At 39.6% G+C, this 144179-nt stretch overlaps 1 protein-coding gene and 2 long non-coding RNA genes across 3 annotated transcripts in view; 1 reads left to right on the forward strand and 2 right to left on the reverse strand.

The window, feature by feature from the left end:
* Positions 1 to 13476: 13476 nt before the first annotated feature.
* On the reverse strand, positions 13477 to 64404 carry LOC138900479 (uncharacterized). The gene is made up of 2 exons (XR_011411521.1): positions 63893 to 64404; positions 13477 to 13777 (listed from the first exon to the last, which is right to left on the reverse strand). It is a non-coding gene; the product is annotated as an uncharacterized lncRNA (long non-coding RNA).
* A 76774-nt stretch (positions 64405 to 141178) lies between these two features.
* Positions 141179 to 142434, forward strand: LOC138900533 (uncharacterized). Its single transcript, XR_011411604.1, has 2 exons — positions 141179 to 141310; positions 142169 to 142434. It is a non-coding gene; the product is annotated as an uncharacterized lncRNA (long non-coding RNA).
* Positions 142228 to 144179, reverse strand: part of LOC104118167 (aspartic proteinase 36-like) — a 13590-nt gene continuing 11638 nt past the window's right edge. The window contains exon 12 of the mRNA XM_009629391.4: positions 142228 to 142870. Coding sequence (XP_009627686.1) covers positions 142696 to 142870 — 175 coding nt within the window. The 3' untranslated portion in view covers positions 142228 to 142695. The remainder of the gene's footprint in view (positions 142871 to 144179) is intronic.

Consider the following 144179-nt stretch of genomic DNA (forward strand, 5'->3'; position numbering starts at 1 on the left):
GGCCGGTAAAACCTGCAACAATCATTCTGCAAATATTCCTATCTGTATTTTTCACACTTTTACAGATAGTTGCATACATAAGCATTCTATGTACTAGAATAGTTAACTACCTATCAGTCAAACCATCAAGATTCCATTCGTAAATTTCGGAACTACTGTAAGACGTATTAGTCTGATTCCAATCACGTTCCTCTATTAAAACATCTTGAGGAGTAGGACGATTGTAATAATAAGTCTGCATTCTAGGTTTATCAGCATATCTGCTATCAGTAAACTTACTATTCTTTTTGGGATAACTTTTGAGTTTATTAAACTCTAACAAAATATCATTTTTATAATTAAAAGTAGCATCCATTTTATCAGCAAAATCTTTTGATAAATCAATAGGTTTGATATTCAAACCGGATAACTTTTTATTAAGAAGTTCTTCTAAATCATCAAAAGATTTAAATTTAAAATCCTGAATATCAGGGGGTCTTTGAATATGAGTAAGAACAATTTGAGCTCCTGATTTGCTTCCTGAAGTAGAGGCAATATCAGTTATTTTCTTGCTAGTACTCATCTCTTTTATCAAAACTGTTAAATCATCAAGTTTTTTATCAAGAAAACTAATCTGTTCTCCCAAAACCTTAACATATAAGCTCAAATAATTATTTTGAGAAATTAATTTATTAATCTCTGCGATGCTAACTGCAGCAACATTTTCATCAATAAATTTTTTGAAATGCATTAAAAGTAATACCTGTATTATTAGGTAAAACAAAAGGTGCTTGAGGAGGGTAAATGGCTTTAGTAATATTGCCACTCCCGTCTTTATAAGATTTTTCTAAAACTTTTATAAAAAGTGGTAAATATGTGGTTATAAACCAAGGAACAAAATACATAATTTGATTATGTAAAGCACAAGTTTCATAAAATTCTTGAGAAATATTGTTTAAATCCTCTTTACTATAAGTATCAAAAAACCAAGTTTTAAACTGGTTCCATTTATCACTGAAAAATTCTTTTTGAATATAACCTCTAGCTTGTGACCCGGGACTAAAATCAATTTGGTGTGGAATCATTTAAACACCATTTGGGTCAAAATCCATCTCGGACTCAGAAGAAATATCCTTATCAGAAATATTATCACTATCCTGGACAATATTTGTCTGGGGGTTAATCTTAACCTTTTCAACAGGTTTAACCCTTTCAACTGGTTTATCACCTACTTTTGTAGAAATTGTGTGCAAAGATGCAGCACAATTTCTAGCTGGTCCATAGACTGGTTCAACAGGAGAAATGTGTTGAATATCAAGCAACAGTCTATGATTGGTAAAGGAATGTCTATTATAATTAGAACTAATAGTAGGCAACAGTCTATTATTGGAAAATGACTGTCTACTATTAGTGGAACTATTATCGTCAAACTGAATGCAAATCCTACCATCCGGATTTTGAGTAATATGAGAATACTCAGTATTACTGACAACATCAGTTATCTGACTAGGGGATATAACCGAATCCAAAGTCCATGTAGTTGGAAAATTAATTTCCTCCCACTTAATAGGTCTCCTCGTGGTGACCTTAGACTTTGCAAAATTCCTTTCTACTAAAATAGTCTGATCAGATGTATCATATAATTTACATCTGGGGTTTAACGTAGATAGCAATTTGAAATAAATCCTATACGATAAACATATAAGTTCAGAACCAGGCGCATAATTATAACCATGCGTTTTCACATTTAATGTTAATGCATCAAGTATATTAACATCAGATAAAGATAATTGCAGATTGGGTTGAGTATTTAAATATACTGGGCCGTAGGCAACAGTAGATTCAATAGAACCCATTAGAGACTGTCTGAAATTCAGATTTCTAGCATCTCTAAGAGCGGCTAAAAACATCTCTGGTAACCCTTTAAGGGTTAATGGCTTAAAAGCAATTTGTACATACCAATATGCAAATAATTATACTGGTGTTTATAAACCTCTTATATCATGCTTGTTTAACAAACGAATAGTCTGTTCAGACGAATTCAAAGCTAAAGATTGCTCAGTTGTTTTAACAAGTTATTTAGAAGAGAGTTTATCAAACCATCCATAATCATAGATTGTTCTAATAGGGACTTTAGGAATAGTCCATTTATTTAACAAATCAAGGTTTTGAGGTATATCTACCTCTTCCAACCTAGTATTTTTCATACTAGTTTCTCCTAAATCCATATTTCAGAAACATATCTATGTCGAATATTTCATATCTATCTTATATATACCATGAAAGTACCTAGACTCTGATACCATTTTAACAGGATCAAGTGGCGGGCGGTAATCCGCCATGCCGGGCCTGACCACCACCTGATCGACCACCCCCTCTAGGGCGACCTCGTGCTGGCTGTGCCTCAACCCTAGATGGCTGTGCGGATGGTGTAGCTGCTGGTGCTAAAATCATAGGTAGAGAGCGCTGCTGTGGAACGTTACTCAATAGTCTGGGGCAATCTCTCTTGAGATGCCTCAAGTCCCCGCACTCAAAACAACCTCCCCTCTAACCCTAGAAATCTGAATAGCTTCCCATGGAACCCTATGCAGATAAGGCATGATAAGAAGTCTATGCCGCCAACACATTGAAATGATGACTGAGCTGGGCGTGCACTGTAGGAACCGTGGCTAACTGAAGAACCACGAGGAATATGGCGAGCTCCCTGAACGGGTCTAGAAGGAACACCTCTGCTGTAATAGGACTGACCTCTAGATGAGGCACTACTGAAACTACCTAAACTACGAGGCTTCTTAGCCCCCGCTCCTCATGCTTCTACCTGCGAACCATCTCTAAGTGTCTAGCAATCTCGGCAACCTAATCAAACCTAGCAGTCGTCTCAGCCTATCGAGCCATACTAAAATGCAAACTATAGTTGAGGCCCATCAGTGAACCTCCTGATCTTCTCCCTCTCAGTAGGAACCAATAATATAGCATGACATGCCAAATTTGAAAACCTCATCTCATACCAGGTCATAGTCATATATCCCTATCATAGCCGCTCAAACTCCCTACGCAACTCCTCTCTACTAGTCTATGGAACAAACTTCTCTAATAAGAGAACTGAGAATTCATTCCACGAAAGTGGTGCTACGTCAGGTGGCCTGCCTCGCTCAATAGTCTGCCACCGTCTATAGGCTGCCCCTATCAGCTGAAAAGTAGTAAAGGCAACCCCACTAGTGTCCAAAATACCCGCTGTGCGAAGAATCCACTGACACCAGTCTATGAAATCCTGAGCATCCTCTGACTTTGCTCCACTGAACTCTGGAGGCTTAAGCCTCCCAAACCGCTCCAACCTCGGCCCAAATAGCGACAACCAACTGAACTGGTCAAAAATAAGTACAGACATCTCCGTACCGATCCGCAAGACTCTACTAAACTTGCCATGACTCGAAGTACCTATGAACCTAGGGCTCTGATACCAACTTGTAATGACCCAAAATCCCAACCCGTCATAATGGCGCCCAACACACTTTCTAGGAAAGTCGGACATGAAAATAAGAACCAAAATAACGGAATTTATAGAAATAACATAAGTATGTAATCTCAATATAACATAGTACTGATAATACATGATAAATTCCCCAAAACTAGTAAATACAGAGTCATGAGCTTTAATACAGAAATGCAAGTCTGAAATGACCAAGTACAATATTGTCTGAAATAAAGACAACAGTACATAAGAAAAGAGACGCCAAGACTTCATCCAAGAATGTAGTTCTACCTCGTCTCTCAGCAATCAACTCTGCTGCTAGCCTCAGCTACTGATGACTGGATCCGATATCTGGTTCTGCACAATTAAATGCAGAGTGTAGCATGAGTACAACCGACCCAATGTACTCAACGAGTATCATAACTAACTTTGGCAAGGTAAAAGAAGCAAGAATTATAAATAATACTTGCTATAACCTGTATAGTTTCATAAATTCAACAAGTATAGAACAATAATGTGATCAAGTATAAAGCACAGAAGGAACTATTTGTGTGTGTGCAATTACTCAGGTACTCTGCTCAGTTGATGATCTAGCATATAAATATGATATGCAAGTAAATCATATATAACCACAGAAATTGCAAGTAAAGATGAAATGCAAAATCCCAACAAAACAATGGCCAGACTTACCTCAATATTTCCATATCCGTACCAAACCACTGATCGGTTTCTTCAAATCCGGGCGTACACCATCAAGAAGGCACATGAGAGGGTAACCCTAGGGGGATAGATCCATATCGACATGCTGAACGGATAACTCTCGTGCTGTACAGACAACTCACTTGCTGCACGGACAACTCACGTGCTGCACGGATAACTCATGTGCTGCATGGACAACTCACGTGCTAATAATATCAATATCTGGATCCGAACAACTCACGTACTATACGGACAACTCACTTGCCAATAATATCAACTGCATGGATAACTCACGTGCCAATAATCATAATCCGCTTGAAGTATTCACAGGCTACCATTGCAACACATAAACACAAAAAACAAAAGAATCAATGTTCATGATCAATGACTATCAAGTTTCATACTCCTGGATTGGTATAAATAACATGATATACTGTTTGCATGTGCAATGTGTGCTACCACAGCTAGAACAGACAATTTCATCACGAAATAACACTCTATCAGGTTCAATCAGGAGAATAACCTCAACGAAATCTTAATTGTGGTTCAAATAGCTCAAAGAGGGGTACAAATAGGAGAAGCATCACCGCTTGAAGCTTAGCAATCAATTCAAGACATGACATAGCCTAAGCACTACCTCGAGCATGAAAATAGTACCCCGGTGCACGCAAATGGGCCTAACCCCACACATATGCGCCACTCATAGCGCGTAGCTATCACAAATAATTCAGGCAACTAGTGCCTCAACCATGTTTAGGTAAGATACTTACCTCAAGCAAGCCAAACAGACCTCTAACAATCCCTTCCCGTGCACATCAATCTACGGACGACTCGAATCTAGCCAAAATAACGTAATACCATAAATAAAAGCCATAGGAAGTGATTCCAAAAGACAAAGCTAAGATCTTGAACTCAAATCAAAAAGTCAACCCCGGAACCGCACCCCGGAACCCAACAAAATTGAAATATTTCGAACACCCATTCAATTACGAGTCCAACTATACCAAAATAATCCAATTCCAACCACAAATCGACCCTCAAATAGTCAAATCTCACTCTCCAATAACAAAGTCCAAAAATCCCCAAATTCCATCTTAGATTCATGAAAATTAGGTGTAATAATAATGGATAATTAATATCTAATTCCAAAATAGAACAAACTTCCCTTACCTCTTCAATTGGGATGAGAAAGTCAACAAAGATCGCCTTACACCGAGCTCCACAACTTCAAAAATGAGAAAAACAATGAAACCCTTGATTATAACCTCTGCCTAGTGATCCTGCATATATGGACCCCAAACTTGCACCTGCGATACCGCTTTTGCGGTTCAATCCATGCTTCTGTGAAACCAACTTAAATCCCGATCTACTGCTTCTGCGAAACCAACTTAAATCCCGACTTGCTGCTTCTGCGGCTTAAATCCCGGTTCTGCGGCTTAAATCCCGCTTCTGCGGAGCCGCACATGTGGAAATACTTTCACATATGTGACTCAAGCCCATCCACTTACTTTTCGCTTCTGTGGAGATTCCCTCACAGAAGCACAACCGCTTCCGCGGAACTCCATGCGCATCTATGAGCTTCCCTGGCCAAGCCATCTTCGCACCTGCATGTAGCCGACCGCACTTTCGGCTCTGCTTTTGCGTTCCATGGCCCGCACCTGCGGACATATCCAGTAGAACCCTACTTCACTTCTGTGCCTCACCAGCCGCACCTGCGGCTCCGCATCTGCAGCCATTTCCACCGTAGATGCGATCGCACCAGAAACCATAAAGCTTCAACAATTGCTTCAAGTCCAAAAGGAGTCCAAATTCCACTCAAATCACACCCGAGGCCTCCGGGACCCCGTCCAAACATACCAAAAAGTCCTAAAACACAATACGAGCTCGCTCGAAGCCTCAAATCATATCAAACAACACCAAAATCATGAAGCACACATCGAATCAAGCCTAATGAACTAATAATTTTCTAACTTCTAAAACTAATACCGAATCATATCAAACCAACTCCGATTAATCTAAAATTTTGCACAAAAGACATAAATGACATAACGGACCTATTCCAACTCCCGAAATTGAAATTCAAACCCGATATCAACAAAGTCAACTCTCGGTCAAACCTCTCAACTTTCCAAACCTTTAACTTTCCAACATTCGTCAAAATTCACCAAATCAACCTACGGACCTTCAAATCAATATTCGGACACAAGCCTAAGTCCTAAATCACCATACGAAGCTATTGGAGCCATCAAAACTCCATTCCGGAGTCGTCTATATAAAAGTCAAACTCTGATCAACTCTTCCAACTTAAGCTTCCAACATTGGGATTAAGTGTCCCAATTCACTCCGAAGTATCCCCGAAACTAAACCAACTACCCTGGAAATCACATAACCACAAATAAACATAGAAGAAGTAGTAAATAGGGGAATGAGGCTACAATATACAAAATGACCGGCCGAGTCGTCACACTACCACTTGTCCTTGGTAGTTTTAGATTTGAATTTTGTTTATTTATACTTCAAAAAGATGTTGTATTTATTTTCATACCAGCTTTATAAATCTAAGTCTTAGTGGCTCATGACTTTTACTACCAATCCTTGGAATTTTGTATAGAAGTTTAGTTATTTTACTCATTGACTCTTATTATTCTCATTTGAGTTGTGTTGATTGTTATTTGGCTTACCTAGCGGGTTGGGTTAGGTGTCATCACGACTGGGCAAATTTTGGATCGTGACAATTTGGTATAAGAGCTTTAAGTTCATGGGTTCAATGGGTCATGGGCAGGTGTCTAGTAGAATCTTGCAGATCGGTATGATGATGTCCATACCTATCTTCGAGAGGCTACATGGCATGTAGTAAAATTTCCCATCTTGTTTTTCCTTATCGGCAATATTGATTCAGCTTGAGGAGTATATCTTCGAATTCCTCCCACTCACTCGTATGTTATATTGAGAACTCGATGTTAGTTGTGCGTTGTTGGCTTTTGATGTCATGGATGAGGTGCGAGATGTGTTTTCTGTATTTTGGTGATGGACCAGTCTTGAGGACTTGAGGCTAGGGGTTCAGAACATAGTTTGGGCTCGTTGGTTTCAGTTGTATGAGTATGTGCTTATGGATACATGTGTCGGTAGTGTCCCTAGGAGTGGGATTGATGGATCAATGAGTGGTTGGATAGCAATATGATGAGTATTAGGTGACTGAGGACTATGGTTAGATTATTTGGGTGTGACGAGAAGTATTTTGCTTGGGATGCAAAAGGAATATTGATGCTTGATTTCTGTCTTCATGTGTTGTACGGTCTTGAGTTATGAGGGTGTTGAGGAATTTTTCATGTTGTCCATTTATGGAATGAAGTAGATTCTTATATCTTGTTGTCGAGTTCAGACACGGGATGATTTAGCGATTGCATAGTGGTCACGACCGTGATGGGTCATAGAGGGATGCCAGTTGGGGCTCAGCAGGTGGGTTATCTCCTACGAGATGTTCTGAGGTTATGTGATCCCTATGATGTTTCTGTAAATAATTTCCGTTCTACCAGAGGGGTGTGTATGTGCTGCAATTTTAGTTCGGATCGCTTGAAGGAGTTTGCACGACTGTCACGAGGATGGATATGCACTTAGCGGGTGGTTTGAGGTATTTTATGATTTTTGCTAAGAGTTAGTAGGGGATTCAGTTGAATTACAGTACGCGATCATGACAGTTATGAAGTAAGGGTATTGTGGGTTATCAGATATTATGTTCTATAGCTTCGAACCAAGTGAGAGAGTCTGCTATCGATGATCAGATTGCATGGTTATGTGTTGTATTAGTTTCGGTCTGAGGCATATTTGCGGATCAATTATGACTTGCAGAGGTTGGTTTTGAAAATGACTTGAGCAAGAAAATTTCTAGATGCATGATGTATATACTTTATGGATATATGGGCATCTTGGGATAATTTGGGTTTGTGGTTCGTGATGAATGTAATGTGCTAAGAAAAGGGAGTCACTCGGTTGTGTTAAGGTGGGGTTACTTCTTTGGGGGTTGGTGTCCTTATGGATCACAGGTCGTTCGGCTTGTTTGGGTGGTGCATTTGAGATTAGAATAGGGTGGATGAATCTCGAGAAGGTTCTTATGGGTTCAAGATTCATATGTGGTATTTGAGGAGTTTCCGAATTTGTAAAAGGCTGAGATATGAGATTTGCATTGGATGGTGTCGGGACTTGCCAGAGTGGGTATCTCAGATGTGGTATTTTTGGGTGCTTACGAGGGAATACAGTGACTTATGGGATTTAGGCAACGTGGTTTCATGCTAGGATCTTTTGTGGTGAGCTTTGGTTAAGGATTGTGGTATACTAGCAAGGGGAAGTGTTAACTTGAACGAAATTTGGAAAGAACTCGAAAAAATAGGACAGCTTGGTAGTTCGTTGGATCAACATGGCAATAGAAATGATCGGAACTTTTGGTCCATTTGGTGTGGCAAGGCTTTGTAAGTGTGATGTGGCAATGCTTCTGGGTTTGGCGATCTGTGTAACTTGGTTGAGTTAGACGGATTCAGTTCTAGTGGCTTAGTTATGTGTAAATGGGTTCCAAAGAGTTCTCGATGGAGTCGTCCACGACTTGAGATGGATATTTTCTATAGGCATGGAGAGTTTGTTGCGCGTTGTGATTTTCTCCTAGATGAGATCAAGTAGAAGGTTTCTGGCTGATTGAGTTTGTATCATGCTTGTGACTCAGAGTTAATAATGGGATTCTCGTACTTTCATATGATGGTATGTTTGAGACGGCGCGTCGTGTGGGATTGAGATTTGCATGTATGGAAAATGAGCCTATGGCAATGCCAGAAAAATCATTGCAACAGCTAGGTAAATCGTTGCCTTAGAGCTATTGCAATGGTTTAGCGCCCGTTCCATCAGCCCGCGTGCCAATAGAGCTAAAGGAACGATTCTTGTAACGGTTCACATAACCGTTGTTATAGTGTCATCTATCGCAATGGTTTTTCCTCTCCCTGTTGGAACGACTATTCTTTCCAACTGCAACGCTTGAAATCCGTTACCATAATATTTAAGGTAACGGTCGATAACCGTTACCATATCATCTAATGCAACGATTATGTAAGCTATTGTTACGGTTATTTATTGATATGGCAACGATTTCTTTAAGCTATTGCAACGGTTTTATTTATATTGCTACAGAGATTTATAGACTACAATAATCAAGAAATAGCTATTGTATCGGTTTGAAATACTTATTGAAACGGTTTGTAGAATATTTTGGAATGGTTTGCAGGTCATGTTGCAACGGTTTACATTTTCTATTGGAACGCCATATAATATCTATTGCAACGGTTCTGGTTGGATATGGTAACAATTTAATCGAAACAAAAATATAGTCCTTGTTGTAAATAATTTATATATATATATATATATATATATATATATATATATATATATATAAATTGAAAAACAGTAAATATATAAATAACAAAATGATTCATAATCTAAATTGTCCAACAAGCTAATAATATCCAGAAAAGTAAAATGTTCTACTCAGTGCATAAGTTATTCATTTCAAGAGTTAGTAAGTTTCAAAAGGTAATAACAAAGATTCCTAGACTTTGCATCTACAAAAATTCTAAGTTTTTCTTAATTAAGGTCTAGATCTTCACTGCCTTCGCCTTCTACTCCACCTACAAGAGGATAAATAAAGTTATTATCCTTCAAGAGAATCCAGTCTAAGAATGCTCATAGTCCAAAAAACCAAGGGAAAAGAAAAAGAACATGACATTCAACTTGAGTTGCAAGATCTAATAGTTTCAGTTAAATAATGAGCAAATGCAAGAAAAATCAAATAATGCTTCTCTCAAACAAGCATATCTATATGAATAGAGCAAAAATCAAAGAAAAAAACGTAAGAGCATCTGAGAACAAAAAGGAGACAGTCGCAGCAACAAAAAGAGGAAAATCGAGCAGCTCCTTCATCTTCTTAACAATCACAACTACTTTTTCCCAAAGAAAAAATATCATTTCTTTCCTATAAATCAGCCACAACTTTATCCATGTAAACCTCCCTTAAACCACCCAAAAATCCATAAAACATAGCAGAAAGCTTCATTAAAATGCAGGAAACCAACTGCAAAAACGACGTCTATTAGCACCAATCTTTAGCCTTTTCTTCCCTATAAACTGCCACAACTTTAGCCATGTAAACCCCCCAAAACAGCTTAGAATTCCATAAAAAGAACAGCATTAACCTCTATTAAAATACAGTTGTAAAGCTGCTAAAAACGTAGCAAAACAGACGAAAAAACCACCTCTATTAACACCAATCTTCAGCTCCAAAGCTGTCCTTCCCAAACCAGCCCAAGAACATGGAAAAACCCAGCTGAGAACTCAGCTGAAAAGCATCGCGAACCCCAGCTTGAATCGACCCCAAAATAGCTCCAAAACACAGCCAAAACTCCCTTAAATCGACTCCATAAACAACCCCTCTTTCTCCACCATAAATCTCCTTTAAAACCAGTCAATAAACATGTGAAACCAACTCCAAAATATGCTTGAAACTTCCTTTTTCAGTCATGTAAAACTTCTAAAACATTTTGTAGAATACATTTGTACTCTTTATTGCCATTAGGAAAATTCTCAATAAAAGTTGGGTAGATAAAACTTCTTTTGTAGTTTGAGGAAATAGGGAAAAAATGTATATGTACAATTCTCTTTTCCTTCCATTTCATTTAATTCAATCAACACTAGTAAATGCTATCATTTTGTTCATTTTCCCTCGAAGCAAACCAAGTTCCCCCAACACAATTTATTTGACACAACAAGAAATATAACATCTTTCTTTATTACACAGCCATTAATTTTTATATTTTGTCTTGCATAATTTATTGTAAGATCTAGTTTGTACAAAAAATAAAATTTTTTGTACTCCAATACAAGACAGGGGATGATAAGTTACCGTAGAAGGCGGAAAGCACATTGAGCACATGTCATGAAACTTTGACAGTTATACTTTACGAGTTGGTTAGTGTTAAAAAAGAGATGAAGATTGAGATCATACCATATACAAAATCACATTTGGAATGGGAAAAAAGCTCCAGTGAATTCCTTTTTGACTTCAAAATTACAAAAGAAGAAAAAGTTAAAAAAAATAAAATTTGACAGGAAGTTAAATTGCAACTCAATCTCTTCCTAATTGCAACTGAATAGAAACATCAACAAAGGAATCTTCGAGATTTTGTCATTCTTCTACCATAGAATGAACAAAAAAACTTAGCAAAAGTAAAACATAGTTTAAATTCAACCAAATTGCTTGGGAGAAGAAATAGAGTCCTACGATATGAAAAACCATACAACACAAAAAACGCATTTCCATATGGGATGATAAGCGTGTGTGTATATTGCAGGGGTAAGCTACTTCATGTGCAACGCATTTCCAATTTATCACTACTTTTAGTTGCATTTCCAAGTTATGAAGTAAGTGCAAGAATCTGCAACGCATTTCCCATTTCCAATTTATCACTACTAAGAAACTACGATACACTATTAGTGAAATATGTTAGTAACAGGATATTTCACCGGTAGTCATCTCAAGAAGACTCATTCCAAAGGCATATGTATCAACCAAAAAACTAAAATAATGAAAACTAAATGAAATAACATAGTTAAACTAAATGAAATAATCATCCAACTTTTATCACCATTATCCATGAACTTCCTATATAACATAGTCAAATCACCAAATTTAATATTCAAACTTAGCTAAGTTACACCTCGATATTATATTATTATTACTAAGAAAACATATAGCAGATTTGTTTTGGAAGAATAAAGTTTTGAACTTATTAGTAAACATCTAAAAGTTCACAAAAAATGATACAAATCAACCATATTTTCCTTTACTTCACGACGAGAACAACACATTAAGATCCACACTGACATACATATTCCATGTGTGTTATAACCAAATAGTCAACTAGTTCTTCAAGAAATGATATTTTCTTAGCGATCTTGACCATTTATCTATTAATTAAATCAAAAGAAGTACTGAACCTTAAGTGAAAATTAAAAATTACCAATTCCACAAAAGAAACGGACAATGAGAGATACAGAATTGGAAAACCCAAGGAGATAACAGTATAGTACTTTTGAGATAGTCTTGAATCCAAAACGGTGCAAATGGCCAGTAGGTAACCTCTGCAAAATACCCTTAGTTGCAGATTCTTGCACTATTGGTTGTGCCCGTTTGCGATCCAAAAGCCTTAGCACAAATTCTATAGCTTCTGTTTCCACTGTTGCTTATGAGGCTGTACACAAAAATATAAAAAAAATTGCAAGTTGGAACCAAGACTTTCAATTTACCATACTTTCGTGGAATTTAGATTACTAATCTTCAGAAAAGAGTTACCAAGTCACAAAGCAATACTAAATTTGTTTAGAAAGTTAAAAGTCTGAATAATTGGATAGTATCCACAACCAAGTTTATTTGGAACTAATCCAATCTAACTCTTAGCAGTACCTCTAGAACTAAACAAGCGGAGTATTAGTTTTATGTCTGATGTAAAAGAAATAATCCAATTAACAGATAACAAGGACTATTTCAAGCCTCTATATTTAAATCTAAGAAAAATAAAGTTAGAACCATTACACTTTACCCCACTAGACAAAAATGCCTCATCTTTTCTCTTTGTCATATACTCATAATAAGTGTAAAATTTTCAATCTTGCAAAGTTTAAAAAAGCATCAAAGCAAACTTCAATTTTGACAAATCTTTAAACCATCAGTAGTATATGCAATATGCAATTCTAATTTCTATTTCTAGACGACTAATGGCGTATTCCATTTCCAACAAAGAAACTACTCTTTTTATTTTTTTTTCCAATGAAAATATGATATAGGCACAAATTAGATAATTCAAAGATTAAAAATAGTATAACTCTCCAATGAACTATAATTGATGATGTCTTATTTTGTCAACCATGAATGAAACAAATCACTCAGAATTTAAGGTCACTGAAGCTTAACGTTCATCAATATCTCTTCTTCCTAATAGATTAACCTATAAAGAGAACAGAGCATCTAGATTGCATTAAGGCTTACATATGAATATTTGCAAATCGAGATTCATTCAAGAAAAAACTAGAATTTGAGTAACTACTGCTAATAGGTCGGCATTTCGTCAAACAGTAGATGTGCATGGCATATAGAGTAAGCATAATTTTAGCATACAACCAAGCTGTCACGATCCAAAATCCGCTAAGGGTCGTGGTGGCGCCTAACACCGCCGTCAGGCAAGCCAACAATAATTTATCAATTTAACTACTCATTTTAGTATTTGAAATCATAATTTTCCTTAATTGAACAGTATAAAATAGAATTTATAGAGTGAATAAAAATGTTTACACGAACCACCATAATGAGTACCCTTAAGGAAATTCCCAAAACCCGGTGTCACAAGTGCACAAGCATCAACTAGGAAATATAATAAAATACGACATATGTCTCGAATACAAATTAGACAGAAAAAATATAAATAACTCTAATAGGGACTCTGTAGGCTGTGTAGTGTGACATGTAATGCAGCGAACGGTAAAGTCCCCGCAATAGCCACGCCGTTGCACCCAAAAGACCATCAGACATATAAGTACCTGCACAAAAAGTGCAGCAAGTGTAGTATGAGTTCGTAAATCAACGCGTACCCAGTAAGTATCTAGCCTAACCCCAGAGAAGTAGTGATGATGGGTCGATATCGACACTTACTAGTGGTCCAATAAGACAGATACAGTAGAAGTAAACAGACGTAAATCAGTAAAAGTAACCGAAGTAACAAGTATAACACATGGTATAATCCTCCTTTCAGCAATAACTCAAACTCTCAGCTAATAGCTACCTCTTCAATCAGAGTATATATAATGGACCTTACCAGATAGGTCGTCACAGTTAATCAGGAAAAACTCACAGATATACTGGCTTCTTGCCAATTATTACGCACAGTTTCATAAGAGTATTTTATAAAAATGCATATATATATATATATATATATATATATATATATATATATATATAAAGGGAAAACCTTTCGGTGAAATGCGATACGCGGAAAAAATTCGTAAAAGAAGTACAATCATTTCGCGGCTAATCATGAAGCCTGTTGAATCTCTACCATATCAAGTCTATCACTCTACGCAAGTCTAGTCTCAAGTCGCAACGGAAAATAAAGGAATTTAATAGGCCAGAGACAACTCAAATAGTATAATTATAGCATGGCAGGAACCTAAGTCTACTCGAACATAACATAAATCTAGTTACGTACGGACTCTCATCACCTCGTGCGTACGTAGCCCCCGCAACAAGTAGCACATAATAAATACATCACCTAGGGGTAGTTTCCCCCTCACAGAGTTAGACAAGAGACTTACCTCGCTCCGAAGTTCCATAACCGGCTCCAAAGCTTCTCTAACACCACAAACCGATGCCCGTCGATCCAAAACTATTCAAAAAATTTGCAAACCAATCAAAAGATACTCTAATACCCATAATTAACCAATTTAAACAAATTTTCAACTCTGCTCGAAAAGTCTATAAAATCAACCTCGGGCCCACGTGCCCGGATTCTAAAATTTTTTAAAGGTAGACTTTACCCATAATACCACGAACTATAATATATAACTTATTCCAAATTCCATGTCCAATTTCGTGGTTAAAATCCAAAAATACCAATTCTAGGGTTTTCTTCAAAATTTTAAATTTCTACTAATTTCCATGTTTAAGTCTATACATAATCATGTATTTAACTCACAATGTGCGGGAATCACTTACCTTGACATAGATGATGAAAACCTCCCCTTGAAGCTCTCCGAAATCGCCCAAACCAAGAGAGAAATGAGCAAAAATCCTGATTTAAAACAATCTGCACAGACGACCTTCCGCTTCTGCGGCCTTTTAGCCGGTTTTGCGGCTCTGCACCTGCGGACATTCCCATCGCAGGTGCGGCTTTCCATAAGCCTAGCCAAGTCCAGTTCTGCGGATAGAAAACCGCTCATGCGGTCACGCTTCTGCGGCGCCCTAACCGCTCCAGCAGTTTCGCTTCTGCGGAGCCTTGACCGCTCCTACGGTCCATTGCCAAAGGCCTAGCCCCGCTTCTGCGATGCCTTGCCACTTCTACGGATGCGCATCTGCAGAAGCCAACTCCGCATCTACGTCCCTTCACCCAGCTGGCCCAAGACTTCTTTTGCGACCCCTTGGCCGCTTCTACGGCCAAAACCTCGCAGGTGTGGTTACACTAGATGTGCTGCCACCAACAATTCCATAAGGACAAATTCAATCCGTTAACCACCCGGAATCTACCCGAGGCCCCCGGGACCTTGACCAAAAATACCAACCAGTCCTAAAACATCATACGAACTTAGTCGAGCCTTTAAATCACATCGAACAATGCTAAAATCTTGAATCGCACCCCAATTCAAGCTTGATAAACTTTCGAACTTCAAACTTCTACATTCGACGCCGAAACCTATCAAATCAAGTTCGATTGACCCCAAATTTTGCACACAAGTCATAAATGACATAAAGAAACTATTTTAAGGCTCAGAATCCCAAACAGACATTGGTAACATAAAAATCCACTTCAAGTCAAACTTACGAATTTCTTAAACTTTTAAAATACCAAACTTCCATAATAAGCACCGAAATTCCCCCGGGTGATCCGATACTCAACCCAACATACGCCCAAGTCCGAAATCATCATACAAACCTATTGGAACCTTCAAATCCCAATTCTGAGGTCGTTTACTCAAAAGTCCAATCTTAGTCAATTCTTTTAACTTAAAGCTTTCGAAACTAGAATTTTCCTTCCAAATTAACTCCAAACTTCCCAAAATTCAATTCCGGCTACACGTACAAGTCAATATACCTGTAGTGAAGCTACTCAAGGTCTTAAACCGTTGAACGATATGCTAGAACTCAAAACAACCGATCGGATCGTTACACAAGCAAACAATTCACTCATCGAAAAATTAGGTATTCAAAATTATTTTACCCACATGAAAAATTTGATACACAATAGGAAGAGATAACCCAGTAAGTCTACTCACTAGTTAGAAAACCCCCAAAACTCCCAAAAGAAAACTGCAGTAAATATAGAAATCACTAACCCGAAAGGAACTAATGGTGAAATGGGTTTGGCTTTGCTCGATAATAGACCTAGTTATGGAAGGAACAATAAGTTCCTTGGGAGCTCAGATCGGCGACTTTCACCGAAAAAATAGGACGTAACTGTAGAAGAAAAAGGCATATTCTTTAGAAGTCCAGATCTGTCACTTCCATAAGCAAAATAGACCTCCACACGGTTGCTTCAAAATGATGGATTCTTCTTTAGAAGTGTTATATCAATATGCTATGTTTTGGATTCAACTATCGATTTGGACTAATTAGAAATAGAAGGTCTCAGAGAACTACTTTATCTCTCTTGGGGCTTAAAAATATTAGCGATTAAAAAGAAAAAATAACTTACACAAAATGTTAGGGTTAAACAAAAAATAAAAAGGGGAAAATAAGGATGGATTTTGAACCGTCCCAATAGATTTTATTTTTTATAATCGTCCCTACAGATAGACATATTGTGACAGTTTTGAAAACCATAGCAATAAAAAGACTATTGGAACGGTTCTAACACTAATGCAATGGTTTAGTTACAAAAATGTCCCAATAGGATCCATATCCTATTGCAACGGTTATAACCGTTGCAATAGACCATTTATAGCAACGATTATATTAGCCGTTGCCAAAAACTATTCCCATAGGCCCAATTTCTTGTAGTGACAAGTTTGTGATTCGGTTTTGAAGGGAAGGTCATGAGTTCTAGATAGAATGGACGAGTTCAGATGTTTAGAAGAATGTTAGTACTATTTGATATTACCTTAGAAGAGTGTACATTCTCGAAAGGCACATTGTGTTTGACTTGCGGATGCTTGACTGGTATTATGGTAATCATGTAATTGATCGAGTAATGATGTTCAAATTTTTCAATGTGGCATGGAAAATTATGGAAGTATTTCTCGTAAGATGATTGTGTATGAGGGACGTGCCAGTCACAGTGGAGTTGTGATTGGACATGGAGACTCTTGTGTTCTAGGGATTTGAAGACTAGAAGGGTTCTCATAGGCAGATTGTTCCTTGGCTGCGAATGGTGAAGGAATGTTAAGAGGTTGATGGCTGATTGTAAGTGTTATGGATAGGTTATTGTGGACTTTTAAGAGGTTATCTACCTATTTTGGGCGGATTGGGATGGATTTGGAGGTCATTGGTAGGCCTAATAAGATGTATATTCTACATCAGGACAGATGTTTTTTACTCAGCATAGCTATTATTGAGGGGTGTCTCATTGGTTAGAGTTGATCTTATTCGTATTCTGATATGTTCCATGTGTTACTCTTCTATACTACGACGAGTTGTAAGACAGTTGACTATTTACACACATGATGCGAATCTGTTTGGGCCTTGTGGCAGAATTCGAGCGAGATGGATCTTGCGGTGTTGAATGGTTAATTGCGCTTTGGTTATGGTCTTCTTGTTTGTGGTATATCGTGCTATCCACTTCTCTATGGTTATGATAATGCACTTTACATATTTATTATTGATATGCATATGGTTGTTGATTATGGGCATCATGGCTCGAGGTATTCCATGTAGATTGGTGTTTGGATTGGGTCACGCATCACAATGAAGTTATGGTTGGAACTGGTCCTTTGTGCTTATTTCATGTGTTTATTTCTCCTTTGTGTGATGGGTTCATAGCATTGCGATTCGTGATGGTATCTGTTGAGCTTGCAGATTCTCTCATTTGATTATCTTTCCATCATTGGGACATTCGAGTCATTTCCTGTTGTTGCATAAATTGCACGGTATGTTGCTCGAGGTGGTGCTGGTGTAACGTATCGAGCGAACAGCTTGTACTTGATGAGATGAGGATATTGGACCTGGAAAGAGTGCTATCAGATTTGATTAAGATATGTTTTGAAGATTGATATCTCTAGTCAGTTTAGAATTTGGCGATGGTTCTTATCGGACAAGGGAGCTCCACGACTTGTTGATCTGATGGGTGGTTACGAGTTTTCATGTGTTTCTTTTTCCGTTGGTAGTATATGAAGGTTTAGATTAGGGTTTTATTTGATTTGATGTTTGTTACCGGTACCAGATTTGTTATCGATCAGCTACTGTGACCAGAAGCTATTGCTATGAGTATCTGAGTTATGTGTTATATTATGTGATTATATCATAGGTTATGGTTATGGCTCGATACAACTTGTTCAGAATTATATTATGTACAAATGTGAGAATCAGATCTTATAATGGATTCCGGATGTTGGAGATTCGATTATAAGGTTTGTTGACTAAGGTCGTAGTAAGGATCTTCAGTTAGTTTGTGTTGTCAGGCTTATATGAATCATAATGATGTGGAATCACCTATGGGTATGCACATTGTGAGTTTATACAGTGATTTGATGGCTTTGGAACGACCCTCGGCACATTCGAAGACGAACGTATGTTCAAGTGGGGGAGAATTTAACAACCCGACTGGTCATTTTGAGCATTTGCATTCAGTTCAGTGGTTTGAGTTCATGAATAGCTTCATATGGTGTATTATGACTTGCGTGTATCGTAGGTTTGGGTCTTAAAGTTGATCGGAATTGATTTGGAAGAATGATTCTTAAATAGGAAGCTTTAAGTTGGAAGAGTTGACCAAGTTTGACTTTTGTGTATTTGACCTCGGATTGAAGTTTTTATGGTTCCATTAAGTCCATATGGTGACCTCGTATTTGATGTTTCAACGTCGTTTCTTCAAGCATTAGTGGTACCAAATTAAGCAAATGAGATCTAAATTTTTTTTTTGATTGATGTATTAGACCTTATTATAATTACGGAGCCATAGCAAAAAAAATCATCAAATTTAGACATCGTATGAGGGAGTTATGCCCATTTTAGTGTAGAAGAAGAAAGTTGGTGCTGGTGCTTCACAGATGCGTAGTGGGGTCCGCATCTGCGACCTCGCAGGTGCGAAAAATGATCCGCAAAAGCGGAAATGACAGCTGAAAAACTGCAATTGCGCTTTTTTGGGCGCAAAAGCGGAATCTCTGTGTATTAAAAAAATCAGACTGCCTTCATTTGGTATTTTGAGCATATCTTGAGTTCTAGAGCTCAAATTAAGGTGATTTTTTTCGGCGTACTTTTCGTATTTTCATGGGGGTCAGTATCTAAACTCAATATTTGTATTTTAACATGATTACACTAGTTCCTTTGTGAATTAATCTATGTTTTGATTGGAGAATTGAGGGGTTTTTGTCAAATTTTTCTAAAATGAATAATTGGGTTTTGAACATCAATTCAGAGTTGGATTTGATAGAAACTAGTATGGTTGGACTCGTATTCGAATGAGTTTTCATAATATTTGAGTTTTGTCGGGTTCCGAGGTGCAAGCTCGGGTTGACTGTTTGGTTGACTTTGAGTATTTGATTAAAGATTCGACCTTTTTCGTTTGAGTTTATTTTCTATGGCATTATTTGATGTTTTTGAGTTGCTTTTGGCTTGTTTCGAGCCGTTTGGATGTCGATTCGCGCAGATGGCAATTCTAGAGTATTATATGGCTTGCTCGATATTTGATTTAACTTGTTCGAGATAAGTAACATATCTAAACTGGAATGTTCATTGGTTTAATAGGCTTGAATTGGGAGTGCAATTCATAGATTTGATGTTGTTTGATGCGATTTAAGGCCTCTAGTAGGTTCGTGTTGTGATTTGGGACTTGATGGTATGTTCGGATGGGGTTCCGGGTGCCCCGGGTGTGATTTGGATTTCATTTGGGACTTAGAAAGGCTCTGAAGAAATTTGAGTTTCTAGTGTCATCGCATCTGCGGTGGGCTTGGCTGTAGATGCGGAGTCAGAGGTGCGGCTGGGGATCGCTGAAGCGAAGGAAGGCTAGTTAGGTGAAAGTCACAGGTGCGGATGCGCAAAAGCGCAAACACTTCCGCATAAGCGGAATTTTGGAGAGTGTTGAGGGACCGTAGGTGTGGTTGATGGCCGCAGAGGCGGATGCATAGATGCGTCTTTGGTCCGCAGAAGCGGAAGGTGAAATTTGATGAGTCTTTAGTGAAGCCGCATCTGTGATGATATTTCTGCAGATGCGACTATTGGACCGTAGATGCGGAAATCACTAGGCAGAAATAGCTTCATCGAGGGTTTTATTTCATTCACCGCACGTTGAGCTAGAGAGCTCGATTTTGGGCGCTTTTAGAGTAGATTTTCAAGGATTGGATCGAGATAAGTGTTTTTGACTCGGATTTTTTCATTATTCATGAATCCATATTTGTTTTTATCATTTAATTAGTGATTTAAGTTGGAGAAATTGAGGATTTTTGTAAAAACTTTCCTAAATCATAAATTGAGGATTTGAAGGCCAATTTAAGGTCGGAATTTGATAATTTTAGTATCGTTGGACTCGTATCGGAATGGGTGTTCGGAATGTTTAAGTTTGGTCGGGTTTCAAGGTGCGGGCCCGGGTTGACTTTTTTGATTTTCTTTAAAGATTGAAACTTTATTTTTCGGAATTGCTTTCTATGGCTTGTATTTATGGTATTGAGTTATTTTGGCTAGATTCGAGCCGTCCAGAGTTGGATTTACGTGGGAAAGGCTTATTAGGGGATTGATTTGACTTTTTTGAGGTAAGTATCTTGTCTAACTTTGTGTGAGGGAAACTACCCCTTAGGTTTTGGATTGATTACGTTATTTGAGTTTTGTGAAAGAAGTGTACACGAGGTGACAAGTGTGTACACATGCTTATATGTGATATTTTGACCGGTTAAGACTCTTAGGCTCTTTCATGCATTTAATTAGAAATTGTAATATCATGTTATATCTTTCATTGTTAAATTGCTCTGACGTGCTTTACTTGATGTTGTTATATCGTGCTTAATATTTAACTGTCAAATATGCTCTTATATGCCTTAATTGATGTTGTCATCTCTCTTATTGTCACGTGCCTCTTTATTTGTTGAGTCATTCTTATTTGAAGTTGTTATTTCCTGATGTCTCTTCGTGTTGAATTATCCTCATGCATTTTGACGTAGTTTTCTATTTCATACCATCTTTTTCGTTGTTAAGCTTATGTTATACAATTGAATTGGAAGTTGCCTTTTCATGGGAATACCTTCATTTTGAGTTATTGAAGTTGAAGTTATGAAAGCTATTATCACATTGAGGTTGAAGTTGTTGATTATTGAGATATCTTTTCCTTGTTGAGTAATTCTCATTCTTTTTGTTATTATTGAGATTCTTGTACACATTGTGATTGAGCCGTGGGCTATATGTTGTGGTAATATTTGTAATGCTGATTTTGCCAAGTGTTGTGACATATGGGCATGTGTGGTGCGAGTTGATATTGTGTTGTAATATTGATATACATGAAGTGGTATAAGGATAGGGGTTGATACGCATGCGGTGAGATAAGGTGGGATTTATATCCGTATTGCTAGTAAGGGAATTACTTGAAGCCACACGATGAGATAAGGGGGCTAAAACGCGTGTAGCTTTCGGAAAAAAATATTTTCAAAATAAATGCAAAGCTCATGGGAAGATATAAGGAAGATTGTGATTGAGATTTGTGAAATGAGGTTATGAGGTGTGGTACCTCGGTTGTGATTCTTGTTCTGCGTTCTAGGTTAAAAAGGTTTGTTGGTTGAATAATTCTTGTTGTTTCCTTCTTTGTCTTACTTGTATTTGTCCGTATTTGATTACTTGTTGTTCTCATTATGTGTTCATTTCTTGTTGTCTTTATTGCCTTAAATCCTGTTGTTAGCTTACATTATTGTACTGCCTTATTGTCATTTATTTCCTCGCTTTCCATTATTAGACTGTACCATACTCTATTCAGTTTTTCTTATCCTATTAGGTGTCTTGACATGGTCTCGTCACTACTCTACCGACGTTATGCTTGATATTTATTGGGTACCGTTGTGGTGTACTCATACTACGCTTTTGCATATTTTTGTGTAGATTCAGGTACATATGCTCGTGCCGGAAGCCAATCGTACAATTATTTTCAGAGACTTCAAGGTATACCTGCTCGATGCTCACGGGCCTCGGAGTCACCTTCTATTATTTCCTTTACTACTGTTTATCCTTTTATTAGACAATATTGTATTAGAGATTTTAGTACATTTTGTAGAGCTTATGACTCAATTCCACTAGTTTTGGGGATCTTGTTACCGATGTTCCACTTTGGAGTTATTATGAGTTTTCATCGGTTTATTTTGTTATCTTAGTTTTGTTAATTTCTGTTAAGCTATCAATGAATGCTAGGTTTACCTAGTCTTAGAGACTGGACGCCATCACGACTACCTCAGGTGGGATTTTGGGGTTGTGACATGCAATTTATTGATAATTACCCATATTTTATAAAATATAGGACTTTTTATTATTTTATTATAATTATTTAAATACTACTATGTTGTGCATTTTTTTAAATCTCAAATAATTTATTGATAACTGTCCTATTTTTTAAATATTAAAAGATTCTATCAATTTGTTATCTTTCAAAAATAAAAATAATAATTACTACAACACTATTGTAGTAGTTGGCATTTTTAATAAATAATACAAGACATATTTCTTATATAAATAATCACCTTCTAGTTTATAGCACAATCTATTAATTACATAGAAGCCAGTAAAATTTATTTTAAAATACGGATCAAATTCAGTCAAACCCCATGTACCGTCAACGTCCGATGTGACAAGACATCATGATGTGACAAGACATCATGATGTGACAAGACATCTTGATGTGACTTGACCTCCTTTTATCCAATGTGTAAAGACCATTGTTTTGTCTTTTTCTACAGCTTAATAGGTAAGCTAACTATACTACATTGATATACATACATAAACAGATTAAAAAAGAGAGTACACGATATTATGACACATGGTTTCAAAGATGGTTTCACTTTTGACCACATATTTTATTTTTATATTATCTTTTATTTTTACTTAAATAAGGGCCACATATTTGTTACACACACCCATTATAAAAATACAAGCACACGCCCTCACATAAAAAAATACACTATATTAGATTTTTCTAAAAGGGTTTAAAAACCCTATAACTCTCTTCCTCTCTCTTTGTTTTGGCACTCCTCTAGCCGCCGATCCCACTCCCTCTCCTATTTGGCTCTTGACTACCATCGCCATCAGCAGAGCGGACCATCGGCCGGCGGACGTCCCTTCCCCTCACCACCTCTCCTTTTCTCACCCTCTTCCCTCAACGCTGCTGCTATTGCTTTTACTAGTCATCGCCGAATTTCATCACCGGCCGGCGACTACTACTTCACCATCGATGACCTCTCTGCCTCCCATCTCTGCCTCATCTTCCTCTCCTTTTCTTCAATCTTTTATTTGTCATGCATGCAAAAAATACTATTGAGAATTGCCAGAGCTGGCCAGATTAAATCTAGTCGGTGAACGATGGCCACACCACTTTCCCTCTCCCCTTTTGTCCATTACAGATCTGCCACTGTCGGATTTCATCACCGTCTTGCCGGCGATTGTCGTTTGACTTTGTGATCAATCTGGCGACCATTGTTTATCCATCCAGACGTTAATTGTGCTTTTCACTTCTTCGAATCAGGCCAGATTTTACTTTTTTTAGTGATTCCCTTTCATGCTTTGCTTTTGGCCAGTTCTCAGATAGGCGCCATCATGGCATGTTGAGATTTGGGTCGTGACATTTGCCTAGCCGGGAATTCTGGTTTTGGAGTTATCGCATTTGCGATGGATAGGTTGCAAATGAGACTATAGTATTTGCGAGGGGAATCTCTCTTTGCGAATCTGGGAGTGTGAGGCAATTCTACATTTGCGAGTGTTTGTCTGCAATTGCGAGCACGAGGTTGTTACCTCTTGCGATGATTGGTGTCGCTTTTGCGACTGCATCCTCCGGTGGTTGGGTTTGCATATGCAATTTTGGTGGTCCCAATTGCGAGTTGCCGCTTCTGGGTAGACTTTGCTTCTGCGAAGTATTTTGTCGCAAATGCAACTTTGCTTGGGCTAGTTGGGTTCGCAAATGCGGGACTTTAGTCGCAATTGCGGTGACCGCTATTGCGAACCTTTGGCGGCGAATGAGAGATCCGTAGATGATGCTTAGAGGCCATATCGGGGTTTGAGTTCATTTTGTCACATATGCAGATTGGGAGCTCGGTTTGAGGCAATTTTTGAGGGAAATTTTCACATTTAACTATTGGGTAAGTGAATATCATGTAATTTTGATATTATATCTTTATTTCTTACGATATTTTACACCAACATCATAGAAAATTAAAGAAATATTTGGGGATGTTTTCTATATTTGGAGAAATAAAAATTTAGAATTTGAGAGTCGAATTGAACTCGATTTTGAAAACTAATCACATATCTGGGCTTGTGGGGTTATGGGTAGTCGGGATCTATCCCTTGACTTGGGTTTTAACCTTGTGGGTCCGTGGTTGACTTTTGCTGACTTTTTGGGAATTGGGTAAAAATTGGAACTTTATTAATTGAAATTGTTTTCTATTGAGCTATTTGATGTGATTGAGTTATTTGGCTAGATATGGGCTGGACGGAGGTGATTTTAGGAGAAAGGATATTTTAGAGGTTTGATTTGGGCTCATTGAGGTAAGTGTGTTGCGTAGCTTTGGTTAAGGAATTCTTTTCCTACTAATTGTTGTTGTTTGCTACATGTAGGGGTGATATAGATATGAGGTGACAAGCGTATACATGTTCCATTTGTATTAATACTCGAGGTAGATTCTAGCTTACTCTATACTTTATTTGGTTGTGTGTTTTATTTGATTCCATGTATTATTTAATTAATCGATGATGTGAGTACAATAAACCATGCTAGAGGAATGTTGAGGCTATTGGTACCTTATGTAGAACATGATGAGCAAATCTTGATATTTATGCTATATTTGCCTCGGAGATAGATACACGTAGGTTCTGAACACACATTCAGACTTGTTCTTGTAATGTACCTTCATTGAGATGTGTGCACTTTGTGATACATATGTAATTCTTTATATAACTACTTGAACATGGTTGCTATAATTGATTTTGTTATAGTCATTCTTTATCCACATTTTTATTGTTATCATGTTCTTGTGCGCTTTATAGATGAGTTATGAGGATATGCCTCTTGATGATTGTTGCACCCTATTTTGCACAGGTTAAAATAAAAATAACTTGTGGTTCCTCTGAAGGTTATGAAAGAAGAGTCGCTACCTAATATTTAGAGGTATACTAGGGTACTTATAAGTCTTTAAAGATTATTATCTTAATGGTCTACTAACCAGTGTGATCCGGGTAAGGGTTCTTGTTACACTAAAGGGAAGGTGTTAGGCATCCCTTAAAATCTATCTAAGATAGCTCCTTAAACATAGGCTAGATGCGGGGAAGGAAATTCCCGTATCTTAATTGATTAATTGATTAAAATTGCTAAATGGTTTTTTATTAAAAACCTTGTATAAGTAAAAATCATATTGATTCTAGTTTGAAAGATCATCTTTTATTTTGAGAAAAAGAAATTATTTTCCCATTAGAAATGGTAAGATTTGTTTAAAAATCTTTGTAAAATGAGGGGTTATTTCAAGAAAATGTGTCTACGTATTTATTAAAACTGGTATTCCTGATTTATTTATTTGAAGGCTGTTTTACTAAGACCAGTATATTTTCCAAAAGGACTGCTTAGTCCTAGTTCTTTTAAAAACCAGTGATGTATGATTGCCCTTTTTTGTGTTAGAATAGTTCAGTTGCCTATGATCCATTTTGAAAATATTTCAAAGGAGTTATTTCTATTTAAACTCATTCAAGTTTTGTCGATGCATAAAACCAAACAAAACTCATTGGAAAAGATATGCAAGCGAAAGAAAGATTAGTTGCCAAAATAGTTAGTTTCAAAATATTTAGATTTCAAAAGTGTTAAGGTTGTTAAAGTAATTAATTCTTGAAGCTACAATTACTTTTTACCTATTAGATGTTGATTTGCCTAAAATCTACCTAAACGATCAAGACATTAATGAATTTCCAATATACACAGAAAGAAAGACAGTAACAATCAACAATTATTTTTATATAAAGAAAAGGTAGGCTGGACTCTCGTTATTGGGCTGAAAGTTGGTCAGACCCAACTAAAACACTAAGTGGCAGTAAAGTTTTGGCAGATAGCAAAGAGACAACCCAATTCTCGTACTTGGGCCGGAGTTCTCAATGAACTCATCAGACCAGTGATCCATGCGAAGAAAATAAAAGGAAATGATTATAGCATATAAAAATAGAAGGTAAAGTAAGATATACGCATGATGAATAGGAACATGATCTATAAGAATATAGCAAAGCCAAATTTTATTTATGTTAATCCCATGAAGATTAGTCAAGGTCAATGACTATGGGCTTAGGGTGAACCTTATGTATTTATAAGGCCCCCCTATGGACCCCAGGTAATTTAGAGTTCACGAGGGTCTCATGGACCCCGAGTAGTGGTTGTGCCAGGGAGGGGTCCCTTAATCACAAAGTCAAGCTCACATTAAAATACCCTTAAGCAATGAACATCACTCTTCTTTAGAGGTTTTAGCACAAACAAAATATCGACATGGCATTTCAACCAAACAGGTGCCTAGGCAGCCTCACACAACCAATACAAAACACACTAGCAAAAGTTCATAAGGTCTCATAACACACTCAGGGAATTCAATTACACAGAAGCACCAATTGATTCAAAGCAGAAAATCATTCTAGGGAGTGAAGTTATTACTGAGGTGCAAAGTCATGAATAATCAAGGATTAACACATACTTGAGTTCTAAACCCATGATCATTATCAGGCATAGGTTACACAAGTTTCCAAAATTTTAATTGCTTAGAAGGCTTAAAGGTTGATTCTGAATCATTCCATGTGGCACATCATTTACAAAATACTCATAAGAGTCACATATACAATCAGGAAAGGGTTGCAAAGCACAAACGATTGACCATATACTCCTATAAGCAAGTTATTTATAATTTCAGCTTCAAGAAAGTCACACTAAGTAGCTTAAGGCATTGAAAATTGGTAAATACAAACATATGCACTCATTTACTAACTTTACTAAAGGTCCAATACTTCATAGGGAACCTATTAGATAGAGTTCCCTTTAGGTAGGTTTAAGTTATTAAAGCAAGTAACATAATACTACAGCAGTCTCAGAACAGAACAAGCACATAGTTGAGATTTTCATATCACACTAAGAATCTATGCTAACAACTTACTCGAAATCAGTCTTAAAGGAGTTACTACTAACAGTGAAAATACATGAGAGCATTAAGAATGAGTAGAATGGTCAAAATTCAGTCTCACTCATTGAGAATCATGTTACTGATATGTTGCTTTATCTTAGAATATGGGAATGTACAAGAAATTTTGTGGCCTTTGTTCTATTGGAAATTTGTCAGTGGTGATCGTTTCACCACCATGTGCTGTTATGACCATCTTTCCTTGTGAAATATCGATCCTGTGTATGGGAAGAGCAGTACTTTGATGCTGGTTTTTGGTTTTATTTATCGACAGAACATTGTTAATTTCGAACAAATATCATACCTCGGCCGATGAAAATAATTCGAGTTATTGAGGCCATGACCCTCCAATTGACCCTCCAAACCAGGCCTGAAAATAAACTAGGCGATGGCGATAAATTCATCGAAAAAGAAAACACGAGAAATGTTTGAACCATCAATTTAGATGGCGGCACAATTGGCCACCGTAGTCGCAACCAAGGAGTTTTTCATTCTCATGTCTGACAGAATCAAAAAATACATTCGAGCCTCTAAAAACATTTTCCAAAACTATTTTCTAAAAATATTTCCAAACAAAAATCATTTCAAAATATGTCATATTTAATTTATTTTTACTTTATATTATTTCACTAATAATTTTGTTTCTCTTATCTTGTGAGGTATTGTTATATGGAGCCTCTTTCAAAATACGAAGCTCGGAGGAAAAATACAAAGACAAACCCCTGTCAAACCCCCGCTTCGTACTTCCCGTTCTCGAATGTACTCAAAACGCATGTATAGTGAAACGATAAATAAATGTTATTTTTGCTACTTTACATATTTACCTATTTGTCAAACACTTAGGGTAAATCACATCTAGTTAATAATCTGGTTAACTCGTAATGTTGTACATTATATAGTTAGTGAAGTTTGTATGTATACATTTATGATGTTGAGTAATTGTACGACTTGGCTGATTGATAATGATCGATATTGTAGCGATCTGACCTGTTGTTTTGAGTTTTAGCGTTCCATTCGGTGATTTGAGGTCTTTAGTAGCATCATATGATGTAACACGACTTGTGTGTATGGTTGGTTTTGATGTTCAAGAGGTGCGGGATAGATTTGGAAGCAAAAATTTCATATATGGAAGCTTTAAGTTGAAGAGTTGACCAAGGTTTGACTTTTATATAAATGGTCTCGAATTCCTATTTTGAGGGTTCCAATACGTTCGTAAGGTAATTTTGGACTTACGAGTATGTCCGTATTTGGATTTGGAGGTTCCTAGATTGATTTGACTTTTTTGGGCTAAAGTTAACTATTTGGGGGTTTAGAAATTTCATAAGTTTGACCAAATATTGACTTTGTAGCTATCGGGTTTGGATTGTTGTTCCGGGACTTGTAGTAGGTATGTTGTCACGACCCAAAATCTCTCCTTAGGAGTCGTGATGGCACCACAACATTTCTGTAACAACAATTCCAATACCACAATCACATATAGCCCACGACTCAATAACACCGAGTATAATAAGAATAACAATAACACAAGGTACAACAAGTAAATAAATACAAGAATGACAACAATGCAATGAAACGGAAGAATAAGCTCAACGATGAAAGACATACAAGTAATAATGACTTCAAGTAACAGTAGTTCAACAATAAAAGAAATAACATGTAACACCAACTTCAAATAAGGATAATCAATTACGGAAGAGATAACATGTGACAATAACTTCAATTAAGGATAATCAACTACGGAAGAGATAACATGTAACAATAACTTCAATTAAGGAAACGACTATCGAAGAGATAACCAGTAACAGTAAAGTGGTAACAATTACAATTAAATCATGTAAGAGTATATTTGGCAGCAAAAGATAGGACATGAACCAACAACTTCAAATAAGGCATATAAGAGTGAATTCAACAATGGAGGACATAACATGATAGAGCAATTTCAATTTAGTGTGCTTAAGAACCCTAAGAGTCTAAACCGATTAAATCTCCATATACAAAGCCGTGTACACGCTCATCACCTCGAGTACACGTCTTTCACATAGTTCAAATAGCCCAAATAAATCAATTCCTACGGGGTAGTTCTCCCCCACAAAGTTAGGCAAGTTACTTACCTCAAAAGCCCTCAATAAATATTCTAAACTAGCTTTTCCTTTACACACCTCCGCTCGGCTTAAATCTAACCAAAATCAACTTAATAACATCAAATAATGCAAGAGAAATCAATTCCAATAAATAAAACTATGATCCTTGCAAAATTCCTCAAAAGTCAACAAAAGTCAACCCCGGGCCCGTCCGGTCAAATTCCGGATCCAAAGGTAAATTCCGACTACTCATAACCTCATGAGTCCATATATGTATTTTATTTCAAAATTTATAAGGCCCCGTAAAATTTCACCTAAAACTCGGGGTTTCATGGCGCCGAGGTAAAATAATGTGATTAAGGGTTGTAGAAATTCAAGCTCGCCGCGGTACAGACTTTATGGGTTGTACAGTACACCGGGGAGCTGAAAGAATCATTTTGCAGACCATTACATTTCTGCGGTCCACTATGCGATCGCAGAACCACTTTGTCGGCCGCAGATCAGCTGCGGAGTGAAGCAGAACGTGAGCTAATTTTGAAGACCATTATGCGGTCCATTATGCGGCCTCATAACTATTTTGCGGGCCGCATAATCCATCGTAGAACCAGTACGAGAAGACTTCGGATGGAGGTTCTGCGGTCCATTATGCGACCGCAGATCTATCGTAGACCTGTCCATCCCTACCCAGTTTTTGGGACCTTTTCTGCGGTCCCCTTTGCGGTTCACATACCTATTTTGCAGTCTGGTCTGCGACCGCAGACCCGGCTTCGTAGAGTTTAAGTTTTGAAAAATTTCACCCGATCCCATTTTTATAAAAACAACTTGGGGTTTATTTTGGCTGGTCCTAACTGATATTTTAGAGAGAGGAAAGTGGTTTAGAGTGAGAGGGGGATTCCTAAGCTAATTGTTCATCAATCTTTGCTCAAGACTTGGAGAATCCACAAGGAAAACTCACAAGATCTTCATGCAAGAGGTAAGGTTCCATACCCTATTCTTCAAAGTTGTAGGAAGGTTGTTGAGCTCAAAAGGGTAGATATTGGGTTCTGGGATAAAGGAATCCACCATAGGAGGACCTTGAAATCATAATGATAAAATGCTCAAATGAGCTGAAACCCCGAGTATCTTCCTAATTATGGTCCAATTTTGTTATGTTTCTAAATAGATTGAGGTTGCTAGGAATTCTGGATCATTGTAGTACTTAAGGGAGCTCAAAGCGAGGTATGTTGGTTAAAATCCTCTTGCATAATCGAATCCATGATGTCCTCGTAAGTTGTAAATATGATTGGCTCAAGCTCTTATGTCTCATGTTCCGAGTTATTCCTTATAAATTTGACTTTTCCGAATAAACTCTGTGTCGAAAGATATATGTTCAAAATGTATTCCGAATACTCTTATCATATTGTGTTATCCTTCGAGATTGTATTCAAATGTGACCATGTGTCGAAATATTATGAATTCAATTATGTCTCAATTGCTAGTTATTATGCCAAATTGTGGAAGAAAGCTCAATGTGCCTAAGACTCTTATTTGCTCATATGTGGACTAAAAGTCATGATTAGAGATGCTTTGTTGTTGATAATCTATGATGATATTTGAAAGTGAAATGGGTGATCATGACATATGAAATACGGCCGACATGCCAAGAATGATATTACATGTGTGGCCACTAGTGCTAATGAAATGAAAAGATGAGTAAAAGACTATGAAATAAGCTAAAAGTCCTTTATATAATAAACATTTGGGAGTATCGTTAGTCACCGAGGAAGGGTAGGTTGAAATAACCTAACCCCAAAACTACACGTGCCGGTGTAGGAGTGGATTGTGATTATTCCCCTTATTTGGGATGAGATTGATGTGATGAGATTATTCCCCTTAAATGGGATGAGATGATTGCTACCAAGGGGTGATGTCGATCCACATGGCATTGTGGTGAGACGGCCTATCCGATCGGATCGAGATCGGACGCCATGCCGCACACATGGTGGTGATTGTGCTTGAGATTGTGATTGAGATAGTGATTGAGATTGTGATTGTGATTGTGATTGTGATTGTGATTGGATGTCTTTGGGTGAGACGGCCTAGCCGATCGGGCCGTGATCGGACTCCGTGCTAAAGACATGGTGGTATATCGGTACTAAAGATCTCCCAACCTAAAATAATGTAATTTACTTGAAATATTATCTTTCTCCTAACTTGATGTCTTCGTATTGTTTGAGGCTCTCATTGATTCTATGATTGTTCTTCCTTGTTTTATTACTCGTTTAATTGAGAGGGTGTTTAGTCATTCATACTAGAACTATTCCATATGTACTAACGTCCCTTTTGTCGGGGGCGCTGCATCTTTAATGGCTGCAGGTGGTTCCACAGCAGGCAGCTTTGATCAGTGATAGCGGTACACCCTCTTCCCAGCTGACTTTTCGGGGTCGTGTATCTTTTGTTCCTTGTGCATTATGTTTTGAGGTATAGCCCGGGCCTTGTTGCCGGCACTACCGTAGTACTCTTTTGTATCTATTAGAAGCACGTAGATATAGTGTGGGTTGTATGTTGGTGTTGGGAAAGTCAAACTAGTAATGTTGTATTTGTACCACCTGTTCCACTCAAACTATGAAAGTGTATGTATTTTGAGAACTTATAAATGATATAACTAATGGTAATGGATTGGTGTAGCTCACATGATCTTCTCCTGGTCTAATTAATGAAATAGATCTTCTCTTTATTCATGGGTTAGTTCGGGTAGGAGGTATTGTGCAGGCTTTCTTGGCCGGGTTATCTCGGTTGAGCGCCAGTTGCGCTCCCCGAGGTCGGGGCGTGACAAAATCCGAGTCCAAATCGACTCTCAAAACTCAAATTCTCATTTTTCAAAATATAGACAAAGTTTCTCAAAATTTCACTTTGTTTCTCATAATTTTGATGTTAAAGCTGACATATAATCATGTAAAATAGTTGGAAATTGATCAAAATCACTTACTCAATGATTGTAGATGAAAATCCCTCTTCAAAATTGCCTCATACCGAGTCTAGGGGTTCCAAAATATGAAAATAAGATCAAAATCCGGTCCTTGAGCTTATATGTCTAGTCGCAGGTTTATTCAATGCGACTTGGGGTCGCAAATGCAAACCCCGCAATTGCAAAGAAAGTTTGCAAATGCAACAATCATCACACCCCTGCTACAGTCGCAAAGGCGACATTAAATTCGCAAATGCGAACCAAAGACACTTCGCAAAAAGCGACCTATCTGATCGCAAATGCGAACAAGCTTACCCAGGTCCCCTCATCGCAAATGTGAACTCTAGGTTTGCAAATGCGAACCTAGCATACGTAAGCCTAATATCCCAAATGCGACCCCTATATCGCAAATATGAGACCTGAAGCACCTGTTCAACACTAGCAAAACTAAAACTCTTTCAAACACTCCGAAACGCGTCTGAAACTCAACCGAGCCCTCGGGGCTCCAAACCAAACATCAGTACCAGTATGAAAACATAACATGAACTCGCTCGCATGATCAAATCATAAAAATAACATCCACAACCACGAATTAGACCTCCAAAATATATAAAATCAACATGAAACTCAAGAACTTCTGAAAACACAATCGCGCGTACGATTCCTATCAAATCAATTCGGAATGATGTCAAACTTTGTAGACAAGTTTCAAATAGCAACATGGACCCATTTCAAGTCCCGAAATAAAAATCCAACCACAATAGCTATGAAGTCAACCTACAGATAAACTTATCAAAATTCTAAGATTTTAAATTGCCAACGTTTGGCAAAACAACACAAATCAACTTACGGACCTCCGAATTCAATTTTGGGCATACACCCAAGTCCAAAATCATGATACTAACCTACCAGAATAATGAAAACACTGTTCCGGGCTCATTTTCACAAAAGTCAAACCTCGGCCAATATTTCCAACTTAAGCTTCTAAAGTGAGAACCACTCATCCAAATTCTTCCCGAGACATCTGAAATTCAAATCCGACCATGCACACAAGTCATAATATACAATATGAAGCCACTCAAGACCTCGAACTAGTAAATGGAACCTTAAGACACAAAATGACCGATCGAGTCGTTATATCCGTTTTATTATTTACAACTTGTGTGCAAATGTTTGGTGTCATCCCAAGTTGGTTTGGTAAGAATCAAACGCTTGATTGTGAATATTGACGTTCTTGAGTTTCATAACTTGCATGATGCATTTTGGTCTTCAATTTATGGCTTTATATGTTATTTTAATGATCCGAGCACGCAAGCGAGTTCGTATGAGGTTTATGTACTTGTTGGTATGATTGATCAGGGTCCCACGGGGCTCGGATGAGTTACATGATGAATTCATATGGTTTATACTGTAACGACACGGCCGGTCATTTTGAGTATTGCAACCTTATTTCCCCATTTATTGCTTATTTTATGTTTGTTTGTTGTTATGTGACTTATCGGGGTAGTTGGTTTAGTTCCGGGGATGTTTTAGAATGAATTGGGACACTTAGTCTCAAGGTTGGAAGCCTAAGTTGAAAGAGTTAACCTTATATTGACTTATATGTAAATGACTCCGGAATGGAGTTTTGATGATTTTGATAGCTTTGTATGGTAATTTTGGACTTAGGAATGTGTCCAGATATTGATTTGGAGGTCCGTAGGTGATTTTGGCTTGAATTGGCGAAAGTTGGAAAAGTTGAAGTTTGGAGAGTTGAAATGTTTGACCGAGAGTTGACTTTGTGGTTATCGGCCTTCGATTTTTGTTTCGAAAGTTGGAATAGGTCTGTTGTATCATTTGTGACTTGTATACAAAATTTGGGGTTTATCGGAGTTGATTTGGTGTATTGCGACATTGGTTTTAGAAGTTGGAAGTTCAATAGTTCACTAGGCTTGAATTGGGGCGCGATTTGTGTTTTCGATGTTGTTTGATGTTATTTGAGGGTTAAACTAAGTTTATATAATATTTTAGGATGTGTTGGCATGTTTGGGTGGGGTCCCGGGGCCTCAGGTAAGTTTCAGGTTGATTGCAGATTGAGTTTGGCCTTGTACAGCTGCAAATTTTCTGGTATCTAGTTTCCTTATACATGTTCGCAAGAGAGGTATCGCATTCTCAAAGAGTATCTAGGTGGCAGGTGAAGTTTTTTCTTTGCGTTCGCGAAGAAGGCCATGCGTTCGCGAAGGTACAATGTGTTTGTGCATAGAAGGATGAGCTATGTGGGGCACCAGGCATGTAAGCCTTCGTGTTCGCAGGAGTTGGTTTGCGTTCACGTAGGCTTGTGTTCATTGGTCATCGCGATTGCGAGGGAGGTATCGCGTTCGCGTAGGAGGGTTTTGGGCAGCTGAAGATTTTGTACTTCGCGAACGCGAGGCACTTTCCGCATTTGCGAAGGACATCTGGGCAGCTGATATTTAATTTCAAAATCAAGGGTTTGGACCCATTTTTCATATTTTGATCTAGAGACCTCGGTTTTGGGTGATTCTTGAAGGGATTTTAAAGGAGTTGATTGGGGTAAGTGATTCTAACTCGGATTTGGTTAATATACATGAATCTATAATTGTTTTTACCATTTAATTAGTGTTTGGGGTTGGAAAAATTGTGGAAAATTGTAGAAACTTCATAAACTATATTTTGAGGATTTGAAAGGCGATTTTGAGGTCGGAATTGGATGATTTTGGTATGGTTGGACTCGTTATTAAGTGAGTATTTGGATTTTATAAATTTTATCGGATTCCGAGACGTGGGCCTGGGGTTGGATTTTCGGGTTGACTTTTTGACTTTGGTTAAAGAACTTAGCTTCATCATATGGAATCGATTCCTATTGCTTGTATTGATTGTACTAAGTTATTTGTGGGTAGATTCAAGTCGTTCAGAGGTCGATTCGCGAGGCAAAGGCTTGTTGGAGCAGGGATTTATGCGGTTTGAGGTAAGTAACACTTCTAAACTTGGTACTGGGGTTATGAATCCCTGAACTACGTGTTATGTAGTTGGTGTTGAGGTGACGCACATACTAGGTGACAGGCGTGTGGGCGTGCACCATGGTAATTGTGACTCAGTTGATTTCGTGGTACTATGTAGTTATCCAATTTTGTTGATATTCATGTGATCTCCATGTGTTAGGGAAATTGAGATATGATCCATGCTAGAAATCATGTTTAGGCTATATGCTGACACTGTTGGGATCCACCCAGGTCATTTCTACTGTTGAGTTATTTGCTTAAATTGCAATTATGTACTCCGTCACATTCATTATTTGCATATCATATCTCAGTCTCTGTTATTATTTATTGTTACATCATGTATCATTGTTTGCGCTGATTGGCATGAGATTTGTGAGCCCGAAAGATTGGAGAGATTGATGACTGAGTGAGGCCGAGGGCCTGATTGTGAGTGATATTTATGGAATCGGGCTGCACGCCGCAACATACCATGTTGGATTATATTAGCTGTAATGACCCGACCGGTCATTTTGAGCTCTAGCGCATCGTTCAGCGGTTTGAGGCCTTGAGTAGCTTCACTTCATGTTTTATGACTTGTGCGTGTGGTCGGAATTGAATCTCGGGAAGTTCGGAGTTGATTTGGAAAGAAAATTCTAAATTCGGAAGCTTTAAGCTTGAAGGATTGACTAAGGTTTGACTTTTGAGTAAACAACATCAGAATCAGGATTTTAAGGTTCCAATAGGTTCGTATGTTAATTTCGGATGTGGGCGTATGTTCGGGTTGAGTATCGGGTGGCCCAGAAGCATTTCAGCGCTTATTGTAGAAAGTTGGCATTTTTGAAAGTTTTGGAATTTCATAAGTTTGGTTTGAAGTGGATTTTGATGTTATCGATGTCCACTTGAGGTTCCGAGCATGGGAATAGGTTCGTATTGTGATTTGTGACTTGTGCGTAAAATTTGAAGTCATTCCGGATTGATTTGGTACGTTTCGGCACAAGATATAGAATTTGGAAATTTGAAAATTTATAAGTTGATTTGAGGTGCGATTCATAATTTCAACATTGTTTGGCGTGATTTGAGGCCTCGACTAAGTTCGTATTGAATTTTGGGATGTGTTGGTATATCTGGTTAAGGTCCCAAGGGCCTCGGGTGAATTTCGGATAGTTAACGAATCGATTTTAGACTAAGGAAATGCTGGAATTTTTCTGGTTGCTGGTGCGATCGCTTCTGCGGAAGTTGGGTCTTAGAAGTGACATTGCAGAAGTGAGGATCACGTCACAGAAGCGAGGATCGTGTCGCAGAAGCGAAGAAGGCTGGCTGGGAAAGGCTTCGCAGAAGCGAAAAATGGAACGCTTCTGCGGCTTCACAGAAGCGACAGAGTGGTCGCATAAGCGAGCTGGAGCGCAGATGCGGCTATGGCTTCGCACCTGTGGTTGCACAGAAGTGGAAAGGAGTCCGTTGGTGCGATGGGACTGCTGACCCATGGACTCCACAGATACGCATTTGTCATCGTAGAAGCGACTTCGTAGATGCGAAGATTTTGTCCGCACAAGCGGAAACTGGGCAGAACATAAGGGATCGAACTTGGTCATTTCGTCATTTTCATTTGGGATTTTTGGAGCGCGGTTCCTGGGTGATTTTGAGGAGTTTTCATCATGCAACACTAGGTAAGTAATTTCCCACTTGTTGTGAGCTAAATGTAAGGTTTATATGTGGATTTAAGGAGGAAAATTTAGGAAAATTGTTTGATTTTATCAGAAAAACCTAGAATTGGTAATTTTGGATTTTGATCACGATTTTGGAAATAGAATTAGGAATAAATTATATATTTGAGTTTGTTATGTTATGGGTAAAGTTTATCTTCGAGAAATTTCGGAATCCGGTCACGTGGGCCTGAGAGTTGATTTTTATTGACTTTTCGAACGAAGTGGGAAATTGTTATAAATTGATTAATTATGGGTAATAGAGTATATATTTATGGATTTGCACATTGTTTGACTAGTTTGGGATCGACGAGCATCGGTTTGAGGTGCTAAAGAGCCTTTTGAGCCGGTTATGGAACTTCAGAGCGAGGTAAGTCTCCTGTCTAACCTTGTGAGGGGGAAACTATCACCTAGGTGATATTTATTGTTATGTGCAACTCATTGTGGGTGCTACGTACGCACGAAATGACGAGATTCCATATGTAGCTAAAGTATATTTATGTCCGGGTAGACTTAGGGCTTTATCATATAATAATAAAATTATTTGAACTCGTTCTGCTGGCTTAATTAATTAAAGTTATAACTGAATTTGACTTAGAAATAAATAAATGAATATATATATATATATATATATATATATATATATATATATATATATATATAATAGGCCGAGCCTTAACACTTGAGTTGTGGGCGAGTTATTTGAGAAACGGTAAAGATTATATTTGTTCTATGCTCATGTACTGTATTGTAAACACGTGTCTCGTAATTCGGTAAGTTCCTTCCTTTCTTATTGAGCGGGCCGAATGCCTCAGCAATATAATAGATGCATCTATGGTTCGTGCCGTTCAACCCTCGGCAGTGAACACATTATTCTGGATCGGGCCAAACGACCTCGGCAGAATCATGCATTATATCGCTTGTAGTCCGAATATTCACGAGATAAACCTTCCACTGATGCTCGTTATTTTTATGGTATTACTTATTTATTTGGTATTGACACTTGGCATTTTCCGAGATATTACGTTAGAATACAAGATCGAAAAATTTATACTTTAAAAGAAATATTTGAAAGATTATAAAATTTACAGATTTACCCCACTATTGATGTGCACTTCATATATGATATGAGTTTTTATATTGTTTTATTGGACCTCCAGTAAGTATCGATGTCGACCCCTCGTCACTACTTCTCCGGGGTTAGGCTAGATACTTACTGGGTATGCGTTGATTTACGTACTCATACTGCACTTCTACACTAAATGTGCAGGATCTGACAGGTTCCTTTGGTGATCATCTTGGCGTGTAGGCGCATCCGTTGAGGAGAATTTATGTGAGCTGCAATTCAGGCTACGCATCGCTGTCCACCGAGTCTCCATTGTACTATTTATTTTATCTTGTCTTATTTACATTCTGGACAGATGTTGTATTATTATTGTACTCCTTAGAAAATGCTCATGCACTTGTGATACCGGGTTTTGGGGGTTCCTACAGGTTGTTCATTATTGTAGTACCCTAAAAATTCTATTTCATACTATTTAATTAATGAAAATTATGATTTTAAAATACTAAAATGAGTAATTAGGTTTATCAATTACCGTTGGCTTGCCTGATGGCGGTGTTAGGCGTCATCACAACCTTTAGTGGATTTTGGGTCGTGACAGCTTGGTATCAGAGCGTTAGGTTCACTTAGGTCTCACGAGTCATGAGCAAGTCTAGTAGATTCTTGCGGATTGGTACGGGGACGTCTGTACTTATCTTCGAGAGGCTACATGGATGTTAGGAGCACTTCCCTTCTTGATTCCTCATCATGCGATTTGATTCCATTGAAGCTTGTGCCTTTATTTCCTTCCTACTCAATCTTACATGACGTGGGGCGCTTGTTATTAGTTGGGCGTCGAGGAGTTATAGTGGTACTGCAGACGTGGTGCAAGATGTTTTTCCCTACGTGTTTGGGAAGGCTATTATCGTCGCCTTGCAGAAGGATGTTCTGTTGTTTCGTCTCAGTATCTGTATTCCATATGGTTTTGAGACTGTGCACAGATTGCTATGATGTCTATGCGTTGTTATCGCACAATGTTGGTGTAATGGTAGGGCGCTTGTTTATGTGTCGAGGCAGTGAATGACTTGAAAGGAGGATTTCTCAATGCATGATTTAGAGGTTCAACATTTAATCCCAGTGAAGGAAAGGCAATCGAACTATAGATGTCCAAGTTTGGTTGATGAAGTAACGAGACTTGATATTTTGAGCGTGGTGGAATTCTCATTCGTGATGTGGTGCCGCCTTCCTTGTTTGAACGCATTAAGGTTCGTTGGTGTTATAATTTTCTTCAATTTTTGCCTTCGGGGCAGGGTGTTGTGAAGTGGTGCCTAAGAAGTGGTTGTCAGAGATAGCAGAGTGTAGCGGTTTCAGAATCAAATTGGTATTTCTAAAGTTGATGGCTCAAGAAAGATGATCTTCTAGGAGTTTTAGAGTTGGTAGCAGTTCATTAGTTCAGGTGCTACATGTATGGTCTTGATTTGGGGCAATATTTGGACAGCGAAGGATGAGGAAGGACATGGCGGGGGGTGTCTCGTGATGGTCAAATTACTAGCAGGTCAAGTATGAAGAGAAGAGGTCGAGAAGTTGCTTAAAGGAGGTGGTTTAACCGATGTGGGAGTGCTAGAGTAGCATATGGATTCTGCGGTAGGAAAGCCACTTGCCTTGAGGAAAGCTTAGAGCGATTTGGGAATCATGGTGGATAATGGCTAAGCCTATGCATTTCATTTGGGATGGTGGCTGCTGTACGGAGAAAGATTGAGTATGGCAGAAAGGCATTTGCTTGAAATGAAGAAAGGTGTGAAGATTTGATTATCATTTCGGATGTAACATGACTTTGAGTTTGGAAGGTATTGTTGGACTTTCAATTGATGTCAATGGGGAAGGAACATGCTTGTACAGCTGGTGGACGAGCATGGGCTCAGGAGGGTTTACTGAACTCGTGGTAGTTGTACCCGGTGAAGTGTCATTGGAAGATGTCAACATGGAATACCATATGTGGGTTATCTCCTGTGAACAGGTTATCGGTTGCGTGATTTTGATGAGGTTTCTACGAAGAGTTCTACTAAGTACCCAATAGAAGGTCGAGTATGCGATCGTGGCCGATAATTCAGAATGTTTCATGAAAAGCTTAACAAAAGACTTCGAGAAATTTGGCGAGTTAACTGTGCGAGATCATGGTAATTGAGAAGGAGGAATCGTTGTGGGCTCTACATTATGTGATGGGAGGTTAAAGCTAAGTGGGGGAGCCCACCGTCTGCGATTGGATCGTGTGGTTGTCTACTTGTGCAGTTTCTGGTTATCGATGCGTTGGTGGATTATTTATGACTAAGAAAAGAAAATATCAGGAGTAATTCGATCAAGGAACTTGATGAATGTGTGCTATACTTTTCCTTATCAATTAACGTACAGGTTTTGGGAAGACTCAGAGTTTATGCTTCTTGTGGATGTAATGTACAAGGAAAAGAATTCAGTCGGCTGCTTCTTTGAGAGGGTATTCCTGTGCTAGCAGAGCATTGAAGTTTGGTTATATTTGGGATCAGGTAAGAGTGGGTGACTCTCAACAATGGTCCTAGTGGGTTCAAGAATTAAAATGCAGTGCCTAAGGATTTCAGGTCCGTTGTGCGGTTAAGGATCAAGTTTTCATAATGGATTATGAACGGGACTTGGAATGTTCTATGTTATCATCGGGTATGCAGTGCAGTATTGGAGTAAAGGAAGAAATAACTTTGGATTCGCGGAAGGTCTTGCAGAATGGGTGTACTAGTTGGAGATGCTATTGTGCGCATAAGGAGAGTATGAGATGGTTCATGAGTATTGAGATGATGTGGTCTCATGATGCGGGTCACTATGGACGAGTACGGCTTTGGTTTGTTACATTTGTGAATGGATCTATTATTATTTTAAGGCAAGTCGAGAGTAAATTGGAAGAAGTTGGGTTGGTTAGTAATGATTGAATTAGCATGATTGTGGCAAAGATCAGTTCCTTCAGCGTGTGAAGTTATACATGTGGTTTGTGGTTGTACGCGCGGGCTTGACAGCCACCACAACTTGATTGATTTGGGAAGTATTTGATTCAAATGGTCTTGTGGTGTAAATGGATTACGGAGGAGTCATGGCGGTTTAGATCATGACTTGAGGTTTGTATTTTATGCGGTTTGGGAATTTAGTTGCGTGTTGCATTGGCTCTTCTGAAATGAGCTAAGTGAAAGGTTTCTTGCTAATGAAGTGTTTATTCTACTGGTAGTTCAGGGGTTATGATGAATTCGTGTATTCTCGCGTAGCGGCATGATAGGTGCAGTGAGCGGCATGGAAACTTGAAAGCTGAGGATCAAGGTTGCAGTTCGGTGCTGACAATAATGTCACGAGCTCGGATAAGCAGGGGAGAATTCAGATGTTTAGAGTAAACTGACATTTCCTTTAGTGTCACCTGAGAACGGTGTCCTGTGTAAGAGGCTTTGTGTATTGATTTGCGAACTCTTGGTTGGCCTTACAGAATTAGCACTGTTGGTGGTATGGAGGTGCAGACCTTGCTACCTGGTACGAAAGGTCGTGGGAGCGTATCCCATGGGGAAATTGTATAACTGTGACATATTAGTCACTTGATTGTTAAAGATTGAAACCAAGTATGGAGATTCTGGTACTGTCGCTAATGTGAGAGTTTATGCCTGGAAGGCGCCCTAGTCCTTTGGTTGTGAACTGTGGGAGTTTGTTCCGGATTGAGATGACTTGGTTATTCGCACATGTGTTGTGGTCCCGTGTAGCTTGTGGTATTATATGAACAGGATGGCTCTCGAGATGCAGATCATATATCGCACCTTAGTTGTGCTTGGGTTTTGTAGCGTATGGTGCTATCCGTCTCCCCAGGATTTGTATTATGCACTTAGCGTGCTTGTGGCCGATGTTCGGGCATTTTGTAAGTATAAGCGTTACGGCTTGATGTGTGTGTTTTCTTCTTGATTGTTATGTGCGGATCGGGTGGCACGCCGCCACGGGTATATTGTTTGGATCGGGTGGCACGTCGCCACAGGCATGTTGTGTGGATCGGGTTACATGCCGCAAAAGTGTCATATTGGATCGGGTTGCACGCTGCAACAGTGAGATGCTGAGCATAGTTCCTTACACTTATTTTGTGCGCCTTGTTTTCATAGCATCTATTCGGCCATTTTATTTGTTACGCAGGCTGGGTAATTCCCTGTCAGAGTTAGTTTTTCCTTATGAGTTATATTCAAGTGGTGGCTTGTTGGCGCTTTGATGGTGCTATATAAGATCTTGGTCAGTGTTTGAGGTGACTCATTGCCTGAGCAGTTTGTACTGGGTGAAACAAGATTATTGGACCTGAAATTAGTGCAATCAGATTCATATAAGGTACATTAAAGAGAAATTATCGTTATTTAGTTCAGAATGAGGTAATGGTTCTTATCAGGAGGAGAGACTCCATGATTTATTTATTTGTCAGGAGGTTATGAGTTTCTACACGTCTCTTTCATCGTGGAAGTATTGCGAGAATTCGAACAGAGCTGACATGTGTTATGAGGCGTGTTGCGGGCATCAGATTCATAAGATTTCAGCTGTTGTGGTCGGAGGATGTATTATGGGCATGTGAATTATGCGGTGCATGGTGTGAATTCAGCAAAGGTGTACGATCATGTTTTGGTACAGTGTGTAGTGATTGATACGGTGTTCGTATGTTAGAATCCGATTTTGTAGAGAAATTCGGAGGTTGGAATTTTGTTTTAAGGCTTTTCGACTAAATAGAAGGGAGAATCTTCAGTCTGGCTCTAGCTAATGTGTTCAACTGGGTTGTGGTGGCACGGGAAGGTGAACGAGGTGTTAAACAGTGATTTTGGACAACTCCAGAGTAGTTCCTAGCACGTTCGAGGACGAACGTATAGCACCCCGAAACATTTCGAAGTACTTAAGCGCTATTAAGGAAGTTGATGGGTGCTAATTATATTATTTTGTGTGCAGAAGAGGGATATTAATATGATGGATATCAATTGGATATGATAATAAGTGTACAAGGCATATTATAAGTGATGTGGGGTCTAAGGATAGGCCTAAGTCTAAGCCAAGTTGGAAAATTACATGATAGACTAAAGTTCCAAATGAGTACGGACAAGATCAAACTTTGGACGCGCATATCTACATATATATAAAGATTTGTGTGATGAACAACCTATCAAATTAAAGATCTTCGAGTCTAGTTTTCAACGCTTCAAATCGTTCGTCATTTGGACACTCCTACAAGAAGTTATGACCAAATTACCAAAGATTGGCAGAAGGTGACACTACCGCGCCGCCCCATGCGGCGCCCCATGTGGCGCGCCTGTGGGGATTTCCAGAACACTTCAAAATTTCATTTCTAGGCACATTTTTCACTACCAGGCTGCGCCCCGTGGCACCCCATGCGGCGCGCTATGCAAATTTCAGGGTTTTTACGACCCGACCCCATTTTAATAAATAGCCTTTGGGGCTTATTTTTGGGCGATTATCTGATGATTTTAGAGAGAAGTGAGAGTGTTTTAGAGAGAGGAAGAAGCTCAAGTGCTATGTTCATCAAGATCTTGTCCAAGCTTTGAAATCCAACAAGAAAATCTCACAAGTTCTTCATCTAAGAGGTAAGGTTTCATACCCTAGTTTTCAATTTCGAATTTGGGTAGAAGATGTTTGATTGAGAGTATGTTTCTTGGGTGTAAGAGTATTATTTTTACATGCATGTACCAATAAGATTTCTGGGAAGATTGTTGAGCTCAAATAAGTAAAGATTGGGTTGTGGAATGAAGGAAATCTTGTAGAAGAACCTTGTAGTCAAATTTGCACACCAAGTGTTTGATGAAATGCCCAAATGAGCTGAAACCATGAATATCTTCCTAATTTGTGTTCAATATTGTTGTGTCTCAAAATAGATTGGGATTGCTAGGATTTCCGAAATATTGTAGTAATTTAAGGAAAGCTCAAAGCGAGGTATGTTGTCTAAACTACTCTTTTAGAAATGAATTCCATGATCTTCCCGTAAGTTTCAAGTATTGTTGGCTCAATTTCCTAATTCCCATGTTTCGAGTTGTTCCTAATAAATTCGATTATCCCGAGTAAGCAAAGTGTTGAAAGATGTATGAATTCAAAATGTGTTCTGAATGTTCCTATCACATTATGTTATCCTTCGGTAATGTGCTCAAGAATGATATGTATACTAAAATGTTATGGCTTTGAGTCGTGTTTCAAACTAAAGCTAGTATGCCAACTTGTGTGAGAAAAACTTGATATGCTTAATACTCTTAATTACTCATATGTGTACCTAAATTCTTGATTGAAAATGTCTTATTATTGATAATCTATAAAGATGGTTGGAAGTGAAATCAGTGAATTGGGGATATAAAGTGTGGCCAACGCGCCAAGAGTGAAAGTTATACTTGTGGACAATGGTGCTAATGAAATGAGATGATGTGAGAAAGATTATGAAATGAGCTTTGATTCAACTGTTCCAAAATTGACTTCGAAAATAGAATTGCCTAAAAGCTTATGAACTCAAGTGATGCCCGTATGTGGCTGTTATAACTAATGTTATGCTTTGTAAGTAGTTTCGATGTGTTTTGCGTTCTTACATATTCGTGAGTTGAAATTGTGTATTTTCCTTTTTGGGGAAAAGTATTTCAAGAATAAATAATGTGTTACTTGGTTATGATTTTAATTTGTGCTTCGATTGCCAATCATTTTACTCCATTTCTTGGAAAGAAATCTATTGTGTTTAAAGACTTCATTACTAATGAACCTAAAGTTGTGATTTCCAGAATATTCTATTTATTGATATTTATGATGATGATCCATGAAAGGGAAGAAATGAAAGTGTGGAATATGAAATACGGCCATTGTGCCATAAATGAAGAATCATATGTATGGCCAAGAGAGCCAATGAAATAATGATGTTGAAAATTGTTGAAAGTGCCAATGAAGATATACGATATGAAAGGTTATGAGGTAAATGCATTTGTATTGTTGTTTCGTTTTATTCAAATCAATAATATTTTTAGGAGTATTGATAGTCACCGAGGAAGGGTAGGTTGAAATAACCTAACCCCGAAACTACACGTGCCGGTGTAGGAGTGGATTGTGATTATTCCCCTTATTTGGGATGAGATTGATGTGATAAAATTATTTCCCTTAATTGGGATGAGATGATTGATAGAAATGGAGGATGTCGATCCACACGGCATTGTGGTGAGATGGCCTAGTCGATCGGGTCGTGATCGGACACCATGCCGCATACATGGTGGTGATTGTGCTGGAAATTATAATTGAAATCGTGATTGTGGTTGATGTCTCAGATGAGATGGCCTAGCCGATTGGGTCACTCTGTATTCAGCAGGTTTTGGTGAGCCCTACTCTATTCCAGGCTTTATGTCATCTGACGTTGTATTTTGTACTATGGGGTATAGCCGGGACCTTGTCGCCGACATTTCCATTCTTCACTTCTGTTGTACTTAGAGGCTTCATAGACAGGTTGTGGCTTGTAGTCGATGTTGGGAATTGAACTAGAAATGTTGGTATTTGGCAGACATATTTTTCATTATATCTATAAATTTATAATATTTTGGAAATTGTGAATGAAGTTGCTAATGGAAATGAAATAGGAGTTGATAATGAAATCTTATTAGTGTTTCATTAATGGAGTACATCTCCTCTTTATTCAGGGTTGAATTTGGGTAGAATAAAATCTAACAGGCTTGCTCAGCCGGGTTTACTCGGTTGAGCGCCGGTCGCGCTCCCCGAGTTTGGGGCATGACAAACTTGGTATCAGAGCCTAAGGTTTTAAAGTGTCCTAGGATGTCTCGGAGCCGTGTGTAGTAGAGTCCTTCTTATCGGTGTGTTGTCGACCAAATCTATAACGAGGAGGCTACTTGGACATTTAGGAATTTCACACTTCTTTGGTACTCCAGATCGTGCGATAGAGCTCAAGATAGGAAGCTAATTTCCTCGTCATGTCTCATTTGCCATATGAGTAACCCACGGGTTCGAGGCAGCGAGGAGGTATTGAAAGAACAAGTTACTAAGGGAAGTGTCCTTGTCCCTATTAATGTTATCGTGCCACCTGATCATGTGGTAAGAGCACCTAAGAAACGAAAGAGGGTTGTTTGTACCAATAAGTAGGGATGTTTGATTTGTAAGAAACACCATTTGGGTACGTGTTGAATGACTCTTGAAATATGTTATGGTTGTGGAAAGAGGGGGCACAAGATGAACAAATGCCCTAGGTTGGGTACACCCATCACGGTATGCCTGAGGTGCGGGAAGGATCATTTGGTGTCGTGTTGTAAGTATGCTCAGGAGAGTGTTAGGAGTGGCAGGCTTGGGCAATTTCAAAGGCCCACACAACAAACCAGTATAGAGATTATTACTCCCGCCATGAAGGCTTGGAGGAAGGATAAGGGGAATGTTTTTGATGTATGAAAAAGGGTAAATATTAGGTCGGTGGGGTGAGTCCGTTTAACAGACCTCATCCTCGTTGTGTGAAATGTAGGAGATGTCATTCAGGGGTATGCCACTATGGTACCAATGTATGTTATGGATGTAGAGTCGAGGGGAATCAATTAATATATTGCCATGTCAATCTAAAATCACCATGTAAGTCACTATTTAGTACATCATTATGAACACCGCATTATTTTTCCTTATTCTATATGTGCATCCATAATGGAGAACCCTCATAAACATGGTCTTAACAAGATGTTGAATCACAAAATATTGCATGTACTTACTTTTTGAACGAGGCGCATTATTCGTGAATCCACTCTATCACAAATTCGCTTATTTACAACTTCTTGTGGAATTGAGCTCTATAATTATGTCCTTGAATTGAGTTTAACTCTAGGACTAATACTTCCCACTTGCTTTCCAAAATTATCAACAAGAGACTATACCTGATGAATTTCTTATAGAACCTTTTGATTCAAATGGTTAACATGTTCTCACTTGTGCTTATGGATGCACAGTCATAAAGTTTATCTATGTGGTATCAAATCCAATGTATAGCGGCCTAGTGTTGAGATCCTTCTTAAGCCACTATCTCTGGTATACGTGGCTCCTATGGTTGGAACAATTACTTTACTCCTTTGTGTATATTTTCATGAATCCTTTTCACTGCCTAGTAGCATGAGAGCATAGCTCAACACCTATCATATGTGTACCTGTCAATTGAAAGGGGTCACTTATCCGCATAAAAGTTTCTAGGAAATTTGAGATTTTCACAAATTCATCGCAGGAAGATCTTTTTGTTCGCCCATCTCTGTATGACTTTCATGTCCACCTAGATCATGCCTCAGTAAGTAGCTCACTTTGTAACTAGTATTGTCGTCTTCCATGAAGTGGCCTGGTATTGCAGCTTGAGAGTTATTATGGCAAAAACATGGCTATCTCATAGAGAAGTGTTCATTTTCTCTAACCAATACATGATTTCATCCCAACATTAAGATGTCCTAGCTATGTGGTTTCACTCGTGAAAGATTGAAATTAGATGCTTAGAGATTATGGCACATATCATGAGTATATTGATTTGAAAGACAAGTTTGTCGCATCTCTAGTTCTCTCATATAGGATCAACTATCGGAAAGGGGTTAAGCTGTCAGAATGATAATAATCTCACAAGTGTTCAACTTCCTTTTCATCCTCATAGGTTTGTGGCATAGATTACTTGTGCTAGTTACTGTTAATGCAATTTCATGCATTTTGAAACCCATATCACATTCGGGGTGCCAAAATATTCTTATTTCGAGTTGAACTGATTTTCCATACACTCCAGGAGACAACTGGTGTCATGTACTTGGCCATTTCTTATTGAGGCTTACTATTGCCTGAACAAGGCACATATGGAATGAAACAATTGTTGTTGTCCTATTCATGACTCATAGTCTTCCAAGAATAACTGATGCTAATGTCTTTATTCTTCCGATTATGCCTCCCATATGTCACATGTCAAAGAAGAAGCATCATCCCGTAATCAAATATATAGGATAGGAAATTTTATCGTCATATTCATGCTAGCACATCTTAGAGAAATTGTTGGAGGTCGCCAAAGGTTTATTTTGGGTATTTGGCGTAGAGTTTTAGAGTTGAAGAAAGTGAACAGGTTATTTTCAATATTTTCTCCATGAGGATGTTATGTGAATTTCTAATAAGGTTAAAATATGTGCAGTCACATTAGGCCTTATGAAATCCTGAAGGAAATATGCCAAACTATGAGTATGATGTTTCCCTATTATTGTTCTCCATGTACCTGGTGTTTCATGTGACTGTGTCTAAGAAGGTAGTTGTAATTCTTTGTCTATCGTTCCGGTAAAAGCTAGTGGAGGTGAAGTAAATGGATAATTAGCCTATGAGAGGTACTTAATTGTCATCCTTATTAGATAAGTCTGGGAGTTGAGATTGCCTCCGTGAATGTGCTATGGTGAAGTCTGTGAGTCGAGGAGCCCACCTCGAAGGCCGAAATTGTCAAGGAAAGAAAATGTTCCCACTTGGTTGTATAGTTAAATAATTGGGGGTCGAAAGGCATTATCTATGTGTTATGATTTAAATAGGTGCAACTCATGTCCAGGTATCAATTTTGATAATATAATGCTTGTAATGTTGAGATCAGTGTTGTTATATATATATATATATATATATATATATATATATATATATATATATATATATATATATATATATATATATATATATATATATATATGATGCTTTGTTGAGATATGAATGTATTGTTAGGGTAGTTTTGGTAATTCTCTGGCAGGTGGATAGGCCCAATTACAAAGAAGACTATGCCGAAATTTCTGAAACATTTGGGAGTTAGTAAAATTTGGGAGATTGAGGTGTGCAGAAGAAGAGATAAGTTATGTTATGTGTTTGGGGCGGACTCTACTTCTCATTCGAGGACGAATGATCTTAAGTGGGGGAGAATGTAGCACCCCGAAAACTTTTGAAGTACTTAAGCGCTATTAAGGGAGTTAATGGGTGCTGATTATATTATTTTATATACAGACGAGGGCTATTAATACGATGGATATCAATTGGATATGATAATAAGTGTACGAGGCATTTTATAAGTGATGTGGGGTCTAAGGAGAGGCCTAAGTCTAAGCCAAGTTGGAAAATTACATGATAGACTAAAGTTCCAAATGAGTACGCACAAGACCAAACTTTGGAAGAGCATATCTACATATATATAAAGATTTATGTGATGAACAACCTATCGAATGAAATATCTTCGAATCTAGTTTCTAACACTTCAAAGCTAGCAGAAGGTGACACTACCGCGCCGCCCCATGCGGCGCGCCTATAGGGATTTCCAGAACACTTCAACATTTCGTTTCTAGGCACATTTTTCACTACCGCGCGGCGCCTTGCGCGGCTGTGCAAATTTCGAGATTTTTACAACCCGACCCCATTTTAATAAATAGCCTTTGGGGCTTATTTTTGGGCGATTATCTGATGATTTTATAGAGAAGTGGGAGTGTTTTAGAGAGAGGAAGAAGCTCAAGTGCTATGTTCATCAAGATCTTGTCCAAGCTTTGAAATCCAACAAGAAAATCTCACAAGTTCTTCATCTAAGAGGTAAGGTTTCATACCCTAGTTTTCAATTTCGAATTTGGGTAGAAGATATTTGATTGAGAGTATGATTCTTGGGTGTAAGAGTATTATTTTTACATGCATGTACCAATAAGATTTCTGGAAAGATTGTTAAGCTCAAATAAGTAAAGATTGGGTTGTGGAATGAAGGAAATCTTGTAGAAGAACCTTGTAGTCAAATTTGCACACCAAGTGTTTGATGAAATGCTCAAATGAGCTGAACCCATGAATATCTTCCTAATTTGTGTTCAATATTGTTGTATCTCAAAATAGATTGGGATTGCTAGGATTTCCGAAATATTGTAGTAATTTAAGGAAAGCTCAAAGCGAGGTATGTTGTCTAAACTACTCTTTTAGAAATGAATTCCATGATCTTCCCATAAGTTTCAAGTATTGTTGGCTCAAGTTCCTAATTTCCATGTTCTGAGTTGTTCCTAATAAATTCGATTATCCCGAGTAAGCAAAGTGTCGAAATATGTATGAATTCAAAATGTGTTCCGAATGTTCCTATCACATTATGTTATCCTTCGAAAATGTGTTCAAGAATTATATGTGTACTAAAATGTTATGGCTTTGAGTCGTGTTTCAAATGAAAGCTAGTATGCCAACTTGTGTGAGAAAAACTCGATATGCTTAAGACTCTTAATTACTCATATGTGTACCTAAAGTCTTGATTGGAAATGTCTTATTGTTGATAATCTATAAAGATGGTTGGAAGTGAAATATGTGAATTGGGGATATAAAGTGTGGCCAACGTGCCAAGAATGAAAGTTATACTCGTGGCCAATGGTGCCAATAAAATGAGATGATGTGAGAAAGATTATGAAATGAGCTTTGATTCAACTGTTCCAAAATTGACTTCGAAATAGAATTTCCTAAAAGCTTATGAACTCAAGTGATACCCGTATGTGGCTGTTTTAACTAATGCTATGCTTTGTATGTAGTTTCGATGTGTTTTGCATTCTTACATATTCGTGAGTTGAAATTGTGTATTGCCCATCTTGGGGAAAAGTATTTCAAGAATAAATGATGTGTTACTTGGTTATGATTTTTAACTTGTGCTTTTATTGCCAATCATTTTACTCCATTTCTTGGAAAGAAATCGATTATGTTTAAAGCCTTTGTTACTAATGAACCTAAAGATGTGATTTCCGTAATATTCTATTTGTTGATATTTATGATGTGATCCATGAAAGGAAAGAAATGAAAGTGTGGAATATGAAATACGGCCATTGTGCCATGAATGAAGAATCATATGTATGGCCAAGAGAGCCAATGAAATAATGATGTTGAAAGTTGTTGAAAGTGCCAATGAGGCTATATACGGTATGAAAGGTTATGAGGTAATTGCATTTGTATTGTTGTTTCCTTTGTAAGAAAATCAATAATATTTTTGGGTGTATCGATAGTCACCGAGGAAGGGCAGGTTGAAATAACCTAACCCCGAAACTACACGTGCCGGTATGGAGTGAATTGTGATTATTCCCCTTATTTGAGATGAGATTGATGTGATAAAATTATTCCCCTTAATTGGGATGAGATGATTGATAGAAATGGATGATGTCAATCCACACGACATTGTGGTGAGATGGCCTAGCCGATCGGGTCGTGATCTGACACCATGTCGCACACATGGTGGTGATTATGCTGGAAATTGTAATTGCAATCGTGATTGTGGTTGATGTCTCGGATGAGATTGCCTAGCCGATCGGGTCGTGATCGGACTCCATGCTAAAAGTACGGTGGTATTGGTATTGTAAAAGGTGATATTGTGAACAGTAGTATATCGGTGCTAAAGATCTCCCAACCAAAAATAATATTATCTTCGTATTTTGGAAATTATTATGTTTTAACTTGGAAATTGGATATCATTGATTGTTGATTGTTGGTTCCATGGTTTTCCCTTTTATGTTGGCATTCTATTTTGAAAAAGGACAGTTAGCTTTACATACTAGTACTATTCCATATGTACTAACGTTCCTTTTTGCCGGGGGTGCTGCATCTTCAATGGATGCAAGTGGTTCATCAACAGGGCAGCTTTGGTCCTCATTAGCAGTCACTCTTTATTCAGCAAGTTTTGGTGAACCCTACTCTATTTCGGGCTTTATGTCATCTAATGTTGTATTTTGTACTATGAGGTATAACCGGGGCCTTATCCCCGGCACTTTCGTTTTTTACTTCTATTGTACTTAGAGGCTCCGTAGACAGGTTGTGGGTGATAGTCGATGTTGGGAATTGAATTAGAAATGTTGGTATTTGGCAGATATATTTTTTATTATATCAATAAACTTGTAATATTTTGGAAATTATAAATGAAGCTGCTAATGAAAATGAAATGGGAGTTGTTGATGAAATCTTATTAGTGTTTTATTAATAGATTACATCTCCTCTTTATTCATGGTTGAATTTTGTTAGAATGAAATCTAACAGGCTTGCTCAGCCGGGTTTACTCGGTTGAGCGCCGGTCGTGCTCCCCGAGTTTGGGGCATGACAGAATGTATGTTTAAGTGGGGGAGAATGTAACGACCCGACTGGTCATTTTGAGCTCTAGCGCGTCGTTCAACGGCTTGAGACCTTGAGCAGCTTCACTTCATGTTTTATGACTTGTGCGTGTGGTCGGAATTGAATCCCGGGAAGTTCAGAGTTGATTTGGGAAGAAAATTCTAAATTCTGATGCTTTAAGATGGAAGGATTGAATATGGTTTGACTTTTGAGTAATCGACCTCAGAATCAGGATTCGAAAGTTCCAATAGGTTCGTATGTTAATTTCGGACGTGGTCGTATGTTCGGGTTGAGTATCGGGTGGTCCGGAAGCATTTCGGCACTTATTGTAGAAAGTTGGCATTTTTGAATGTTTTGGAATTTCATAAGTTTGGTTTGAAGTGGATTTTGATGTTATCGATGTCTGTTTGAGGTTTCGAGCCTAGGAATAGGTTTGTATTGTGATTTGTGACTTGTGCGTAAAATTTGAAGTCATTCCAGATTGATTTGGTACGTTTCGGCACAAGACATATAATTTGAAAATTTATAAGTTGATTCGAGGCGAGATTCGTAATTTCAATGTTATTTGGCGTGTTTTGAGGGCTCGACTAAGTTTGTATTGCATTTTGGGACATGTTGGTATATTTGGTTAAGGTCTCGAGGGCCTCGGGTGGATTTCGGATGGTTAACGGATCGATTTTGGACTAAGGAAATGCTAGGATATTTCTAGTTGTTGGTGCGATCGCTTCTGCGGAAGCTGGGTCGCAGAAGCGAAGATTGCATCGCAGAAGAGAGGAAGGATGGATGGGAAAGGCTTCGCAGAAGCGGAAAATAGAACGCTTATGCGGCTTCGTAGAAGCGACAGAGTGGTCGCATAAGCAAGCTGGAGCGCATATGCGGCTATTACTTCGCACCAGCGGTTGCGCAGAAGCGGAGAGGAGTCCGCAGGTGCGATGGGACTGCTGACAAGTGGACTCCGCAGATGCACATTTGTGGTCACAAAAGCGACTTCGCAGATGCAAAGATTTTGTCCGCAGAAGCGGAAACTGGGCAGAACATAAGGGATCGAACTTGGTCATTTCGTCATTTTCATTTGAGATTTTTAGAGCACGGTTCTTGGGCGATTTTTGAGGAGTTTTCATTATGAAACACTAGGTAAGTAATTTCCCACTTGTTCTGAGCTAAATGTAAGGTTTATATGTGGATTTAAGGAGGAAAATTTAGGAAAATTGTGGGATTTTTGTAGAAAACCTAGAATTGGTAATTTTGGATTTTGACCACAATTTTGGAAATGAAATTAGGAATAAATTATATATTTGAGTTTGTTATATTATGGGTAAAGTTTATCTTCGAGAAATTTCAGAATCTGGGCCAGTGGGCTCGAGGGTTGATTTTTATTGACTTTTCGAACGAAGCAGAGAATTGTTATAAATTGATTAATTATGGGTAATAGAGTATATATTTATGGATTTGCATATTGTTTGACTAGTTTTGAATTGACGGGCATCGGTTTGAGGTGCTATAGAGGCTTTGGAGCCGGCTATAGAACTTCGGAGCGAGATAAGTCTCCTGTCTAACCTTGTGAGGGGGAAACTACCTCTAGGTGATATTAATTGTTATGTGCAACTAGTTGTAGGTGCTACGTACGAGGTGACGAGAGTCTGTACGTAGCTAAAGTATGTTTATGTCCGGGTAGACTTAGAGCTTTATCATGTAATAATTAAATTATTTAAACTCGTTCTGCTGGCTTAATTAATTAAAGTTATAACTGAATTTGACTTAGAAATAAATACATATATATATATATATATATATATATATATATATATATATAATAGGCCGAACCCTAACACTTGAGTTATGGGCGAGTTATTTGAGAAACGGTAAAGATTATATTCGTTCTGTGCTCATGTACTATATTGTAAACACGTGTCTCGTAATTCGGTAACTTCCTTCCTTTCTTATAGAGCGGGCCTAATGCCTCGGCAGTATAATAGATGCATATATGGTTCATGCCGCTCGACCCTCGGCAGTGTACACATTATTCTGGATTAGGCTGAACGACCTCGGCAAAATCGTGCATTATATCGCTAGTAGTCCGAATATTCACGAGATAAACCTTCCACTGATGCCCGGCATTTTTATGGTATTCCTTATTTATTTTGTATTGATACTTGGCATTTCCTGAGCTATTAAGGTAGAATACAAGATCGAGAAATTTATACTTTAAAAGAAATATTTGAAAGATTATGAAATTTATAGATTTATCCCACTATCGCTGTGCACTTCATATCTGATATGAATTTTTATATTATTTTATTAGACCTCTAGTAAGTGTCGATGTTGACCCCTCGTCACTACTTCTCTGGGGTTAGGCTAGATACTTACTGGGTACATATTGATTTACGTACTCATGGTGTACTTCTGCACTAAATGTACAGGATCTGACAGGTTCCTTTGGTGATCATCTTGGCGCATAGGCGCATCCGTCGAGGAGACTTTATGTGAGTTGCAATTCAGGCTATGCATCGCAGTCCACCGATTCTCCATTGTACTATTTATTTTATCCTGTCTTATTTACATTCTGGACAGATGTTGTATTATTATTGTACTTCTTAGTAAATGTACATGCACTTGTGACACCGGGTTTTGGGGGTTCCTACGGGTTGTTCATTATTGTAGTTCATGTAAATATTATCGTTTACCCTGTAAATTCTATTTCATACTATTTAATTAATGAAAATTATGATTTCAAAAATACTAAAATGAGTAATTAGGTTGATCAATTACCGTTGGCTTTCCTGACGGCGGTGTTAGGTGCCATCACGACCTTTAGTGGATTTTGGGTCGTGACATTAGCGCTTGGGCTGGATCCGCCCCTCCGGAGTCTAACATACTAGCAGTGAGCGCAGGTACCATTGAGTGTTGAGTGCGAGTGTCATGTGCGAGTGTTGAGTGATTGAGAGTGCTGAGCGATTGAGCGTGCTGAGTGAGGTTGAATACTCTGAGAGCATGAGTACATGAGTTTATCATTGTGTTGCATTACAAGTGACATGCATATTTGACATGTAGACATAGAGATGTAATATTCCTCATGCTAGCTATACTTGGCATATTTTATCAGTATTGAGCCTAAACTGTTGAACTTGAAAGCATGTCTACATTTTTGTACTGTGTACAACTGATTATGAGATTTCTCTAAGTTATTACTGTTCTTTTCCTTTCATATATGTACTGTAATTATCTGGATTTAGACTGTAACTATATGAGCCCGTCACTTCTTTCAGCCCAAGGTTAGTCCTGTTACTTATTGAGTACATTGGGTCAGTTGTACTCATACTACACTCTCCACTTTGTGTGCAGATCCAGGTATATCTAGACCTGGTGGTTGCTAGACTTGGAGCATTACCTGCTTGGAGACTTTTGAGGTAGCTGCTTTGGTGTCCGCAGACCTCGACTCTCCTTATTTTCAGTTTATTTAGCATTGTTCTATCTTTCCAGACAGTTGTATTAGAAGTTTTTGACTGTGTTGTCATTTAGTAGCTCATGTACTCGGTGACACCCGGATCTTTGGGGATTTTGTATTTGAGTCGCAGTTATTCCTTTCAGTTATTTATGAGATTTTTACTATTAAACTCAATATATCATATTTTTAAATTAAAATACGTAGTTATTTTGTGATTGTCGGCTTGCCTAGTACTGTGATAGGTGACATCACGACATGTTGAGATTTGGGTCGTGACATTTGCCTAGCTGGGAATTCTGGTTCTACAGCTGTCGAATTTGCGATGGATAGGTTGCAAATGAGACTATAGTATTTGCGAGGGGAATCTCTCTTTGCGAATCTGGGCGTGTGAAGCAGTTCTGCATTTGTGAGTGTTTGTCTGCAATTGTGAGCACGAGGTTGTTTGCTCTTGCGATGATTGGTTGTCTCTTTTGCGACTGTGTCCTCCGATGGTTGGGTTAGCATTTGCAATTTTGGTGGTCGCAATTGCGAGTTGCCGCTTCTGGGTGGACTTTGCTTCCGCAAAGTATTTTGTCGCAAATGCAACTTTGTCTTGGGTAGTTGGGTTTGCAAATGCGGTACTTTGGTCGCAATTGCGGTGGCCACTATTGTGAACCTTTGGCCGCAAATGAGAGATCCACAACTGATACTTAGAGGCCATATCAGGGTTTGAGTTCATTTTGTCACATATGCAGATTGGGAGCTCGGTTTGAGGCAATGTTTGAGGGAGATTTTCACATTTAACTATTGGGTAAGTGAATATCACTTAATTTTGATATTATATCTTTATTTCTTATAATATTTTACACCAAAATCATAGAAAATGAAAGAATATTTTGGGGATTGTTTACTACATTTTGAGAAATGAAAATTTAGAATTTGAGAGTCGAATTGGACTCAGTTTTGAAAACTAATCACATATGGGCTTGTGGGGTTATGGGTAGTCAGGATTGTAACGACCCGACCAGTCGTTTCAAGTATTACAGCCCCGTTCTCCCATTTACTGCTCTATTTGTGCCTTATAGTTGTATCATGACCTATCGGATTAGTTAGTTCGGCTCTGGAGAGATTTCGGAATAACTTGAGATACTTAGTATCATAATGGAAAGCTTAAGTTGAAAAAGTCAACCGGATATTGATTTATATGTAAATGACCTCGGATTTGAATTTTGATGTTTCCAGTAGCTCCGTATGGTGATTTTGGACTTGGGAGCATGTCCTGAAAATTATTTGGTGGTCCGTAGTGGAATTAGGCTTGAAATGGCAAAAGTCAAAGTTTTTGAAAAGTTTGATAGGGGGGTTGACTTTTTGATATCGGGGTCAGAATCCGATTCTAAAAATTGGAATAGCTTCTTTATGTCATTTATGACTTGTTTGCAAAATTTGAAGTCATTCCGAATTGATTTGATGTGTTTCGGCACAAGATATGGAATTTGAAAGTTCAAAGTTCATAGATTTTGATTTGAGGTGCGATTCGTCGTTTTGATGTTGTTAGGTGTGATTTGAGGCCTCGAATAGGTCCGTATTATGTTATGGGACTTGTCGGTATGTTCGGAAGGGGTCCCGAGGGGCTCGGGTGTGTTTCAGATTGATTTCAGATCTTTTTTTTTCTTCATGTTGTTATTGCTGGTTGCTGCTGGTTCTGGTGAGACCGCACCTGCGGCTGGTTTGTGCAGGTGCGATGGTCGCAGAAGCGACAATGCAGTCGTAGAAGAGGGATGGGATCTGGATGAGGAGGCCCGCAGGAGCAGAGAAAAGGGCACAGGTACGGATGCGCAGGTGCGTCGAGTGGAAGCGCAGGTGCGAGGATCTTCGCAGATGCGGAGTTTAATACCGCAGGTGCGGGGGTTGCTAGGCAAGGCTATTATTCACAGAAGCAAAGTTTTTCCGCAAAAGCGAAGGTCGCAGATGCGACATTTTTACCGCATATGCGAAAGTGCTGGGCAGAATGTTAAATACAAGGGTTCGCGATTTTGGCTTCATTTTAACATTTCCAAGCTCGGATTGAGGAGATTTTTGGAGCAATTTTCATCACAGGAATTGGGGTTAAGTGTTCTACACTTGATTTTGATCTTATTCCATGAATCTATCTTCATTTTTGGCTATTGGCTGATGAATTTTAAAGAGAAATTAGGGGTTTTAGCCTAAAGTTTCATAATGTGAATTTTTGAGTTTTGAATATCGAATTGGAGTCAGATTTGAGTGAAACTAGTATGGTTGAACCCGTAATTGAATGGGGTGTCGGATTTTGTGATTTTTATCGGGTTCTGAGGCGTGGGCACGAGTGTGACTTTTGGCCGGATTTGGGTTTTGATTAAGGATTCGATCTTTATCCTTTGGAATTGTTTCCTTGGGCTTTATTTGATGTATTTGAGTTGCTTTTGGCTAGTTTTGAGCCTTTCAGAGGTCGGTACACGCGAGATGGAAATTTTTGGAGCATCGTTTATCTTACTCGACATTGGATTTTTCTTGTTCGAGGTAAGTAACTCTTCTAATATTGGAGCTGAGAGTATGAACCCTGAATATACGTGTTATGTGTTTGGTGTTGAGGTGACACACATGCTAGGTGACGGGCGTGTGGGCATGCACCGTGTGAGTCGTGACTCCGTTATTCCTGTGGTACTGTGAAGCTACCTGAATTTGTCTGAAATCATGAAATCTCTACGTACTAGAGTTACCGAAATGTGATTCATGCTATAAACTATGTTTAGGATACATGCTCATCCTGTTGGGACCCACCGAGATCATTTCTGCTGTTGAGTTATCTGCTTTCATTGCATTACATACTCAGTCATACGCATTCATATGCATATCATATCTCTGTCTCTACTGTTATTTATTGATGCATCATATCATTATTTTCGGGCTAGTATCATGACACTGTGAGCCCGTGAGAGAGAGACCGGAGAGATTGATGACTGAGTGAGGCTGAGTGCCTGATTATGAGTGACATTTATGGGATAGGACTGCACGCCGCAGTGGTTATACTAATTTATGATAGCGCTTGGGCTGAAGGAGCCCCTCCGGAGTCTGCACACACCCCAAGTGAGCGTGATTGATATTATTGAGGGATGGATCTTCCCTAGATATGGATCTTGTCCGAAGCATTATATACCTAGAGATGGATCTTCTCCACGGGCTGGATTGGCCCTACTCGGTACTGAGTGACTGATGATCAGTTGGTGTATATATTCCGGGATGGATCTTCCCTGGGCCAGATTGTCCATATACAGTACCGAGTGATTGAGCATGATGAGTGGAATGTATGAGAAAGTGAGATTGAGTACTCTGAGAGTGTAAGTACATGAGTTCATCTTTGAGATACATTGCATTGACATACATGCCATACATGCATAGAGATGTATTTTTCTCATGCTGTACGGTATCACGTCATTCATGACTTCTCACATGTGTTGACACATGGGCATAGTGATGCATTGTTTTACCCTGGCTATCTGGAAAGAAAATGAAACATCTTATTTATTATTGAAAGGAGTTTTGGGAAAATTACTATTTTCAAACTTACTCATAATTTGGCAACTTCGGTAAACGATTTGGGTTTTCACTTATATACTTGAAAGGCAGAACTATTTTCAGAAATCATGATTAAGCTAGGCATTTTATCTTTGAGTTATTTCTTTTATTACTTGCGTTATGTTGTTATGAACTATTGTTGGTTACTGGAGTTGGACTCTGACCTTGGTACAAGCTCGTCACTACTTTCAACCTAAGGTTAGGTTTGTTACTTATTGAGTACATGGGGTCGGTTGTACTCATACTACACTTCTGCACCTTGCGTGAAGTTGCTGTGTTCGTTGGGAGCTGGATCTGAAGATGTACCTGCGTTCCTGTTGTAGCTGCCTCTTGTTCATGGTAGCCTTAGATTCATAAAACTCTGTTTATGTAATTTTCAAACAGACGACGTATTTACTTCATACCAGCTTTGTAAACTCTATTCTTAGAAGCTCATGATTTGTACAACCAGTATTTGGGGAAATATATAAGATTCAGGTATTTTTTTACTTAATTGCTTTATTAATTATTATTGGAATTGTTTAGTGGTTAACTGGCTTACCTAGCAGGTTGGGTTAGGTGCCATCACGACTAGTTGGATTTTGGGTCGTGACAAGGATCTACCCCTTGACTCGGGTTTTAACCTTATGGGCCCAAGGTTGACTATTGTTGACTTTTTGGGAATTGGGTAAAGATTTAAACTTTATTAATTGGAATTGATTCCTATTGCGTGATTTGATATGATTGAGTTATTGGGCTAGATTTGGGCTGGACGGAGGTGATTTTTAGAGAAAGGCTATTTTTGAGGTTTGATTTGGGCTTATTGAGGTAAGTGTCTTGCGTAGCTTTGGTTAAGGGATTTTTTTCCTATTAATTGATGTTGTTTGCTGCATGCGAGGGTGATGTATATATGAGGTGACGAGCGTATATATATGTTCCATTTGTATTCATACTCGGGGTAGATTCTATCTTACTCTATTCTTTATTTGGTTGTGTATTTTATTTGATTCCATATATTATTTAATTAATCGACGATGTGAGTATAATAAACCATGCTAGAGGAATGTTGACGCTATTGGTACCTTATGTAGAACATGATGAGCAAGTCTTGAGACATATACTATATTTTTCTCGAGATAGATACACATAGGTTATGAACACACATTCAGATTTGTTCTTGTAATGTGCCTTCATTGAGATGTGTGCACTCCGTGATACATATATAATCCTTTGTATAACTACTTGAACTTGGTTGGTATAATTGATTTTGTCATAGTCATGTTTTATCCACATTTTTATTATTATTATGTCCTTGTGCGCTTTATAGATGAGTTATGAGGATATGCCGCATGATGATTGTTGCACCCTATTTTGCACAGGTTAAAATAAAATACAACTTGTGGTTCCTCTGAAGTTGATGAAAGAAGAGTCACCACCTAATATTTTGAGGTACACTAGGGTACCTATAAGTCTTTAAAGATTATTATCTTAATGGTCTACTAACCAGTGAGATCCAGGTAAGAGTTCTTGTTACACTAAGGGGAAGGTATTAGGCATCCCTTAAAATCTACCTGAGATAGCTCCTTAAACATAGGCTAGGTGCGGGGAAGGAAATGCCTATATCCTAGTTGATTAATTGATTAAAATTTCTAAAATGGTTTTTTATGAAAAGCCTTGTATGAGTAAAAATTATATTAATTCTAGTTTGAAAGCACATCTTTTGTTTTGAGAAAAAGAAATTATATTCCCATTAGAAATGGTAAGATTTGTTTAAAATTCTTAATAAAATGAGTGGTTATTTCAAGAAAATGTGTCTACATATTTATTAAAACTGGTATTCCTGATTTGTTTATTTGGAGGCTGTTTTACTAAAGACCAGTATATTTTCCAAAAGGTCTGCTTAATCTTGGTTCTTCTAAAAATCAGTGATGTATGATTGCCCTTTTCTGTGTTAGAACAGTTCAGTTGCCTATGATCCATTTTGAAAATATTTCAAAGGAGTTGTTTCTATTTAAACTCGTTCAAGTTCTGTTGATGCATAAAACCAAATAAAACACATTGGAAAAGATATGCAAGTGAAAGAAAGATTAGTTGCCAAAATAGTTAGTTTCAAAATGTTTATATTTCAAAAGTGTTAGGGTTGTTAAAGTAATTAATTCTTGAAGCCACAATTATTTTTTACCTATTAGATTCTGATTTGCCTAAAATCTACCTAAACGATCAAGACATCAATGAATTTCCAATATACACAGAAAGAAAGACAGTAAGAATCAACAATTATTTTTATATAAAGAGAAGGAAGGCTAGACTCTCATTATTGGGCTGAAAGTTGGTCAGACCCAACTAAAATTCTAAGTGGCAACAAAGCTTTGGTAGATAGCAAGGAGACAACCCAATTCTCGGACTTGGGCCTGAGTTCTCAATGATCTCAGCATGCCCAGTGATCCATGCGAAGAAAAGAAAAGGAAATGATTATAGCATATAAAAATAGAAGGTAAAGTAAGATATACATATGATGAATAAGAACATAATCTATAAGAATATAGCAAAGCCAAATTTCATTTATGTTAATCCCATGAAGATTAGTCAAAGTCAATGACTATGGGCTTAGGGTGAACCATATGTATTTATAAGGCCCCCTTATGGACCCCAGACAATTTAGAGTTCACGGGGGTCTCATGGACCCGAGCAGTGGTTGTGCTAGGGAGGGGTCCCTTAATCACAAAGTCAAGCTCACATTAAAATTCCCTTAAGCGTTGAACCTCACTCTTCTTCAGAGGTTTTAGCACAAACAAAATATCAACATGGCATTTCAACCAAACAAGTACCTAGGCAGCCTCACACAACCAATACAAAATACACTAGCAGAAGTACATACGGTCTCATAACACACTCCGAGAATTCAATTACACAGAAGCACCAATTGACTCAAAGCAAATAACCATTCTAGGGAGTGAAGTCATTACTGGGGTGCAAAGTCATGAATAATCAAGGATTAACACATACTTGAGCTCTAAAACCATAATCATTATCAGACATAGGTTACACAAGTTTCCAAAATTTTAATTGTTTTAAAGGCTTAAAGGTTGATTCTGAATCATTCCATGTGGCACATCATTTACAAAATACTCATAAGAGTCACATATACAATCAGGAAAGGGTCAAAAAGAACAAACGATTGACCATATACCCCTGTAAGCAAGCTATTTACAATTTCATCTTCAGAGAAGTCACACTGAGTAGCTTAAGGCATCAGTAATTGGTAACGATAAACATATGCACCCATTTACTAACTTTACTAAAGGTCCAATACTTCATAGAGAACCTATAAGATAGAGTTCCCTTTAGGTAGGTTTAAGTTATTAAAGTAAGTGACAAAATACCACAGCAGTCGTAGAACAGAACAAGCACATAGTTGAAATTTTCATATCACACTAAGAACCTATGCTAAAATCATACTCAATATCAGTCTTAAAGGAGTTATTACTAACAGTAAAAATACATGAGAGCATTAAGCATTAGTAGAATGGTCAAAATCCAGTCTCACCATTTAGATCCTATACGCATGACATATAGACATGGTAATGCACATTGAGTATACTCATTCCAGTTATCAGATCCAGCAGTATATTCAAATATGGCAGAAAGATCTTATGGACAGTTTTCAAACACCACATAGGCATGAAATAACAAGAATGCTCATTTATACCTAGTTTAGCAAAGTGGATATGTGATATGAAAGTTAACATCTATTTATTCAAGCTACAATGATAAACTAACACATAGATCACCTTACTTTAACTGAAAATCACAAACATAATACTTATGAACATGACTGTCAGTGGGAATCACTCGACTAACCAGTCAACACAGTATGATGAGAGTCACAACATGGTGCTATGAGGATCATTCAATTAGCCAATCACACGACCAGCATGGTAAGAATGTTTTCAATAACATGACAATATAGGCATAAAAATCCTCCAGTTGACTAAACAAGGTGACATGAAGGTTCATAGGTATCATTCCATTAATATGATCATACAAAATATGGGAATCTATAAGTGTCACCTAATTAACAGAGCCATAGTAGGGATCAAATAGGCTGCCAACATAGAGAATAACATAGAAAGTTAACAGGACGAGGATCACAATAACATTACTCTGATTCATTAATAAATAAACTAATGATAGTTTCAGTATAAAATAGACCTCAATAGTCACTTCTTTGGAGCCTCAAACTAGGTGGTCCTCTTTAGCCATTTAGGAACCACAATTCACACTCAATTTGAAGTAATCAAACTCAAGCAAAAAAGAAAGAAAGAAAGGAAATTAGAAAAGAATTTTAGAGTATTTTAGCAGCTAACATTTACTAAGTTTCTTAGGTAGTTCGTCTTGTTCGGTGAAAGCATTGAAGCTCCTATTTATATTGGCCATCGGAGCCTTAGGGTTCGTTTGAATTCAAAGAGATAGTGGGTTATGGCAATTGAACGCTGATGATAGCAAAGGGGAAAAATAGAAGGAAAACAGATGGGAGATTAGAGTGACTTTTACCTTAGCATGAAATGGCGAAGGAAATCGGCCGTTGGAGACCAAACCATCGGTCAAAGCCCATGTCTAGAGGTCACTGTGTTTGACCTCTAGACCAAGAATCATGATAATGGGATTAATATCTTCATGAATCTACAGCTCTATGCATAGATTTGGATGGGAATAGGAGGAAATGATTATATTCTCACCCTTTCACGTACATGTCTAGGGTTTGGGGGTTTGAGATTAAAAATCAGATGAGAAAAAAAGGATAGGATCGGCGAGATTCTCGGTTGGAAGAGAGATAGGGTGAATTTTAGTCGATTTTTAGTGACCTTGCACCATTTTGTGCAAGGTTTCAGTGATTGATGGGTCTAAGAAGATGAGAGAAATGAGAGGGGAAAAGGAAATAGAGGCGGCCGATCTTTGGATGAAATGATTAGGGTTTGGGGGTTGGTCTCTTAGTTAAAACGAGAGACGGGAGGGGAAGCCCTAGATTTTTTGGGGATAAAAGGAAAAGAAAAGGTTTTAGTGGGATAAAACTGGAACCGTTGGACAATTTTGATCCAAATACTGAGATAAAACATTAGAGGTTTAATAAATTTAGGGAAAATTGGGATTAAATATGGACCATTGATGATTTGGATAAACGGTCCAGATGAGTTGTATTTTTTCTGTGAATGATTGGAAGGTGTGACATGTCGTGTGGTGATAGGTTGAAAGTAAGTGACGTGGATCGCCAAGTAGGATAGGGATAGGGGTTGGTCAGACTGGGTTATAGGTGTTGGGCCAATATTTTGGGCCAAATTCTTTGGGTAGTAGGCTAAAAATTAATTTAAAGCATGGTCAATTGAATTAAACTAATCAATTTCAATTGTAGCCCATTTTAAGTTTTGACCACTTTTATAATTAAATTAATTAGACTTAATTAATCCCAATAAAAATGTACTCCCTTAGTTTCAATTTAGATGATTTAATTTGACTCGGCACGGACTTTAAGAAAAAAATAAGACTTTTAAAACTTGTAGTCTTACAATCTTAAGGGGTAAAAGCTTTGTGGGGCCATGACATTTGTGTGGTTATAAAAGCTTCTCATTAAGGGTAAAATGGATAAAATTAAGAGTTTAAAGTTGAATTATTTCCAAATTTTGAAATGTGTCATTTATTTTGGAATAGACTAAAAAGGAAAGTACCTCATCTAATTTGAAACAGAGGGAGTAGTAAATTATAATTAACAAATGTATTATTAGTTACTGTAATTAGTTAGTTTTAATTAATTAAAATTATAGTACTCGTCTATTAAATTATGAAAACTAATTATTTAGTTAATTAAAGTAATAGAGGTAATATTGTCGCGCCCCGTTTTCTCGCGAAAGCGGGTTTCGACATGTAACAACTCTTTTAAATGGGTATTAAAAGAGAAGAGTCGCCACCTAACGACTTTAAGGTGCGTTAGAGCACCTATTTGCAAATAACTCTATTTAACTAGTCCGTGTCACCAAAGATCAGGTAAGGGCTCAAATTATCGAATAGAAGGTGTTCGGTACTCTTTGAGGTCCACAACTGTGGGTCCCTACTGAAATCACGCTATGTGGGATTATTAGATTATAATTGTCATATGTGATCATATAAGTGAAGGAAGACATGGAATTAAAGGTTCAACTACGAGGTAAAACAAGTGTAAAGAAGAATTCGCATGTGAAGGAATTAGATAATATATAAATAATCGGTGCAAGTCTTTGGAGGTTACAAAATACAGCCTAATTGTTAGATTTTAGTTTTAATGATGAAAAATAATATAATTGTGTTTGATGTAGGGACTCAAGGAAATCAATCAGAATCAAAGTAAAAAGGAAAGTATCAATCAAAGATTGACTGAAGCAATCAAGGAATCAACGATGATTGAAACTGAAGGAAGATATCGATCAGAAGATGATAGAAGCTATCAACAATAAAAAGGAAAGAAGTACTAAAGGTTCGGCAAAGGCATAGCCAAAACTGAAAATCCGGCGGATATCATGGCTTAAAGATGGAAAGCTATCAAAGTCCACTCATCAAGGAAGTATAACGGGAATCAACCTTATTCTTGGAAAGAATCAATATTTGATTCCTTTCAAGAATCAAATCTCTTGGGTTCGCAAATCTCTCCTGACTCTAAGGCCTCCTGGAAAGTATATATACGATCATTTCAGATTTAAGGAGATATACTTTGATCAAACCATTTACTCTCTCTTTGTTCTACTTCAAACAAACATTGTAGTTCTACTAGTTCTGTTGTGTGACAAGTTAGAGAAGAAAGAGAGAAAATCACCGGTGAGACATTGTATCAAGAAAAGACGAGAGACATAGAAACTGAGCAGTTGGTATAAAACTACATCATTCACTTTGTACTCAAGAAACTCAATCACTGAAAGAGAACACCCTTGCAACCCAAGGGGACTGGACTAGGATTCACATTGAATCCAAACCAGTATAAAAACTCCGGTGTCTTTAATTCCTGCACTTTACTTCTCTATTTTAATTCTGTACTTCTTACTATCTCGCTCTTATTTGTAGTCAATTAATTGGTAAACTAGTCAACTTATAATAACTAATTTTAAAATAAGCAATTCACCCCACCTCTTGTACTTTCAATTGGTATCAGAGCTAGTCTCACTCTTCTTTGCTTAACAACTTGTGAGAAAAGATAATGGAAAAACAAGGAATTGTTGGAGCACTCTTTCAAGAAGGAACATCACAAGTTAGACCACCTTATTTCAATGGGAAACATTTTTCTCACTGGAAAGTGCGTATGGAAATATATGCAAAATCATATAATGTCAAAGTTTGGCGAGTAATCAAGAAAGGGAACTATCCACTGCCTGTAGCAGCACAACCTGCTGCTGATCCGGAAGATATAGATGAATATACAGACGAGCAGATGGCAGTTGTTCAAGTCAGTGCTAAGGCCAGAAATATACTCTATAATGCTATAAGTGGAGAAGAATATGAAAAATATCCAGTTGTGATACAGCCAAAGAAATGTGGGATAAACTAGAAGTCACTTATGAAGGAACCAGCAAAGTGAAAGAAACGCATATCAATATGTTGGTTCATGATTATGAACTCTTCCAGATGAAAGAAGGAGAATCCATTGAAGAAATGTTTGCAAGGTTTAGCAAATCATCAGTTATCTAAAAGCTTTTGGTAAACAATATACTAGTGGTGATCAAGTTCGGAAAATTCTGAGAAGTCTCCCTACGACTTGGCAGACAAAAATAGTTGCACTTGAATCACAAGATCTAAACAAATTATCGTATGATGAACTTAGAGGGGATCTCATAGCATTTGAAAAGACTCATCTCATGAAAACAACCTAGAAGAAAAGAAGAAAATAGTGGCATTCAATGCTACAACTAATAGGACAAAAAATGACATTGACGATGATCCTGAAGCCCTCAAGGAAGAAATTGCCATGGTATCAAGGAACATAGATGGTCTAATGAGAAGATACAAAAACACAAAAAGAGGAAGAATATCATCAAGGCGAACCAGGCAATACAATGAGCAGGACTAGAATGATGGAAAATGTTTTGAATGTGGAAGATACGGACATGTACAAGCTGAATGCCCAGATCTAAAAAGAAAAGTTGACAGAGGATTTAACAAGAATAAATCCTTTGGAAGCTGGAGTGATGAAGACGTTTCAGAACCAGAATAAATAGCAAATCTGTGGTTCATGACAATTTTGGAAAATGACATAAACAAACTTTCAGGCTGCTGGACAGATGAAGATGTTTCAGATGACGAATGCAAGGATGAAAAAGAAAACTATTTTATTCCACGAGGTGAAACAAGAGAGGTAAGATCCTATAACTGTGCAAGATGCAATGAATTGAAGGATATTCTTGACCTTACTTTAAAAGAGTCTCAAAAGTTGATGAATGAACTAAAGAGACTCAATAGGGAAAAGAAAGACTGGAAACTCAAGCTTGAAGTATGTGAAATTTAAAAAGAAGTACTTCAAGAAGAATTTCAGGAATTGCAGATGCAACTCAATGGCATGCACAAATCCACCAGTCATAGTTCTGTTAAGTCCAACTAGGCGACTTACAAGTCAACTGAAAAGGGACCAACCAGAACAGAGTCCACAAGCACTAGTGGAAGATCCAAAAAATGGATCACCTTCTCTATGTCACCTTTGAAATAAAAGTGGGCATAAATATTCCTTTTGTCATTTTCGAAAATCAAATGTTTCAGGGTGGATTTGGAAACCCAAAGACAACCCTAATCTTAGTAATACTAACCAACAAGGACCCAAGCAAGCTTGGGTACCTAAGAGAAAGTAATTGTTACATTTTGCAGGAACATCAGAGAAAGAGCCACAAAGGAAAATGGTACCTAGATAGTACGTGTTCCAGCCATATGACAGGTGACAAAAACCTGTTTAAAGAGGTCATTAAAATAAATGGTGGAAGTGTTAAATTTGGAGATGACTTAAAGGGGAAGATAGTTGACACTGGCACAGTCCCATTCAATAACAACTGCGATATCACTGAAGTCTATCTCGTAGATGGACTCAACTACAATTTGCTAAGTATAAGCCAACTGTGTGATTTCGGATATGAGGTAAAATTCAAAAAAAACAAGTTGTGCTATTGAAGATGAGTCAGGTAAAATAATCCTTCCAGGAAAAAGGTATGGAAATGTCTACATTCTTGATGGCTTCGAAAATATAGATGGTCGTATCTGCTTAACATCCATGTCTGATGATCCGTGGTTATGGCATAAGAAACTTGGTCATACAATCATGAATCTTATAGATAAACTATCCAAGTATGATTTAGTTATTGGTCTTCCCAAACTCAATTTTTCTAGAAGTCATGTGTGTGATGCATGCTAGATTGGTAAACAGACCAGGAACTCTTTCAAAGTCAAAGACATTGTGTCCACATCTAAGCCTTTATAACTGCTTCATATGGATTTGTTTGGACCTACTAGAACTGCTAGCATAGGAGGAAAACGAAGCATTTGTTATTATTGATGACTACTCATGTTTTACATGGGTGATTTTTCTATCACACAAAGATGAAGCTTTGAAAAACTTTGAGATCTTCTGTAAAAGAGTTGAATGAGAAAAGGGATATCTTATTACAACCATTCAAAGTGATCATGGAGGAGAATTTAAGAGCAGAGCATTTGAAGAATTCTGCAATGATCAAGGATACACCCACAATTTCTCAGCCCCAAGATCACCTCAACAGAATGGGGTAGTGGAACGGAAAAACAGAACTCTACAAGATATGGCTAGAACCATGTTACTAGCGTACTCATTGCCAAACCACTTCTCGGCATAAGTAGTAAGTACATCACTCCATATTCTCAACAGATAAGGCCAATCTTGAAGAAAACTCCATATGAACTGTGAAAAGGTAAACAACCCAACATAAGCTACTTCCATACTTTTGGAAGCAAGTGTTTTATCCACAACAATGGTAAGGAAAATCTTGGTAAATTTGATCCAAGAAGTGATGAAGGTATTTTTCTAGGTTATTCTATAAATAGTAGATCATTTAGAGTTTATAATTAACGCACTTCATCTGTAGAAGAATCAGTACATGTTTCAGCCGAGAAAGGAATCATTGTAGGTGATGAAGATCAAAATCAAGAACAACTCAGTCAAGCAATCTCCAAGAGTCGACTAACAAGGAAGAAAATGTCACAGAGTCGACTGATAAAATTAGCAACAGCCAACCAAAGCACAGATAGAGTTGACTACTCCTACAAGCATAACACAACCAAATGAATGGAGGATTGAACCAGAATATCCTCAGAAGTTTATCATAGGAGATCCAAGTGAAGGGATGAAAACCAGAGGATCTCACAAGAAGAAGGCAAACTTAGCCTTGATCTCCCAGATTGAACAAAGAAGATAGACGAGGCTCTCAAAGATTCAAGCTGGGTTTAGGCCATGTAGGAAGAACTGGATCAATTTGATAAGAACCAAGTATGGAAATTGATGCCTAAGCCTGCAGACGCTACTGTAATTAGAACTAAATGGGTCTTCAGAAATAAGCTCAACGAGAATGGTAAAGTCATAAGGAACAAAGCCAGATTAGTAGCTCAAGGATATTCTCAACAAGGGGGAGTCGACTATGATGAAACCTTTGCACAAATAGCTCGACTAGAGTCAATACGAATTCTTCTTGCGTATGCATCCTTCAAGAAATTCAGACTTTTCCAGATGGATGTAAAGAGTGCCTTCTTAAATGGTTTCATTGAGGAGGAAGTATATGTAAAACAACCTCCTGGATTTGAAAACTCAAAGTTTCCTTATGATGTGTATAAGTTAACCAAGGCACTGTATGGACTTATACAAGCTCCACGAGCATGGTACGAAAGAATCGGTTCATTTCTACTTGATCACGGGTTTATAAGAGGTAAAATAGACACTACTCTATTCATAAAAAGATCTTCAGAAGGTAATCTTATTATTCAAGTTTATGTTGATGATATTATCTTCGGTAGTGCTAACCCCTTGTTGTGAAAGGAATTTGCAACGCTTATGCAAAGCGAATTTGAAATAAGTATGATGGGAGAGCTCACTTTTTTCCTTGGACTTCAAATCCAACAATCTGAAGAAGGAACCTTCATATGCCAGACAAAATATACCAAGGAGCTAATTCAAAAATTTGGCATGAGCAATTCTAAAGCTATTGGCACACCTATGAGCCAGTAAACAAATCTTGATAAAGATGAAAAGGGAAATCCTGTTGATGAAACAAAATATCATGGAATGATTGGTTCTTTACTCTACCTAACTGCTAGTCGACCAGATATTATGTTCAATGTTTGCAAATGTGCCAAGTTTCAGTCAGCTCCTAAGGACTCTCATCTTACTGCAGTAAAGAGAATTATTCGTTATCTCATTGGAACCACTTCTCATGGACTATGGTATCCACGCTCTAATAATTTTAAATTAGAAGTTTTTTCAGATGCTGATCTTGCAGGTGACAAGGAAGACTGGAAAAGCACCAGTGGCACATGTCAATTACTGGAAAAATCCTTGATTTCTTGGAATAGTAAAAAAACAAGGATTAGTTGCATTATCCACTACAGAGGCTGAATACATTGCCATCGGACAATGTTGTGTATAGTTACTATGGATGTCTCATCAATTGGGTGATTATGAATTATTTTTTAAACCTATTTAAATTTTTTTGTGATAACTCTAGTGCTATATGTCTTTCAATGAATCATCTGCATCACTCTAGAGCTAAGAATATAGACATCAAGCATCATTTTATTAGAGATCATGTTATCAAAGGTGATATAGAACTGTCATTTGTTAGTACAACTTATCAATTAGCTGATATTTTCACTAAGCCTCTATTAGAAGATAGATTCTGTCTTTTAAGAGATTTACTTGACATTATTTCGCTTAATTTCAAAAATTAGGACCTATTTGTCTTTTTAATTTCTTATTTGACTAATGTTCAAATTTTGATTGTGTGTAGTCATTTATGTATCGCCTCTGTTTTCCCTATTTTCACATAGGAAAACCAATCATCATGACTCTTCACTAATACCCTTTCCTTTCATATACTCAACCGTTAATATTTCCTTCTTAAACTTTTAACCCCTTTCTCTGACTTCGTCGTCTTCATCTTTCAGAAACCCTTTTCAGAAACCTTTTCTCTCAAAGTAGGTTCTCCCATGGCTAAACACCCCAAAACCCCTTCTTCCTCCACCAGAAAAAGTACTTGGTCCAGAGGCAAACCCTCTTCTCAGCCCCCAGAACCCGTAGACATAGGATCTGACCACTCCGAAGGTTTTGCCTCTTCACAAGTAGAACTTTTAGACTACTCTCACTTAGGAGAAAAAGCTCTAGGAAAAAGGACCATGGAAGATCCTCCTGAAACCTTTAATCCTAAAAAAATCCAGAGTAGACCTTTCAAGCTCCTTAGAATCAAACCTCAATTTTTGGGATTCCCCAAACAAGGATTTCTTTCTTGTCCTAAAAGACAAGCCCATTTCTCATGGCAGAATTGTTGATCTTGATTTCATGGAAACCCTCAACTGTATGGTAAAGGATCTTTTTGCCTTTCAAGGTTGGTAAAAATTCCTCTCTTTACCCCCTCCTAAAGTCTCTGAACCTTTAGTGAAAATGTTTTATGCAAATCTTCGCTCTAGTAAGCCTGATAGGTTAGAATCCTTAGTTCTGGGTAAGTGAATTGTTTTTGATTGTTCTATGTTTGACTCAATTTTCTCGTGTAAATGCTCAGGTTTTCCAATGCTTTTCAAAAACACTTGGCCTGATAATTTTGAAATTTCTTTTGATCAAGCAAAATGCTGTATTGCTGAGTGCCCTTCTGATTCTCTCCCAAACCGGTTAGGTCCTAGTGATGTTAACTTTGAAATTCGTATCTTAGCCCACATTGTTGCAACCACTCTTCTTCCTCGAACTGGATCATTCTCTACCTTCTCTCAAAGAGACACCTTTCTTGTTTATTGTCTTGTGACCAAACTCTAGATTAAGGTATCCTCCTGGGTCATAAATTTTATGATAGAGAGTGCTGATGATCCCACCAGTCTGCCTTTTGGTATGGCCATCTCTTATATCCTAGAAGCCCACAATATCTCCATATCAGAATATCCTCTTGTCTCTGTGTCAAAATCCTACAATTCTAGGGCTTTTGCTAGTATGGGGTATATGTGTGTAAAGGGCACTTGGGTAAAAAACAGGACGGTGAAGTCAAAAGTGTTAAACCTGACTCCAAGGTCAAATCCTCTGTCTCTCTTCACAGTGTAAGTGATCCTGCTATCACTGAAAAATTGACTGTCATTGACAACAAGCTGACCAACATCCAAGAACTCCTTACTGCCACTCAGTCCACTGTTGGTGACATTCACACAATTTCGAAGGAAATAGGGTCGGACGTCTCCAAGATAAGGGTCAGAATTTAGAGACTTAGAGAAAATGCAGTCAAAGCCTTCATGGAAGTTCATAACAGGATTGATGGGGTCACCGTTGAAGTAAATGCCAGCTTTGATCATCTAAAAGAGGCCATCTGCAACACTCATACCTATTTCCTGCCTCACTAGTGGTGGAAATCTCAAACAATGTTTTGTGTTTTGCTGTTTTGGACTGGTTAACCAGTCAACTGATATTTTTTCTTTCTTTTATGACTCTGCATGCTTATCATACAATCCTTAGTTATATTGTATGTTTAATGGTTATATGCTATATTATCTGCTTTAGTGGTATTCCCTCTTTGATGATGTCAAAAAGGGGGAGAAAAAAGATATACATTCTGCAGGTACATGAGTCGACTAATTGAGGGGGAGTCAACTGCAACCATTGAGGGGTAGTCAACTGCACCCATTTAGGGGGAGTAAAATTACAGGGAAGTTAACTGGTGTTTATACATATTATTTTATCATCATCAAAAAGGGGGAGATTGTTAGATTTTAGTTTTAATAATGAAAAATAGTATAATTGTGTTTGATGTAGGGACTCAAGGAAATCAATCAGAATCAAAGTAAAAAGGAAATATCTGTAACACCTCGGAAAATTTTGAAGTATTTAATGGTAAGCCCGGTAAAGTTTGCAAAGAAAATAATATTTTATGGTGTCGGACTAAGCTTACGTGTTTGAGGATTGTAGCCGCGGCTCGGACTTTTTAGGTTGAACAATGCACCAGAAAGTAAAGAAAGATTTTTGGCGGAAAAGTGCATTTCTGCGGTCCATTATGCGACCGCAGAATCACTCTGCGGACCGCATAATGGCCGCAGAGTGAGGCAGTTAATTGGGCCAATTAGAAGCATTATGCGGTCGACTATGCGACCGCATAACTGTTATGCGGTGCATTATGTGACCGCATAACGGTTATGCAGACCGCATAGTGACCTCATACACATACAGTTATTTTGGCTATTTTGTAACCAACTATACGACCGATATGCGGTCCGCATATCGGTTATGCAATCGCATACCTTGTTTTAGAGCTCCATTTTTGGGTTTTTAAAACCCGACCTTATTTTATTAAATACAATCTTTGGGTCATTTTTGAGCTATTATATGACATTTTAGAGTGAAAGAGGGTGCCTTAGAGTGAGAAGGTGTTCTCCAATATTTGTTCTTCCATTCTTTCTCATGTTTTGGAAGATTAAGAAGGCAAGCTCACTAGGTCTTCATCCTAGAGGTAAGATTCTGCACCCTACACCCTAATTTCGAAATCATTTGAACATGGGTAATTAGCAAGATAATGTTTGGGCATGAGAGTTGATTATTTTACATGCATGTGATATCAAGGGGTGTAGGAAGATTGTTGAACTAAGCATGGTAAAGATTGGGTTGTGGGATGATGGAATCCTCCATAAAATGGACCTTGAAACCTTATGCACATTTTGTGTTTGATAAAATACTCAAATGAGCTAGAAACATAATCATCTTCCTAATTGTGGTCCAATTTGTTATATTTCTAAAATATATTGAAGTTGCTAAGAATTCCGGAACGTTTTAGAGTTTAAGGAAGCTCAATTGAGGTATGTTGGCTAAACTCTTCTTTAAGAATTGGAATTCTCATTATCCTTGTAAGTTCTGAGATGTTGATTATAAATCGAGTATTCTGATAAGTTTTGTGATGAAGATATATGTTAAATTCATATTTCAAATGCTCTTTTCATATTGCATTATTAACTGAGGATGTGTCCCAAACTATGGATTACGTATCCACATGTTATAACTTCCAGTCGTGATTTTTATGAACGTTATTATGCCAAGTTGTGTAGAGATTGTGATTGTGATACACTTCCACCCGCATACATTAGGGTGAGGCGGCATGACCGCTTTGTGTGGGGATTATGGTATAGAGATTGTGATTGTGATACACCTCCACCAGCATATATATTGGGGTAAGGCGGCATGACCGCTTTGTGTCGGGATTATGATATTGTGGGACTGCACCTCCACCCGTTTATATTGGGGTGAGGCGGTACGATCGCTTTGTGTATGGTTTTGGTATTGTTGTGTCACCACCACCCGCATACATTGGGGTGAGGCGGCATAGCCATTTTATGTTGGTATTGGTATCGTTGATGTATTTCCACCCGCATACATCGAGATGAGGCGGCATAGCTGCTTTGTGTTGGTTCTTGGTACTATGGTTATATATCCACCCACATACATTGAGGTGAGGCGGCATGGCTGCTTGATTTGAGTTGTGGTATTGTACGTACACCTCCACCTGCATACATTAGGTGAGGCGGTGGGGCCGCTTTGTGTGAAGATGGTTATAGAGGATCTCATCTTAAATCCTATAAATGTCGTTGATAGCTTTTAATAATCTTTCTATGGTTGAGACGGTTATCTATATTATTCTATTGCCGCACTGGTTCATCATAATTATCTTGTATTTCTAAATTCTTAAATTGGTGTTTAGTTTTCATACTAATACTATTCAACGGTACTAACGTTGCTTTTGCCGGGGGCGCTGCATCTTTAAATGGATGCAGGTGGCTCCACAGCAGGAGACATTGATCAGTGATAGCAGTACACCTTCTTCCCAGCTGACTTGGTGAGCCCCACTTCATCCCGGGGTCATGTATCTTTTGTTCTTTATGTATTATGGTTGAGATATAGCCGGGGCCTTGTTACCGGCATCATTGTACTCTTCTTTATCTATAGAGGCTCCGTAGACATAGTGTAGGTTGTGTATTGGTGCTGGGAAAGACAAACTATGCTATGTTGTGGTTGTATTACTTGTCCATTTGAGACTTTAAAAATGGTGAAACTTATGGTAAGAAATTGGTAATTGCAGACATGACCACTTTATTGTTTAATTAAGGAAAACATATATTCTCTTTATTCATGAATGATTTTGGGTAGAAGGAATCTAACAAGCTTGCTCGGTCGGGTTCACTCGGTTGAGCGCCGGTCGCGCTCCTCAGTTTTGGGGCGTGACAAACTTTGTATCAGAGCCTAAGGTTTTAAATTGTCCTAGGATGTCTTGGAGCCTGTCTAGTAGAGTTCTTATTATTGGTGTGTTGTCGACCACATCTATAATTAGGATGCTACATGGGCATTTAGGAATAATACCCTTCTTTTATGTTCTCGATCGTGCTATAAAGCTGGTTGTAATACTGTTCCTCCTTTAACTCCTGCATTGCTCTAATTTTCAGTACATGGCACCTAAGAAGAAGGCAAGAACTGGCCAAAGAGCCAATGTCACCCCAGGAGTGACATTTGACCCTATAATTGATGATGTGGGTGAGCACCCGAGGAGTGAGAGTATTCCTCCAGTTACTACACTGCCTGACTCTACTACAATTGATCAGACCGCACCTGTCCCTACACCTACAGAAGGTGCGACAGTTCCTCCAACTTATATTCCAGTTCTACCTCCAGCTCCAGCTTCTGATTCTGGTGTCTCTGATATTGATATTAGGGGAGCCATACAAATGTTGACACAGTTAGTGGCTTCTCAGGCCCAGAGATCGAGTGTTGGGCCTACTTCTTCCAGTCATCCAGGAGAATCCGCTAGTTCCAGGGTGAACAAGTTTCTTCAGTTAGATCCTCCAGTGTTTACGGGTACTGATCCCGAGGAGGACCCCCAGGACTTCATTGATGAGATGCACAAAACTCTCCGAGTTATGCATGCTATAGAGACAGAGGGAGTAGAGTTGGCCTCTTACCGCCTGAAAGGGGTGGCCTATTCTTGGTTTGAGTTGTGGGAGGAATCCCGTGAGGAGGGAAGCCCTCCGGCAAGGTGGGGTGAGTTCACAGATTCCTTTATGGATCATTTCTTGCCTGCCGAAACTAAGGCAGCTCGTGCCGCTGAGTTTGAAAGCCTGAAATAGGGTAGTATGAATGTGTGGGAGTACCATATGGAGTTTGCGCGCCTGTCCAAGTATGCTATTCACATGTTGCCCACTATGGAGGCTAGAGTGCGCCGGTTTGTACAGGGCCTTCGCCCCTTGGTTATAAATGAGGCCTCTACAGCTGCCTTAAATTCCGATATGAACTATGGTAAGATGGTGGCATTTTCTCAAGCCACAGAGACCCGTAAATTGAAGAACGGAATGGAGCGTCAGAGTAGCAGCAAGGCTCGGTCCGCGGGCAACCTTGGTGGTTCTTCTGGTGGTGGTGGTGGCAGGTCGGCATTCAGGGGAGGGTAATCTGGACCATCCCAATCATTCGCCCAGTCTTTGATGGGTGCACAGTCATTTGGACCCAGTCAGGGCAACAGGGGACCCCACCAGCAGGGTCGGCCCGACAGAAAGTTTCAGCAGCGGAGGCTTCCATGCCCCAAGTGTGGGAGGATGCACTTTGGGTCCTGTTTCATGGACCTACCAGTATGCTATTGGTGTGTTTTGCGGGGTCACATTCAGAGAGATTGCCGCTCATCCCGCCAAAATATGGGCAGAGGCGCAGCACAACTAGCTAATTCTGCAGCTACTACATCCACAACACCTCCAGCTCGAGGCACCCCAGCACCCATAAGGCGTGGTGCAGCTAGAGGTGGTGCACAAAATTCGGGAGGACCCAACAGATTTTATGCTATGCGGAGACGTCGGGAATCAAAGGCTTCTCCAGATGTTGTCACAGGTATATTGACTGTCCAATATCATGATGTATATGCTCTTATTGATCCCGGTTCCACTTTGTCATATGTCACTCCTTATGTTGCTATGGAATTTGGGATAGAACCAGAACAACTTCATGAGCCGTTCTCTGTATCTACTCCGGTTGGTGAGTCTATTTTGGTCGTGCGGGTTTATAGGGATTGTGTTGTCACGTTCCACGATCGGGGAACCATGGCCCATCTTATTGAATTGAGAATGGTCGATTTTGATGTGATAATGGGGATGGATTGGCTTTATTCTTGTTTTGCCAAGCTTGATTGCCGAACCAAGACTGTTAGGTTCGAATTTCCAAATGAGCTAGTTATTGAGTGGAAGGGTGATGATGTAGTGCCAAAGGGTAGTTTTATTTCCTACCTTAAAGCCACAAAGATGATAAACAAGGGATGTATTTACCATTTGGTCTGGGTTACAGACACCAATGCTGAGGCACCTACACTTGAGTCAGTGTCTGTTGTGAATGAATTTTCGGGAGTCTTTCCGGATGAACTCCTTGGGATCCTACCAGACAGGGAGATTGATTTTGGGATTGATGTTATGCCAGACACGCATCCTATATCTATTCCACCCTACAGAATGCCACCGGCATAATTGAAGGAGCTAAAGGAACAATTGAGAGATTTGTTAGAAAAGGGTTTTATCCGGCCAAGTGTGTTGCCCTGGGGAGCACCGGTCCTTTTTGTAAGAAAGAAAGATGGGTCACTGAGAATGTGTATTGACTATCGGCAGCTTAATAAGATAACAGTCAAAAATAAGTACCCACTGCCAAGGATATATGACTTGTTTGATCAATTTCAAGGTGCCAGGTACTTCTCCAAAATCGATTTATGATCCGGGTATCACCAATTGAAGATCAGGGAGCGGGATATTCTAAAAATAGCTTTTAGAACCCGGTATCGGCATTTTGAATTTCTGGTGATGTCTTTTGGGCTAACAAATGCCCCAGCAGCCTTCATGGATCTTATGAATCATATTTTCAAGCCATTCCTTGACTTTTTTGTGATAGTGTTTATTCACGATATTCTTGTATATTCACGAAGTCGAGAAGACCATGCAGATCATATCAGGGTAGTTCTTCAAACCCTGCATCAACACCACTTATATGCAAAGTTTTTAAAGTGTGAATTTTGGCTTGAAACAGTCATATTCTTGGGTCATGTAGTTTCTAGTGAGGGAATTAAGGTTGATCCTCAGAAAATTTCGGCGGTGAAGAATTGACCCAGGCCTACAACTCCAACAGAGATTCGCAGTTTCTTAGGCTTAGCTGGATATTACAGAAATTTTGTGGAGGGGTTTTCTACTCTTGCCTCTCCATTGAATAAATTGACGCAGAAGGCAATTAAGTTCCAATGATCATATGCTTGTGAAAAGAGATTCCAGGAATTGAAAGCAAGACTGACTACGGCGCCGATGTTGACTCTACCAGAGGGTATGGATGGATTTGTGGTATATTGTGATGCTTCAAGAATCGGGCTTGGGTGTGTATTAATGCAACATGGGAGGGTGATAGCTTATGCTTCTAGGCAACTAAAGAATCATGAAAAGAACTATCCAACACATGATTTAGAACTTGCGGCAGTGGTATTTGCATTAAAAATTTGGCGTCATTATTTATATGGGGTCCATGTTGATATATTCACGGACCATAAGAGCCTTCAATACATTTTCAAGCAGAAGGAATTGAATCTGAGGCAGAGAAGATGGCTTGAGTTACTCAAGGACTACGATATCGATATTCTATATCATCCGGGAAAGGCCAATGTTGTGGCTGATGCTCTTAGCAGAAAATCTATGGGTATTTTGGCTCACTTGGAGGCATATCAGAGGCCATTAGCCAAGGAAGTTCACCGATTGGCTAGTTTGGGAGTTCATCTTACGGACTCTAGTGAAGGAGGGGTAGTTGTGCAAAATAGGGATGAATCATCATTTGTTGTGGAAGTTAAAGAGAAGCAATATAGCGATCCATTGTTGGTGCAATTGAAAGAGGGGATTCATAAACATAAGACCATGGCCTTTTCTCTTGGCATGGATGATGGTACACTAAGGTACCAAGGGCGACTATGTGTTCCAAATGTGGATGGTCTCCGTGAAAGAATTTTGACTGAAGCTCACACTTCTAGGTATTCTGTGCACCCAGGTTCTACAAAAATGTATCATGATCTAAAGGAAGTCTATTGGTGGAATGATATGAAGAGGAATGTGGCGGACTTTGTAGCAAGATGTCCGAACTGTCAGCAAGTGAAGGCCAAACACCAAAGGCCCGGTGGGTTGGCACAGAACATAGAAATTCCAATGTGGAAATGGGAAATGATTAATATGGACTTTGTGGTAGGATTACCATGCACTCCACGCAAGTTTAACTCAATTTGGGTGATTGTGGATCGACTCACGAAATTAGCACACTTTTTGCTGGTTAAGTCTACCGACACAGTAGAGCAATATGTTTAGTTGTATATCAAAGAAATAGTCAGGTTGCATGGCACCCCAGTTTCCATCATTTCTGATCGGGCGGCACAATTCACTGCTAACTTTTGGAAGAAATTTCAGCAAGGTTTGGGTACTCAAGTGAATCTTAGTACAACCTTTCATCCGCAGACTGACGGGCAGGCAGAGCGGACTATTCAGACGCTTGAGGATATGTTGCGCGCTTGTGTTATAGACTTCAAAGGTAGCTGGGATGATCATTTACCACTCATAGAATTTGCATATAACAATAGCTATCATGCTAGCATTCAAATGGCACCGTTCAAGTCTTTATATTGTAGGATATGTAGATTTCCCATTGGGTGGTTCGAAATTGGGGAAGCAGAGTTGATAGGGCCAGACCTCGTGCATCAGGCTATGGAAAAAGTTAAAATCATTAAGAAGCAGTTGAAGACTGCTCAGAGTCGTCAGAAATCCTATTCGGATGTTCGTCGTAGAGATTTGGAATTCAAAGAAGATGATTGGGTATTTTTGAAAGTTTCCCCCATGAAGGGTGTAATGCGATTTGGTAAGAAAGGAAAATTGAGTCCGAGGTATGTCGGACCGTACAAAATCATTCAGAGGATCGGTGAGGTAGCATACAAGCTTGAGCTACCACCTGAGATGTCATTAGTACACCCGATGTTTTATGTGTCTATGTTAAAGAAAGTAGTTGGAGACCCGACAATCATTGTTCGGGTTGAGACTATTGAGGTAAATGAAGAATTGACTTATGAAGAGATTCCAGTTTCTATTATTGATCGGCAAGTCTGAAAGTTGAGAAACAAAGAAATTGCATCCGTGAAAGTGCTATGGAGAAACCAACAGGTTGAAGAGGCTACTTGAGAGGCCGAAGAAGAAATGAAGAAAAAGTATCCTTATTTATTTGAATAACCATGTAATTATGAGTTGTGGCTTATGAAAATGCTAAGGGATATTCCTATGAAATATGTATGACTTGTACATTTGGTGTTAAGGGTGTTCCGTTCTGGTAATATAATTGCTTGTGAGGCCACAATTGGTGTTGTTTTGTATTATGTTACGTTGTTGGATTATGTATATGTTGTTAGGATGTGTTTTTGGGCTCTCTGACTGGTGGATAGGCCTAATTACAAGGGACACTCTGGCGAAATGTTTGGAAATTTAGGGAGTTAGTCAAATTTGGGGCTACTAGTTTGTGGTATAAAACAAAATAAGTTGCATAAGATGCTAATGAAGGATTTTTACCCTCATTCGAGGATGACTGATCCTAAGCGGGGGAGAATGTAACACCCCGGAGGGGGAGTAAAATTACATGGAAGTTAACTGGTGTTTATACATATTATTTTGTCATCATCAAAAAGGGGGAGATTATTAGATTTAGTTTTAATGATGAAAAATAATATAATTGTGTTTGATGTAGGGACTCAAGGAAATCAATCAGAATCAAAGTAAAAAGGAAAGTATCTGTAACACCCCGAAAAATTTCGAAGTACTTAAGTGGTAAGCCCGGTAAAGTTTGCAAAGAAAATAATGTTTCATGGTGTCGGACTAGACTAACGTGTTTGAGGATTGTAGCCGCGGCTCAAACTTTTTGAGTTGAACAATGCACTGGAAAGTAAAAAAAAAATTTGGCGGAAAAGTGCATTTCTGCGGTCCATTATGCGATCGCAGAATCACTCAATGGACCGCATAATGGCCGCAGAGTGAGGCAGTTAATTGGGCCAATTGGAAGCAATTGTGCGGTCGACTATGCGACCGCATAACTGTTATGTTGTGCATTATGCGACCGTATAACGGTTATGCAGACCGCATAGTGACCGCATACACAAGCAGTTATTTTGGCAATTTTGTAACCAACTATGAGACTGATATGCGGTCCGCATATCGGTTATGCGATCGCATACCTTGTTCAGGAGCTCCATTTTTGGGTTTATAAAACCCGACCCTATTTCGTTAAATACACTATTTGGGTCATTTTTGAGCTATTATCTGACATTTTAGAGTAAGAGAGGGTGCCCTAGAGTGAGAAGGTGTTCTCCAATATTTGTTCTTCAATTCTTGCTCAAGTTTTGGAGGATTAAGAAGGCAAGCTCACTAGGTCTTCATCCTAGAGGTAAGATTCTACGCCCTAAAACCTAATTTCGAAATCATCTAAACATGGGTAATTAGCAAGATAATGTTTAGGCATGAGAGTTGATTATTTTACATGCATATGATATCAAGGGGTGTAGGAAGATTGTTGAACTAAGCATGGTAAAGATTGGGTTGTGGGATGATGGAATCCTCTATAAAAGGGACCTTGAAACCTTATGCACACCTTGTGTTTGATAAAATGCTCAAATGTGCTAGAAACATGATCATCTTCCTAATTGTGGTCCAATTTGTTATATTTCTAAAATAGATTGAAGTTGCTAAGAATTCCGGAACGTTTTAGGGTTTAAGGAAGCTCAATTGAGGTATGTTGGAAAAACTCTTCTTTAAGAATTGGAATTCTCATTATCCTTGTAAGTTCTGAGATGTTGATTATAAATTGAGTATTTCGATAAGTTTTGTGATGAAGATATATGTTAAATTCGTATTTTAAATGCTCTTTTCATATTGCATTATTAACTGGGGATGTGTCCCAAACTAGAGATTGTGATTGTAATACACTTCCACCCGCATACATTAGGGTGAGGCGGCATGACCGCTTTGTGTGGGGATTATGGTATAGAGATTGTGATTGTGATACACCTCCACCCGCATATATATTTGGGTGAGGCGGCATGACCGCTTTATGTAGGGATTATGATATTGTGGGACTGCACCTCCACCTACTTACATTAGGGTGAGGCGGTACGACCGCTTTGTGTACGGTTTTGGTATTGTTGTGGCACCACCACCCGCATAAATTGGGGTGAGGCAGCAGAGCCACTTTGTGTTGGTACTGGTATCGTTGATGCATTTTCACCCGCATACATTGGGGTAAGGCGGCATGGCCGCTTTGTGTTGGTTCTTGGTACTGTGGTTATACATCCACCCACATACATTGAGGTGAGGCGGTAGGGCCGCTTGACTTTAGCTGTGGTATTGTACATACACCTCCACCTGCATACATCAGGTGAGGCGGCGGGGCCGCTTTGTGTGAAGATGGTTATAAAGGATCTCATCTTAAATCCTATAAATGTCGTTGATAGCTTTTAATAAGCTTTCTATAGTTGAGACGGTTATCTATATTATTCTATTGCCTCACTGGTTCATCATAATTATCTTGTATTTCTAAATTCTTAAATTGGTGTTTAGTTTTCATACTAGTACTATTCGACGGTACTAACGTTCCTTTTGCCAGGGGCGCTGCATCTTTAAACGGATGCAGGTGGTTCCATAACAGGAGACATTGATCAGTGATAGCAGTACACCTTCTTCCCAGCTGACTTGGTGGGCCCCACTTCATCCCGGGGTCATGTATCTTTTATTCTTTATGTATTATGGTTGAGGTATAGCCGGGGACTTATTGCCGGCATTATCATTGTACTCTTCTTTATCTATAGAGGCTCCGTAGACATAGTGTGGGTTGTGTATTGGTGCTGGGAAAGAAAAACTATGCTATGTTGTGGTTGTATTACTTGTCCATTTGAGACTTTAAAAATGGTGAAACTTATGGTAAGAAATTGGTAATTGCAGACATGACCACTTTATTGTTTAATTAAGAAAAACATATATTCTCTTTATTCATGAATGAGTTTGGGTAGAAGGAATCTAACAGGCTTGCTTGGTCGGGTTCACTCGGTTGAGCGCTGGTCGCACTCCTTAGTTTTGTGGCATGACAGTATCAATCAAAGATTGACTGAAGCAATCAAGGAATCAGCGATGATTGAAACTAAAGGAAGATATCAATCAGAAGATGATTGAAGCTATCAACAATAAAAGGGAAAGAAGTACTAAAGGTTCGGCAAAGGCATAGCCAAAACTAGAAATCCGGCGGATATCAAGGCTTAAAGATGGAAAGCTATCAAAGTCCACTCATCAAGGAAGTATAACAGGAATCAACCTTTTTCTTGGAAAGAATCAATCTTTGATTCCTTTAAAGGATCAAATCTCCTGGGTTCGCAAATCTCTCCAGACTCTAAGGCCTCCTGGAAAGTATATATACGATCGTTTCAGACTTGAAGAGATATACTTTGATCAAACCATTTACTCTCTCTTTGTTCTACTTCAAACAAACATTGTAGTTCTACTAGTTCTGTTGTGTAACAAGTTAGAGAAGAAAGAGAGAAAATCACCGGTGAGGCATTGTATCAAGAAAAGACGAGAGACATAGAAACTGAGCAGTTGGTATAAAACTACATCATTCACTTTGTACTCAAGAAACTCAATCACTGAAAGAGAACACCCTTGCAACCCAAGGGGACTGGACTAGGATTCATATTGAATCCGAACCAGTATAAAAACTCCGGTGTCTTTAATTCCTGCACTTTACTTCTCTATTTTAATTCTGTATTTCTTACTATCTCGCTCTTATTTGTAGTCGATTAATTGGTAAACTAGTCAACTTATAATAACTAATTTTAAAATAAGCAATTCACCCTTCCTCTTGTACCTTCACTAATTGCTCTAAAATCAAAGAAACAAAGGTGCGAGTAACAAACATATAAAGGGGGTCCTAAGTTTTTTAGCCTAAAGGATTACCCCGTGCAACATAAATAATACTTTGCAACTCCCTTAGGGTAGGGGTTGCTCGTATTATTCAGCGGGCACATACTATCATCTCTTTCTACCCAGTTACTATGTTAAAGTTGTTTACCTAAAGCGCTCTATTTTGATTCTAAACCGTGTCCTATGCGTGCACTACCCATCCCATGCCTATGGTCTAGGAGGCTTTGGGCCTACTATTTGGGTGGTTCTAGACTTTTACTTAGGGTGCTCAAAATGTTAAAAATTAGAAGCACACTCAAAACAAGTAGGACTACACATAAAGACAATGAATGGCTCAAGTTAGCCTCCACACATAAGCAACAACAACACGCAAACATGTTTCAGAATCGAGGTGCGTTAGAGTCGTTTAAGACCTATAGACATGAATTCTATGCGACCACACAGTTTAAAACATCTCATGGGCAGTGTCGTCATCCATGTTATTGAAATTACATATTGCAAGTTATAAAAGCCTATAGACATGATCTCTAAGTGATTTGCGCAATGGGGCAGTGAAGCCATTTGAAAAATCAGAATTACCCGTGTTTGATCCTATTGGCATGCTTTCTAAGCGAGTAGTAGTGTCTTATAGGCAAGTTCTCTAATAGTTGGTATTTGAATGCAGATTTATCATGCTTATTCCAATAGACATGTTATCTAGGTGGTAGTGTGATAGGAACAACAAAAATAGCCAATTAGTTAATCAATTATGGCCCTATAGACATGGTATCTAGATGAGTATTAGCAAAGACATATATTAATATGATGCTATCTAATAATCACACTACAATTGCACAAATTTAGAAATTAGTTATTGATGTTTGATTCCTATAGGCATGTCATCTAATAACGCATAGAAGTATACATATGCACAAGTAAAGCACTCAAACTCTTCCAAACATGCTTCTGGTAATGTGCGGGCATTAGACAGGTTGAGTTGGTGAAGTATTTGAGTTCATATAGTTATGATTTCTATTATTGGGTAGAATTAAAGCATGTCAAACAAATAGCAAACACAACAATTAAGCCATATGGACAGATTTTCTACCCATTCATGCAAGAATTAGAATACCCCATCCCCCTTTTTCACTAATTTTCCCATCATTCAGTTTTACAAGATGTTACAAACCACTTAAATAATTACAGAACCGAATATAAATATAGAATATCCCAGTAATACATCTGGACCTTTAAAAGGCTTAGAACTTCATGCGGACAGCAGGGCCAAACTCCAGGTGCAGATAATATACTTCAAACCCACAATACCAAAGGTAGGCCTAGTACACCAGGCCCAAACGATTCAAGTAATTAAGCTAATGGATGCCAGATTTAACAATACAGGTAACAGAACTACCCATTGAATAACTTAAACACCTAGTTCTTATAATTGAAATAGCTATAGTTTCAACCAATAAACAGGGCCATGCTAAGTTGAACGACATCAAAGACACATATGAGCAAGTAATACCAGTAAAACAAGATTAACAGTGATAAGATATGATATCATAAGCTAGCCAACTACTGCAAACAATGTCTCAAAATAGAACCAACCTAAAAAACTTCAAATGACAACCTAGCAGAATCATAGCAGGGAGATAGGCTCATAGAAGACAGTAGACATGAGTACTCATAAAACACACAGAATTGTAAAACATACTTAAGAAATCCAGAATTCGGGTTACCAAACTAGGAAAGTTCTAGTGTTAAGAAGTTCAAAATCACAAACTAATTTTAAGGTAAATACGGCTGTAAACAGAGATAGCATGGTAACATATTGGCTCTGCAACAGTTCATGAACACAAACAAAAGATGAAACTGCGAATGCTAAAGGACTTACCAGTTACTGACTGGCAAATAAGTAAACAAGAAGAACATTTTCAACAATAACTCATTCGTTAGTAGCAAGGTGAGCAGTAGAACCCCAAGAATCTCAGTGTGTCAGAGTACCCAAGGGGTTAAGAAGAACCCGAGCAGTGCTCACACGGAGAAAGGTCCAATAATTGAATTTCGATGGCCTTGGCTTCTAGCCGGCCAAGGTATTAAGTTTCAGAGTAGTATAGGACAAGTAAGAGTGAGAGAATAGCAGTAGTCATTCCGGTCTTAGGGAAAATGAGGAAGGGGTTTATATAGAGACGGATTAGGACGGAAAAATAAGGAAAATAATCAATTAAACCTAAATAAGGAAATAAAAGATAGCATGTAATCCCTAACAGAGCCGGTAAAGGGGTGAAAGCAATTTCAAACACTAGTTGAGTCCAACGGCCATGAATCGGACCGAAAATACAAGAATTGTTCATTGTAGAGTATATATAGATGAAACACCAGTCAGGTCTTCACAAAATTGGAGCCAATCAGGCCTGTCTTAAAAGGTAGTATTTATCAAAGTTAGGTAAATACTAGGTTACATTACGAACGCATGATAGTAGTGGAATAAGGCAAGCAAATCTTGAAGGGATTCCATATTGTGGCCGAATTTGGAGAGGATTTAGGGATACAACGGCTAGGGTTTGTGAAGAGAAGAGCGGAGTAGAGAGAATAGAGGCAGCTGAATGGGAGAAATGGGCTCTAGGGTTAGGGTGAGGGGTTATAAGGAGAAGGGAAAGGGTTTATTATGGGCCGTTGATCATTTGAGATCAATAACAGATTAGAGGGTGCTAAGGTCGATTAAAGCGGGTCGCTGATGGGGCAGACATGTTGGGTCATTTGGTTTTGGGCTTTTGGGGGTCAGTTGGGATGGGCTTAATATTTTGGGCCTTGCAATTGTCCGAAAATTGGCCTATTTTGGGCCAGCTCTTGAAACCCCCAAATTTAATTTAAAAAATAAATTATTAAAACATCTAATAAATGGTAAAAATATTATTTATGCTATAAAGAATGCTTGAAAATAATAACTCAACATTGTAAAAATATAGAATACTACTTTGGCATAAATAATATAATAAACGCAATTATTTGTAGAATATAGGCTATTATTGTAAATAGTATCGATAAAATAGGAAAACTGCAAATATAATTATGTAAAAAAGAGATAAAATATAATAAAATGCATAAGGGTATAGAATGATAGATTTGGATGATTAAATCACCTTTAAAATAATTTAAAGAGATAATTAATAAATATTCAAACACATTAAATTCGAAATATTCAATTTCAAAGCTTTAAAAATTATAAAACATTATAGAAATTGCTTATATAACTCTTGTAAATTAGGTAATAATTAAAAATGATATTTTGAACGTATATGGAATACTTTATAAAATATGAGGGCAAAATTGGGTATCAACAACTACCGCTCTTTACCCAGGAATGATGAAAGAGTTGTCGGGTAAAGAAAATGATGACCAATTTTGTCCGAAATGAGTGAGAATGAGGCGTGTTTGAAAAAATGGGGGCTGAACCCTGGTTCCTGAGATGCTTACATATCCCTGGTGCCACGGGAATCAGGCAGTGTATAGTTCTGGATCCAACGGCGAACGAAACCGATGGAGTTGTTGTAAGAATGGTCGTACATTTTGAAAAAGGATCTTTCGGATAGGATGATGTCATGGGTAACGAATAATATTTGGTGGAGCTATGAATGTGAATTTGAACGTTATCGATATTCGGGATAAATGTTTGGACGATTACAGAACAAAGATTAATCAATTACCGATCATCGGTTACGTTTGAGATAATAAAAGGATGTGAACATTGTGAACGGAAATCGGAGCAAGAATTGCTCCCGTTTGTAGAACGGTTACCTCCCGAGTTACCTGTAAAACTTAAAACACGATGCACGCGAATATATGTAGTTATTACAAAAATTTAAACATGATGCTAATTCCCTTTGGACCATGAGAGTCGTCTTTCAGACGATGAGAATGATGTCCCTAGACCATGACATCCTGGGCCATGAAGCGTATGATAAGGGATTCGCAGGCCATGAAATGGTGTCCTCGAGGCATGAGGATGGTGCCTCTGGACTATGACACCTTTGAATAATGATATGCAATTTTTAGAGATCCTCATGCCATGGCATGACGTCTTCGCACTATGAGGACGATGCCTTCAGACTATGACACATTCGGACAATGTGGCGATGTTTCAGCCCATGAAATGCAAAGATGCAGCGATATTTATGCTTAATCATATGCGAAAATGAGACAAGGCAGCGCTTAGCCTTGTATGTGATGAGGGTAGTGTTTAGCCCTATGTAAAGGAAGACAACGTTTAACCTTATACAATAATGGAGGCAGTTCTTAGCCTCATGCAATATAACGGGGACAATTTTTAGTCTCATGCGAAGACAGGCAGCGTTTAGCCTTATGCAATAATGGAGGCAATGCTTAGCCTCATGCAAATGTAACGGAGATAGCATTTAGTCTTATTCAAAGAAAGGCAACGTTTAGCCTTATGTAATAATGGAGGCAGTGTGTAGCCTCATGTAATAATGGAGGTAGTTCTTAACCTCATGCAAATTTAACAGAGACAGAGTCCAGTCTCATGCAAAGAAAGGTAGCGTTTAGCCTTATGCAATAATGGAGGCAGTGCTTAGCCTCATGCAATGTAATGAGGGCAGTGCTTAGCCCTTTGTAGAGAAATGCAGTGTTTAGCCTTATTCAATGACGGAGGCGATGCTTAGCCTCTGCAATGCAATGAGGGCAGTGCTTAGCCTTATGCAGAGAAAAGCAGTGCTTAGCCTTATGCAATGATGGAGGCAGTGCTTAGCCTCATGCAAAGTAAAGAGGGCAGTGCTTAGCCCTATGCAGAGAAAAGCAGTGTTTATCCTTATGCAATAATGGAGGCAGTGCTTAGCCCCATACAATGTAATGAGGGCGGTGCTTAGCCCTATGCAAAGAAAAGCGACGATCAAATACGAAGAAGCAAAGTGGTTCTTAGCTTGATGCTTTTGTGCTCGGCGACTTTCGTCGGTGTGAAGATAGTGGTCTTGCTGCATATATTTATAGACGTGCTTGATATGTCTGTTATTCCTGTATCCAAAGAAAAATCATGAGTTTTTGGGGAAGGTTGGTTCGTGCCTTTAATTCCTCATTTCACCTTCATCCCTTGTCTTGACACCTTGTTTGAGTCACTATGGGTAACATATGGCTACTATAGAAATGAAATTTTCGAAAATATGCATTTGCGATAAATTATTTGTAAGAAATGTAGTTGTTCAAAATATGTGATGATGCATAAAAATAAATAATTTTGTCGAACCATAGACTGTGACACGCTTTGAGATATTGTGACCTTCTTAACTCGGAATTTTGAGGACCCCCCTCAAACATCTGCCCCAGTTTAAATATATACTCCCGGTGATACACTTATTGGCGATCCATGACGTAATGAGATTGACCAAAACTCAAAACTTGCCCCAGTTCCTGAACGTAGAAGGGAATGAAGATTTTATTATGATGTTATCGAACCCATAGGGCTTCCTACGTATCCCCTCTTAAACGGGAATCAGGTCAAGCGTGGTTCATGTTACATCAAAGGAAGTACAAATAGAATCTCAAACATAATATCGCTTGATGGCGTCCGAATTGATTAGTTTTGGTCATATTTCTCCTTCCATCTCTGCAAGTATGAGTGCTCCTCCTGTCAGTACTCGGTGAACCATGTAAGGGCCTTGCCAGTTAGGTGAGAATTTTCCTTTTGCCCCGTCCTGGTACTGGAAGATCCACTTCAACACCAATTGCCCCGATATGAATTGTATTGGTTTAACATTCTTGTTGAAAGCCCTCGTCATTCTATTCTGGTAGAGTTGACTGTGACACACTGCGTTCATCCTTTTACCGTTAATGAGAGCTAATTATTCATATAGGCTCTGTATCCATTCTGCATCGCTGAGCTCGGCCTCCTCTATGATTCTTAGGGAAGGAATCTCCACCTCGGTGGGTATAACAACTTTAGTATCATAGAGGAATCTCTTCCTCTATGATAAGTGCAGACTGTGGTGCGGTATCCGAGCAAAGCAAATGGTAGCTTCTCATGCCATTTCTTGTAGTTATCCACCATCTTCCTTAATATCTTCTTGATTTTCTTGTTGGCGGCTTCCACGACTCCATTCATTTGCGGCCTATAAGCCGTAGAATTCCGGTGCTTGATTTTGAATGTTTCACACATGGCTTTCATCAGATTGCTATTGAGATTGGTAGCATTGTTGGTAATTATTTACTTAGGCACTCCGAATCGACAAACAATACAATCTCGGACAAAGTCTGCTATGACCTTCTTAGTCACAGCTTTATAGGAAGCGACTTTGAACCATTTTATGAAATAATCTATGAATACCAAGATGAATCTGTGTCCGTTGGAAGCAGCGGGTTCAATTGGTCCGATGACGTCCATGCCCCAAGCAGAGAAAGTCCAGGGTAGACTCATTGCATTGGGTTTGTTGGGTGGCACCTGTATCATATCAGCATGTAACTGGCATTGGTGGCACTTTTGAACATATCTGATGCAGTGTGTCTCCGATCATTATATTTTTTACCAAAGGTTGTGCCATGATATTGTGGTCGTATTGGTTCTGTGATCCCTTGAAGCTTTGGACCAAGACCCTTGCCTGGTTCATACCCCAACCACATCAGTATACTCTTTATCTTGTTGCTCTGACATCGCTCCTTCTCAATTGCGTTTATCCGCTTAATACTGTGGTACGTTTCTCCTCCGAATTGCCTCATGTTCTCGATAGTTGGCACAATCTAGTTGGTGTAGATAGTATTACTTCAATCTCCATGAATAATCACCTCTTGATGATTCCACTCGAACTTCACAGCCTGGTGCAGAGTAGAAGCGACTGCCCCAGCTGCGTGTATCCATGGTCGCCCCAGTAACAAGTTATAGGTGGCAGATATATCTAGAATCTGGAATTCTACGTCGAACTAAGTCGGGCCCATCTGCAGATCAAGGTTGATTTCTCCGATAGTGGATCTTTAAGACCTATCAAATGCCTTCATGTTCATGCTTCCTATCCGTATCTCATGCAAGCCTATACCAGTCTTTTCAAGGTAGTCAGCGGGCATATGTTCAAACTAGAACCTCCGTCTATCAGAACCCTAGCAATGAACTTGTCTTCATATCGCACAGTGATGTGTAATGCTTTGTTGTGACCCAATCTTTCCGGTGGTAGCTCATCTTCATGGAAAGTAATGTTGTGACTCTCCAATATCTGCCCCCACCATATTCGCCATCTCTCCACTAGTGATACCGGTAGGTACATAAGCTTTACTTAACACCTTCATCAAGGCATTCTTGTGAGCATCTAAGTTTTGCAACAGTGATAAGACGGATATATGGGCGGGAGTTTTGTTTAAGTGATCCACAATAGAGTATTCCATCGCATGTACCTTCCTCCAAAGATCATCAGTGCATGTCTCCACGACGGGTGGTTTCAGTGCGGTCTCTTTACTTGTTCCTCTAAGATTTTTAGGTGTGTAAACTCTCCCGATTCAGATCATTCCTTGCGCAGTATTGTCTCTTCCATCTTGGCTTTTCCTTTTCTCTTTGCCTACACCAACTAATCCTGCTGGACAACATCAGATTTATAAGGCGGCATTGTAGCTACCATCACAGTGGAGGGTGTAGCGACTTCGACCTCGAATGGTGCCTATGTTTGCACTGCAATCGGCGAGAGGGTGACATGAGATGTTTAGGGAGAGTCCCTCTCTCGGATAAGTCCGATGGATCCTTCCCGATCCCATTCTTTATTAGTTTCTATCACATTCACTCCCTCGCCCCTTTGATCAGGAAGAGGGTTATTGCAGATATTGAGCGCGGACTCTTTTGCATGTATAACTTTTGTGTCAATCAACGTTTGGATCTTGTCTTTTAACATGCGGCATTCCTCGATAGTATGACCCTTCATGCCTGAATGGTAGGCACTAGTCTTGTTGGGTTTAACTCACTGGGAAGTATTTTCAACAACAACATAGGAGTGGGAGTGACATAACCAACGACTTTCATTCTCTCATGTAGTTGGGCTATGGGTTCAGTAATAGGGATATATTGTGTGGTAGTTCTGCGGTCAAAGTTTGGTCATGGCTTTGGGTAGTTTTGGCGGGCAGGAGGAGGTGAATGGTAATATGCAGGTTGGGTATTATAGGTATGGTAAGTAGTGGCAGGGTATTGGTATTTTGGAGGTGAGGGTTGATACGTGGGTGGACGTTTTTGATAGGTAAGGGGGGACTTAGGGCCTTGGGTTACCATCACGGCACCCACTTCCTTCTTCTTTGACATACCTCCTCACTGTAAGGCTTTGTTGGTGGCTTGCAGCACCTCAAAGTTTGTCACCATACCACTCTAAATTCCTTCTTCTATTCTTTCTCCCAACTTGATGATGTCAAAGAACTTGTGATTCTCTATAACTATCAATCTTTCGTAATACTATGGATCTTGAGCTCTATCAAAGAACTTATTCATTTGCTCTTCTTCTAGTGGTGGCCTCACCTTGGCGCCCTCTGATCTCCAGCATGTAGCATACACGCAGAAGGTTTCTGTTGTCTTCTTCTTGAGGTTTTGGATATAGAAAATGTCTGGCGCATTCTCTGTGTTGAACCTGAATATATCCATGAAATCGGATGCCATGCTCACCCAGTTTGCCCACTTCTTCGGGTTTTGGTAAATATACTAGGATAACGCATCACCTGTAAGACCTCACATGAATAGTTTCATGCAGATTTGCTCATTCTTGCCCACCCCTACAAGCTTTTTACAGTAGGTTATCAAATGCACCTTAGGATCAACGGTGCCATCGAACATTTCAAACTTAGGAGGTTTGTAACCCTTCAGCGGGATACACAAATCTTCGTAGTTCAAACCTTCAATGCCCTTCCCGTCTTTAATACTATGGACTCTTCCTGTCAGTTTCTTTAGCTCCTCCGCTATGTTTTGGATGAGCAGGTTCTTCTTGATTTGTTCGGGTATGTATAGGGTTTGTTGCGGGGTGTGTGGTAAGGTTTCCACATATATAGAGTTCCTTGGTGTGTTCCTGGGACTTGGGTATATGGGTGATCATTGATTGAGGTTTGAGGGGGATCGGGGGTAAGTTATGGTGCATTTTGAGGGGTATGATAAGTGGTGGTTTGTGGATACTGGGTTGGGTGATGGTGATGTTATTGAGGGGTTTGTACTGGTGGGCGATTAAGGTTTTGAGGGGGTGTGGGGTTGTGATATTTGTGCATGGAGGGAGGATTTTGTGGAGCTATGGGTGGTGATTTTGGGCTTGTGTGTTCTGAGGTGGTGATTCATTCCGAGTGATTATGTTCTGATGGTTGACGTCAGGAACACTAAGAGTAAGGGAGAGGTTTGTGAGATTTCGGACCTGCTCAACCTCACCTTGTAGCTCCAAGATTTTTTGTTCAACCGCAGGACTAACTCATTTTGTCCTGGCGTACTTCTTGCATATGAGGTTTCAACATTCTATGCTATGGTAGCATTGTCCTTTCGATTACCACTTAGATCATCCATCTTCTCTTTGCCTTTTCCTTTGCTTTTTGGATCGCTAGGTGAAGGAGGATGTGGAGGACCTCTGGATCTGGTGTGGTATGCTGATGATGCCAGAATGCACGAACTGACCTTTGGGAATGGGAATAATCAAAAGATAGAAAAACAAAAGGTAACCAAGTTAGTAAGATGAAATACAAGAGTGTTTACAATATTTAAGCAATTATCACATAAGATCATGCAATAATTTGTGTCCTAGTTTGGGGACCTCATTTTGCCGAAGGTAGGCCTAAGTGACATATAGACTTGGAGAAAATTAATACCAACATTGCCTCATTCCATTAATGCGAAAATAAGTCAAATCAATCTTTACTAAATCAAAATAATAATTATGAAGTCACTAATGGCACGAAGCCTTATTACATCGAAATCTAACAAAATCTAATCTAGAAAGCAATAAAGAACATTATCTCCTAGTCTATTTGGTCCCAGAAGGACCTTCTCCATGCTTGTCTCTTTTGACTACATCAATAATACTTCCAAGGTCGCGCATATCGAGTAGCAAGTAAGCCATTCCCAGCTTCCTTCCATCATCATAGTCCATGCCTTGACAATCCCAAAGCCCTTTTATCATCTTCCCCTCTAGCTCCATCAGTTCTTGCTCTAGGTTCTCTAACCTTTCTGTCGACTTGTTCGCAATCTCCTTCCATTACTTTATCGCCTCCATATCCACCTTATGCTATTCCAGATGCTTAGCTTCAGATTCTAACACTCTTTTACGTAGCCTCTTGTATTTTACCTGTGCCTCAACCACTTCATCTATGATTCTATCTTTCAGATTGACGCCCGGTTTGACATCCCTAGTTATGTCATCTTCCAACCATGAGAGATAGTAGTAAATATGACCGGCGTGATACCTGTGTGGTTCAATAGTCTCTCCTTCCACGATGATATTTTGATTCCACATGTGTTGGGCCTCGAATTTGAATGGGATAACATCTCCTTTGAAATATGCTTTATACTGAACCATGTGGGAGACCCGAGGTATGAATTGCTTCCTCCTAGCATGCCTCATTATCCTTTGGACCTGATGATGAACTCAGTACTAGGGAACCACTCGAACATCCAGTGCACTTGCTCGTCAGTTAGATTACTGAAGAAACGCACACAGCCTACAACATTCCCAGGCTTTGCAAACCTATCTGGAGCAAATGTCATCTTCTTTGGATGATGACTAGCTATGTAATCATTCAGTGGCCTACATAGAAGTTCCTGGCGATAATTTCCCTTCTGAAAGTGTTCTAGCAGCCAAACTTGTAGTAGTAGATTACAACCCTCGAAATGTCCAAACCCATGCTTTTACCGATCCAGAGCAAGGTACATCTCAGCTAAGATCATAGGGATGATGGTGTATTTCTGCCCCTCGATACCCTCCATCACGGTCCTGGCGACCATGGCTAAGCGAGTGTGAATTCTCCCTCCTTGCATTGGAAAGATCACCAAACCCAAGAAACAGACTATGAAGACATAGACTCAGTGGTGTACCCATCCCAAGGAGGTAATGGCTAGCTCCTTGTGATGCAAGCGATATGATTTACTGTGCCCATATCGCTCATAGAGAAATTCAAAGGGGATGTTGGATTGGATTTCTTCTGGCAAACCAGTTCGTCGTTCTTCTTAAACCCTAGCATTTACAACAAAAAGAGTGGGGTGCGATTTTTGGGCACCAGTAGACCCGGACTATCCCACGGTAATTTGGTGAAGCCCCCTATTTCTTCCAGAAGAGGAGTCATTTTTATATTGCCAAATTGGAAAACAACTCTCTTTTCATCCCAGAACATGGTGACTACCTTAATTAATTCCCTCTTAGGTCGAATATTGTAACGATTCGGCCGATTGTTTCGAGAGTTATAGCCTTATTTTCCCTATTTCTACTTCTTTTTGTGTTATTCAACTATATTATGTTATGTTGGGTTAGTTGGTTCGGGACCGGAGTGGTTTCAAAGTGAATTGAGACACTTAGTCTCTTAAGTAGAAACTTAAGTTGGAAAAGTCAACCGGATGTTGACCTATGTGTAAACGATCTCGGATTTGAATTCTGATGGTTTCGTTAGGTGATTTTGGACTTAGGAGTGCATCCGGAATGTGATTTGGAGGTCCGTGGTAGAATTAGGCTTGAATTGGCGAAATTGGAAATTTGGTGATTTCGGTTGGCAGTGGAAAATTTGATATCGGGGTCGAAATAGAATTCCGGAAGTTGGAGTAGGTTCGTAGTGTCATTTGTGATGTTTGTGTAAAATTTAAGGTCATTCGGACGTGGTTTGGTTGGTTTCGGCATTGGTTGTCGAATTTGGAAATTTAGAAGTTCTTAGGCTTGAATCTGAGGGTAATTTGATGATTGGATGTTGTTTTAAGTGATTCAAAGGTTCGACTAAGTTTATATGTTGATATATGACTTATTGGTATTTTTGGTTGAGGTCCCGAGGGCCTCGGGGTGATTCCGAGTGGTTAACGGATTTGTCAAAGTTGGAATTTGCAGCTGGAGCTGCTGCTACTGCCATTTTCGCACCTGCGAAAGAAAGCCTCACAGGTGCGAGGCTGCTGGTGCGCGTGGGGAGTGCGCAGGTGCGGGCAACGCTGGGCCAAGGCTGGGAACGCAGGTGCGAAGAATTGGCCGCATCTGTGAGCCCGCAGGTGCGAGGCCTTGAGTGCAGATGCGGAGATGAGAATTTTGGGCTGGTTTCGCAGATGCGCACCAGGGACCACAGATGCGAGTACGCAGGTGCGAGAAAAGTGTCCGCAGGTGCGGAAGCTGGGGGATTAAGTGAGTTGCGCAGGTGCGGCTTCACCATTTGGTGCATTCTTCACCATTTCTATTCGGTTTTGGGAGCTTTTGGGAGAGATTTGAAGAGGGAATCAAGGGGGTTTCGTTGAGGTAAGTTACTTGAGCCCTAATACTTGTATATATGGTGATTTTCCGTTGTTTAATCATGGTAATTAGTGAAAATCAGGGGTTAGAGCTTGGAATTTTTGGAAAGTAATTTAAGGATTTGAAGGACCAAACGATGTCGGATTTTGATGAATTTGGTATGGTTAGACTCGTGAGTGAATGAGCTTTCTAGTTTTGTAAATTTTGTCAGATTTCGAGACGTGGGCCCGGGGGGGCAGGTTTGAGCCAATTTCGGGTTTTGGTCTAATTTTGAAGCTTTTCTTGTGAAATTCATTCCATTAGCGTATATTGATGGTATTGTATTGATTGTGAATAGATTTGGAGCATTTGGAGGCCGAGTCCAGAGACAAGAGCATTGCGGGGTAGAGATTTGACCGGTTTGAGATAAGTAACGATTGTAAATCTAGTCCTGAGGGTATAAAACCCCGGATTTTGTATCATTCTACTATTTTTAGTGACGCACATGCTAGGTGACGGGCGTGTGGGCATGCACTGTTGGGGATTTGTGACTTGGTCCATCCCGTAGCAACTGTAAAGTTGCATACTTTGTTGAAATCATATGATACTTATATGTTTTAGAAAGAATTTCAATAAATTGGGCTGAATGCCATGTTTGGGCCTTGCGCCAATGCTGTTTGGACCCTTAGGGGCTATTTCTTACCATCCTCTCATTGTTTTCGATTGAAAATCTATACTCAATCATGTTTATACTTATTTACCGCATAACTCAATTTTATGACTCTATTTTGATGCATATAAATGTTTTGGGCCGAATGCCCTGTTTTATTGAAATGCCTGAGTGGCTTGAGAGGTTTATGACTAAGTAAGGCCGAGGGCCTGATTTGTGAGGATGAGTGTGGATCGGGGCTGCCCGCCTGCAACATACTTTATTATTATGGCACGTGAGTTGTCCGTGCAGATTATAGCGCTTGGGTTGAAGGAGCCCCTCCGGAGTCTGTACACACCCCCAGTAAGCGCAGGTACCTACTGAGTGCGAGTGCCGAGTGCTGAGCGACTAGGAGGCATGAGTGATTGTGAGGTATGCCCGAGTGGCAAGAGTAATTTTGAGGTATGCCCGAGTGGCACGAGTGACTGTGAGGTTTGCCCGAGGGGCTGTATATGAGTGATGTTTTACCCGAGGGGCTATTTATGATTTCATTAATTTTGCTCACCTTTGCATTGAGCCTTTGTTTGAAAAACTGTTGGAAAAATATCTTTAAATGGTTTTTACTGGAACCGGGTTTAAACGAGATGATTTGATTCAAACACTGATTTTTAAAGCATGTTGTACTTTACTGAGATTTCATGATATGAACATTATATGCTTTATTGCTCGTCACTACTGCTCAGTCTTTATTTATTGTTGTTACTTACTAAGTTGGCATATTCATGTTACTCTCTACACCTTGTGTTCAGATTCAGGTGTAGCTGGACACGGTAGTGGTTATTGATTGTTTTGGTTGCAGATTATCTTGGAGATAGCAAGGTAGCTGATTGGCGATCGCAGCCCCTGCTCTTCTCCCTCTTATCTTCCTCTAGTTGTATTTAGCTATTTTCCAGGCTGAGTTAGCCTTGATATTGTTAGACAGATTGTAGTAGATGCTCATGACTAGTGACACCCCGAAGTCGGGCTTTTCCTTCCGTACTTTTATTTTGATTGGAACTCCTTTACGAAGGTTTTTATGTTAAATAAACTTGAAATTATCTTTAAAATGAAAATATCGGTTTTTTGGAAATGAGTCGGCTTGCCTAGTTCCACGATAGGCGCCATCACGACAGGGGTTAGTTTTGGGTCGTGACTAATATTCAGCAAAAATGGCAAGTCACCCAGTACCCTCCTCACGTGATTTCTGTCGCATGGTGCAAGGTCATTCCACCAGTTAATTAGCAGAGGCAGGATATTCTGGACCATACCAAACCTGGGGATTTCATGCTTCATTTTCTGCAAACAAATATATGTTAGCCCTCTCCCTTTCCAAATTCGACTGTTGCGCAATAATGGTCAACATATTGGCACGTTTTTCTCCAAGAAATGCACATAATATGACGGTGTCCTTTGGGATTATGGAAATCGCGTTGGACTTTGGACAAAGTTTTTCTAAGCGGGTTGATGTGTGAATGACGTCTCAATCCATGCTAGGTTTAGCATGATGCATGTTCATTTCAAATCAGAGTGTGGTTTCTAGAAAGGTCTAGACTAGTACTCTCAAGTGGACTACTTGAGAGGGAAAGATACGGGACCATTGACTACATCGTTGATCGACTAGTTTGCCGCTAATAAGCCTTTCCGGTTTAAAAGGGTGTTTTTAGGAAAGTGCGGACACTATCAAGTGCTGATAAGTTGATAATAAGCACGAGTGGAGTATGATGTTGAAAGCATGCTTTATGCAAAAAATAGTAATACGTTGCGAGATATTTGCATGCTGAAAGTAGTAATACTTCTTCTCCTCCTCATCACGCATAATGGGACCCACATGGGCCTGAGCAACTACAACCGACTGGGCTGGTAGTATTCCCGGTACTTGAAGTCCCTTCACCACCTACTCTGGAGTACGGGCGACGGGAGTCTGAGCACCTCCCCCGGCTTGAGAAGTGGTTGCTGCGGCCGGAACTGAAACTGTCTGAGCAAGGCTAGTGCAAACTGTCAATATCTGGGACAGAGCCTACTGAAGGCCTGGAATCACAATTTGCACAGCTGGTGCTTGAGCTGGTCCCACCGATCCGCAAGACGTTGCTAAACCTGCTCATGATTTGTGAGACCTATATAACCTAGGCTCCGATACTAACTTGTCATGACCCAAAACTCAACATGTCATGATGGAGCCTATCACATAACTAGGAAAGCCGACATTCACAATAAAACTGGCATTTTGTATTAAAAATAAGATGAAGCAAGTTTAACAGTAATGACTCTCATAAATAGCTGGTATAAATAACTGCCACTCGAATACAATTTTCCCAAAATCTGGGTGTCACTGAGTATATGAGCATCTATACAATAAAATAGTCTGAAACACCGTCTAAAAAGGTAGAACAACATAAGTAAAAATATGAGATAGAGGAAGAGATTCAAGGTCTGCGGACCCCAAAGTAGCTACCTCGATGATCTCCAAATGGGTAAAACTCCAAGATCAGCAACCACCGTGCCCAGAAACACCTGGATCTGCACACGAAGTGCAAGGTGTAGCGTGAGTACAACCAACTAAATAAGTAACAAGTCTAACCTTTGGGCTAAAAGCAGTGACTAGCCCAACCAATATAGTACGAATATAGAGTTTAACAGTACAGAAAATGTAGACATGCTTCCAAGTTTAACAATTAAGTTCAACACAAATAAAATATGCCAAGTGTGACTGATATGAGGAATATGACATCTCTATATCTATATGCCAATATGAATACCGTATGTGATGCAACACAATGAAAATCTCACGTACTCACACTCTCGGAGCACTCAATCTGACTGTCTCAATTCTCACTCGTCACAATCAGTCACTCAGCACTGTATGGTGCCTGCTGCGGCATGCAGCTCAATCCACATATATCCATAAGGCCTGTTGCGGCACGCAACCCGATCACATATAGCCATAAGGCTTATTGCGGTGTGCAACCCGATCCACATATAGCCTTAAGGCTTGTTACGGCGTGCAACCTGATCCACATATAGCCCTAAGGCCTATTGCGGCGTGCAACCCGATCTGCAAATCTCACTCACATCATGACTCTCAGGCCCCAACTCAGTCATCAATCTCTCCGGTCTCTCGGGCTCTCCAAACTCATGCTAAGTAGCCCAAATCAATAATACATTATGTGACAATAAATGATACAGAGACTGAGATACTATATGCAATGATGAATGTGAAGGAATACGTAACTGCAAATTAAGCAAATAATCTCAACAACAAAAGAACGACCACTGTGGGTCCCAATAGTACCAGCTCATAGCCTAAACATGATTTCTAACATAATAAATTTAAAGTTATTATATTTTGATTGACATCAATGTGTGATAGTCTTACTTGGTCTTAGAGACTAGGGCCATCACGACCCCTATGGTTAGATTTTGGGTCATAACATAATATTTTTGTAAAAACAAAGAATTTAATTTGATTTTCATTCCTATTTACCACGGTAACGAAGAATCAAATTATCACCATATTTATTCCTTATATAATTCTTATTCCAAGTGCAGGATAACCCAAAGGGCACCATATTCTAGGAGCCCAAACTATGTCATCGAATAAATCCTCCTTTGGGTCAAGGTCTCCTTCTCCCTCCCCTTCTTCAAACTCTGATTCATATTTTTCATAGAGAAATCTCTAATCAAGGATAGAGCAAGAGAAATTTTGCATCATATCTAAGGGATTCCTCGGTTCGGGCAGAAGAAGCAATTTCACTCGATCATTATCAAACTGACTGCAATCTTTTTCTGTGCGTGAAGAACCCACCAGAGTGCCTTCTACTTCTAATAGGACATGAACTAGATCAAAATCATTCTCAACTAGTCCATAAGAAGTGATCCCATTTTTTTCATCGGGTCCGGATAAAGACCAAAGATCTTGAGAAACTGATCCAGCATACTAATTGATAGGACCTCATTGGTAAGTGCTATAATGAAGAAACCTTCGTATCTTAATGCACGTATTTAATTTATTTGGAGCTATTAGAGCGGGATCTACTTTTTGGGGAATATGAGTCAAAGCAATAATAAGAATATTTCTAGTAGAACATCTTTCACAATCCCTAGAGAGATAATTCACTAATAAACCGATTGATAAGTCATTCGACTCATTCACATCCAGATCATGAATATTTGGAATCCATATTATGCAAGGAGACATTGCTTTTGCTAATTCGGATTGAAGGGTGACATAAAATCGGTCTATTTCCGGCATCATATCCATAGTTATCCCATTCATCCTAGTTAGCAGTTCCATCTCCGTATCAAGGTCATGATCCATATCGTCATTAGCATCAAGATCATCACTAGAATCAAGATTATCACTATCATCAATATCGTCTCTATCATCAATATCGATCTCATCAAGAAGAAAGGCTTTAGGCTTATTATCCAGGAACTTGCACAGAGATACCGTATTGAAAGGAACATAGGAGTTTGTAGCTAGGTATTTGACCAAATAGGATCATCCAGTTCCTATAGAACCTATAACTAAAATACCCCTAGAGGGGGATAATGCTAAGCGGAGTGAAAAGGGTTTTCCATGAGATGGGAAATGAAAGCTATTTTCCCCACACAAAGTTTGTGGATAAGTGATTTTCTGATAATAAGCAAGGAATATCCGTCTTTCTGCTAAACAAGATGGATTGAACTCATAATTCATTAGATGCTTTTTATGAATGTCAATAAAGTATCATAAGTGTATTGCTCCCGGTTGTTCAATCATTTGATAACCAGAGTCATTCTTTGATAAACGATAACTATGAGTCAGACTCGATAGAATTTGATCAATCCTATTTTCTATTGTTAAGGTGTTGAACTGAACCAAGAATTTTCTTTCTTCATCATCAATCGAATCACTATTCGCGACTCAGGATTTTATTTCATCGCCAATCCAATCCCTATTCACATTTTTTCTTTTCTTATCAATGAATAGATTTTTTTTCTTATATGAATTAGATGTCTCATATTTCTCGAAAATGTGATTCAATTGATGGGATTTGGTATGATCTCGATGATCTCGATGAGTTGATATTCCAATATTTCTTCTAGGAACATATTGATTTGACCCCATAAGCAGGACCAAGCTTGTTAACGCCAGAAGCAGAACCTCGTATTTCTTCAAGAGAATCTCCTAATAATCCCAGAGCAACTAGAAAGAGTTTCTTTAACCAGAAAGAATTCAGTTTAGATATGGGATGCCTATCCAGATGTTTTCTCAACTCAACCATAGATAATGGAATCGTCAAAGATTTGACCTTTTCGAACTCTATCTGTAACTCACTAGAGGCCCCGAAAATAAAGAGAAGATGTGTATGAATGAGATATCCAGCAGCAAAAAGAAGGAAAATGATTGAATAGGGGAACTCCGAGCATTTGGCGATCTCAGATGTGTTGATATCAATGGTGACTCATTATTTCGATATATTATTTCTTCGAACAGAAGAAGATTTACTTACTCGAGATCTCACTTATCAGATTCGATTGTGGAAGATATAATTTTTTCTAAAGACCTATTGATTCTAATAACTGATTGCAGAGTTGATCATTCCGACCTTTCAATTCATAGATAAAGATCTCGGACCGACGAGTAGGGATATTTCCGAAACTCACACAGAAAAAAGGAAGTGAGCTAGACAAAAAGAAAAGCAACTTGGACAAAAATAATGACTTGGACAAAACGAAATGAAGTGGCTTAGACAAATCTTTTTTTTGTGGATAACCTCAGACCAATCAATCGAATATTGATTAATATTTAATCAATCAAACACTACTTGAAAATGGCTCTTCTGCTCCGAAATGGACTGTTCTTAATGTCTCTAGAAATTCTTGCTTCCATTGGACCATTTGTATCTATATGCATCAGGATACTGATTCATCGATCTCTAGAAAAATTTCTTCAAACTATTTTTAAAATTCGATAAATATTGGTTGATCATATATTTCATTATAGTTCTATGATTCAGAGTATCCTTTCCTATTTGATCCCTTTGAGTTCCATATTCGAAGTTGTGATCAGATCTATTTATTAAAAAGAATCGATTCAATACATTTCTTATGTACCCAGAGGTACTATATTCAATTTGAGTCAGATTTTGGATCAATCTATATTGAGTGACTGCCTCTATTATGTTATTGCTAGCAAATACCACTATTTTTGGTTTTGGATCTTCCAAAGCATTCTCGCAGGGGATCCAAACCCATTTTTTTGTAATCCTTCGAGAAAAAGATTCATTCTCTTCATAAAAAATAAGAGGTAGAACCAATAAAAATTTCTTTTTCAATTCATCCGTGGCCTCATTCAAGAATTGTTTTTGATCCTATCCGCAGGAATCAATAGAAAAGGCAAATCCTTTATGATACACCAGGTCAGGCTCAGTTATTGATAGAGTGAATAGATCTGTCATTTCTTGAAATCTCTCTTTTGATTCAAAATCGTAGTGTATCGTGTATCCTCCCTTGTTGTGGTCATGGAACGGATAAAATAAATTTAAAAATAGATGTTTGTTCAAGAATGAAATCTTGTTAGAACTGTCTATATCCAGTTCATACTTCAAAACCATATCACGTTTCAGATCTTATGAAATAGGAATTGAGACGGTATTTTGTAAATACGTAATTATCTTGAATATATTAACCATTTCTTTATGTTCCAACCATCTGGAAGGGACAAAAGAAAGATCTTGTTTGTTTGTTCAACAATTTCTGTCTTTGGTGGACCTCTCAGTAGGATTCGAACCCAAATGAAGTTCTGACCATCTATCAGAGAAAAAACAACGATCGGATCTTGTAGGATTCCCAAGAAATTCTTCGATTTCTTTCGGAAATAGATGATTAATCATCTGCTTCTCACGTTTTGCGTAACGACCCGACTGGTCATTTTGAGCTCTAGGATGTCGTTCGGCAGTTTGAGACCTTGAGTAACTTCACTTTATGCATTATGACTTGCATGTATGGTTGATTTTGATTTTTGGGATGTTTGGAGTTGATTCGGAGGAATAATTCTCAATTTGGAAGCTTTAAGTTGGAAGAGTTTGTGATCAACTAATTTTTGACCGCACCTGAATTCTATACTACTTTAGTGTAAATATTTCTTTTTCGTCTAATCTTAATATTTTAAACTTTTATCTTACTCTTAATAGGTTTTATTTATGAAAATTAAAAACTACAAAAAATATTCACATTCTTAGAGTACAAGTTTTATTTCTATTTAAAGCAAACATTTACAAAAATATATGGTTTCTCTTAATTAGAATTATAATAAATAATTTAGCTTTAGTATATTTTTGGTGTCATTTAAATTATAGTGTAAATATTTAGTTTACCTATATCTTTCTTAGCCTAAAAATTAGATAGTTGATTTTTTTTAATCTTTATATTTTATCTTTTAAAGAAAAACAAAAAGAAAAAGAAGAAGAAAAAAAACTAAAAACTAAAATAAACCAAAATGTTATGAAATAAAAGCAATTTAGTAAAACATTAACAAGAAATGGAGATAGAGAGAAGGAAGGGATTTTATTTCTTCTTCAATTGTGTATTCTTTCCATCTATTACAATGCCTTTATATAGGCATGAAAAATGAAGAAATGTGTCATTGAATATGTGATTAAGCATTTGAGAGGAAGATCATGGAAGAAGGTAGACATCCACCATAATTTGATTTTTCTTATAACACTCCCCCTTGGATGTCCATAGATAATGTGCCTCGTTAAAACCTTATTGAAAAACAAATTCTAGTGAAGGAAAAAGAGTACACATGTTTAGAAATACACCTTTTGGTTGCCTCATTAAAAACCTTGCAAGGAAAACCCAGTGGGACAAAAACTTATAAGGGAAAAAGAGTACACCGCATATTAACTCCCCCTGATGAGAGCATCAATTCACATCCTTGAGCCTTCACATCCCAATCTTGTACACTAGTTTCTTGAAGGTGGACGTCGGTAGAGATTTGGTGAACAAATCAGCCATATTATCACTTGAACGGATTTGTTGCACATTGATATCACCATTCTTTTGAAGATCATTTGTGAAAAATAGCTTTGGTGAAATGTGCTTTGTCCTATCTCCTTTTATGAATCCTCCCTTCAATTGGGCTATGCATGCTGCATTGTCTTCATATAAAATTATGGGTAGTTTGTCACACTTCAAACCACATTTGTCTCGAATAAGGTGTATTATAGACCTCAACCATACACATTCTCGACTTGCTTTATCAATAGCAATTATCTCAGTATGATTAGATGAAGTAGCCACGATTGATTGCTTAGTCGATCGCCAAGTTATTGCAGTGCCTCCACATGTAAACACATAGCCTGTTTGAGATCGAGCTTTGTGTGGGTCAGATAAATACCCAGCATATACCCAGCATCAGCACAACCAAGAATATTGGGACTCCAATCATTGCCATAAAATAAGCCCATATCGGTAGTCCGTTTTAGATACTGCAATATGTGTTTAATTCTATTCTAATGTATCCTTGTAGGAGCAGATCTATATCTTGCTAAGACATTAACTGAAAAAGTTATGTCAGGCCTTGTAGTATTAGCAAGATACATTAGTGCACCAATTGCACTAAGATATGGTACTTTAGGACCAAGAAGTTCTTCATTCTTTTCTTGAGGTCGGAACGGGTCCTTATTCACATCAAGTGATCGAACAATCATCATAGTACTTAATGGATGTACTCTATCCATATAAAACCGTTTCAATACCTTTTCTATGTAGGCAGATTGATGAACAAAAATCTCGCTTGCCAAATGTTCAATTTGCAAACCAAGACATAATTTTGTCTTTTCGAGATCTTTCATCTCGAATTCCTTCTTTAAATAATCAATTGCCTTTTGGAGTTTTAGAGGAGTTTCAATAAGGTTTATGACATCAACATATACAACAAGTACAACAAACTCCGATGTTGTTTTCTTTATAAAAATACATGGACAAATGACATTATTTATATAACCTTCCTTTAATAAATACTCATTAAGGCGGTTATACCACATTCTTCCTGATTGCTTTAGACCATACAAAGATCTTTGCATTTTGATTAAAAATATTTCCCGGGACTTTGAATTATATGCGTCAGGCATTTTAAATCCCTCGGGAATTTTCATGTATATCTCATTATCAAGTAAGCCGTAAAGGTAGGCTATAACCACATCCATTAAATGCATGTCAAGCTTTTCATGGACAACAAAACTAATGAGATAACAAAACGTTATAGCATCCATAACAGGAGAATACGTCTCTTCTTAATCGACATTAGGCCTTTGTGAAATCCTTGTGCAATAAGGCGTGCCTTATATCTTTGTACCTCATTTTTATCATTCCTTTTACGTACAAAGACCCATTTATATCCAACAGGTTTAACACCATTAGGTGTTTGGACTACAGACCCAAAAACATCACGTTTCGCAAGTGAATCCAACTCAGATTGGATTGCTTCTTGCCATTTTGGCCAATCATGTCTTTGTCGACATTCTCCAACGGATTGAGTTTCAAGATCCTAATTATCTTGCACAATGCTAGATGCAACATTGTATGCAAAGACATAATCCACCACTATATTCAATTGATTCAAATCTATCTCAATATCGATTGGGTTTATTGATAGTTCCTTATTTTCTTGAGTCTTAGTCTCATTGATTTCCTCATGAATCTCGGGATTAGTTAAATCATTGGTTTCTTTATGAGACTCATTCGTAGTGTCATCTTGATCATTCATTTTTCTTTTTCTAGTATTTCGATCCTTAGAACCCAATGGCCTGCCACGCTTTAGGCGTACTTTTGAATCATTAGCTATGACACTAGAAGATTGTCCAAAAGGGATATCAATATGAATTGGAACATTCTCTGCAGGGATATGTGATTTCGTTATCCTTTTCAGATCCGTAAATGCGTCTAGCATTTGATTTGCTATTTTCTACAAATGAATAATCTTTTGCACCTCTTTTTTATAAATAAAGGCACGTGGATCAAGATGAGACAATGATGAATTTTTCCACAAAATTTCCCGTTTGATTTCACCAATTTCTCCCCCTAATTTGGGGAAATATGCCTCATCGAATCAACAATCTGCAAATCGAGCAGTGAACAAATCTCCCGTTAATGTTTCGAGGTAGCGAATAATGGAGGGTGATTCAAACCCAACATATATTCCAAGCCTTCTTTGGGGACCCATCTTGGTGCAATATAGATGTGCTATAGGAACATATACTGTGCACCCAAAAATTCTTAAATGGGATATATTAGGTTCATGACCCAAAACTAATTGCAACGGGGAATATTTATGATAATTTGTCGATCTAAGACGAACTAGCATTGCTGCATTCTAAATGGCATGACCCCAAACAGAAGTGGGTAATCTCATTTTTATGAGTAACAATCTTGCTATCAATTGCAGACGTTTAATGAAAGACTCTGCAAGGATATTTTGAGTGTGAACATGAGCTACAGGATGTTTCACTTTTATCCCAATTGATAAGCAATAATCATTAAATGCTTAGAATGAAAACTCAACAGTATTTTCAAGTCGAATGGACTTAATTGGATTATCGGGAAACTGTGCCCGTAATCGAATTATTTGTGCCATTAATTTTGCAAACGCCAGGTTGCGAGATGAAAATAGACACATATGAGACCATCTAGAAGATGCATCTATTAAGACGAAAAAATATCTAAACGACCTACTAGGTGGGTGAATAGGTCCATAAATGTCTCATTGTATACATTCCAAGAACGCAGGGGACTCAATCCCAACCTTTGTTGGTGATGGTCTAATAATTAACTTGCCTTGATAACAAGAAGTGCAAGAAAATTCATTATTGAAAAGAATCTCTAAATTCTTTAATGGATGCCTATTTGAGTTTTCTATAATTCGTCTCATCATAATGGATGCCCATATGAGTTTTCAATCCAACTCAGATTGGATTGCTTCTTGCCATTTTGGACAATCATGTCTTTGTCGACATTCTCCAATGGATTGAGGTTCAAGATCCTTATTATCTTGCACAATGCTAGATGCAACATTGTATGCAAAGACATAATCCACCACTTTATTCAATTGATTCAAATCTATCTCAATGTCGATTGGGTTTATTGATAGTTCCTTAATTTCTTGAGGCTTGGTCTCAATGATTTCCTCATGAATCTCAGGATTGGTTAAATCATGGGTTTCTTTATGACACTCATTCGTAGTGTCATCTTGATCATTCATTTTTCTTTTTCTATGATTTCGATCCTTAGAACCCAATTGTGTGCCATGCTTTAGGCGTGATTTTGACTCATTAGCTATGACACTAGAATATTGTCCAAATGGGACATCAATATGGATTGGAACATTCTCTGCAGGGATATGTGATTTCGTTATCCTTTTCAGATCCGTAAATGCGTCTGGCATTTAATTTGCTATTTTCTACAAATGAATAATTTTTTGCACCTCTTTTTCACAAATAGAGGCACGTGGATCAAGATGAGACAATAATGGAATTTTCCACGAAATTTCCCATTTGATTTCACCAATTTCTCCCCCTAATTTAGGGAAAAATGCCTCATCAAATCGACAATCTGCAAATTGAGCAGTGAACAAATCTCCCATTAATGTTTCGAGGTAGCGAATAATGGAGGGCGATTCAAACCCAACATATATTCCTAGCCTTCTTTGGGGACCCATCTTGGTGCAATATGGCTGTGCTATAGGAACATATATTGCGCACCCAAAAATTCTTAAATGGGATATATTAGGTTCATGACCTATAACTAATTGCAACGGGGAATATTTATGATAATTTGTCGATCTAAGACGAAGTAGCATTGCTTCATGCTAAATGGCATGACCCCAAACAGAAGTGGGTAATCTCGTTTTCATTAGTAACGGTCTTGCTATCAATTGCAGACGTTTAATCAAAGACTCTGCAAGGCCATTTGAGTGTGAACTTGAGCTACCGGATGTTTCACTTTAATCCCAATTGATAAGCAATAATCATTAAATTCTTGGAATGAAAACTCAGCAATATTTTCAAGTCGAATAGACTTAATTGGATTATCGGGAAACTGTGCCCGTAATCAAATTATTTATGCCATTAATTTTGCAAATGCCAGGTTGCGAGATGACAATAGGCACACATAAGACCATCTAGAAGATGCATCTATTAAGACCATAAAATATCTAAACGACCCACTAGGTTGGTGAATAGGTCCACAAATATCTCCTTGTATATGTTCCAAGAACGCAGGGGACTCAATCCCAGCCTTTATTGGTGATGGTCTAATAATTAACTTGCCTTGATAACATGAAGTGCAAGAAAATTCATTATTTAAAAGAATCTCTAAATTCTTTAATGTATGCCCATTTGAGTTTTCTATAGTTCGTCTCATCGTAATTGATCCAGGATGTCCCAATCGATCATGCCAAAGTATAAAAATATTGGAATCAGTAACCTTTTTGTTTACGATAGAATGTGCCTTAATTGCACTAATTGTTGTCTAATACAGGCCACAAGATAAAGATGGGAACTTCTCCATAACCCTTTTCTGGCTAGAGACATTCTTGGTAATGATGAGATATTCAAGATTATTCTCATCTATTGTCTCAATATGAAATCCATTTCGACGGATATCTTTAAAACTCAACAAGTTCCTCTTGGACTTGGAGGAGAACATTGCATTCTCTATGATAAGTATTGTTCCATTAGAGCAGAGTTATAGTAGCTTTTCCAGAGCCTTCAATTAGATTACTACTACCATAAATTGTAGTAACATCTGCCTTACACATACTTAAATGAGAGAAATATTTATTCTCATTGAATATTGCATGTGTCGTACATGAATCAATTAAGCAAATATTTTTACAATTGAACTTTGATCCAAGTTTGTCTTGAGAGATATCCATATTTGCTTAGTCTTCTCAAAGAGCTTCTTGAGACGGTAGAGTCTCGTGCTGATAACGTGTTATGAAATAAAAGCAATTTAGTAAAACATGAACAAGAAATGGAGATAAAGAGAAGGAAGAGATTTTATTTCTTCTTCAATTGTGTATTCTTTCCATCTATTACAATGCCTTTATATAGGCATGGAAAATGAAGAAATGTGTTATTGAATATGTCACTAAGCATTTGAGAATAAGATCATGGAGGAAGGTAGGCATCCACCATAATTTGATTTTTCTTATAACCCAAAAGATTAACAAATATCTAATATAACTAATCACTACCTACACACACAACAATCCTCACGTCTCAACCCTCATATACCCATTTCCTTTACATACATACTGTTATGCGGCGCCTTCCTGAGATTCTTTGGAAGGGCGACGTAAGGCTAAGCAATCGATGTCAGTGCGATTGTTGTCCGCCAACTGAGGTCTCCTCCGTACGCTAGACTAGATTGTCAGTGCCGTGCGGGAAAACCAATGTCATGAGCAACTGAGAGAGAAAAAAAGAGAATTGAGAATGAAAGAAAGCTTGATTGCATTAATGAAAGCTATTATAGAAAAGCAACACGGTGTCGGGGGGAGGGGGGAGACACCAGTACAAAGAATTGTTTGTTTGTTAGAAAGTTTGATTGCTTGATCCCCCTTAATAATGCTTAAAAAAATAAACCAAAGTTACATAACTTGACCTAAATAAGCTATAGAAGCACACTTAAAGAAAATGCAGTAAAACTACAATATATTTACAATGAAAAGGACTTAGTCGTCTATAAGGTAGAAACAAGTCCGCTGGCAGTAACTTTGTCTTTAGTATCAGGGTTTGCGCGTGCGGCGCTGTTGGTGTCTGCCTGTGGCTGGGCGCTGGCGATGGCTAGCGGTGGGGCGACAGAGGCACATGCGCGCTTGTCACTTGGAGCTGCCGAGACCACGGGGCCGACCGTGGCACTAGGCATTGGGAAGCTTGCCAGGATGCCACAGAGCGCATCCAATGGGTCATGGGGCATGGCTGGAAAGCCGCCCATGACATTCTCTGCCACCTAAGTTAGCGACGTCCTAGATGCCTTACTTGACAGATAATCATCAAGTAGGCTCTTGTAGGCTTTGAGGTTTGTTCCCCTCTCCCAGGTATTCTCCTCCGCATCACATCCCTGCCATTTCACAAAGAAATCTAGGTGATCTTTCCTTGAGGCGTGAATAACTCGATCATCAAGAATAGCTTCAGCACACCTTTTCCCGATTGAATTGGGGCCTCGAATACTAGGTACTGTGAGTTGGCTCCGTAAAGAATCCTCGATATCTTCCCGAAAAGGTTTCAGGAGACTGACATGGAAAATAGGATGGATTTTCCACCAAGCTTGGGTATCCACTCGGTATGCAACTTTCCCAATGCGCATTTCAATGAAAAAGGGTCCAATATATTATTGCAATAGGCAAGGGTCATGGACCCCTGCAAACAAGTACCGCTTTGGGATTTTGACCATCACTTTGTCTCCTACTTGGTATTCAACAAAGCGACGATTTTGATCAGCATGCCTCTTCATACGCTTTTGGGCTTTGACAAGATAGCTCCGCACTATCTCCAAATTTCTCTTCCATTCTTTTGTGAAGCTAGCAGCTCGAGGAGACTTTTATATGTTTGGTGCATTCATAGTGTGTGGGAGTAGAGGTTGCTGTCCGGTAATAATTTCAAAAGTGATTTTCTTGGTACTAGAGCTCTTTTGTGAATTGAAATACAACTGAGCAGCATCCAAAAACTTCACCCAGTTCTTCTGCGATCCGGTTACGAAGTGGAGGAGATATTTCGCAGCATGCCATTAAATCGCTCCATATGGCCATCAGATTGCGGATGAAAACTTGAGCTATGACTTAATTTTGACCCGAGACACTTAAAGAGTTGGGTCCAAAAGTTGCTAGTGAAGCGTGAGTCGCGATCACTAACGATGTCTTTAGGCAGGCCCCAATATTTGACGACATGAGAGAAAAAGAGTTGAGAGATTTCTTTTGCTGATATATATATTGTGGGGCTGCTATAAAGGTAGCATACTTGGAAAACCGATCCACCATAACCAGGATAGTTGTGAGATCTCCAACCTTGGGCAATCCGGTGAAGAAATCCAGGGAAACACTTTCCCATGGTCTTTTTGGTACAGCTAGTCGTTCCAAGAGTCCTGCTTGTGTCAAGCGGTCCGACTTATCCTTCTGGAATATTAGACAAGTCTTCACATAATAAGCGACATCATCTGTAATTTGAGGCCAATAATATGCACGGCGAAGTAATGCCATGTTGCGTTCTTCACCAGGATGACCGGCCCACAAAGTATCGTGGCATTCCACTAGAAGAGTCCTTCGCAGATCTCCTCCTTTAGGAACATAAAGTCGGTTCCCTTTAACTTTCAGGAAACCATCTTCTGTTTGAACTGGCGAGTCTTGCCCTGTCCTACCAAATCAACCAAATACTGAGCAACATGATCCTTGATAAGTAGATCTTGTATTTGGTCTTTTATGGTGGTGGCTACTTCGCTCCACCTTAGGGTGGAGAGTAGGCACACTGATGCCAAATCAGCTCTCCGACTGAGCGCATCAGCAACATGATTAGTCTTCCCACTTCGGTACTCCAAGTTGAAGTAAAATTTCGCTAGGAGTTCTTGCCACCTAGCCGGTCGACCATTCAGCTTCGGCTGGGTCATGAAATGACTAATAGCTATGTTGTCTGTCTTGACCACGAACAGGGTTCCTAGTAGATAATGCCTCCAAAGGCATAAGCAATGAATGACAGCCAATAATTCTTTCTCATGGGCGGCATAGCGCCGCTCTACATCCTTCAGTTTCTGGCTCTCGTACTCTACGTGATGCCTTTCTTCTAGCAAGATTCCACCAAGGGCATAGTCGGAGGCATCCGTTTGTACCTTGAATGGCTTGGCTAAATCAGGAAGAGCCAAGACGGGGCTACTATACATAGCCGCTTTCAATGCGTTAAAGGCCTCTACTCGCCTGGGTCCCCAATCCCAGGGTGTGACCTTCTTGAGAAGTTCTGTCAGTGGCACTTCAATGAGGGAGTAATTTTTCACAAATCGCCGATAGAAGTTGCATAGGCCAAGGAACTACCTCAAGGCGTGTATATCCTTAGGCGGTGGCCAATCTGTGATGGCCTGAATCTTCTGTTAGTCCATCTTGATCTGCCCTTCCTCGATGACATGTCCGAGGAAGTCAATTTGTTTCTGAGCAAAGGAGCACTTGGATAGCTTTGCATATAATTCGTGCTCCCGCAATCGAGCTAGGACCTTCCGCAAGTGCTCCAGGTGTTCTTCCAGTGTCTGGCTATATACCACAATGTCATCCAAGTATACCACCACAAATTCATCAATGTATTCTCGGAAGACTTAGTTCATCAGGGTGCAAAATGTGGTCGGCACATTAGTCAAGCCGAATGGCATAACCAGGAAGTCGTACGACCCATATCTTATCACACAGGTCGTCTTGTATTCATCTCCCTCTGCAATCCGAACTTGCCAATAACCTATCCTCAGGTCTATTTTGGTGAACAACGTTGTACCACCCAGTCTGTCGAACAAGTTTGCCATTAGGGGAATAGGATACTTGTTCTTCACGATGATTTTATTTAGAGCCCGATAATCTACACAGAGTCATAAACTGCCATCATGTTTCTTTTGGAATAGCACAGGGGACCCGTATGGTGACTTGGAGGGTACGATGATCCCTGTGTATAGCATTTCCGTCAATTGTCTCTGAAGCTTGGTGAGTTCGGGTTGTGACATTCTGTATGGAGCCCGGGAAGGTGGCTTCGCACCCGGCACCAACTAAATCTCATGGTCCACAGTGCACCTAGGAGGGAGTCGCTATGGCATGTCTTGTGGCATTCTCTCTTCAAATTCCAGTAGCAGCTCCTTCACGGGTATAGGAATGGGTCCCGAGGAACGTTCTATATATTCAATGCAGAGGGTAGCCAGGAATGTGGGTTCATGTCTTTTGATGACTGAGTGAGGCCGAGATCTTGTCTGTGAGGTATTGATACTATGGTACGTGAGTTGTCCGTGCAGCACGTGAGTTGTCCGCGCAGCACGTGAGTTGTCCGTGCGGATCCACATATTGATACTATAGCACGTGAGTTGTCCGTGTAACACGTGAGTTGTCCGTGCGGATATAGTGCTTGTGCTGAAAGGAGCCCCTCCGAAATCTGCACACCCCCAGTGAGCGCAGGTACCTATTTAGTGTGAGTACTGAGGGCTGAGAGCCGAGTGATTGAGCTGTTATGACGAGTTGAGTGTATGTTGCCCTGATAGGCTGTACTTGTTTTTCATTTGTTGATGCACCTAGTTGCTATCTATCATTGTTGTGAAGTTTCTGAAAGATTTTATATCCAGATTGCCTGAACTTGAACTGTATAAAACTAAGTTGACTTAAACTTCCAGATTTGAAAGCATGTCTATTCTTTGCTGGAACTATTGAAAATGAACTATATTTGTATAACTCGTCACTAGCTTCTTAGTTCCTTATTTATTTTTGTTACTTACTGAGTTGGTTGTACTCACGCTATACCCTGCACTGCGTATGCAGATCTGGGAGTTCCCGGTCATGGCGGATGTTGATAGTTGAGTAGCCGATTCCGGAGACTATCGAGGTAGCTACATGGCGTTCGCAGGCCTTGGCTCTCCTTTATTTTCTTTATCGCATTTTCAGTTCTTATTCCTTAGATGTTGTATTAGGTTACTCCTGGTATAGAAGCTCATGTACTCAGTGACACCCCGATGTCAGGCTAATTTTTCCGCACTTATGCTTTGGGTTTTACCCCATTTTTATGAAAGACTCCTGTTATTTTAAATATTTTAATTCATTTTTGTTAAATGTTGAAAGTGGTTTGGAGATATCGGCTTGCCTAGTATCACGATAGGTTCCATCACGACGGGTTAGGTTTTGGGTTGTGACAAGTTGGTATCAGAGCCTAGGTTATATAGGTCTCATGAATCATGAGCAGGTTTAGTAGAGTTTTGCGGATTGGTACGGAGACGTCTGTACTTATCTTCGAGAGGCTGCCAAACCGTTACAAAATTTCACATTCTTGTATTCTTTTTTTGCGAATCTTTTGATTCTGGTAACTAAATTTTTGTTGTTCTAATTCTCTCACAGCTAGGGCAGTACCTGCAGATCCACTGGTTACCCCAGATCAGGACCAGATTCCCATTGTTGATGCACCAGCACAGGCACCACCTGTGCCTATTGTGATTCCAGGCCTTCAGGAGGCCATAGCTCAGATTCTGAATGCGTGTACTAGTCTTGCTCAGGCGGTCTCTGTTCTGGCCACAACAGCCACTTCTCAGGCCGGGGGAGATGCTCAGACTCCCGCCGCCCGCACACTAGAGCAGGTGGTACAGGGACTCTAGACACCGGGGGCACCACCAGCCCAGCTGGTTGTAGCTGCTCAGGCATATGTAGTTCCTGTCATGCCTGATGATGAGCAATGTAGATTTGAGAGGTTTCAGAGACTCTAGCCTCCATCTTTTAGTGGTACCGAGGGAGAGGATGCACAGGGCTTATTGGAAAGGTGTTAGAGGATACTCCGTACAATAGGTATTCTAGATACCAGTGGGGTCTCGTTCACTACTTTTCAGTTCTCTGGGGCTGCCTTCAGTTGGTGGGAGGCTTATGAGAGGCGTAGGCCGGTTGGCGCAGCACCCCTTACCTGGCAGCAGTTCTCCGATCTATTCCTAGAGAAGTTCGTGCCTCAGTCCCGGAGAGAGGAGCTGCGCAGGCAATTCGAGTAGCTTCGTCAGGGTGATATGTCTGTGACACAGTATGAGATGAGATTTTCATAGTTGGCCCATCATGCTATCTGGTTGGTTCCCACAGATAGGGAGAGCATCAAGAGGTTCATATATGGCCTCACTTTTCAGCTGCGATTGATTATGTGTAGAGAGAGAGTGTCTGGTGCTACTTTCGACGAGGTTGTCGACACTGCTCATCAGATTGAGATGGTTCGCAGCCAGGAGCGGGTTGAGAGGGAGGCTAAGAGGCCTCAGGGCCTGGGTTGATTCAGCGGTGTTCCTTCTGGGGGGAGTTCCACCACGGTGGGGGTCGTCCTTTCAGACATGCTCAGACGGCTCGCCCAGTTTACCGTGGTGCATCATATGGCCATGGTTCACACAACTATCAACAAGGCCAGTCTTCAATCACTGCACTACCAATGCAGAGTTCTCACCCTGCCTCATCAGCTCATGTGGCCACGGGTAGTTCTTTGGGGCATCAGGAGCAGCAGTTCTATTAGAGAAGGGGCTGTTTCGAGTGCGGAGATTTTGGTCATAATAAGAGAGATTGCCCTAGGTTGTTGGGTGGGACTTCACAGCAGAGTTCTCGGCCGATGGCACCAGCACCAGTAGCTTCACCACCCGCCCGACCATCTAGGAGTGGGGTTCAGTCTGCTAGGGGTCGCCCTAGGGGGGAGGCCGATCAGGGGGCGGCCAGGCATATTTCTATGCTCTTCCTGCCATACCAGATGCCATTGCTTTAGATGCTGTGATTACATGTATTGTCTCAGTTTGCCATAGAGATGCCTCTGTATTATTTGACCCTGGTTCCACTTATTCATATGTGTCATTGTATTTTGCTCATTATTTGGATATGCCCCGTGAGTCTCTAGTTTCATCTATACATGTATCCACTCCAGTGGGTGATACTATCATTGTGGACCGTGTATATCGGTCATGTGTTGTGACTATTGGGAGTTTGGAGACTATAGTGGATCTCTTGTTGCTTAGTATAGTCGATTTTGATGTTATTTTGGGTATGGATTGGTTGTCTCCATGTCATGTTGTTCTAGATTGTCACGCTAAGACCGTGACATTAGCGATACTGAGATTGCCGAGGGTTGAGTGGATTGGATCCATAGACTATGTTCCTAGTAGAGTTATTTCATACTTGAAGGCTCAGCGGATGGTTGAGAAGGGTTGTCTATCTTATCTGGCCTTTTTGAGGGATGTTAGTGCAGAGACACCTACTATTGATTCTGTTCCGGTGGTGCGAGATTTCCCGGATGTGTTTCCTGCAGACCTGCCGGGCATGCCCGCACGACAGGCATATTGATTTCGCTATTGATTTGGTGCTGAGCACTCAGCCCATTTCTATTCCACCGTATCGTATGGCACCGGCTGAGTTGAAGGAGTTGAAGGAGCAGCTTTAGGAACTCCTTGATAAGGGGTTTATTTGGCCTAGTGTGTCACCTTGGGATGCACCAATTCTATTTGTGATGAAGAAGGATGGTACTATGAGAATGTGCATTGATTACAGATAGTTGAACAAGGTCACAATCAAGAACAAGTATCCTTTGCCACGTATTGATGATTTTTTTGACCAGCTTCAGGGAGCGATGGTGTTCTCCAAGATTGATTTGAGGTCAGGGTATCACCAGCTGAAGATTCGGGACTCAGATATTATTAAGACAGCTTTCAGAGACCCGATATGGCCATTATGAGTTCCTTGTGATGTCTTTTGGGCTGACCAACGCCCCAACAACGTTCATGCATCTAATGAACAGTGTATTTCAGCCTTATCTTGACTCGTTCATTATTGTATTCATTAATTACATCTTGGTGTACTCTCGTAGCCGGGAGGAGCATGCCCAGCATTTGAGGTTTGTGTTACAGCGGTCGAGGGAGGAGAAGCTTTATGCAAGGTTCTCCAAGTGTGAGTTTTGGCTCAATTTAGTGGCATTCTTGGGGCACATGGTGTCCAGTGAGGGTATTCAGGTAGACCCAAAGAAGATAGAGGCGATGCAGAGTTGTCCCAGGCCGTCCTCAGCCACAAAGATTTGGAGTTTTCTCGGTCTAGCTGGTTATTACCACTATTTTGTGGAGGGCTTCTCATCTATTACATCGCCCTTGACTAAATTGACCCAAAAGGGTGCTCCTTTAAGATGGTCAGAGAAGTGCGAAGAGAGCTTTCAGAAGCTCAAGACTGCTATGACCACGGCTCCAATTCTAGTTCTACCATCAGCTTCTGGTTCTTACATAGTGTATTGTGATGCCTCGCGGATCTGTATTGGGTGTGTTCTAATGCAGAGGGTAAAGTAATTGCTTATGCTTCACGCCAGTTGAAGCCTCATGAGAAGAACTATCCTGTCCATGGCCATGAGTTACCAGCTGTTGTTCATGCCTTGAAGATTTGGCGACACTATTTGTACGGGGTCCATTGTGAGATTTACACTGATCATCGGAGTTTGCAGCATCTGTTCAAACAGAAGGATCTTAACTTGAGTCAGCAGAGGTGGTTGGAGCTTCTTAAGGACTATGATATCACCATTTTGTACCATCCCGGGAAGGCCAATGTGGTGGCCGATGCCTTGAGTCACCGGGCGAAGAGTTTGGGGAACTTAGCATATCTTCCAGCTGTAGAGAGGCCATTGGCATTAGATGCTCAGACCTTAGCTAGCCAGTTTGTTAGATTGGATATTTCTGAGCCGAGTCGAGTATTGGCTTGTGTGGTCTCTCGGTCTTCTCTTTATGATCGTATCAGGGAGCATCAGTATGATGACCCCCATCTGCTTGTCCTTAAGGACACGATCCAGCACGATGATGCTAAGGAGGTCACTATTGGGGATGATGGTGCATTGAGAATGCAGCGCAGGCTGTGTGTGCCCAACTTGGATGGTTTGCATGAGTTGATTCTCAAGGAGGCTCACAGTTCGCGGTATTCTATTCATCCGGGTGCCGCGAAGATGTATCAGGAATTGAGACAACATTACTGGTGGAAGAGAATGAAGAAGGACATAGTGGAGTATGTAGCTCGGTGTCTAAATTGTCAGCAGATGAAGTATGAGCATCAACAACCAGATGGGTTGCTTCAGAAGTTAGAGATTCCATAGTGGAAATGGGAGAAGATCACTATGGATTTCATTGTTAGGCTTCCGCGGACTCAGTGGAAGTTTGATGCAGTTTGGGTGATTGTGGACTGGCTAACCAAGTCAACTCATTTCATTCCTGTGATGACTACCTATTCTTCCGAGCAGTTGGCTCGAGTGTATATCCGCGAGATCGTCAGGCTTCATGGCGTACCAGTATCTATCATCTCAGACTGGGGTACGCAGTTTACATCACGATTCTGGAGGGCTGTAAAACATGAGTTGAGGACTCGAGTGGAGTTGGGCACAACATTTCACCCTCATACAGACGGACAGTCCGAGCGCAACATTTAGATATTAGAGGATATGCTCTGTGCGTGTGTGATGGAGTTTGGGGGTTCCTGGGATCAGTTCTTGCCTCTAGCAGAGTTTGCTTATAACAACAGTTACCAGTCGAGCATCCAGATGGCACCGTATGAGGCTCTGTATGGTAGGCGGTGTAGGTCACTAGTGGGTTGGTTCGAGCCGGGCGAGACTAGATTATTGGGTACAGACTTAGTTTAGGATGCTCTGGAAAAGGTTAAGGTGATTCATGATAGACTACGCACAGCCCAATTCAGACAGAAGAGTTATGTGGATCGGAATGTTCACGATGTTGCATTCATGGTTGGAGAGCGGGTCTTTCTCCGAGTGTCACTCATGAAGGGTGTTATGAGGTTCGGAAAGAAGGGCAAGCTGAGCCCGAGGTTTATCGGCCCATTTGAGGTATTGCGACGTGTTGGGGAGGTTGTTTATGAGCTTGCCTTGCCTCCCAGTCTAGCAGGAGTTCATCCAGTATTCCATGTTTCTATGCTCTAGAAGTATCCCGGCGATCCGTCTCACGTGTTGGATTTCTGCTCAGTCCAGTTGGACAAGGACCTATCTTATGTTGAGGAGCTAGTGGCTATTTTGGACAAGCAGGCCGGGAAGCTAAGGTCAAAGAACATTGCTTCCATGAAGGTTCAGTGGAGGGGTTAGCTGGTCGAGGAGGCGTTTGGGAGACCGAGCATGATATGTGCATCCGTTATCCTCATCTTTTTACCACTTCAGGTATGTCTCTATGCTCGTTCGAGGACGAACGATTATTTTAAGATGGGAAGGATCGAACGATTGTTTTAAGATGGGGAGGATGTAACGACCCGGTCGGTTGTTTTGAGTGTATTAGCCCTGATCCCCTATTTACTACTTTCCCTGTATCTGTTTCTACTTATGTGACTTGCCGGGAGGTCTTGTTTTTGGTTTTAGAGTGTTTTGGGACACTTAGTCCCTAAAACGGAAGCTTAAGTCTTAGGATTGTGACCGTAGTCGAAATTGTATGAAGACGACTCCGGAATAGAGTTCTGTCGGTTCCGTTAGCTCCGTTGGGTGATTTTGGACTTAGGAGCGTGTCCGGACTGTGAATTTGAGGTATGAAGCTAATTTTGGCTTGAAATGGCGAAAGTCGAATTTTTGGGATGTTTGACCGGGGGTTGACTTTTTGATATCGAGGTCAGATTCTGATTCTGGAAAGTGGAGTAGGTCCGTAATGTTGAAGGTCACTTGTGTCCATAATTTGAGGTCAATCGGACGTGGTTTGGTATGGTTCGACATCGTTTATAGAATTTGGAGTTTTAAGTTCATTAAGTTTGGATTGGAGGGTGATTCATGTTTTTGTTGTTGTTTGATGTGTTTTGAGGGCTCGACTAAGTTCGTATGGTGTTTTAGGTCTTTTTGGTATATTTGGTTGAGATCTCGGGGGCCTCGGGTGTGTTTCGGATGCTTAACGGTTTGAATTTGGACTTAGGAAAATTGCTAAAGCTTTGCAGCTTCTGGTATAATCGCACCTAAGGTGGGTAGTCGCAGGTGCGGTCACACACTTGCATTAGGTCAAGTGCAGAAGCGGGAATTGAGGAGATGGACAGGGGTCGCAGGTGCGAGGGAATTTCCGCATCTGCGAGCCCGCAGATGCGCTTGAAGCTCCGTAGATGTGGAGAGTGAGCCGGAGGGAAAGATCGCGAAAGCTGACCCTTATCCACAGGTGCGCACACGTAGGTGCGACCTCTTGCTCGCAGATGTGAACGCAGTCCCTTAAATCATTTATGCACCTGCGAGGGAAATTCCGCAGGTGAGGCGTCGCAGGTGCGGAAGAACTAGGTAGAAAATAGGATTTCAAGGGTTTGAGTCCCATTTCGATTTTGGGACTTTGAGAGCTCGGTGTGAGGCAATATTTCGAGGTTTCTTCAAGAAGATTGTTGGGGTAAGTAATTCTAACTCGGATTGGACTATATTTCATGAATCTATTGTTATTTTCATCATCTAATTAGGGATTTGAGTTGTAAATTTGGGGGAAAATGGTAGAAACTTCATAGGCTAAAATATCGGGTTTTGGAAGGTGATTTGATGTTGGATTCGTGTAATGGTTGGACTCGTGAGTGGATGGGTGTTCGTAGTTTATGACTTTTGTCGGATTTCGAGACGTGGGCCCGGGGGCCGGTTTGAGTCTACTTCAGATTTTGGCTTATAATTTCGTATTTTTCTTGTGGAATTGATTCTTTTAGCCTATATTAATTATATCGTACTGCTTGTTGCTATATTCAGGGCGTTTGGATATTGATTCTAGGGGCAAAGGCATTGCAGAGTAGGATTTTGCACGGTTAGAGGTAAGTAACAGTTTTAAATCTGGTCCTGAGGGTATTAAATCCCGGACTATTGGATTATGTGAGTATTTTGGAGGTGACGCACATGCTAGGTGACGAACGTGTAGGAGTGCACCGTAGGAATTGGGACTCGGTCCATTCTGTGAAACTGTAAAGTTGAATAACTTGTTGCTAGCTATATGCTCTCCCTGTGTTATAGAAATTTGACTGCAAATCATGCTTAGGCTATGTAATGGTACTGTTGGGACCCGCAGAGGTTGCGTACTTGTTGTATTACTTGCTAATTGTTGTCTTGTACTCAGTCATGGTTTTACTTGCCTATCATATCTCAACCTCTTCTTGATTCTTGTTGATACACTATGTTATCTTTGTTTGGGCCGATCTTTATGATTTCCGAGAGCCCGAGAGACTAGAGAGGTTGATGATTGAATGGGGTCGAGGGTCTGTCTGTGAGGTATTGATACTATGGCACGTGAGTTATCCGTGCACCATGTGAGTTGTCCGTGCGGATCCACATATTGATACTATAGCACGTGAGTTGTCCGTGCGAATATAGCGCTTGGGCTGAAAGGAGCCCCTTCGGAGTCTACACAATCGCAGTGATCGCAGGTACCTATTGAGTGTGAGTACTGAGGGCTGAAAGCCGAGTGATTGAGCTATTGTGATGAGTTGAGTGACTGTTGCCCTGAGAGGCTATACTTGGTTTTCATTTGTTGATGCACCTAGTTGCTATCTGTCATTGTTGTGAAATTTCTGAAAGATTTTATATCCGGATCACCTGAACTTGAATTGTATAAAACTGAGTTGACTTAAACTGCCGGATTTGAAAGCATGTCTATTCATTGCTGGAACTATTGAAAATGAATTGTATTTGTATAGATCGTCACTACCTTCTCAGTTGCTTATTTATTTTGTTACTTACTGAGTTGGTTGTACTCATGCTACACCCTGCACTTCGTGTGCCGATCCAGGTATTCCCGGTCATAGCGGGTGTTGATAGTGGAGCAGCCAATTCGAGAGACTATCAAGGGAGCTGCATGGCGTTCGCAGGCCTTGGCTCTCCTTCATTATCTTTATCGCATTTTCAGTTCCTATTTCTTAGATGTTGTATTAGACTGCTCCTGGTATAGATGCTCATGTACTCAGTGACACCCCGATGTCGGGCTAATTTTTCCGCACTTATGCTTTGGGTTTTACCCCGTTTTTATGAAAGACTCCCGTTATTTTAAATATATTAATTCATTTCTATTAAATGTTGAAAGTGTTTTGGAGATGTCGGCTTGACTAGTATCACGATAGGCGCCATCACGACGGGTTAGGTTTTGGGTCGTGACAAAAGGGGTCTAATAATTAATTTGACACATTGTAACACACACTAAAAAGCAATACATTATTATTTTCTCTGTCTTAAGTTCTTGTTCTTTTTTTATCGACACCGGTCTTAGTGAGCCCGGCTCGAGAGCAATTATTCCATCAAAGCTGAAACTATCCAATTCGTGTGGTTTGAATTTATTTTATCTTTATTTATTCAATAGCAACTTAATTTATCGTTTTGTATCAAGTTAATCCGCGTATCCTTAAAACCACTTACAAATTTAATTGTTATCCAATTTTGAAGGTAAACAGTTTGGCGCTCACCGTGGGGCTAAGGATAATAGCGGAAACTTGATATAAATTCTCGTAACACACCTTATTTTAAACTTGTTCTTTGAAGTGTCTTTGATTCCAGATTAAAATTGAAATGTCAAACCCCCAGTCTGCCCCTCTAAACATAGATGCGGAGTCCGGCCACCATGGCAAGAACAACAATGTAGCACCCGGTAACGAGGTGCCCCCAGTCGATCTCAGCGAAGTTCCGGGCGCGGATCCTATCAACGCCAGTTCGCATGTGGCCATCAACACAAATTTGCCTACTCATCCCAAGAGCAGCATACAAAAGAAGTCTGATAAATTGCCTAGAATACGCACATCGATGAAAATGATGGGATCAATTTATGAGTGATCTTCGAAATGTTACAGGCTCAACAGGCAGCGATAGCCCAATTGCAGAACCAAAGCCGAGCTTCGAGCAGGGTTGAGCCAGAGCTATCCCGGGAAATCTACCACAGAAATGAATCGATCACAGAAAGGCCGAATGAAAATAAATCGGGAACTAACCCCGAGATCATAAAAATGCTCGAGGAATTGACAAAACAAATAGAATCGGGGCGAAGAAAATCGAAGCCAATGACAAAAAAGGTGGAAACCTACAATTCCAGGGTTGACCAAATCCCAGGAGCACCTCCGATATTGAAGGGTCTAGATTCCAAGAAGTTTGTTCAAAAACCTTTTCCACCGAGCGCAGCGCCGAAGCCGATCCCAAATAAGTTCCGCATGCCCGAGATTCTTATGTACAACAGAACGACCCAAATGAGCATGTGACTTCCTACACATGCACCATTAAAGGGAACGACTTGGAAGATGATGAGATTGAGTCTGTCCTGCTGAAAACGTTTGGGGAAACTCTGTCAAAGGGAGCTATGATATGGTATCACACTCTACCTCCTAATTCTATTGACTCGCTTGCTATGCTTGCATATTCCTTCATAAAAGCACACGCCAGGGCTATCAAGGTTGAGACCAGGAATTCAAACCTTTTTAAATTGAAGCAGAGGGATAATGAGTTTCTCAGGGAATTTGTATCCCGGTTTCAAATGGAGCGGATGGACTTGCCTCCGGTCGCAGACGATTGGGCTGTTCAAGCCTTCACCCAGGGACTCAATGCTCGGAGCTCGTTGGCTTCACATCATTTGAAACAAAATCTGGTAGAGTACTCGACTATCACCTGGGCCAACGTGCATAATCGGTATCAACAAAAAATAAGGGTCGAAGATAATCAACTCGGGCCCCCTTCCGGGTTTGTTTATTCCGTCAGATCAGTTGACAGAGTCAGGAGAGACATAGATCGTGAGCAAAGGTTGAACAGAGATCGGTATCAACCTTACAATGGAGACCGAAGAGGTAGTGGATCTGGGCAAAACCCTGTGAAGAGTGAAAAATGAAGTGATCGAGGTCAAAATAACTGGGGACTCATGAGCAAAAAACAGTTTCGACAGGCCCATCGGGCTGAAAGAAGCGCCAAGGCTATCGGAGTACAATTTTAACGTCGCCACTGCCACCATCGTATCTGCCATTGGATATATCAAGGACACCAAATAGCCTTGACCTCTACAATATGATCCATCCCAAAGGAATCCTAACCTAATGTGCAAATATCATGGCACTCACGCTCACAGGACAGAAGATTGCCGATAATTAAGAGAGGAAGTAGCCCGACTATTCAATAATGGGAATCTCCGAGAGTTCCTAAGTGAGTGAGCCAAGAACCACTTTAGGAACAGAGATTCTGGTAAACAGGTTGAACCGGAGGAACCTCAGCACGTCATTAACATGATCATCGGTAGGGTAGATGTCCCCTAGGGGCCTATGCTGAAGCGCACCAAAGTATCTATCACAAGGGAAAAATAGACTCGGGATTACATTTCAGAGTAAACCTTATCTTTCAATGATGAAGACGCTGAGGGAATCATACAACCCCACAACGATGTACTGGTATTATCAGTACTCATAAATAAATCTCGAGTTAAATGTGTGTTAATTGATCCAGGTAGCTCGGCCAACATCATCATATCGAGGGTCGTGGAACAACTCGGCCTACAGGATCAGATCGTGCCTGCGGTCCGAGTTCTAAATGGGTTCAACATGGCATGTGAGACCACTAAAGGGGAGATAACATTACTGGTGAACACCGCCAGGAAGTTCTATGTGATCGAGGGGAACATGAGGTACAATGCGATGTTCAAAAGGCTATGGATTCATAATATAAGGGCGGTGCCCTCAACTCTGCACCAGATGTTGAAGGTCCCGACGCCGGAAGGAATAAAAATAGTTTACGGGGAACAACCAGCCACCAAAGAGATGTTCGCGGTCAACGAGGTGGTCCCGATATCAACACTTTCGGCACCAAAGGAGCTGGGTCTGATCACCAAGGGAGAAACCAAATAGCAACTACTGACACCGGCTCTGTCCCAACCGGAGAAGCAGGGGATGGGTAAGGACGACGACTACGGGGTTCCCAAGTCTTTTGTAGCTCCTGATGACTCTGACACTACCAAATTAACGGTCGAGGAACTGGAGCAAGTCGTACTGATCGTGTTACACCCCATATTTTTGTACGTAAAAGTACGCCATAAGTAAATTGATGAAAGCTCGGAAATGAGATACTACATTATTAGAACCTTAGCACCGTAAAATTTTGCGGTTCTAAAGGAGTACGGTGCAACCTTTTCCAAGAACATCATACAGACTTTTCCCTAATCCAGGTATGTTAAGGCTATCCCTTCTTTCTTTTTGGCATGATCCAAATGATACTGAAAGAAACGAGCAAACGCACAGTTTCCATAAATGACTCTATTCATAAAAATATTAGGGGTGTCTATATTCTTGATTCCCTATGTGAATTATTATTATATCTTCTGTTCATGGGTCTCAGAAAAATACGTATTTGATAAAATTTATCCGACAAGCATATTATTTTTATGACATTCCGAGAAAATCTTGTTAACGTATTTCTTATGCATTTCATGCATTTATAAATGTACATTGACCCATGACCATATGGTGTTATATACGCGTATTTATATGTAAATGCATATTATATGTATATGGGATATGGGAAAAGGTTATGTATTATATACACACCACCACCTGATCAGCTGGTATACGTTGATGATTTGCCCACAATGGCCGAAATGATATGATGGGATGCCCTCAGAGGCTTGATGATGTTATGAACACATATACCTATGCATGGCATGACATTTATACGCATATGCATGACGTTATAAAAATGAAATGATTCACAGAGCTATGCAGACGTACATGTCGAGTCTCTTACTCCATATTTCTCTCATGTTTATTATTTACTGATTTTCATTCCTTACATACTCGGTACATTACTTGTACTGACTTCCCCTTTGCCTGGGGACAATGCGTTTCATGCCCGTAGGTCTCGATAGACAGGTCGAGAGTTCTCCAAGTAGGCGATCAGCTCAGCGAAAGATGTTGGTACACTCCATTTATTCCGGAGTTACTTATGTGGTCAGTATGATTAGGACATATACTGATTAGTATGGCGGGGCCCTATCCTGACCTTTATGACATTTATGTACTCTTAGAGGCTTGTAGACATATGTCGTGTACGTGAAAATGATAAGTGCATCAGTCAACATTCGAGGAAGAATGTTCCAAAGAGGGGAATGATGTTACACCCCATGTTTTCGTACGTAAAAGTAAGCCATAAGTAAATTGATGAAAGCTCAGAAATGAGATATTACATTATTAGAACCTAAGAACCATAAAATTTTGCGATTCTAAAGGAGTACGGTGCAACCTTTTCCAAGAACATCATACGGACTTTTTCCTAATCCAGGTATGTTAAGGCTATCCCTTCTTTCTTTTTGGCATGGTCCAAATGATACTGAAAGAAATGAGCAAACGCACAGTTTCCATAAATGACTCCATTCATAAAAATATTAGGGGTGTCTATATTCTTGATTCCCCATGTGAATTATTATTATATCTTCTGTTCATGGGTCTCAGAAAAATACGTATTTGATAAAATTTATCCGACATGCATATTATTTTTATGACATTCCGAGAAAATTTTATTAACGCATTTCTTATGCATTTTATGCATTTATACATGTACATTGACCCATGACCAGATGGCGTTATATACGCGTATTTATATGTATATGTATATGGGATATGGGAAAAGGTTATGGCGTTATATACACACCACCACCTGATCAGCTGGTATACGTTGATGATTTGCCCACAGTGGCCGAAATGATATGATGGGATGCCCTCAGAGGCTTGATGATGTTATGAACACATATACCTACGCATTGTATGACATTTATACGCATATGCATGAAGTTATAAAAATGAAATGATTCACAGAGCTATGTAGATGTACATGTCGAGTCTCTTACTCCATGTTTCTCTCATATTTATTATTTACTGATTTTCATTCCTTATATACTCCGTACATTACTTGTACTGATGTCCCTTTTGGCTGGGGACGTTGCGTTTCATGCTCGCAGGTCTCGATAGACAGGTCGAGAGTCCTCCAAGTAGGCGATCAGCTCAGCGGAAGATGTTGGTACACTCCATTTGTTTCAGAGTTGCTTAGGTGGACAATATGATTAGTACATGTACTGATTAGTATGGCGGGGTCCTGTCCCGAACTTTTTGACATTTATGTACTCTTAGAGGCTTGTAGACATATGTTGTGTACGTGAAAGATTGTACGGCCTTGTCGGCCTATGTTTTGAGTTTATAAATGATGATGTTGGCCTATTAGGCCCGTATGTTACGTGTATATGATGATGTAATAAGAAAGATACGTTACGTTGGTACTCGGTTGAGTAAGGTACCGGGTGCCCATCACGGCCCATCGATTTGGGTCGTGACAGATTGAATACTTGCACGATCGAAGGTATACCTAGGCACGGGGTTGAATCTCGAGCTCAGGAAAAAACTCATTCAATTTCTTATAGCTAACGAAGATTGTTTCTCTTGGTCCCACCTTGATATGACAGGGATCCTGCCGAAAATAACCACTCACAAGCTAAGCTTGGACCCGAAGTTTCACCCGGTAAAGTAGAAGAGGAGACCCCAGTCCAAGGTCAAACATGCGTTCATCAAGGACAAGGTATCTAAACTCCTCAAAATTGGATCCATCCGGGAGGTAAAATACCCGGACAGATTAGCAAACATAGTAGTATTCCCCAAAAAGGGGAACACATTAATAATGTGTATAGATTATAAGGATTTGAATAAAGCGTGTCCTAATGACTCTTTCCCTTTGCTTAACATCGATCGCATGATCGATGCGACGGCCAGCCACGAGATCCTCAGTTTTCTCGATGCTTATTACGGGTACAATCAAATTCAGATGGACCCGGGTGATCAGGAAAAAACTTCCTTCATCACCAAGTATGGCACTTACTGCTATAATGTGATGTCGTTCAGACTAAAAAACACCGGCGCCACTTGTCAACGCCTAGTAAATCGGATGTTCGAAGAGCAAATAGGAAAATCAATGGAGGTTTACATTGATGATATGTTGGTTATGTCCCTGCGAGCAGAGGACCATTTGAAACATTTCCAGGTAACCTTCAGCATATTGAAGAAATACAATATCAAGTTGAACCCGGAGATCCACCGTTTCTTATCACTGTTGAAGAAAAAGAATAACTTCTCATGGACCCCGGAGTGCCAACGCGCCTTGGAGGAGCTCAACCAATATTTCTCGAGCCCACCGTTACTTCACATGCCGAAGAAAGACAAACCGGTATACCTATACTTGGCAGTGTCGGAGATAGCGGTAAGTGGAGTCCTGGTCCGGGAGGAGAAAGGTACAAAATTTCCAATTTACTATGTTAGCAGGACTCTCGGCGAGGCCGAAACTAGGTACCCTCACCTAGAAAAGTTGGCGCTCGCTTTGCTAAGCACCTCTAGGAAGCTAAAATCGTACTTTCAATGTCACCCCATATATGTTGTTAACACTTACCCATTGAGGAATGTAATGCATAAACCCGATCTCTCGGAACAGTTGGCCAAATGGTCCGTAGAGATCAGTGGGTACGACATCGAATATCGGCCTCGAACCGCTATTAAGTCTCAAATTTTGGCAAACTTTGTGGCCGACTTTACACCGGCCTTAATACCCGAGGTCGAAAGAGAGTTGTTGTTGAACTCGGGGACATCTTCCAGAATCTGGACCCTCTTTACGGATGGTGCCTCGAACGCGAAGGGGTCCGGACATGGAATTGTATTGAAACAGCCCGCAGGTAATATAGTTAGACAATCTATTAGGATTGTAAAATTAACTAACAATGAAGCTGAGTATGAGGCCATGATTGCAAGTCTCGAGCTGGCTAAAAGCTTGGGGGTAGAGGTGATCGAAGCTAAGTGTGATTACCTCCTTGTGGTGAACCAAGTTAATGGGACCTTCGAAGTTAGAGAGGAACGAATGCAAAGGTACCTGGATAAACTGAAGATAACATTACATCGGTTCAAAGAATGGACTCTACAACATGTGCCTCAAGATCAAAACAGCGAGGCTGATGCCCTTGCTAACTTGGGATCGTCGGTCGATGACGGTGAGTTAAACTCAGGGGCGGTCATGCAACTCATGAGATCCGTAGTGGAATAAGGTCACGCCGAAATAAACTCAACAGGCCTAACTTGGGACTGGAGAAACAAATATATAAAATATCTCAAGATCGGAAAATTGCCCTCGGATCCTAGGGAATCGAGGACTCTGCGTACGAAGGCAGCCCGGTTCAGCCTGTCCGAAGACGGTACATTGTTCTGGAGAACGTTAGATAGACCACTCGCAATATGTCTCAGGACCCGAAGACACTAAGTACGTTCTGAGGGAAATCTATGAAGGCACCTGCAGAAATCATTCAGGCGCCGAATCACTAGTTCAGTAAATAATTAGAGCCGACTACAATTGGATCGACATGGAAAAAGACGCAAAGGAGTTCGTAGGAAAATGCGACGGATGTCAAAGTTATGCTCCGATGATTCATTAGCCCAGGGAGCTGCTACATTCAGTCTTGTCACCCTTGCCATTAATGAAATGGGGGATGGACATCACCGCCCCCCTTCCATGGGCACCCGGTAAGGCTCAATTTATATTATTTATGACTGACTATCTTTTTAAATAGGTGGAAGCCCATGCATTTGAAAAAGTCAGGGAGAAGGAAGTCATTGATTTTATCTTCAACCACAGAATATGTCGGTTCAGAATGCCATCCGAGATCGTGTGTGACAATGGGAAGCAATTCATCGGCAGCAAAGTAAGCAAGTTTCTCGAAGATCATAAGATCAAAAGAATCATGTCGACGCCCTATCACCCTAGTGGGAACGGGCAAGCAGAATCCACAAACAAAACCATACTCCAAAACCTCAGAAAGAGATCGACCAACGCCAAAGGAAAATGGAAAGAAATCTTGCCCGAAGTCCTATGGGCATACCGTACGACCTCGAAGTCCTTTACCGGGGCCACCCCATTCTCGTTGGTTTACGGCGTCGAAGCTCTAATACCGGTCGAAGTCAGAGAACCGAGTCTCAGGTTCCGATATGCAATCGAAGAATCGAACAACGAAACCATGAATACGAGCCTGGAACTGTTAGACAAAAGGCGTGAAACCGCCCTCGTCCGAATGGCCGCCCAAAAATAACGGATCGAGAGGTATTACAATCGAAGAGCCAACCTTCGACACTTCAATGTCGGGAACTTAGTGTTAAGGAAGGTCACATTAAACACCCGGAACCCGAACGAAGGAAAGCTGGGACCAAACTGGGAAGGTCCGTATCAACTTATCGAGATCACCGAAAAAGGATCGTACAAACTCCGAGCAATGAACGGTGAATGACTACCGAACAACTGGAACGTAACTCACTTGAAATGATATTACTGCTAAGGCCCGAAAGCACGCGTTGCACTCTTTTTCCCTTGAATCGATTTTGTCCCAAATGGGTTTTCCGACAAGGTTTTTAACAAGGCAACAGTGGATTGTACTAACTTATAATCGAAGACCGGTTGTCAACAGTATTCGAGGCTTCTCTATGATCGACCTCGAACGTTGGGGGGCATCACTCTTGAAAAATGATTTTGGCAAGGAAACAAACTTTGTGCTCGAATAGTCTAGGCTCGATCGATAGGATTTACTGTTAGGCCGAAATGGTCGAATAAACCATGCCTACATAGACCACCCGAGCTCGGACAAAAAGCTTGAACACATGTGTAACTTTGTATATTACGCACAAAAGTGAAAGGAAATTTCTACCTTGCAGATAAATATTTTGCCCTTTGAAAATTTTTTCTTTATTATATTTGATCCCCCGAAGACATCGAGCCCAAGGGCCACCTCACTCGGGGACTGCCGCCCAAGGCAGGTTCAGACATCCCAGGATAATAAAGTCCAGGGGACAAAGCTTATTTGGCAGTGTTCAAACTTTAAAGGGTATGACCACCCCCATTCCGGAACTCGGTTAAGCCCGGATGGCTCGGGGTAACAAGCCCACTAGGCAACACCCGAACTAAAAAGTCTACGGCCGTACTAAAATGGCTCGGAGACGTCTGAGACTCTTAACAAAAAACAAAGCCTTCAAAATATCTAAACCGGTTCAAAAGGCTACCCTCGGCAAATTATAATCTAAAATATTCTAAGTACTTTGGGGGAAGCTTCCAGTCATACCGAGCCCCCACGAGTCTTGAACAAAATAATATCGAGAGCGCGGCTTGTTCAAACTCCGAACAAGACCTTATTATTACATGGTAAGGCATTCGATATTTTTGCAATCATAAAGAACAAAGTGAAAGGAAACGAGCTTAAAAATGTCGAAGGGAAAAAGAGCATTATAAATATATGTGAAAAGATCTTTACAAAGGCCAAACGATCTTGACAAAAAAGTACAAAAATAAAAAAGTACAAAAACAAAGAAAAATATACAAGGCACTTAAATGGCTTGGCCTCCACCGGAGTCTGCCTCGTCACCGGCACCATCAGAGTCTTCTCCGCCCCTGGATCCGTCAGAACCCTTGGAGTCCTCTTCATCCTCGGGATACGCCAGTTTCTTGGCCTCGGCTTCAAGCCCTTAGTAGTTTTGACCTCGGTGACAAATCAAAACCCCGAGCATGAACTTCCTCGAGGGCCTCCCTTCGGGACTGCCACTTTACATATTCGATGATATCTTTCAGCCGGTCTTGGATTGCCTCGACAACGGCCTTATACTGGGCCACTCGTCGGCATCAGCTTTGGTCACTTTAACTACCGACTTGGTCACCTTAAGCTCCTTGTCAAGGGTCTCTCGATCAGAAACAACCGAGCTTAGCTGGGACTGGAGCTCCTCAATCGTTTGGGACCGTGCCTCAGCTTTCTCCCTCGTCGCTTGAAGCTGGACCTCCGCCGAGGTGAACTGCGCCCGGGCAGTCTCCTTTTCCGAGGCCAGGCAGTCCATCCTGCCTCTCCACTCTTCGGCCTCGACCTTGACTGCATCCATCTTGGCTTGGAGTTGGGCGATCCGATCGATCTTCGGTTGAACCTGTGGGTTCCGACCATTAGACACCGTGTCTAGCTCATCGTCACTAACTTCAAAAAATTTTACCTGTTCAACCAGGTCGGCATGTTCTTTTCGAGCTGCTTCCAACTCAGCTCAAAGGCTCTTAGCCTCTACTTCACGGTGCTCACTGAGAAGTTTGTACGTGTCTCTCTTCTCGGTGAGCTCTCTAACTTTGGCTTCGAGCTGGTTCAGCTCATCCCGGTACCAGAGGAAAGTTTCATGGTGAAGCACCGAGGCCTACAAAAATGAAGGAAAATATTAGGATTATCAGTTAATTAATTTAAGTATAAAAGGAGAAATTAAAATCATCGAGAGTTATCTAAAGTTACCTGGTTCAGCGCCTGTTGTGCTTCGTTGAACAGGTAGGGTGCGTCTACCTCGTTCATTTTGGCCTGGTCTTCTTTGGTCACCAGGCACTGGAGGTAACTGGCCACCCCTATAGGGGCGGAAAGGAACCGGGCATCCTCCGGAATGGTAATGATAAAGGACCGATTCCGATCAGGATCCATACTCGAGACATGGAACCGATTGACCAATTTTGGGCTCGAGTTAGGCCCACCTGCCCCCGAGGTCGAGCTATTTCTCGGTACCTCTATGTCACCCAATCCGGTGACGTCTTCTGTGGCGGTGGAATCCACGATATCAAAAAAGCAGCGGAGGGGGTCTTTCGCTCCATAGGCCCCCTCGATGGGATGCTCTTTCACTATTTGAGCCTCGTTGTACATGGACTCGGTGAACGAGGGTGACTCGGTGATGTCTATCACAGCGAGTGCCTCTTACGGGGCATTGCCCGCGTCCCGGGAAGCATCGGCCCCGGTCTCCTCGTCGACCTCCCTGGCTTGAGGCAGATTGGACTCACGGATATCTGGTTCAGTGGCCCCTTGCTTTTTGAGCTGCAACGGCTCGCGGGCCACTAGAACAAAAGGTTGTTCATCTTCAGATTCGTCCCTCAGCCGATAGATCAAATCCGAAGATGGTGTATATTTGCCTTGACGGCTTAATGAGCAATTGAAACATCTTTATTTTCATATTTGGCTCGAAATTGCTTTTCAGTGATTTTTCCTTTTTCTTGATTTCAGGTTTAGTTTCGTGGAGGCCAACAAACCCCATGTACTCAATAAGTAGCATATCTAACCTCGACTTGAAAGCAGTCATGAGCTAGGCAAGTTCGATGCTTACTTTCAGCAGCCAACAACAATAATAACAGCATAATAATGGCAAAAAATAAAGCAGCTCAAATAATATCAGGTTCAACTCTATCAAAATAAGGCGGTAAATAAGCATGATTTTGATGTATATCAGTCAAGGCATAAACGTTTTCACAGAAGTCAGCTAAAAGGGGATTTATCAAAATAAACTGCGATTTCAAGCTCTAACCATCAAATAGAAACATCAAATACCATTTAGCATGAGGAAAATACAACTATATGCATGTAAGACAAGTATACATGCCAAAATCAACAACATCACAGTTTAATCATCAAGTATACAAAATCTACGCACATTTATAGTGACTGCATAAGTACCCCTCAATCATACTCTCAGCACTCTCATGGTACCTGGCAGAATGCCCCTGAAATCATACTCTCTGCACTCTCACGATGCCTGGCACAATGCCCCTGAATCATCACACACACACACACATGCATACACACACACACACACACACACACAGCATTGTACGTGTGCCTCACATAAGTCCTTCACTAAGCATATATCATGTTACTGCACTCACAGGGCCCAAAGAACCATGGGTTATCACCTGACTCCGGAGGGGAGGATCCTAGCACAAGTCCTGATAGGATCAAAAATCAATGATCAATATCAGTTAGCCCAATATGGGGTATTGATACAAGCGTCATCTCACAATCAATATCAACATGGCTCTATGGACCAAGATCAATCATCAATCTGCTCAATATGGCACTATGTCCCAAAATCAATCATCAATCTCCTTATGTATCAATATGCCAACATCTCACAGTACCATAATAAAAATACCGCACAGAATATACCAACGTGCCACAACTCAGCTCAAACTCGTGTCACACAAATAAAGACACTAACAACCTGTGAGATAACATATAAAGAGTGCGCAGAGACAGAGATGTGCGGATATAATATATGACTGAAAAATATGACTACGGCTAAGGCAAATAGCTCAACATAGCAAAAATAGTCCTATCATGTCTCAAACAGATCAGCATTAACTTAGACATGATTTGTAGCATAAAGAATAGCTCACGTATTAATACAAGTAGAGAAAACATGGTATCAAAGAAGCATGATACTAAAATAAGACATATATTAGCCTAAAGTCTATGCGGATCGTGAATAACCACGGTGAACGCATATGTGCTCGTCACATCGCATATGCGTCACCCCTAACGCATAGCCAACATCATAGTCTATGGGGAAATACCCTCAAACCAAGCCTATTTAATATACTTACTTCGAACGAGCGAGAATCAATACTTCAAGAATCCCTTGCCTCTCAAATCAGTTTCCGAACAGGTCAAATCTAGTCAAATAACACACCATAGTATCAAATAATGCTAAAGAAAATAATTACATAGCATAATGGCTCAATCATTAATCAATTATATAAAGTTAACCTGGGTCTGCTACTCGAACCCGACAAAACTCACTAATTCTGACTTCCCATTCAAATACGAGTTCAAATATACAAGTTTCAGCCAAATTCAACTCCAAATCAGGGTTCAAATCTAAATTATTCACTTTCCAAAATCTAGCATAAGATCCCCCTAAATTTTTGTTTCAAATCTCATTATCTATGTGCAATAATCCATGTGAAACAAGCTATATTATCAAAATCGAGTAGAAATCACTTACCCTCAAAGTGGTGAAGAATATCTCCCAAAAATCGCCTCTAGCCGAGCTCCAAAAAAATAGTAATAATAAGCCGAACTCTCGAAATATATTTTCCTACCAGTGATTCCGCATCTGCGGGCCACTTGGTTGATTCTGCGATGTTGCATCTCCGGCAAAACCCTCGCACATGCAAGAATCACTTAACCAGCCAACTCTTTGCTTCTGTGACACTCTCCTGCATCTGCGGATGCGCTCTGCACACAAACACCCTCGCAAAAGTGGCCCTGCTCCTACGCAAATCCAGCACATATGCGATCCACCTAAGCCACTTCAAATCCCACTTCTACGATCGAAATTCCGCACATGTGGTTCTGCAGGTACGATGCACATGGCCGCAAGTGCGATGCTCCAAATCCCTGCCAAAACCTGAAATGTTATAATTCACCAACATAGCCCGGAATCAATCTGAAACACACCTGAGCTCCCTAGACCCCGTCCAATCATACCAACGAGTCTGAATACATTATACAAATTTATCCTAATGCTTAAAGCAGTATGAATAATTCGGAGGCGGATACGTGTGGGAAGGGCTTGTTGGAGTATTAATTTGTGTGTTTTGAGATACGTAACATTTCTAAACTTGAAATTGAGGGTAATTATCCCTGGAAAATGTGTTATTTGTGATGTGCTGGGGTGACGCACATGCTAGGTGACGGGCGTGTGGGTGTACAGCGAGGTAATCAAGATCCGGGTTGACATTTGGGCTATGTTGCCATCATATCTTATTTTATCTGTGTTTTTCTGACTTGTTAGATTTACTGAGCTATGACTCATGCTAGAAATCATATCTATGCTATGTGGTTATCTGATTAAGACCTGTTGAGGCTATTTCTGTTATTTTGAGTTATCTGATTTAACTGTATTTTTACACTCTGTCATGATTCTTCATCTGCATATCATATCTTAGTATATGTTCATCATTCATTGTTACATCACATATTATCATTGTTGGTCTGAATGGTACGAGATTGTGAGCCCTTGAGACTTGAGAGATTGATGACTGAGATAGGCTTTAGAGCCATGTTGAGAATGTTATTGTGGATCGGGTTGCACGTCGTAGCAGGCCATATTGGCTTTACTATTATTATTAAGTGGATCGGGCTACATGCTGTAGCAGGCCTTTTGGCTTTTGGTTAGCGCTTGGGTAGGATCCGCCCCTTCGGAGTCTGACATATCAGCAGTGAGCGCAGGCACAGTGATACATACACGTGCTCTGATGAGGGGCATTGACGCCAGACACCCGTACAGTGCTGAGTGATTGTGTGTGTGTGTGTGTGTGTTTGATGAGTGGGCATTGGAGATAGACAGTTTGAGTATATGGAGAGTGATAGTACTTAGGAATGCCTCCGTGCAATCATTCATTTGACATGCATACTTGACATGTAGGCATAGAGATGTACCATTTCTCATGCTAGTTGTAATTGACATGTTCCTATAAGTGTTGGGCTTTTATTGTTATACTTGAAAGCATGTCTAGATTCATGTAACATGAACGAGCAGATTTTGATAATTGCTTTGAGTTACTTATTGTTACTAACATCATTATATTTGTGTTTTCATTTATTTTGGTTTTGACTGTCTTCTTCTGAGCTCGTCGTTGCTTTCAGCCCAAGGTTAGTTCTGTTACTTATTGAGTACATGGGGTCGTTGTACTCATGCTATACTCTGTACTTCGTGTTCAGATCCAGGTGCATCCGGACGTGGTGATTGCTAGATCGCGTGCTAGAACCAGAGCTTGGAGACTTCAAGGTAGCTTCTATGACGTCCATAGACCTTGACTCTTTTTCCCTTTATTTTCTTCAATATTGTTCTATTACTCAGACAGTTATACTAAGGATTTGGTTATCTTTTGATACTCAGTAGTGCTCATGTACTAATTGACACCAGATTTTGGGGTGGTTGTAGCAGTATTTCAGTTATTTGCATTAGATATTTATGATATTTCTGTTGTTGAGTTTATTAAACCATGTTTATTTAAATGTTAAGCTATTATGTGACCGTTGGCTTGCCTAGCAAGTAGTGTTAGGTATCGGCGCGACTCCGGTGGGAGTTGGGTCTTGACAGGTTAACTTTGCTTGTTCCAAAATTCTCCATTGAATGATATTAGCTGAACTACCTAGATCAACCAACAGACGTTTAATTTTAAAATCTAATATATTAAGCGATATTACCAGAGCATCGTTGTGTGGTAAAAGAAGGCCATCAACATCCTCTTCCGTGAAGGTGATTTCATCATCTTCTGTTGCTTCCCGGATCCTCTTGTCATGAGTTATCGATATCTTTGTCTTCTTTGCTGCTGAAAATGTCACCCCATTTACTTCGTCACCACCGAAGATCATGTTTATCGTCAAGCGAGGTGACCCTACAGTCGGTTTTGCTGGCTCCGCAGCGTCTCGATTTTTCACATAATTACTTTTGGCCCGATCAATTAAAAATTCTCTAAGGTGACCATTCTTCAATAACGCTACAACCTCTTCACGAAGGTGCCGGTGGTCCCCAGTCCTATGACCATGCGTTGCATGGAACTCGCACCATAGATTAGGATTCTTTTGACTAGGATCCGATCGAATTGGTTTTGGGAATCTAGCCTCCTTAATGTTTCTCATAACTGACACCAATTCTACTAAGTTGTTGTTGAAGTTATAGTCAGATAACTGGGGGTATGCTGAATTTCGGGACCCCGATGGTTCCTTCTCCTATAAAGATCTTCTACTCCGACCACGATCCGCCATTCTATCGGAAGCAAACCTGTCTGATGACTCAAATCCTGTATTTTCACGCCCATCAACCCTTTCGTAAGGCTGAAAGCAACTCCTAGAAGACCTTCGATCTGCATCAAAATCAGTTTTGAACTTCTCCTGATTCTGATCATGATTACATCCTTTGGAAGACACTGAAGAACTCGGTTAATCATCTTATATTCTAATTTTTTATTCATAGCGATTGTGGACATTTGCCCATGTGGTTGCCTAAAATTCCAACATACTTTCCTTCAGCTTCCTGGAAGCATCAGAGCTCAGTGGATTGAGACCATTGGAGAATGCTTCACCTGCCCACTCAACTGAAACTGCCGACAACATCATCCTCTCCTTCTGAAATCGGATCACGAACTCTCGCAATAGTTCGGATTCTCCTTAAGCGATTCTGAATATATCCGCCTTTCTAGCTTGGACTTTTTTTGCCCCAACATGGGCTTTAATGAAAGAATCATCAAGCATTTCAAAAGAATCAATGGAATACTTAGATAAAATAGAATACCAAGTTAAAGCACCCTTCGTTAGGGTTTCGCCAAATTTTTTCAACAAGACAGATTTGATCTCGTGCGGGGCCAAGTCATTTCCCTTTACAGTCGTAGTATAAGTCGTGATATGCTCTTGTGAAATCCCATCATACCTCGGGATATTTGGCATCTTGAATCTTTTCGGAATTAATTCCAAGGCCGTACTTGGTTTGAACGGCAACTGCGTATACTTTTTTGAATCTGGTCCTTTTAACACCGGTGGTGCTCTAGGGATCTGATCAATCCGATCATGGAATTCTTTAGCATTTTGGTCCATTCGTTCATTCATTTCCCTCATGAATCTCATGATCATGGTTTTGAAAGGATCGTTAGCGTTGTTGTCGTTCCTGGATCCACTACCTGCACCACCTGCTTTATTTTCATTAAAATCGAATTCCTCCCTTGGAGAGACAAAGGGAGAGACGTTACCGATTCTTTGCACTGTTTGATTTCCAGGCATGCCGGAAGGAACTCGAATTCCCACATTAGGGTTATTGGAAGCAACCGAAAGTGCTAATGCAAAACGTGCTACTGCTTAAACAATGCATGACAGAAACAGCTTAAAAAGTTGCGAGCTGACATCAATCTTCTAGGTAGGTATGAGGGTTTTATTACAACGAATTGAATATCTAGAGGCTAGAACTCGGACTAAATTGCTAATGCAAAACGTAGGCTACTTTTTAAATATAATATAGCTACTTCAAATTCTTCTTTTTTTACTACTGCCAATTTTAACATTCCATTCCCCCATAAGCACCTTGCACTCGAGGTTGGGAATTTGATTCAAGTCTGTGACAATCACACGATTAAATTGCTCCATGAAGATGCATAGAAGTCCCAGCTAAAAATCACAAAGTAACACAATCATGCCGTTGGCTACATCTATTAAACGTCTTTAAAACTTGCCCTGACTGTCAAGTTAACTTCTCTTAACACAGACTAGGTATACAAGTCTGACCTGGCAAAATGGATTGAATAATGAACTTTTTAAAAATTGGTCAAATATAGATAAGATCCATATTATCCACTTAAAAAATGGATAACCAATAGATTTAACTTTATATTTGTAAAAACTCAAATTAAGTGTTCCTTAAGTTTGAAAGACTAAGGATTCTTCAAGAAATGATCATATTCAAGAAGCCATGAATAATATGGATAACCATATTATTTGCCGGTAATCCATTTTCTATCCCTATTAAATATGGAACGGGTTGAATATTTTATCCGTTTTTACATTACCCATTTTTCACTCGTCCATATCCGACCCGACTGCCCATTTGTTACTGACCAAATCACATCTGCCATAAAAGAATGTTTAAATCCTCTGAAGATTAGTCAATAACCCAAGAGGTATAAGAAAATTGGTGTATCCATATTCCGCCCCATCACATCTTTCACGAAAAAACTACAAGGAGAAGGATGGTTTCTATGCTACATGCCCCTATCGAGAGAAGATCTCCCAGACCGGGTGGGGCCGTGGGGGAGGAGAATGGCTTTCTCTTCCTCTTTTCTTATTCAAAATCCTTCTGCCTTCTAAAAAAGATAAACAAGTGTCTAAAAGTAGAAAATGTCATTTCCACAATAAATGCAAATCCCAACAGATATGAACTAATGCAAATGCCACCACAGATGATTAGCGACAGAATTAGATAATAAATTTAGCTGACAGCAGTGCCCTAATTCCATGCAATTGTAAGTTTTGTTGTATCCTCTGAGTTTAATAGCATGCAAGTGAAGAACAGAGATTGTCCATTAACTGGTCTTATACTCGCATGGTACTCCAACTAAGTGGATCTAACTCTCAGCTTCATTAAAGAGCAAAACTAACCTTCCAAACCAGGCAAATAGAGATGGCAGTGGGCGGGGCGTGGCGGTTGCGGTGCGGATTCAATCTTAACCCGCAAAAATTTCAACCCGCCCCGCCCCGCATAACAAAATTTTCAGTATTCAACCCGCCTCGCATAACAAAAGTTTTCTTTTTTTTTTTCAATTTTAATGAGTAATTTTTGCCCTATTATTATATTAGTACAGGTGGCATTTTCCCTTGGCAAGAGTAAGAAATCAACGTATTAATATGTAAAAAAAATTCTGTATATGGTCAGCTTTTAAAAATTTGTTGTACCGTTTCTTCGATTAGTATTTGAATATTCTTCTATGATTATACAAATGTCTAAAGCTTCCTATTCTTATTTACATACAAAAAATTATGAAAAAGAGAAAACAATAGTTTGATCTATGCGACAAATTTAGTTAAAAAATTATCAAAAGATTGCTGCAATCCACTGCGAGATTTATACTATCTAAGAATTTTTGGTGAATTGTTGAGCTTTTTTTATTCAAAAAATAAGATTTTGGTGTATTTTGTTTGGAACAGCTGAACAAAAACAAGATTTTGTATTCATGAAAGTCTATTAATCATCTTTCAGATTTTTAAGTCTTTCTTGTCAAATAACATTTTTAATATTAAAAAACAGTCAATTATATATGACTGATAGCCAATGGAAGAACCATAATTTTGTAAGGGAAGCAGCAAATTCACGATGGTATTTGTCAAAAGTACCTCACCCGCAATCGCCCCACAACCGCATCAAGATTTTTAAAAAAAATTTCACCCGCCACGCACCCGCATAAGTCTAAACCCACCCCATCCCGCATAAGCTTAAACCCGCCCCGCCCCGCCCCATTGCCATTCCTACAGGCAAAACCTCCACCTCAGCGTCCCCCTCCCCCTACCACCACACAGGAGAGAGAAAGAGAGAGAGAAATCAAGATCAGTAACCTATTCATTACAAGATATTTTACAATATTCACATCAGCGGCGGAGCCAGGATTTTTATTAAGGGGAGTCAAAATATAAAAAAACAAACTCACAAAATAGTCAAGGGGTGTCATTATATAGTATATATACATATTTTTAAAAAAATTATTGAGCTAAACAGTGTAATTTTCCGACAAAGGGGTGTCGGTTGACACCCCTTGGGTGCATATGGCCCGCCACTGATTCACATATGAATGTAACATTACAGGATAGGGAGCAGACCTTTTGTACTCTTCTCTCCAGTGTAATGTTGATTTGATACTGACATCTGTAACTGGCTATAATTCCTTTTACTTTGGCAAAAGTTCTGTCAACCTGTAAGTAAGCTAAATATATCAGTGCTTCCGCTTCAAAAATGTCTCCGCATACGTTTCAGACATGTATCATTCAGGATAGCATGACTTGTTTCACGTTAGTGGTTGGAGTTCTTGTTCGCGCACAACGGTCTCAACACGTTCATATGGCAGAGGCGATTCTTGCCCCCGTCTCCATATCAACAATCCTAAGAAAGCTGATAATCCAAGTATCAACACAACTGACAATGCTATAACAACGATCAAGTAACTTTGCTGCCATCCAGTCCTATATCATTGCAACAAAACAACGGTAATCAAGACCTTATATCACATGAATTTATCTTTAAAGTGGAATGAGTTGTGGGCACAGGATAGCAAAGATTATGCCCCTTCTAGCACTATCTTTCTTTCAGTTAAAATAACAAGCAATTGTGAGCAGTGCGCATAATGATTTCCCCCTTTTATCAAAGAATAAAATAAGTTGCAGTTTATGTAAGAGATGCTTTAAAGAACAAAAGGATGCATGTCAAGAAGTTCCCATTCCAGAACCAGTTTCTTCAGCTTCTTGTCTCGATGCTAGTTCGAACAAGCATTGGCGTGAGAGAGAGGATTGACATTCACTCCAGCACCTCTCTTCACCTCTCTTCCACCCGTTCAAATTTGTATCACCTGGGGTTATGGGGTATGGTTGAACAGATCACCAAATATACCAACTAGAAATCTCGAGAGGAACTGTTGAACACCGTTGTCGGTCCCTGAGCTGACTCCTTCAACACATTATCAACTATCGAAGTTGGGTGCTCCACCATCTCCGTTTAGTGAGAAATCATAGCCGTATCAGCATATAATCTCGTCTATGTGATATTGGTCCTTTTGAATCAGCTTGTTGTAAGTTTGTCCAGAAAATGTAAAATTTTGCAGCTATATCTCTTAATCCCCTGTTGTAATCTGGCTCCGGGATGATAACTGTCGGATTCCTATCTCCGTGTCAAGCTTCACTTTGAGTGAATCGACCATAAATGTTATAGTTTAGATAGACTCTGTTTATACGCATGTTTGCATCTTCCACCCCCATCGTCTATAAAAGTCCATGTTCCTTTTGATGCTTGCTTGAGAGCATCACAGACCCACCGGAGGTTTTCCTCGTCTATCTTGAATTTGCCGGAAAACCTTCTGCCTCTTTCAATTAAAACAAACCACCCATCACCGTAGTCAACTAATTTGAAAGAGTTTTAACCTGAGAGGGAGATCTTGTCTTCCATGAGAACCGAAGTAGGCTTGATAGGTTATCCGGAAAAAATCTCTCCGCCACATGTTTTGAAGAGAGAGTCTGGGATCCTATCCCAAATCAGAGAGAATTCCCAACACGTGGTTTCTTTTACATATTAAAAAGTTGCTCAAACAATAATATGTTCATCGTAAGAGTATTGACTATATTATACCTATTTTAGAAGCATTCAGAGTGAGGTCATAAACATACAAATGAAGATATTTGATGGGCTTATGGAACAGCTTCCAATCTGCTCAAGCAAACTGCCAACCTCAACATGCCTCTCATCCAAGCCCAAATGATGGGCCCGCTTATCTTTCCCACT

Source organism: Nicotiana tomentosiformis, chromosome 10 (assembly GCF_000390325.3).
Source record: "Nicotiana tomentosiformis chromosome 10, ASM39032v3, whole genome shotgun sequence".
NCBI classification, from domain to species: Eukaryota; Viridiplantae; Streptophyta; class Magnoliopsida; order Solanales; family Solanaceae; genus Nicotiana; species Nicotiana tomentosiformis.